Here is a 143,309-nt window from a genome sequence, read left to right as displayed (position 1 = left end):
ATTGTGGTATAGCAAAGCCATTCACCAACTAGCTTCGCAAGGGAGGGGTTAAAACACGTGGACAGATTCTACCATATTTGCAATATAGTAATTAGTAATTAAGATGGTACCGTCATAACAAGAACTTTTGCTCTTGATAAACAATTTGATACAAGACTCGACCCAGAATGACACATTTATTGTAAAAGCATCAATAATTGAAACAAGAAATATCTTTAAAAAAGATGGTCGGCGTGATGTAACTGAAGCACAAGTTATATATGGGCAGAAACCTGTATTTTAAATCTTTTGGCAATGTTGAAAGGGGCCTCTGTGAAGTTTTGTATAAATGAGGACAGTAGTTCTGAAGAAGACTGTGTTTAGAAATTGTGGAGGGACACACGACGGACACAAAACAATCACAAAAGCTCACTTTGAGCCTTTGATGTTTAAAAGATGGTAACAGTAAGCAAACAATATTGATTTCTTGAATTGTTGGAAGCAACATGAACCCTTACCCTACTTCAGCTTATTATCAAATTTGTCTATCATTCAGAATATGTACAGTACTGTTTTCACCGGAAAGATTAATTTAAGATTTAGAGTCTAAAATTTAACAGTATCGGACATACATTGTTGCAGGTTAGTAATGATTTGCACTGGTTAGAAATTGTTGCTGTAATGCAGGGTAAGAGTTAATGACTGTATAAAACATATAACTTTTTTGTAAAAACAAAACTTAAGGAAAGGAAACTTAACAAAACAGAAATAACTTAACAAGAAAATTTAACAAAACAGAAATATGTCCGGATGAGCAGATGAGTATTTGGTTACGCACACCTGTTCAAGTGGTACGCATACAACCCGATGGTGCTGTACTTATAGAGGTTATAGATGACGAACGCGTTGTCATTTCACTCAGTGTCACACATGACTCAGAGTGAAGCATTTTCAGTCTTTCCTCGAATCAGCGCCTCTCTTACAAAATCTCTCATTATGGCTGAAAATACCGAGAATACCTTACCAAGCAATCCGACTGGTACATTATTCAGGCGGCATAAGGTCATACGAGGTCATAAAATCGTGCTTAATGCGGCACGCCGAAAAATACCAATATATACAATAGCACATTACCACAACCTTGTGAATTCATTTGAAAGTATTCAAGGGATCTCTGTCAATTACAGCATGAAATAAACATAGTTTGTTCTGTGTAAAAAATGACTTCACAAGAACGCCTAAAGATCTGAGCTATACAGAACTAGACAAGACACAAACTTACAAATTAATGAAGTATGAAAGATTTATTGTAGACCTATCATGAAAGTGAATGTAATATTATAATTAGACATCATACGCCTAGAAATAACTGCTAAAATGTATAATATTCACATAAATAAGAGAAATGTAATTGATGTCTTATCAAAAATTAATTTGAAAAATCTTCAAATGGCAGGTTTGTGTTTTATTAATAAGATAAGAATGCAGAATATTTGATAGGTGGGAACAAGATTGATCGTAACAATAAGTAAACACAGCTGACGTCATGGAGATGTCGCTCTCCACTTCTTTTGAGTTAACCATACCGAGCAGTTCATTCATATGGTTTTTTAGCAATATCATCAACATTTACAAAATTTATTTCAAAATAATTGAAAGAAATAAAATACATTCATAAGGTGTTCACAGTAATAAAAGAATAAAACAAAGAAACTGAAATAATAATCACTGCGTTTTTCTCAAACTGTACTAAGAAGCTGCATTAAAACTCAGAGAGTTTCATTTTAAGACAATCAAGAAAATTTACACAATTCTTGGTCGAGCCAGGAAGGTGATACATTAAATTAACAAGTGAATAAAGTATTGTCATGCAATACAACGCGCCATACTGGAAAGCAATTTACTTTCCCAACTGCAGTATGACATCTGATATCTGTCAATGATGTTTAAACAATATTGTACTATATATAACACAACACTTCGATTAAAGTTTTATGTGCAAAATCTACAGTTGTTGATTGCTTAAAACATAACCATAAAAGTATATAATTCCAGTTTTGATAACGTTTCATTTTGAAATTGGAGAATATGAGACTTAATGTAATAAATTTTCATATTAAAAGGAAGTAGTTTTGAAGAAAATACACTAACACATTTTTAATTGGGTCCATAATTTTACGACACATGAGCTTATATTAAAATATTTTACAGACTGGACAGGAAAAGTTGACCTTCAAGTGTAACATTGACCTTAGAGCCAGAGGTCTGGGTATTGCACACGACATATTTTCCCATTATGGTGAACATTTATGTCAAGTGATATCAAAATCATTTGATGGATATCAAAGTTATTGACCACACAGGGAGTGTGTGACCTTGACCTTTAAACTAGGGGTCTGTGTTTAGTGCATGACATGTCTTCTTATTATGGGGTACATTTGTGCCAAACAAAACTAAAATACCTTCAGGGATTGTTGAGTTACGGACAGGAATAAACGCCCTGTTAGCCTTTGAACTCCAAGTGTGACATTGACCTTTGAGCTAAAGGTCAAGGTTTTGCGCATGATATATAATCTTTTACAGGGGAATATTTATGCCAATTAATATTTAAATCCTGTTTTGAATGACAAAGTTATGGACCAAACAGGAAAGAAAACCTATTGACCTTTGATCTCCAAGTGTGACATTGACCTTTGAGCTAGGGTTTGTGGTGTTGCACATGACAAGTCTTCTGATTACGGAAAACATTTATGCCCATTAATTTTGTAATCCCTTGATGGATGACAGGATTCTGGACTGGACACGAAACAGACCCTGTTAACATTTGATGGCCACGTGTGACCTTGACCTTTAAGCTAGGGGTCTGAATTTTATGCAAGACACTTCAGTTTTTTTATGGGGTATATTTGTGCCAAGTAATATTAAAATCCCTCCATGGATTGTCGAGTTACAGACTAGATAAGAAAAATCCCTGTGTGACCTTGACCTTTGGTCTTGTGGTCCGGGTTTTACGCCTGACCAGTTGTTGCATCCAGGCAACAGTTGTGCCAAGTAATATTAAAATCCCTTGATGAATGATAAAGTTATAGATCGGACACGAAATTGTAGTCGGGAATGACAGAAAACGGAATGACGGACAGACGGACGAACGAACGAACGCTATCCTATAGTCCTCTAAACTGGTTTTCAACCAGTAGGGTACTCATAAAACAACATTCATCACACAGCTTTAACTTCTATTTACGTAATTAGCTATTTGTCATCAACCGTTACAAATAGATGAGAGTGCTATCTGCTACTGACCAATCAAGAAACACTAAGTGTTTATAGACATTTTACTTGCTCTAAACATCATATTGCGAAGCCAGAACGCTGGCAGCACAGGTTGATTTTATTCGCGAAAGAATGGTACATGTATACATGATACACATCTTCGCACAGTGCCTAATGTGTCAAAATTTAGAATACTCATATATAATTGAATTCAGACGTAAACACATCTTAAAACACTATCTTCGTCTTATCTGCTATTCAACCGAGACGATACAGAAATTGCAAACACAAAACCCTGTCTTTTCAATTTTCTCTTTTCTGTGCATGCGTATCAATTACATTTTAAACCAATAAGGAAAGAAAAGGAATTACATAGGCTTAGAAAATGTGTAAATCCATTCGCAATATAGCTTTTCGCTTTATACAAATATGCCAAAATCTGTAGTTAAGAACATATAACTCTTACTACTTCATGTGCATCAAATCCTACAGCTGTATCAAACTAGTGTTTTGACACTGAATATAATAATAATATTGCATTTGTTACAAACAACGATAGAACTGAATGGAAAACAAATTAATATGAAAACATTCCGCCGACTTGGTAGCATACGTCCAAACATTGCATATGTTTACAGAATCATCATAAAATTGTGATGTAGTTTGTTGGTGTACAAGTATGCGGGCGGGTAAATTTCAAAATTCAGTTATGGGTTTTCGTGTTCAAGCTGTATAAATTGAATTACTTATACTGCCAGGAATTTAGCAACAGTTATCGCAGTGTCAGTTTTCATAATTAACGTTCTAAAGAAATAGACCAAGGTAAATATTATTTCCCAAAGGAATAAAACAATTCCAGTTAAAATAGTTCCGACTGTTTTAATAACGCCGCTGATTGGCATGATGACTCCCAAGAATATTACGATTGGTTACAACATATTCTTGAATGATTTCATTCCCGTAGACTATATTCCTATATTCATCTTGGGATTCCAATTCTTCACGGTCATTGTTTTCCGATATGCTTTCAGCTTAATTGCAGCAATTCTGTCTTGTCTTGTCTTGCTCCTTTTATCGTGCTAAAAACAAAATAAAACAAATAAGTTTATGATCAATATCAAGGTGACTATCTCACGTTACTTTTTTTTCGGGGAGGGGGGGGGGGGGACGAGGTTTAGGGACAGGACCACGCCTGTTACTATGTACGTTAAGTGTCAATTTAAGTAATTTTGTAACGATATTTCTTGTATTCGCGGTTTGATATTAAATGGTTCAGCGCAGAAAAGAATAAAACGCGACAATATTTTAATATAATAATGTATGACCCTTCTAGTTTTTCAAACATGATAATAGATATATTTTTTGTAACTCTGCTATCGCAGACGTCCGTTCAGAAAATGTACATGTTCTGAAATTAGTTACTTTGTATATATTACATTTGTCTTTGTCAGCTGTAGTTGGTTTCAATAACGAATATATTGCTACTTACTTTTGGGTTGAGCATCCCGAGTTCTGTGATCAGTAGTAAGCAACAAGTAATTTTTGAGTACCAATATCAATTCAATTCAATTTTCGATTTATTGCATAAAGCATGTAAATACAATGCCTATAGCAAATACAAACATCATATAATATGGAGCACAGAGAGTACATAAATATTTTCAGAAGAGATAATAAACTAATAAGTCAAACAATTTGTCACAATGTTATCACAAAACTTATATATTTTCACTTTGATATCAAACAATTAAACCTGTGTTCAGGGGTATATACACCCTATATATACCTATACTGTAAACCAAATATATTATGAGTTTCTCCTTTCCATTGCCAGGTAAATGAATTTTGCTAAATCATTTAAGATTTTACTAGAGGTTGAAGAGATAAGACTTTCGAATTTGTTAATGTTTGGCCAATGACAAAAATATGGTTTTAAACATTTCTTCTTATTTCACTATAAAATGGACAGACAAGTAGGAAATGATATTCACTTTCCACTTTACTCATATTGCAAAAAGTGCATATTCTATCTTCTCTTAATACGTTTTCATACCTTCCTGTTTCAATGCGGAGTTTATGTGATGAAGTTCGAAATTTACACAGTGCGTTTCTATATTTACCTTCAGGAACAACCTTTAAATATTTCTCTAATTCAAAGTCATGTTTAAACAATGCATACGACCGCATTCTACCAGAGTTATTTATATCAGAATACCAGTTTTGTTTATAAGTATCAAAAACTCTTTGCTTAATAATTTCATATGGGATATCTATAACATCTTGATCAATCCACACTTGAGAGATTCCATGAGAATCTAAGAAATGTTTAAGCTGATACGCCCAATTATTGTTATTATAATTTCTGTTTAAATCCGCATCTTGCCTAAGTAAGAAATATGCCTGTTTTACTAGTGAAGTATTATTTTGGTTTAATATTTTCATCCAATATCGCAGCATTATCATCTTTCTTAGTACTTCAAATGGAAACCGCCCTGTTTCACCATACAGTGCCGACAAGTTTGTTGATTTCTTAACACCAAGTATACTTCTTATAAATTTTGTGTGTATTAATTCTACCTCTTTTGCAGTATGAAAACCCCATATTTCAGCTCCAAAATTTAAAACTGATGCAACTAGGGTGTCAAAAAGCTTAAATTTCTGTGACACAGGTAATTCTATATTTCTGAACACTTTCAATAAATTGTACAATGCAAATGATGCATGCTGAGTAATACTTTTTTGGGTTCTAGACCAGTAACCATTTTTAAACAGGGTAGTTCCCAAGTATTTAAATGAATTCACTATCTCTATTTTTGAATTATATATGTAAAAATCAAATGTTGTATGTCGCCCTTTCTCGAATATCATTGCTTTGGTTTTCGTTGTATTTATTTTAAGACCCCAAGCATTACAAAACATTTCAACATCTGTAAGCATAAGTTGTAGCGTTTCTGGTGACTTCGCAAAAAGTGCTTGGTCATCAGCATATAACAGAAGGAAAAACTTAATTTCATTATAAGTGAATATATCATCTAGATCAGAATTAATATTATCTGAGATATCGTTCACGAATAGCATGAAGAGTAGAGGAGAACTCGGATCTCCCTGTTTTAAGCCTATTTCGGACGCGAAGAATTCGGAATATTCTGAATTATAACGGACACATGATTTTACCATGGCATACATTGACTTAATTGCTTGAACTAGTTTGCTACTAATATTTTCATTTATGAGTTTCTGCCAAAGAAATGCTCTATCAACTCTATCAAAACATTGCTGGTAATCAATAAAAATACAGTATAACTTTTGGCCAGAGGCGAGCACTTTTGATATAACAGAATGAAGAATAAAAATACAGTCGACAATAGATTTACCCTTTTGGAAACCAAACTGGTTATTAGATATTTTCTCATATTCCGTTGACCATTTCGTTAATCTGTTCAATAAAAGTTGCGAATATATTTTAGCAAGAACATTAATTAATGTGACTCCTCTGTAGTTACTTGCATCGTTTGGATCTCCCTTTTTAAAGATTGGCGATATGATACCTTCACCCCATGTCCGCGGATAATCTCCCGTTGAAAAAATACGATTGTATAAATTCAATAGTAATGGGGATATAATTTCAAAAGAACTTTTGATAATTTCTGCTGAGATGTCATCAATACCAGGACTTTTATTATTTTTCTGTGAAAAGACTGCCGCTCTAATTTCTTGCTCAGAAAAATCCTTATCTAGATCTATATTTGTAATATTTGGCATATCCTCGTATGTATGCGTGCCCTCATCATTTCGTGATTCCCCAGATAAAGATTTAAAATGCTGCAATAGATCATTTATTAAGAGTGAATCAGGTTTACTTCCTGTTTTTTGTTAAGGACTTTTTAATATTTTTCCAAAACATGCGTGGGTTTGATGCCGCCATATCATTTATACGTTTTCCCTCTTCCCTTTTGTATTTTCTTTTCGCCTTTTTCTTCGTTCTGTTATAATTTGTACGAGACGAAATAAAATTTTCTCGCGAAATTTCGTCCTTATTTCTACTAAAACTATTACGCGCGCGTTTAAATTGGCATTTAGCTAAATAACAGTCTTCGTCGAACCATTTTTTATTTTGCCTTTTCTGTCCGCCGCTTTGGCTATTTTTACTATAACTAGTTTTGCCGAAAATCTCATTTGCCACTGAATACAATAGTTTCGAAAATCCGTTTACCACGTGATCAATTGGTTCGGTAACTATATCGGTAGTGAACTGTTGTAGTTGCTCATTATTATTCATGAGTTTGTTTTTATAATCAAAAACTTTATCACTATCCCAAATCAGCCTTCTTTCCTTATTTACCGGTGTATTAGCGTAGGATATGTCAGAATGATATTGTTTGGTTTTTCTTGGCAAACTAAACAATATAGGGGCATGGTCTGAAAACTCATTAAACTCTAAAATCTCGAAAATACTAAGTACCTCTAAATCTTCGTAGTTACCAATCAAGTAATCTAAAGTGCTTTGCCCTCTTATGTCGCGGTCACGTGAAACGCGTCCATTGGCTATAACTAACCCAGTAGTTATACATGTATCCAATAGGCGACGCCCATTATTGTCGACCACGTGGTAATAGATATATTTTTTGTAGCTCTGCTATCGCACACGTCCGTTCAGAAAATGTACATGTTCTGAAATTAGTTACTTTGTATATATTACATTTGTCTTTGTCAGCTGTAGTTGGTTTCAATAACGAATATATTGCTACTTACTTTTGGGTTGAGCATCCCGAGTTCTGTGATCAGTAGTAAGCAACAAGTAATTTTTGAGTACCAATATACAAAAATCAAGTAAAATAATTTAAACAAATGTATTAGTTTCTAATTTTGTTTGCCAAACAGGTTGTTATCGTGACTTTACGAACAAACACTTGTACAGAGAGTGTACATGGAAGTAGGTGATACCGGCACCATAAATGTCTTATAACAAAACTGTTCTGAGCAGCTGTTTTTAAATGTTAATATGTTACGGATATAACGTCTTTACCGACTTTACCTGATAAATGTAAGAGTTTACAGGTAAATATATCTGAACCACGCAAAGACAAATTGCATTTTATAGTTTATGTCGTAATGTGAGAGAAATATACAGCAAAAGTTTCAAACGAAAATTTAAATATCTCATCTTGTTTATTTCTGTTCTATATTTATTTTTCCATGTGTTAATCTCTTGGGTATTATGCTGATGCTGGGAAACGTGCTATTACAAAAATCTTGTTTATACAAAAATAAAAGGTAAGAAATCGAAAAAAGTTTCATTTAGTGAAACGCAAGTAATTTGCAAATAGTGCAGTGTGTATATTAATACAAATGTAATAGTCATCACACAGTAATGCTCATACGCACATGTCCATAAAACATGTTTGTTCCATGTTAAGTCTTAGTCATTTTCATGTCTTAGTTTAATGTAAAATTACTGCGAGGAGTTTCAAGGCTATGAATTGATATTGCTTTATAATTTGCGACAAGAGTAAACAAAAACTTAGGAATTGAATATTAAATAGCAAATTTGAGCCGGCTGTTAAACATTTTGTTTTTGCAATTCAAAATAAAAAAAACTGACAAATATATCGCTGTTAAAATTAATAATTTGATTCCGTTGGTCAGATCATCTATTTATAGCTATATAATTGAAATTGTATTATAAATTGAAAATCACTTGTGCGTGATAATTTTGAATATTAAAGCTGTACCTATTGATTAACAACCATTACCATAGTTCGTGTTTTTGTTTTCTTCTTTATCAAAATTATACTGATTCGGGTACGATAGTGTAATGCTTTGTAAAACAGCACAATCTGAAATAAATTTAATCAAAATGTTCAATATCTAATATGTTTAATTAAGAGCAGCTTCAACTTTCAAGTTTATTTCAATACATAGACTTTTACGTAATGAACAGAAAAGAATCACAGTAAATAAGATATTTCGAGCGATATTAATGATGGTAACATGTGAATATTTAGTGCACATTTATTCCAGGAAACGGCAGTCAAGTTAACAAACAATGCATGGTATTTATTATAAAATTGATATGCCGTTAGATAATATACCATTCACATGTAATAAAGTTTTCTTTCTTGATATTGCAGCTTTCCAATGGCCTTACGGAACATTTTTGCTCTCATTGAAATTAAAAATTAATACAAATAGCTTTTTGGAAAACATAACTAGTATAAAATGAAGCTCTGGGATTACATTCATTCGAGAAAGAAACGTATACAAATAGTTACACTACAAATTCACGATCGCATTCGTGTGTACAATACACGAGCCATACAGTGAAATAACACTTTTAAGAATAAACTTATCGAAATATGAAATATCATTTCAGCAAAGATATTAATCAGACTATAGAATACTATTTCAGCATTGTATAATGTATTAACAGTTTCCCTGAAACATTTTAAATTTTATCATTTTATCCATCAGGACAATGAATTGTCCGATATCATTACAGTGTGAATTGTTACAAGTATGCTTGTCTTGATTCATTAACACTTATTTTTCGACATATGAGTTTACTCCTTTATTCAGGATACAGGTAAACAACTCACATAAATAGCTTAGTGTAACAGTGGGCGGTAGTGATCCGTAAAGTGGGATCTCCTTTTTTCAAGTTTTTGGTATAATGCATTAATTAAAATGGTATTAAACAATTTATATAAATTGTCAACACAGTGATTGAAATATAACAGCTCTGATTGAATGTACGGAGAGGCTTTCTACGGCCGCCTTAAGGCAGAAACAACCCTGCTGTGGATGGATATCAAATGCAAATTCAAATTTCGTAACAAATAACGAATTTTATATCATATTTCATATCAGACCGGCTCATCTAGCAACCAATATTACAACATGGCATTTCAATTTTATGCTGTGTGTTCAATTTATGCAATTTTACGCAATGTCAATGTCACGACAAGTAATCGCGCAATTCAAAACACCATCGGTGCACCGCTCCAATAGAATTCCGGCACTGCGCACGAAAAATAGACAAATTTACGGTTAGTGGTTTGTTTTTCTTTCTTTGTGTTATTCTAATTTTGGAATAGGATATCCAAATTCGGGCTTCGAAGTACAACCTGTATATGAACAAAGATATAGCCGGGGAAACATCTTCTTAAATAGTGAAGAAAGCATATGAGATATGATGAAAATTCTGCAGGCATTTATATCAAAGCATCGCCTAACTGATACAAATACATGGCATTTATATAGCGCAAAAATTATAAAATATTCTATTGCGCATTACAATTGCATAACACACATTTAAAACATACACATTCAAAATATAAACAGGATTCTAGAACTTAGGTTTAATATATATCTACTCATTGCTCATGAAACTGACTACAATATAAATGTGTTTTAAGTTTTGATCTAAAGCTGGCTTCAGATTGAATGTCTTCCAGATAGCTAGGCAGATCGTTGCACCATTTGTGACCAACGACGGCCATAGATCTGTCTGCCAATTTTGTTCGTCGTCTAGGGATTCTAAAGATAGTGTACTAGAATGATGTACATAAATGTTAATTTCTTGCTCAACCATCCATTCCAAAGGAAAATATAGCAAACAAAACACCAAATATGATATTATGGTACTTTACATAATGTTTAATTTCCTAGAAGTGCGAAGACATAGCTAAAATGGAACAAAATGTATCAAATGCTCAAACTGCAACACCGGAGATAAAGTTTCACATATAGTTTTGCGTGTATTATGTAATGGTATTTGACTTTGCCTTTTGTTGTTTAATTTTAAGTATACATGTAACAATACCAGTAACATTTAATTTTTTTAGGTAGAAACAGCAATCAGTACCTCGTCAGAATCACTGAAAAATTCATAGGGTCTAAGAAAGAGAAATACTGGAAGGTTGCCTAGACCGAAGAGATGTTGACCTGATTGAGCCAAGTACAGAACAGCAATGTCTTTCTAATTCATAATTTGATACCTACAAAACTTTTAGATCCCACTGATGAAGACCCTCTGTAGAATTTTAAGATAGGCATGCTCATGATACGGGTACATATCCAGTGTACTGACATTAAAAGTTCCATCGGTCAACAACCTTGTTACGCCAATGCGAGGCTATCACCCCGAACCTAAACCTTGATGCATACCCGGGTATCAGACGCTTGTTGCCATTCCCTTCTGAAAAAGTCCTGCGACATATTTCTCTTGTAGCATGATACATCTGTGTAAGTTTGTAGCTTGACACATTTATGGAAGTAAATGACCAGTCCTTGGCAGTATTATATATTGGCATATGGACATTGGCGTTGACTCAGTGATCAATCCTTGTGCGTCTGTTAGTAGAGTAGAGAAATATCCAACAATTCATGCTGCCTTTAGTGTATGACTATATAGAATTTCTAATGAATTCTGTTTGAATAAATTAAGTAATATGATTCTAACTGTAGGTCGTTTATAACTTAATAGGGGTTCCTTGATATAGTTTTGGTGGATCATGCCTGTTTTTTTTGTCGAGTATGCATGTTTCATTGTCTTTGAAGAAGAGACCTTGTGTGAAAATAATTATGTGAATTTCTTTTCAGATACGTTGAACGCTTTTTATTAATTTACAGGAAGCCATTTCAGAGAATTTGAATACAAACGAACTTAACTTGATTGTTCTATAAACCTGTTACATTTTTTAAATCAGATTATTATTTAGTGTTCAGTATTTCAGTGAAAAAAATAATAGGGAAATGATAAGTAAGTTATTTTGGTAACATTAAAAATATTAGTTTGTGCATTGTGTTTGTTCAGTATAAGCTCTAGCTTTTTGTCCAGAAAAATAACATATTTTAGCAAATAATAACATTAGCCTGTTGAAATGGAGAATTCAATTTTTTACTATTTACAGAGATTCAAAGGAATATATGACCGTCGATAATTTTATTATAAAATAAATTGAAAATATCAAGATGGCCGCTTTCCAAAACAAAAAAAATCTATAACGCAAACATTCCTACAAAATCATTATTACACATACAAAGTAACGTTTTTGTATCTTCTTTCTCCCGTTGGTCCTTCTATACATCCGGTTGAATATGTCATTATGAAGTTATCATGCATATGTCATATTCGTACTTTGCATGAAATATAGAACCAGAAACAATATAGTAATACCTTATATGGACCGCTATTATGGCATGTCGAATAGCGATAACAATCAGGCATAACAATAACGATATATAGAATAACAATAACGATATATTATAATAGAATAACAATTATAATTTTTACCATACGAATATCGAACATATAATAAGAATAAAGACTTATACAATAACAACAGCAAATTTTAGAATATGAATGACACGACACATAACAAACATACAATAATAAAAACATACATATATAATTTAGCAACGTGTGACATGCCATTGACCGCGTAAACGCAACAATGGCATAAGTTGGTTTATACCTGGAAAGCAAAAGGGCCCTCTTGACACGTAAATGTAAGGCTTTTTGTTCCGATATTCAAAAACAAATAAATATGATATTATGTACATGTATAAGCCACAAAAACATTTATGTTGACTTGAACCAGTAACGCACCTTGAGATGGTTTAAAAACTTTGTCGTACTGGTTCTTTCCACTTTGGTTTGTACGGAAGACATGCCGCTTTCGTTATCTGACAAAGAAAGTCAAATGCCAGGTAGCAATTGGCATATGGCACTGCAAACGAAGATTATTTCACAAAAAGTATATCAAATCTATCAATTCTGTCATCAGTGCCGCAATTGAAGCACCGGGTGACATATTCTAGCCACGTCTTTTTCCTTTATGTAAGGAAAACACGGTTTTATGTAATGCGATAATTTAATGGGTAGTTAATTTAATGATCTGCTTGCTATATTTTCCATCGGAATAGAAAGCATAGCAATAACAAGTCATTTCTTACAGCATTCAGATGTCTTCTAACGATATTTTGATCAGTAGGTCTGTATTATTTTCACCGTACCTCACTTGTTCTTTCACTAATCAAGCACATACTTTCCAGGGTAAGTCTTTGTTTATACACAGGTCGGCCTACGAAGCCAGAGTTGTGATATTCTATTTCAAAACAGAATAACTCATCAAAGAAAGTGAGCTAGCGACTTTAAATTTGTCGAATTTATGTGCGCAAATCGATCACCGGTAGTGCCGCAATTCCATTGAACCGAAGCCCCATTAGTGCTTGAATTGCGCGATTAGCAGCCCTGAATGTTCTTTCTTATTACATGTATATCGACATCATGCCATTAACTTAGCATCCAATTATAACAACAAGCAAATCTCCAGCAATTATGTCATTACAGAGATAGTTCTATGCATAGAATATGATGAAATAATGCACGGAGGGGCAGCTGGGGTCTTCCTCCACCATCAAAGCTGGAATGTCACCATATGACCTGAATTGTGTCGGTGCGACGTTAAACCCAACAAAACAAACATTATCATTGGCGGTGCCCCACAGTGATGTATTTTCTTGCTTGTCTGTTAATCTGTGTATGTTAGTTGTATATGTCTGTATTTGTCTTTTGTACGTGCGTGTCTGCGACATTGTATGAATATTACGTTTAAGGAACGTGGCTTTCCCTGTTTAATATTCATCCTTGCTCCACCTTCCCAAACATCCGACCCTTTTATCTACCCCTTACAACCCTACCCCCATTTTCTGTATTTTGCATATATTAGAATGTACTTGTTGGATTTTTTAAGAAACCCGTCTACAATATTTTCCGTTACAGCTTCTTTTTGTTGTACTTTGCGATGCATGGCTCTATGGCTGTGTTTTGGGTGCTCTGTGCTTCAGGGAAATCTACAGGCTTACCTTTTATCTTTTACTATATTCTTAATACGTACATGCCAAATACTTGTTTTTTTAATTAATCAATTAATTAATTTATTTGTTTATTTATTTATTTATCAAACAGTGGTGTGAACAGTTCGGAAGAAATACATTAATTTAGTTAAATGACTACGAAATTCTCTTCAGATTAAAAGTTCATATTGCTTTTTTTCCTGAATGAAATGAACATTGTTGTCATAAACAGAATTAGCACATCTCTGCAAAAAAAGGCGGCCCTCGTAAGCCAGATCATTTCAATGATCTTGCAGCGGTTTATCTAGATTAACCATACGCATTTCGAACAGACATTATCAAATCTTTACTTCAAACAACAAAATTGTGGGAAGATGAAAATTACTAAGCTAAAATCAGTTTTCTTTGCTCATTGGTGTAAACACTTCAGTATATACTGTAATATGAAACATAACTTTAATCAATGAAAACCAAAGCAAGATTTTAGAAGAATGAACAAAAGGACGATCAAAAAATGATAAATTAATACTTTTATAACACACAATGAATTAAAAAAAAAAACAGTCAAGGAATTTTCCAAATATGTACAGCATTAAGTTTATACCAAGAAAAATACTCACTTCTTTTTCACAAAGAAAATTGGTGTTACTCCACATTTATTCCGGTCTGTATCCATTTCATTGAAGTTAAGTCAGACGATAACATGGGTGATTTTTCATTTTATCTCTCACACATGATTTTCTATGAGAGACAGCTGTCATATAATCTTTGAGAGGTATATTACACAAGATAATGGAAAAAAAACACAGTTTTTATGAAAGATTTTTTAACAGATTAAATTAAACCGAACGTACTACGAGGGCCATTCTAAAAATAACGAAACTCATGTGTTACATGGATGATATATGAATGACTCATTTATAATCCTGCATCGGAGATAGTTTTGTATCAAGTGTAGCCAAGGAGAGAGTTTCAAATAAGTTTTCAGCTTCCTACTCCATCCTGTATGCTTTTTGATATATATATACATGTTGTAAATGAATTGTGATTAATAAAATATTGTTTAAACCAAGTGTAGCCATATACACCAAATAAAATACATCTAGCTATAAGAACCAATTAGAGCGTACATTAAAGTACCTTGTTCTTTAAACATACAAAGGCAGATACTTAGTGAACTCCATACTTCATATGGAAAGTGTGCAGAATCAGAGAAAAGTGTTTACAGATGGGAGTGAAATGACCATGTGATCTTATCACGTAACTAAGCAAATAAAAATAATAAAATGTGGCCAATGGTGCATAATAAGGATGGGTAGATACCCTGTTTTAGTAGCAGTAGAATAATCATCGAAGTTCAGCTTCCAGATAAGTCTCGTGTAATTCAGTCATTCTATGGCACTGAAGCACATAAGGTTAATGAGAGTTCAGACACCATGGTAGCATTTTAATCTGAGCAACATACATGTACTTTTTTAGAATTAATTTGCTGTAAAGCGATACAAGTTCTGAATACTGATAGATACATATACTGTTTGTAATTACTGCAAACGATGTTTTATGATATTAGTTAACGAAGATAAGGACAGATTTTATCAATATTGCAAAATGCACAGCGTGATAGCAAATTATCCCTTCTGCAGCATAATCCTTTAAGCGATACTTTATTAATCTTTTTATCAAGAAAATAAAGTGTTACATGTTTGTATTTACACACATGGGATAGATATATTACCTAATCATTTATGATACAATATTTACACTCTCACTATTTCCTTTATAAATATCCACTCACGTGGAAAAATTATGCTATGCAGCGAACTGGATTGCCATACTTTACTGATTTGTATATATTCCTATCAGTTATATAAACTTAAATTCACAAACTGGAAAAAAGACTGTGGAAAATAAAGAGTAACATCATTTGTAAAATAGTTTATTTTGATGTTGGATCACAAAATGTCATAGTAATACATCAAAAAGATAAGTAATAAGTAATTTCAAGAACAACATTTTGGAAATCAGTATTGAACCTTGTCTTTTATAAGATGTCATGTTTTTCTTCTCAATGTTTTACTCCTGAGATTATCATTGTGACGCTGGGTTGGTGCATTTATCCACTCCACTCCAACACAAACATCACACCCACCCTTCTCCTACACACACCTTGGCCATCTTTTATCCAAAACTGCATACCATTTACCATGGGAAATGATATTTCCCACATGAAGAAAACTACTAGGGAATCGATCCTACCGATTTTCGCCGCAAAAGCGACGAAAATCGGGATAGATCCCTCTATGGTAACATGCGATATATACCGAATGAGATATACTGTCAAATTAAAAAATGTTGTCTTCCGGCACGTGCACAGAGCGTCTGACTTCGGATTTTTTTTAAGAATACGCTTTCTCCTTGTGCGTAATATGCGTCCACATAACTTGTCCGAACCGCAGTGTCTTGGCCATCAGTACAAATATGTGCAGTATTGTTTTTTTTATTCCAAAATCTACCTTTAAATTGATACAAACGCATATTTCTGGGCAAGCTGATAGACTGTAACGATTCCCGATTGAGGCATTGCCTTATTTCATATTAGTGTATACTTCTTCTGCTACTACGAAATTATATTTTCTTTATCAGACTCTATATACATAATGTTCGTATTGAATTGTGTGTTGATTGACACTGCGTGGAAACGCAGGCACCTGGCTTTGGCACAAAGATAAAACGATGATCTATAACTAATCAATTTAGTCTTTAGATATTTCTGGTACTTTTGATAAAGTAGAACACTATGATTTCGTTTAACAAAACAGCAGACAGCACCAATTCTTTATTCGATTTAATATTCTCTTAAACTACGATGATTCATGTACGACAGACACGACATAAGAATATACTTCAATTTTATTTGATGTATTAGCTATAGACACCAACTTGGCTACATACAGTGAAGTATGATCATTGCCATCCAGTTTGCAAGTTCACTTGTTAAAGGGATAAAATAACATGCATATAATCATATTTTTCCAGGCCTAACTGAATATTAACAAAACCTTCTCCAACTTGTCGCATTGCAAATAAACAGAATACTTGATTAAAGTTATCAATTATTCATGATAGATTTCCCACAGATATAATTTCAACTGATATAAATTTGCTCTATCAGAAATTTCAGGAAAATAGAATGTTCCAGCAGCCTTTTTCACAGTTACAAGATATCAGATATATCAAATTTTGTGTTTTTGCTCAGCCTACTCTTACAAATTTTGAATCTGAGTAAACGATGCATCTCTTTATAAATAAATAATGATGATGCTTTAGAAAATCTTTCAACTACATGCTAGGACATTCTAGAAAAAGTATAAACTCTGGAACTCCAAGATATTGATCGTAGCACTAGCATACCCTGAATCAATGTTTTTTGTTGTGTGTAACACACACTTTTAACACACACTTTTTAAAAAAAATCTGTTTGCCAGTTGCTAAAAATCCCAATTACATGTAATGTACATAGCAATATTTCCTCAAAGTAAAATAAAAATGTTTGTCTAATATATGGTTATACTGAGATTCATTCCTCACGAGAATGTTCTATGAGTAAAGACAATTAACTAAGCAAATACATCACCATATGTGAACTACATGTTTCTTTCATACATTTCTTACACTGTTTTCAGAAAAATATTCGATATCAATTTAAAAAGGAAAAGATAATTTAAGTTCTTTTGATCTTAACAGATTTTGAAGGTCTAGTTTGTAGAACAATGACAAACATTTTGACAGAAAGTAAACATGGAAATAATGTGAATTGCAAACATACAAATGCACTGCACTTGTCATAAACATGACTTATCGTCTACTACACAGGTATGCTGCCTTTAAAGTTTTCTTAAAAACAAAGTTACGCTCAAAATTAGAAGACCTGGACTGCATGATTTACCAAACATATCATGAAGTACTTAAACCATTGCCCTGGTTTATGTAAACCCATTACATAAATGTACTAGCAAGCGATATTAGAACAGTTTTGTGTTTACTTTTTACTGCCAGATTCACTGTACAAACTGTACTGATATACTAGACTAGTGACATTGTTTTATACTGTATTGGCTTGTAACCTTGTCATCTGCCCTGTTTTAATGACAATGAATGAGGCCTCAGTCATGTATGCACTGTCTCAGTATCTGCTGTATTCTAGTATCAGTGCCTACTCTACTAGATTCGTGACTTTGCTTATTTGTTCATAATCTTTAAAGTACCCTCTGTACTTTTCTTCCTTGGTGAGTATATCTATAAATTTGGAAAACCGTACCTTGTCACAGTTTTCCTAAACTTTCCTTGGCGTATGTTCTAATGGTTTGTGTTAGCACGCACTGTTGTTCTGAAATAGCGAATAAGCTTTCAAGAAGACATTTTCACAAGCATACCTATTGTACTAGGTATGGTGAATACGTTCTATTTCGGTACCTCAGTACCTACTGTACTGGTTTATTTCTACAAACCTATACGCCTAAGTTCATGCTGTGCTAGTTGAAGTAAGTTAATCCAATGTCATGGTTCGACTTAATGCCCACTGAACTTGATATGGCGATTACGTTTTATTATCAGAAATGTATTTACTTCTTTACCGTCTGTCCTCATTTAAGCAAATGTATCGATTTTAATATGGTTCGCCTCATCCAGCAAACAGAAGACGTGTCTAATTTGGGCTGTTACGACGTCTTTATGACATATATTTAAAAACGTCTTCTTACGTCGGTTTTTATTTTTATTGTACTTGAAAGGTGCCTTCACGTCTTTTGAAGACATCTTTATGACACCTTTTAGAAGACATCTTTACCTTGTATTTTAGTGATGTCCTTACGACAAATGAAAAGTAAAAGATCTTTTTTTTTTTGAAATGCGAATTCCGCCCAAAATACAAGGGTTAACAAACTAGTATTTTTAGTACTGATATTTGTAATCATCACGTATTTGCTCATCTTTTTTTATAAATTTGTAAATGTATTGTGTTTAACTAAATATAAAACAGTAAGTTTAATAGGTGATGAATAGTTATTTATATAATGATCAGACGTAGCGACCATAAAACAACCTCAAGACGTATTTTGTTTGCTGGGCAGTGCGCTTCCGTTTTATTTCTTCACATTCGCCGCTGTACCTAGCAAATTAATTGTTCGCCTTAGTACATGCTGTACTGGACTTTTACATACGACTACACTGATAAGAAAACAATTTGGATTTGATTGGTCTACTGATAAAATCACATGTTAATCTCATTAACTCTGAGTAATCCAGTGCAGTATAGAATGATTTAATTGATATACTCACATGTCTCTCAAATAATATACATAACATGCCAGACAGGCGCTCGATTTTATGCTTTCTTGTTTTGTTTTGTTTTGTTTGTATTTTGTTTTTGTTGTTGTAGTAGTTGTTTTTTTTGTGTTTTGTTTTCTTCGTTTTCTTTGGCCACCAATATTATGACAATATACCTGATACTTAAATTCAGGATTTGTTTATTCAGATTTAATATACTGTTCTAATCCATCCAGGCCTATACATGAATCAATCATCTCAATTAAACGCCGAAGCATGGTAGATCTACAGCAAGTTCGAACAGAAGACGAATATGCTTGAAATAATGTTTCTAAAGCTAAATTTCATGATAACTATTGAAAGAATAACACAAACTAAGTAGTTTTAGTTAATATTACACATTTTATAAAACGCTAATGACCTGTAGAGATTATCAGACGTACAAGTCTAGCGTTTATAGTTTACTCTTTAATCGCAGTTAATATAAGGTAGATGCTATCTCTATAAATATGTTATTGTGGCTGATTTCATTCATTTCGTTCTGGCGTGCTGGTGCATTTGAATAGCACCAAAATGCCATCAAGACAGAACGACAAACTAGCGCGCCAATACGACAAATATCTTATTTGTTATATCGGCGTGTTAACTTGTGGTTTTGGTTTTTCCAAGTGCCCATGTGCCCAAGTCCATGCTAATAACGAGGGTGTGAAAAAAAATGCAGCCAGTATTCGCATTTGTTCAAATTTTAGGTTACAGCAAGGAATGTAAAATTATTGTACAGAGTGACTCACCGGAATCAAATATGAAATAACTTTGTTGCGTAAGTTTGATTACAGCACTGCCATACCAACTAGCAATAAAAGTTTAGCCGATTTGGCGCAGACGCTTTGGTTGAATTGCAATTAAAGTGTAATTCAGCTCCACGATTCAACAAAAATGAGACATTACATCTGATCAAGTTTTTAATTTTTCAAGTGTGTGCCAACACATAAATTACATTGACTCCAAACGTAGAAAAAATATGAAAACTCGAAAAGGAGTTCCGTATAAAAAACACATCGGAATGAAATAAAGTCGTCATTATACGAGTTGAAAAGAGGTAAAAAGAGAGCTGTTGATTTATTTCAATTTTAAGAAGTTCTGTGAAGACTTAATAAATATAAATTTGTTATGAAAAGGTTGAAATATGAATACTGACAAATTTGAAAAGCAAATTTATGCAGGAAATAATGTAATGAAAAGCCCGAAACTTAGCATTTTTAAAAGGAGGAAGAATGTTTAAATAGGAATTTGATTTAAATATTTCGAAATTCTATAACGCCTTAGACTTTTTAAAGAATTCTTTAAATGCCAAGGTAATGAGACATTTGTCTATAAACACCACCTTTTGGAGAGACAACAACAGAACTTTTATAAATGAAATATTATATCATCTTTATGTGTGTTTTAAATAACATTCTAGCATACATGCTGTCACTTATCGGGCGTGTTTTAACAGAAGAGGAAACTTATGTTAAGGTTCTCGCGCTCATGTGCTGTTAAAATATCTTTTATATATGCGCGAAATGGGAAGTGACGTCATCGTGACAAAAATAACTCAGACATTCCCGCGCAATTCATGGAAATTTAATGACGTTTTCATTTATTAGTTTTTTACGCATTTTACACTAGAATAGCGTAAGCGCAAGTTCATTTCGTGTTATACGTTGGTACCCTTGCCAACCGGGCTCGCGCAGCAACCAATTCCTTGGTATTCTGCAGTTGTTATAACACGAAACACATGCGTTATCCCTACATTTTGGATTAAATATTACTAACCTCTTTCAAGGTCACTAAAATACACTTGAAAGACCAAAAACAGATTACAATGTCCTCGAAATGTTTTGACAGATGACAAATAAGTATTTACGTAAATAGAAGTTAAATCTGTATCACGATATGTTTTGGAGGCAGTAGATATATCAACTAACTATCACAATCGGATTAATTGAAAATTTGTTTGTAACACGCTTACGATTTTCTTTAAATTCCACATTTTTTCGTACAATAACGCTTTTAATGAATATACAAATTATATTTATTCCCCTTTTTTGCAAGAACAAAAACAAAAATACAACAAAAAATGCATTCTGTGACATGTATTTGTTTTACTTTACTTGACTTTTGCTCAATAAAGGTGGAGCTTGTTGCTCCAATTAGACCAATGAGCTTAGGATGGCAAACTCAAAACTACAAAGTCATTATTGAAAATTTTATTACTGAAATCGTCAGAGTATATAATACATTTCAAAATCTTGAAATATAATTTATGTTTGACATGATTCAGGAAACTTTTAAACAAGACAAGACAGATTCGCTGTACTGCAAACTGAAAAATAGTAAACACGAATGAGTTGTATCCGAAGCCTGATCTAACCCACTGGGACGATAACATGCAAGATAACAAGGGTGATGGATTGTTGAAGGTGTCACCCCGGTATAGAAGTACTTCCGGGTCGTTGTATCCTAGAAAGTAGTTCTTTGAAATTTTGAAGTTCCCAAGTTAACGCTATCCCAACTTTGATATGTTAAATTCCAAAGGTATTTATTGATACTGTGTACATTTTTTGTCATTTCTGATGTCTTTAACAGTTGTTTTATGTGTGTTTTTCAGGATTACATTTCTGTGCGGAAGGATTAAAAAACTACACCAGACTGGTGGCCATGACAGATGTCAGTGGGAAATTTAAACATGGACTAGATACTTTGATGTGTAGCAAAAAAGTTCATAGTTGATGGTGGCGTTTTTCTGTGATATATTGACTGGGATAGTATTACTCTTCAGAAATACAGAGCTGTCAATGCTGCAATTTTGTTGTGAAATTCACAATCCTTGTCCAAAAGTGCTTGTTTTACTATACAGCAAAGAAGGAGAAATTGTACCGGGCCGACACCTGAAGCTAATGCATATATTCCGGCGAGTTTTCTTGCCAATCATTGGCCTAATTAGAAGAGTCGGAAATATATTTACCTGGAATTCTTTTTTTTCCGACGGGGAACAGATTTAGCAAAGTCGATGGTAATAACAGCAAATTTTGGCAAAGCCTTTTCAAACAAATGTTTATAAACAGTGAATAGCTATTCTTAGATCTTAGCTATATTTCTTATCTCAATTAAATGCTTTACTAACAGCCAAGATAGCGCATCTCTCAAATCTATTTACCAACAAGACATGTTACTTATAATACCGAAATGTTTTAGAAAAAAATTTGTACAGAAAAGAAAACTGAAAGTTGTCTCTATAAAGTTTTCAGGGTGACAAAAGTGCCTCTTCTTGATAAAACAAAAACTATCACCTCTGTAAAAGATAATAGGTAAGGGTAGATTTCTCGTAAGCACAGAACACCACAACACAGCCTCAGAGCCACGCATTTGTAAAGTAGGCCCACAACAAAATGAAACTGTAACGGAAAACTATTATAGACGGATTGCTTCAAAAATCCAACAAGTACATTTTTGTTTTATGCAAAGTATAGAAAAGGGGGAAGGAAGGGGTAGGGGTAGAAAAGTGTGTGTGTGTTTCGAGGGGGGGGGGGGGGGGGGCATGTAGGGGAAAGTGGAACAACGATGAATATTCAAAAGGGAATACTACGTTCCTTAATCAAAGTTACCCTACAACGTAAACCACAGCAGCGCAGACACTCGTGTACAACAGACAAACACACACACATAACTAACTTACACAGATAAACAGACAAGTAAGATATAACAACACTGTAGGGCACCGCCCAAGACATACAGACGCACCAGCACACAGACGCACACACATAAGCAGGAAAAAAATAACAATCGGGCACCGCCTTAGAATTCCGGCAGCAAAAATTAAAGGTCCATTACTAAGGGAAAGCGAGTTGGCATTTTTTTTCATAGCCAGTGCATAGACTTCTGAAAGACACTAAATAATGAAGATTGGCAGGTCAAAATTTACAGAAGGTCTTTGGAACTCAAAGAAATGTATGTGTATTATGTTGAAATTTCAATGAATCGACAGAATGACCCCCAGGTCTTTTTAACTTTCTTCATACTTCATAGAAAAATAATTGTACATATACTGCGATTTATTTCGAATTTCTACATACCAACTTTCATTTTCCAATAAAATGAAATAGTTTCTGTGCTTTTTAAAAGAAATTAAAATGTTCACTTTCCTTAGTATTGGACCTTTAAGGTTGGCACGATACCTTACTCATAGTAAAATGGGGAACCAAAGCAAGGGAATTCTCTGTAAAACTTGAAAAAAGTCGGAAAGGGTCAAACGAATTTACCTTGTAGTTAATTTTTTATTGAAGTTTAACCGGTCTTACAGAAATATTCCGTGGTATAAGGTAAATACGATGCAAAGGCGTGCTTTGATTTAATGCGATTATGTTATGCAAAACATGCTTGAGAATTTATAAATCTGTTGTAAAGTAGAAATCAATGTTTGCTTGAAAACAATTAACTCATACATCTTTAATTAGGTGTAAGATACTGATTAAAGTCCGAAATGAACAACTTAAGTGCCATCAGGATAATTACTTTCAATCAATTGTCTGTCAGCAGAAACATGCTATTTTAGCAATTCTAATAATTCTGAAAAAAGATCATTTGGAAACCTTTATTACCTTTATTATTTCAAATTTTCTGTTCACATCTGAAACATGTAGGAGTATTTAATATAAGATATGCTTAGTATACTCAAATAAAATGTCAATTCTTATATATTGTTGCTTTATTTTACAAAACTAACATGATGCCCGAGGAATCACTTCAAATATCGATTTAAACCTGCTTCTGAAATTCCTTTATACTTCTTTTGTAAACGTTGTTTTTAAACTAATGCTAAGCTATGCTTTCCTTCTATATACAGAAGCTCACCCATACTGTTTACTCTTTTTAGAGACAGGGAATAATCTGTTTTGATATTTGTATTTCATTAAGATGTATCTGTTGTTACTCTATCACTCTGACTTCTGTAAAGTCATTGAGTACACGTGTATTTGGCGCGTTGAACATTGTTTACATTTGCATGTGTCTTATCTCACAGTCCGTTAACTATATGGTCGGAATGAGTATGAGGGCTACGTACGAAAGGCGATGCATCAGTATAGCGATGTCGCAAACTTCATAAAACCACAAGTATAGACAACATTCACTCACTGTATAACTTAATTCATAGAATTTTAGAATGTTTAAAGAATATATAATTAATAAAGTTTTGTAAAATACAGTTGTACCGATAACATTGACATTGTTTTTCAAATGCCAATTGTTGCAGGAAACTTTACATGATTATTATCATTTCAGCAAATTCTGTGATTTTTAAATTTTCGAAACATGCATATATGATAGTTCCCGCTATATAAGAGTATTTTCGTATAGTATGTTTGGTGAAGTGTATGGAAACTGACGCTCTACATAGAGCTTTTCTAACAACATGACTTCGTTTGCAAGATGGTTCTTAACAGTATCGTCATTCAATTAAAAAATGATTAAGGTGTTCTACAAGGATATGGGTTATCAGTTCAATATACATGTATCCATATTTTTCGGCGTAAGCTGTATAGCATGGATTTTGACATATATTCTATAGTAATCGGGACACGGAATGAGTACGCGCTGAAAAGATAAACCATTTATTGCTTAGTCTTAAATGACATTGAATATCAAAAGGCACAAATCAATTAGATGATATTCAGTAGTTTTGTTATCCAAAACTAAAATGATTTATTTAACAAATAATCAAGGCCTCCGAGTGGTTAATCGTCTAATTTACCACAGTTCAGAGTTCAGATGCGTAGGAATTGAACCATGAGGGCGTCAGCCCGAGTAGTTAAATATTGAAGCATCTGAACAACGAACCGTGGTAAATTAGACGTTAACTTACAAAATGGCCTTGATTGTTTTCATTCTGACATGCTCATTGACATAGTTTAATAAATATTATGCATCATAACATTTACCCGAGTAGTAATGTATCGGACGTCATGCGGCAATTTGAAGTCATAATTGACGTCAAAATGCTCTCTTACCGGTCCGCGCGCGTCAACCGTTGTTTATCGCAGAATATACAGAGCTTGGTTTCGTTCTTTGTTTAACTGGAAATCAATCGAGCCATTTTAGAATCTAATTTTAAAGTATTTAGTGATTTATCATTGCAAGAGAAATCGAAAGCAGAATATAGAAAATCACCAATAGTCTAAAGCTTGCAGTACAAAGCGATAGTGAAGGAAGAAATCGTGTTATATTGACACAGCAATCTGAACTTTTGACATTAACATGTCTGGGACCGTAAAATTGTACCTTGTTAGACTGATGATATTAAACAATCAAACTGTGTCCTGATCGATGTTCAGTTGATATTAGACAGGCTGAATTTGTTTTTTCAGGGTAAGATCGAAGTGTCTTTCATCGAGTAAAAAATAGTGGAAATAACAAAGATTATCCATCGTTGTTTTTAATAAACGAATGAAGAACGTTATATGAAAAGTGTGGTCAGTCGCTGGGGCGATGCAATAAAGAAGTTTACAATTTGCAAAAGACAGTTAAAAGGTTTTTAACTGACTGGTTGTTACATCGGGTATCCCCAACAAACTTATTACCTAAAATTCTTCAGTGAAGATTGTTTGTGCCAGGTGCAAGGAAGAAATGAAAACCATATTTTAGTTTAACATCATGCCTAATCTGATACCAGAAAACAAATGATTTAATGTAACAGATGAGGTGACTTTCACGCGCAAAAAAGAATCTAATGTATTGAGTTGTTGTTACGTCCTGTGTTCGATAATTGGTTTCTCTAATAAATGTTAAAGTTTTGAATATCGATTAACACAATAGGACGTTTTATTGAGCTCATTGTTCTTTATTACCTCCCTTTATGATACTAGTGGAATACTTTCGTGTGTAGTAAAGAAAGTAGTGTTATTCTAACCATATAATTAATGCATAACATCTATCTGGACAGCTGTCTCATCTGATTTAACATAAAAATTTCAGCCTTATGGCACTTAAATATAAAGAATAATTTCAAAACATATTTTATACGTCAGTAAAAACAAACGAACATATGTTGTTGTTGTTTTTTTAAACAAGAGGTTCAAATAAGTATGTGTGACTTCTTAGTATTAAATGCAAATAATAAGACAAAAGTTTGAAAAAAGGCAAAACAAGGTAATAAAATATTAACCCTTTAACTATCAGTAAATCACAATACTTTTTATGCTGACATGTGTACCCGGATGTAACCCTAAATTACCACTGGTATGGCTGTTTTGGTTACATATAGCAGAAAAATTATACTTGAAAATAAAATTTACGACCATCTCTGTCTCCTTTTTATTTCCTTAACAACAAAGTAATGTCAAATTGAAAAGATTTTGATGTTTTATACCAAGACAGATGGGGCTTTTAACTTAAACTCGACCAGTTTCTGCTATTTCTGGAATATTTTGAGGCTCTAAAAATCCAAGAATTGTTAAAATTGACCATTTACTGGTGGATAAGGATGTAGTTTTATATTTCGTAAACATGATTTGCCCTCTTTGATTTTGATATGAGCAGAAATGGACAAACGCCAGATGTAGTTTATATACATGTTTACAGTGTATAAAAGATAAAAGCCGTAAAGAAGAATTAGCAGCATCATATAAGTATGGTAGGGTTTGGAAAAAAAATTAAAATTGTGTTAGTTTTTTATCAAGATTTGCTTTTCATTATCAGTAACATTAATTTAGAAAGTTAATAAAAGGACACTGTTTTGTTCACCTCAAGAAACAGGATATTTTGTCGTCTAGTTTTCAGGCAGTTAATTTATATCTCTAATTGACAATACCACATCCTTTTTATCTATAGTTGTTTACAAACAGGCTTGTTCTTATAATGAATATATACCGTTTGCGTGAGCTGCCGTATGTATTGGGTATTGCCTTCAGGAGTTCAGTATTTAGTTTTATGAATATGTCTGTGGCAATGCGTATGGTTTTTGAGAAACAGTATCTATTTGAAAATACTGCAGCAATCATTCAAGTTCTAGTGGGATATTGGTATATTTTTGAGCGGTCTCGAAAACCGGAAAATGGAAGTTAATAATATCTGAGTGAGTACTCTATGTTTAATTAAGCTTATATGTACTCGAAATTATTCAAACCTATTTCGCATATATATATATATTTTTTATTTGTAGCCTGGCAGAATTGTTGCATTTCTTTCTGAAATACTAGATGTTTCATATGACCAGAAACAGGCACAAAATCTGCTCTTAAAAAGACATGTACCTTATTATGTTTGCTTTTGAATACTGTATTCTACGGATTTCAGGATTCTTCCTTGGCTATAAATTCATTCTGAAAAAAAATCTAGATGTGGTAATTAAAGTAAAATTAAATACTAATGCGTTTAATGAAAATCGCCAAGTATTTAAGTCATTTATAATTACAAGCGCTATGACTTCCAACAAAAATGTTGACCAATGCAAATTACGTCACAAAGAATAATTTCCTATTGTTTTTGTTGTTTTTGCACTGCACAGGGCCGAGAAAGACATATAACATATGTTACATTTGTGATAAAAATTTACTTTGAGAGACAAGTTCCTTTTCAACGAGCTCCCAATCAAAGATCTTAGTATGTATTAATGCTTTGTTCTGTTTTCAAATGCATAATCTCTCGTTTACAAGTTTAAAAGTCCAAATAATCATGGATGTATAATAAGACGCGCTTTGATTTCTACTTTTTAGTTATACCCAGATAAATTATTTTAACATGTCATTGATTAAATGTAATTATGGTAACTCAGTTGAAATGTAAACGTAGATATAAACACCTTGTCAGTATGATATTGTGGTCACAAAGTGTAATCGACCAATGCTGATAATTCAAGAATTATGCTACAGAGTATCTAAATAGCTATGGAGGGTATTTTCCGCCACAATACAAACTTACATATTTCAAATTAGTAAACGCAAAGTCCATGCACCTAGATGACAACTTTTAACTTCCTGTGAATGCAAATTGCGCTTAGGTATTTTCCGCCACAATACAAACTGTTATATTGTATATTTCAAATTAGTAAATACATATTCCATGAACCTAGGAGACAACTTTTATCTTCATGTGAATGTAAATTGCTTTTTTGCACCTTTCAAATTGATAATTATAAATTATATGCACCAAGATGACAAATTCGTGTGCGTAGACTAAATGTTGCAAATGAGAAATTTGAGTTTACACTTATGCAAATCCTAAATTCTTATTCCCATGCATGTACATTTGATGTTGCAACTTGGTAATTACCAAATTGTATTTCATTCAAAATCAAGAGCGATTTATTTACTGGTTGAAACTTCTGGATATAACGGTCCATCCTTAAAACAAATTTTGGTTTAAACATATTTATTTATCAAGATATATATTACATATAATATACATACATATAACATCCATACAATACAAATATCAAGACAAGTGGATTGAATTGAAAGCTGCTAGGGCTTATAGTAATTCTCTCCACTACATACTAAGTATCGGTACAAGGTTATGGCGGTTAAAATTGATTATAATAATAAATCTCGACCAAAGTTGAATATGTTTGTTGATTACTATGGTTGTTATAATAAAAACAGAGCGTAAATATTAACACGAAATAGTCTAAGGAAAAGATTAGAACATCTAGAAGTAAGTGAGGTTGTTAGAGGAGCGATATTAGAGGTTGAAGTCGGTGAGATAACTGAGATTTGAAAAACTTCAGTCAAAACGTTTTGATTTCTCTATATATGTGTGGACAGCGTGAAATATATTTTCATTAGAGTCGTCCGATAAAGATGTATTTCCAAACAGCAAAGTCTTTAGAGAGGGAGTACACTGTTCGCTAACGGAGTTTATTAGTGGTGCTCTGATTGTATCATATTTTCTACAGTGAAAAAAGAAATGTGTTGTTGTTTCCCGCTCTCCGCAAGTGCACAGAGGCGATGGAATCATATTTTTTGAAAGAGGTCAGCAAGTGAGCTATACAGTTTGTACGGAGACGGGCGTGGAGAATCTGCATTCTCCGCTTACCTGAAAAGAAATATGATGACAAATTGTTGACTGGCATAAAGAGTTGCCTTTTAAATGAGGAAAGAGTTGTTGCGTCACGAATTTGTAAAATTTTGTAACAAGGATGCTAATATTAGATCGTTACCCACTGTATTACTTTTCGTCATAATCTACAGAGCCACCTAGCATAAAACAATTGCAGTTTCCTACATTTCCCAAATAAGATTAACGACTGCTCCTTGGAAGGCGGAGTTAAAGGTCGCCGATGGTGTTGTTATTTTAGCTGTTCATAGTGATAAACTTACTGAAACAAGTTTATAGTCAGTCCTACAGTTATTCGGCATATGAGGATTGACAAACAGACTCGGGTCCAGGGCCGGGCCGAGGGGGCTCGTGGACCAGACCCCCACCCCAACCCCCAACCCCACCCCCACCCCCAAACACACACACTTGGCTGAGAATTGACCTATACTCATCAAAGATGCACCCTACTATTTTAGGAAAATAATACTTTTTGTTCTCAAAATTTAGACCGAAAAACGCACCGAAAGCCACCATTTCATACAAGTATTTCAAAATTTCTCAAGGGGAGAGCCCCCAGACCCCACCCCATCATAAGGGGAGTAACCCCTCCATTACCTCGAACTTTAGACCTAAAATGCACCAGATGCCACCATTCCCATGGCCTGTATATATTTCAAAAAGTCCGCCCGCTTAGCTCAATAGGGAGAGCGCAGAACTACGGATCTCAGGGTTGTGAGTACGAGCCCTGGACGAGGCGTACGTTCTCCGTGAGGATTTGATAAAAGACATGGTGTCTGAAATCATTCGTCCTTCACTTGAGGAGAACATGTTTGTACTGGTACAGATTCCAGGAACACTGTTTAGGTTAACTGCCCGCCGTTGCATTACTGAAAAACTATTGAAAAACGGCGTTAAAGCCAAAACAAACAATATCCATGGGGAGAGCACCTGACCACCTAAAAAGAGGGAAGTACAGCCACCAGTTAAACACCAGAGGCCACCATGTCATACATTTAATTAAAAAAAATTCCAGGGGGACCCCCTAACATGAGCAAAGACACCCCTCCAATACCTACCCGCTCTCAGCCCTTGTTATGCGCCTCGGTTCCAGACAGGTGCCTCCACCCGAGTCAAAAATTTCTGGATCCGTGCCTGACAAGTATGTAAAATGGGTTGAGCCTCTTAGCGCCAACCGGCAACTAAAACCAATTCAATTGCACAGTATCATAGTCTATGTAATAAAGTCAGTATTTCGACAGATAGGTTTATAAACATACATAATTTGCTATGAAACGACCTCCAGATAGAGTTGCTATTAATAACACTTGGAAACCCCTGGAAAAACCTAGTCTAGATTGAAGCGCCCTCTGTCTTAAAAGAGAATTAGTATTTCTGGTTCCTTCTGTGTTATAATTTCTATGTAGCTGGATACCAATATACTGTGTCAATGAATTATTGATTTCCATCTGCCCTTCTAAATTCTATTTTCCAAGTTTTAACTTCTAAATGCGTACGAGACAACTTCTAAATGATGTTATATATGTTTGACATTCTGCATGAAAAGAAATGCGAATAATGAGACTTGATGAAACACTTGTGAAGTGTATTATGAAATTTACATTTAATGATTATCAAATTAGGACCTACGGCGTAGAAAAATTAAAACTTCAGCATTAACAATTTAAACATAACAAATATGTGAAATCCCTTTGGCATGCAGAAATTTTTGTGATAAAATGTTATGTTTTACACTATTGCTTCTCTTTTCCATACAAAGTAATTAAATGGGACATAAAAATTAGAAATTGGGATAAAGAATATTAGAACATTAAATTACCATTGTATTAATGTAAAGTTACTTGCAAGAAGAAGTCATTTACATGAATGGACCTTTTTTTACTTAAATGCCCTTCCATACACTGGGATAGGAAAATGGGATTTGCGTATATGAACACTCAAAATGTTTAGTTGCAAAATTCAATTTAGCCACATGGAAGTTAGAAGTTGTCATCTAGGAGCATGGACTTTGCATTTATTCATTTGAAGTATGTAAGTTTGTATTGTGGCGGATAATACCCTCCATACATGCATGGGAATAAGAACTTGAATGAAATACAATTTGGTAATTACCAAGTTGCAACATCAAATGTACATGCATGGGAATAAGAATTTAGGATTTGCATAAGTGTAAACTCAAATTTCTCATTTGCAACATTTAGTCTACGCACACGAATTTGTCATCTTGGTGCATATAACTTATAATTATCAATTTGAAAGGTGCAAAAAAGCAATTTACATTCACAGGAAGATAAAAGTTGTCTCCTAGGTTCATGGAATATGTATTTACTAATTTGAAATATACAATATAACAGTTTGTATTGTGGCGGATAATACCTAAACGCAATTTGCATTCACAGGAAGTTAAAAATTGTCATCTAGGTGCATGGACTCTGCATTTACTAATTTGAAATATTTAAGTTTGTATTGTGGCGGACAATACCCTCCATAAATAGCGACGTTATGTGAAATTTTTCACAGTTCAATGTATAGTGCTATTGCATAATATTTTGAGGCCAATGAGTTGATTTTTAAAATTGTACTTGTTAGAATAAGACAAAAAATTAATTGTATCATACCATTTTCATTTTCAATGTACACGAGTATTTTACGCAATGCCGAGAAGTTTCTGTTTCTGAAATTTTAACCCGGTCTGTGATCTTTTGTTATAATATTTCTGATTCGAAAAAGCAAATAATCTTAAAAAAAAAACATAAATATCATTTAAGACATGAGCTTCAAACTTTCATGGTTGTCAAATGTTGTTAAATGTTGTCAAATGCATTTTGTCACATCACATAAGGCGAAAATTTCAGATCCAAATGTATTTAACTCTTTAAAGGTTTCAAACATATTATTGTAACCTTTTCAAACAGATTTCAAACATGTACAAAAATGATTTGTTTTCTAAATCTGACAAAACTTACTTGAGATTATGCTGTTTATAAGAGGTAAATGATAAAACATCAAATAAAATACATTTCTTTTTTTTTCTAAAACGTCAGTCAGAGTTAAAGGACTATGTGAGTATTATATTCTGATATCGTTATCTATAAATTGTGTCCACGTCAGTGGACGTTTTTGTCATAAATTCAAAGAAATACAAATCCCAGTTTTTTTTAGGTATAACATACTTGTAATAATGGTAATGAATACCCCCAGAAAACAGCTTATTGTTAGAGGAACATGGGTATTGAAAATATAATACATTGCATTTTTATATTGTACAGGGAGAAAATGTACAACGATGCACACAAAAAAATGTTGTGAAAAACTGTTTGAGATTCCAAATTCCATTGCTGTACCTTAAAAAGAATAAAGTATGCCAGTATGTCAAAATCAAAGTCACTGAAATTCAGTTTTGAGATGTGTGTTCAAAACTGTACAAGTGGTCGAACTTTAAGGCCAATTCTAAAAAAAAGAAGAAAGTAGGACAGTAGGTCAAAGTCATGGTCAAGGGACTAGTTATACTTAACAGCATATGAAATATGTTAGAAATTTGTTGAAGTTTTTCCAATGTAACTCTTTTCATTTTTGAAACAAATAAATGGCCATAACTTCGTGAAAAGTATTCAATTGGAAAGAGTAGGCATAGGAAATAGAGATCAATATAATTGCACCTTTACTAATCCTACCAGGTGTTCTGTATTACAAAAGTGGATCTATTGTGACATTTTGATACAAGCAAAACTGCATTATCTGCACTATTATTTACCTACTGGTACTTCGTTTTATTACTGGCTTGTTAAAAGTTAATTTTTTACCATATGTAAGTTGACAGAATCATAGGAACCATGTCTTGCGGGGTAAATCAAACCCAAATGAATAAATCCTTAATGATTTTGTTGTGCAAAAAGGTATGATATTGTGTCTGAAACAGTTTTCATTTTCCACTTAATTGTGTAATTGCAAGGGAAGTAAACTAATAGATCTCTACTTATAAGTACTAGCCCAAGGCAAGAGTTGTCATTCTTTGTGGATCACAACTTTAAATTAAAATTAAAACTTCTGTTATTGATATTAACAAAACTATCATAAACTTCACATTTGGGAAATCATTTTTGGTTATTTCAAGGACTTGGAAATTAATTTCTAGACTTTATTTAATGTAATACTATCATTGAAAATTATAGGGCCTATCTCTAGAAAGAGCTTCGCACTTGCACAAATACACTTGGTACCGATGGTAATAATAGCAAGGCTTGAAAAGTCTGGCCTACAATGATTGAGAAATAGCGCGGATATTTTTTTCCATATACATATGAAGAACAAATAATAAAGGACCATTACTATGTGAACAATCATTCAAATGGAACGTACGTTGCACATGCACAACTTGACTTGGTACCAATAATAATTACAAGGTTTGAAAAAAAAGTCTGGCATATAAGGACCCAGAAATAACACGGACATTTTCTTTCCATATACCTATAAAGAAAACAATTATAAAGGGCCATAACTAAGTGAAAAATTATCCAAATGAAACCCGTTTCACACATGCACAACTCGGCTTGGTACTGGTACTGGTAATAATTACAAGGTTTGATGAAATCTGCCAAATAAGTGCTGAGAAACAGCGCAGACAAATTCCGTCTACAGACGGACTGACGGACCGAGCGGAATCCAGTACAGCCTCTATATACTAGTATCTTGGGATATAATCAACACTATTATTGTTGTTACTGTTGTCGCATAATCACAAAACACGTGGTTCACTTAAGCCTTTATATGGTATAGTTTATTTTCAAAACCTTCTAACCAACGAATATAAAGCTCATATGATATCGTTGTGTAATACAGAAAATTAAATGCTATGTCATGTTGTGAAAGTTCCATTATATTAAAGATGTCGTTGGACTTATCGTTTTTGACCTTAGCAATGCGCATAATTTGATGCTAACTTTTCACGTAATTAATTACCCCGTAGAAGGAAAATGTAGCTTTGTGACCTATAACTGTGGCAACAAATCAAATAATGAAGAAGAAGAGAAACAGTAAATAAGTAAGTCACCAATAATATCTAGTCGTAGCGAAATAAGGAAAAGGGACACGAATGGACCGGATGACGTTACATCACGTTGCCATAGGCAATGATGCTTGTTGTCAAAAGAGAAACATGTATGTTTTAAATTAAATACATTGTTTAACAATTTTGATGATTTCTGCCAACTCATGAAGAATTTGGACCCTTTCAGGGTATTTTGAGCATCCCTCGTACAAGTTTGAATAACATGACTTAAGCGAATTTAATACGTTATGTCAGGGAAACCTTTTACATCTAAATAACAACTGAAGTAGCAGCTGTCACCGATATGAGAAAACACATTTGTAAAGTCTTTTGCTTCACATAATGCGGGATGATTATCAGATATTACAGCGTTATTGTAACACAATACCTTGCACATTGTATCGCAAGATTATTGTCTAACATCGAGCGCTACATTAACAACAATTAATCAAATGAGCCGTGCCATGAGAAAATCAACATAGTGGCTTTGCGACCAGCATGGATCCAGTCCAGCCTGCGCATCCGCGCAGTCTGGTCAGGATCCATGCTGTTCGCTTTTAAAGCCTACTGCAATTAGAGAAACTGTTAGCGAACAGCATGGATCCTGACCAGACTGCGCGGATGCGCAGGCTGGTCTGGATCCATGCTGGTCGCAAACCCACTATGTTGGTTTTCCCATGGCATGGCCCAAATAATCAATTAATTTCTAAAAGTATTCCATTGAACATTTTCTTTGTAATCATATTGCTCCGGCTAGATATCATTAGTTATAGTAGTTTATTCATCAATATTAATGAACATGTTGCGTTATTTAAGTAGTTTTATTGCAAATGTAGTATCATGGCACGTGCATTTTTAATTTGACTTCCTCCCTGATGCTTTCGTTTACTGCAGTCAGTGACTATATAATAACTAGAATAGGTCAAAACCAAATTTATAGAGTGAGATGAGTCATGCGAGCAATTTTGTGAAACTGTCATGATATCATGTTAACTGTGCATTCCGTACGTGCATTCAGTACAGTTTCTAAATGTTATTTATTATAAAAATATTTATCCTGATAATAGAAATAATTATATTCGATCAACAGATTTAGAATCGAATTCCGGATGAGACACCTTATGTTTTTTAATGTTCAGGTGTTGTCATGTTGCTTAATCTTCTGTAAGACAGACTTGAAGTGTCAAAAGCCATCAGAGAGTTTTGCAATACGTGTAATAAAGGGTCTTTATCATATCAGGTAAAAATATAAATTAGAAGAAAACGTGAAAGCGCAGTTATATTTTATCATTTTATTTTTGGAATAACACAATAATTTTTGTAAATTAGCTGGTATGATCTTATGTGGAAAAAATATTGAATAATACCAAAAAGAGTTTATCAAGGACAGTTGACGTCAAACAATAACAAAGAATATGTTCAAATTAAATCGAAGAGGGAAATGTATATAAACACGTTCAATAACTACTAATATGCGTATTTAACCCTTACCCTGCTATATTTCTATAATGGACTGGTCCATCTTTCAATTTGGACAGTACCACTTATTATTCAAAGGGGTTTTCACTGAAAATTTACTGACTGAATAGCGAACAGTGCAGACCATGATCAGACTGCACGGATGTGCAGGCTGATCTTGGTCTGCACTGGTCGCAAAGGCAGAATCATCTGCCGCCAGCAGGCTAAGGGTTAATACCGTTCGTTTGTGTACGTGTGAAACATATTTCTAATATACAGGAATCACTTCACTTAATTGTTTTAATTTGAAAACACTTCTACAGAAAAATATTTGTATATAATCGAGAATATTATGCACTTTACTTTAAATATGAAAAGAAAATGCTGGTTAGTTTTGACATAATGAAATTCATACAAATGTTTCGTCTGTTAGATTTATAAACGTAAATTGTACACCACTGTCGCATTGAGAAAGGTGCCAAAATAAAGTAACACCTTTTTCCTTAAAAGTCACTCGTCTGTTGTTGTTTTTAAAGAAGACGGATAACAAATTAACATTTCTCTAAAACCCTTGATTACAAGCTTTGTTGTTTTGTTTTCTACCTTGTGTATTTGTTTGTCGTTTGCGCTTATATAATAGTCGTTTCAGGAAATAATATTAGCCGGTTGTTCGTGTACATGCCAGTAAGATACGTAATAACAATGTTATTGTATTGACAATATGTTCGCTAGAATTTACATCGACCAAAAGCAGCGTGAATTCATTAGTTTTGGATTTCTCATTGCAAGTAACATCAATTATCTCCATGACAAGAAAGGGTCGGTTCCTTGTTTGTAACTGCCAAATGCATAATAAAATGGAATGTATTTGTTTTCAATTTGGGGTGCTGATAATTAATTCATAGTACGTGTATATAAAAGGCAAGTATGTCTTCTGAGCTTAATGAAACAACAGAGCAGAAGCAGAAGCTCGTAAACTTATCTATGGAGAGCAGCAATATATACGTCAAACAAAATTTAGATTTTGTCTTACTTTCTTGAATTAGGCGAGTGAAAGATAACGCTATTCGAGTAAAATATTTCAAGACTCGGATAAGTCTACTTAAAGACCTAAAAGTTATTATAAGTTAAAAAAACTGACATTTACGACGAAATAGATAAAACAGAGAAAAGCTATTAATTAATGCAAGTAATATGGTGTGATCGTATGAAGGAAAACATAATTCAGAAGAAAAAGTTATATATGAGCTTTATATGCATTGGATTGTACGAGATCGAGTTCTCTGCTTTTTTTACAAAATTCGTTGCCGACGTATACTCAAGAGTTCAAAATACATGGAAAAAACAACGAACAAATTCAAAACGTACAAAAACTTATGCCGACATTTTATGTCTTACAAATGTACTTAATTTGCATATCAACCGAAGCGTTTAGCATTTTATTTACCATGTAAACCCGCAATAATAGGCCTATTATGTTAACAGAAATAATGTCAGAACCTTATAGTCCTCAAAAGAAATCCTAGCCAAACTCTGAAAATTAGGTGATATTTAAGGACAGCTTCCTTTAATTAAACAAGATATTGCAACTTGATATAAAATAATTATATAAAATAAATTAAAAGAAACATTAGTATCATTTCTTTATTCACATACATGTATTACATAATAAAGCAGTTCAATAAGCATTTCATGAATAGTTACTGTTACTGTTACTGTAGGAATTATCAAGTACCCCACCCATCTACAGTAACATTATTTTACGGATACCCTCTCAACGTTTTTTCTTGTTTCTGACTAAAGATACACATGTTTGGTGTTGAACCCCTTTTATCTCCAATGCCTATCAATTTTTTTAAGAAATATGTAAAATCAGTATAAATGTAATCAGGAGTTCTGATATTTTAGATTTACGTTCTGGATTTTGACCATCCCCGATGCTTTTTGACAAAGATAGTAAAATGCTAAACATAGCCTATACGAGTACTTGCTGGAAATGTAGAAATATATTTTCCCGATATTCAAAGCAAACATTTATAATCAAAGGGGTCCGGCACATGAGTGGATTAAGTTTAATGGCTTATATTTGAGTCATAGAGCCATAATTATGTAAAAAATCATACTAATATAACTACTCCATAGACAAGGGTTTTTACCCAACAGAAGCTATGTTTTCAACTACTTTCTTTACATGGCCAGGAAAAAAATGTTATCAGCTATTTTCCCATTCAAACATTGCATTCAGTTATTCAAATGAATCAACTTTTAAAATTGCCTCATCATATTTTCATATATTTATCTGTTTTTCGACAATTCGACATCATACCGAACAATACACAGAGCGAATGCGAAGTCTAACAACATCGCGTAACAACATATCAAGCTATACGCAGTCAGTAAAGACAACATTCTAGACCTTCCGCGGACAAAGCAACTATTGCAGTACAAATGGTGAATAAAAACAATAATCTAACCAGCAAAATTCAATTCCTGTAAAGCCAAGGTTGTCTCCAACACCTTATTATTTTTATTTGATCAAAGTAGCTGTCAAATTACAAATCACGCGACTCTGGAAAAACCCGTAAAACAATTAGTCGCTGATTGGTCAGGTAAAAATAGTGAGCCAAGCAGAGCGCGTATGTGCAAACATATGACGTACGAAGCAAAATGGTAGCGGTTAGATATTTTAGAAAGAAAAAAGTTTGAAACAAGGATTATGGCCGATATTGGTGCTATGTAAATACAACTTTGGCGGTTAGTTTGTAGTTTTTAGTTAAAACTCATATTGCAATGGTTGTTTTGTCCGCGAATGGTCCAGAACGTTGATTTTACTGACTGCTTATATCTTTATTCGTTGTTACGCGATGTTGTTAGACTTCGGATTCGCTCTGTGTATTGTTCGGTATGATGTCGAATTGTCGAAAAACAGATAAATATATGAAAATATGATGAGGCAATTTTAAAAGTTGATTCATTTGAATAACTGAATGCAATGTTTGAATTGGAAAATAGCTGATAATATTTTTTTCCTGGCCATGTAAAGAAAGTAGTTGAAAACATAGCTTCTGCGGGGTAAAAACCCTTGTCTATGGAGTAGTTATATTAGTATGATTTTTTACATAATTATGGCTCTATGACTCAAATATAAGCCATTAAACTTAATCCACTCATGTGCCGGACCCCTTTGTTTATAATATTGTATACCACTAATAGAACAATACAGCCTTATATTATTCACAGAAATGGCCACAATAAATATTAGACGTTTCTTCAGAATTTCAGATGCAATGTCTCAAAAATGTACCATGCTTTTTTTTTAAGACTTTTTCTGTGTTTTATTTACCTACATACTAATTCCATACCAAAACGTTTATGTTGGAATAACTTCAACCCCAAAAGTTAAAATGACCGGCCTATAACTGAAACACATGTGAAAATTAGACCCATCGTGAAAGTCGCCGCAAAAGCCAATAATATTTTTTTCAGGTAAATTGGCCGTCAAGACTGTTCGGCAGTTTTCGGTCTACTCCGTTATTTGCGATTTGGTAATCCCTTCTTCGCCAATATACTGTTATATTAACATTGATGATCATAATGGTTCAACGATAAATGAGAACGGTTATTAACAAAAATAAACTGGTCAGCCAATCGGAACCTTAATATTATTTGGTGGATTAATATCATTACCATTATAAAGGTTTTCTTATTTCATTTGTGACAATACAAAAACAACATTTATTTGTAAAAAATATCGTAGAATCGGCTTTGTCTTGAAGAACTAAATTACATAGCACTAGTTTCGAATTTTTTGTATGAAATCTACAAAAACAACGATTTATAATGCAAAAAAAAATGTATTGAGTTTCACGGAATGACTCATATGCATCATATATATTTTAAAATTCTTATATCAGTACGTTAAATAGGTACATGTTGGCATATCTTTTCTAAAGGTTCGTGTATTGGACATGACCTGCTGGAAACCACTTGATCGTTGATTTGTGTTCCTGCTGTCAATCTAAATAAATCGTTGCAAGGTTAACTAGGTACTTGTATTTAGTTTAGGAAAAGATGCCCCCAATTAATAGATACATAAAGATAACAACAGAGATATGCATGACATGCTATCGTTTATATCTACCAGTAATGTTATCTAGATGAATAAACACGTTGAACAAGCAAATTTTAAGTTTTTATCGCATGGGTAATGAGCATGCATTATATAAATTATTTGCCATTTCTCACTTTTTTTGCTGCATCTCAGTTTTATTGTGGTCGTTAGAGCATGTAATAGTATGAAATTATAGTGGGATAAAATCATATCAGGAATAATACATAGTATGCTGTATCCGCGTGTTGGATAACCTATTATGAGGAAGTTTATATATGATGTGATGATGGAAAGTTAAAGAGTTCGCCTGATTTGCGAATATTCAAACAGGAACTTATATCATAACATATTACCGTACCTTTCTTTGAAGATAGCAACATCAATTGCTTGTGCTACATAACGTAAAAAGGACTTGTGATTATATTACTAAAAGTACGAAACATGCTGGTGAGTATTCGGATTATAATATTTGTATTTGTATTGTGGGTATGTCCAATATTTACCTGTAAAATCTTCCATTGAGACAAATAGAAACAGTTATAGCTGCCATTTACATTTAGACGCGTGTGCGAGTACATTATTGTGAATTCTAATATGCTTTTCTCTGTTGAAACACACTTACGCTAGAATGACGTCACGTTAACGTGCGGTGACGTCAATGCTTTTGTTGCGACACAGAAAGAGCGCTACTATATTTTATCTACTGTTTTGGATTAAGGGCATATAAGAATCGAAATAATTTATAGCAAAACCACCCATCGTGCATAAATGGTGTTATAACAATCTTTTGCTATAAATTATTTCTTAATTATGTCTGCCTCATCATAGATGATTTTTACACTCTGTCTATAGTATCTTAATATTGCCCTACACTACTTTGTTTGCATGCAATCCTGTCCATAACTCTCAAAAGAGATATGCGAAGGTTCCAGAAGATTTACAAATTATGATGTGTTAATTCAACATCTAATTTAATCAAGCTATGCAGACAGCAAGGTAATCAACCCCGTATCATAAACTAAAAATGCACATATTTACGCATTAGATGTAAACACGATAGAAAGCGCCCCTTTCTTGTTTTACTTTTCTTAATAGTATATGCAATGACCCAAATTCTAGAGAATGCAATTCTAAGCGATACCTTTTTCAATGTTTTTAACCTGTAATTTATTTAAAGGGATGGTCAGTGCAGATAAAAAAGAGTGGAGATCATGTTTGAGGCATAAACTATTTTCAATTTCAAACAGATAATATGAAGTAGTTCTAAATGGAACTCCAAATTACACGTGTGCTCAAAAGAATTATTCTGTGTTTTATTTGTGTTACGAAATATGACATATGATTTCACGAAAAGGAAACTATTGCAAGACTTTGCAATGAAAATAAGTGTCCTTTATCTATCCCGGGTCATATCGTTATCGTAATCTTTGCAACGAAAATCAGGCCTATCAGGCCTGATATGTAAAAGTGCTCTGCTCTAATTCTGTAAGGTCCTTATTGTTGAATATAAAGGTCATAAATGGTAATATGTAAAAGCCTTATCGTTATCGGTTTATATCACATCTGAGCTTAAAAGGCGATAAGATATTCTCATGCATATAGCCTACAATATAACATGGCTTTAATAGTAACATATTTTCCTTAATATCAAAATAAAAGTGTTATCAAATAAATCAACATGGCAATTATAAAACTAGTGTCTTGTTACTCATTGCAAAGTAAATCCGCATTTGCGTAAAGGAGAGTCAGTTTTCAGTTTGTTAAATGCATCGTTACATGGTGTATTTGAGACTTTCCTTGTTGTGTTTATGTATCCATGTTATGTGAAGATAGTTATTAGATAATATATTAGGTAAGTACGTTTCCGAAACGATGTGTAATGTGTAGGGTTGCATTTACAGGTGAATCAGTCTGATAGAGTGAGATATCTGGTGCCAGTTATTTAGTTGAATCCCTAGTACAGGCCCTATGTTCACAAAACAATTTCAGTCTCAGCAGAGCTTGGTAATGAAACTTTATTTGTCATTTATATCTAAATTGCATCTTTGAAATTAAATGTTAGTTAATTTCTAGTGGCTACTCATTATGGATTAGCCAGTCTCAAGTCTCAACTAGAATTTAACCTTCTAGTAAGATTTGCGATTGAAATATTTATCTTGAACTCAGTTGAGACTGAAAAATGTTTTGTGAACATTGGGACAGGTTTTAACACTGACCATTCCAAGAAGATGTCATGCTATTATATACCTGACTTATACCATATAGTATAGGACTGAAGCTTTCTAATCACATAGAGGCCTTTTTACCTTGCCTTCTATGTGAGCAATGCAAATACATGTACATTGGAATATTGAGATACAGCTTTTGTATTATAAACCCAAAGAAAGTCTTTCTAAATGAAAGTTGTTTCCTTTCTGTGTAACCACATGATGGTAAACCAGTACAAACACTTCTCTGATCTTTGTCTCAGATTTTGTTGAACAGAGGCATAATAAACGGGCTACTGACTAGTTTTTACCTTGTCAGTTTGATACTTTATTACATTTTATATTGTTCCTACTATATATTATGCAAAATGGGGGTTTGTAAAACAGTATGGATCTGTATAAATTAGAACAGTTCAATCTTAATAAAATGTCTGTACTGATGACTGTAATACATGAACAAAGTTGATATAAATTGTCGAAATAAGGTCTGGAAATGCGATTGGTGAATAGGGAAGCTAGTGTTTGGTGGCGGGTAGAGGTAATTTTATATCTACATATACGATATGATCACACGATACCGTTTGAGAAATATACAGCTGGACAGGACAGGCCAGAATGTCAGTAAAATATGTAAGAAGATCTTTTGGAAGCATAGAATGCAAGCAAGCAAATTAATAGCAAGTTTAAGGACAAAAAGGATAGATCAAGTTTCTCAAGAGTTTGTACAATAGTAATATGTAGACGTGAGCACGACCTACATTTTTCAGACGGTTGCAAGTTGAAAAGAGGTAAATAATTCAATTCAGGATTGAGTTATATAATCAGCACAGTAGGATTTAAATGCATTAGAGATAGCTGTTCATACAAAACGAACCCAGGGACTAATGCATGTTTTTTGTTACCAAAGAGCTCTCCATAAGACAGTACACTCGACATCTCGAAAACTTGTAAGTTGAACGAAGTGCCATGTCTTGGCAAGACTCATGTAACTGGATTATTTCTTTACAATTTATTACAAATTTAAATTAGACTGTGGAAATGATAGCAACTTGCACGTGCACGAAAAAGTTCAACAAAACTGATTCAAAAAAGAGCCATAATTTTACTTCCCTTTTTTCATTAGGTATGATAACTCGGAAGGCTTGCATGAAATTTCAATTCAATGTAATTATACATTGGCTACTGAGATACGAACTTGCATGTAAAACTTTAACCAAGGTGTGACGCTGACGCCCGGTTCCAAATAGCTGAGCTGAAATCAGATTTATTCCATTATAATCAAAAAGTGTCCTTTCCTTTACGTTCGAAAGTCAATTGATTTAATAGAAGAGATCAGCGGTAGCTGTTGGTTAGCCAAATGTGCATGCTTGCTCAACAAACTGTTAAATGAAGTTATCAATTACTATTATAGTTTTATCAACATGATATTTTTTCAAACCATAATTTGTGCTGTCCGTACGTTTCATGCTTAGAATACAAGTAGTCGGCATTTAACAGTACGAATGAAACATTTAATTTGTTTAATAGCTCATAATGTTTGTACATGTTGCATCTGTCTCACATACCGTACTGCAAAGTGTACTTTTTTTATAAAATGACATTTTATACGTATATAGGGTGCAGTACGTTGCTTTCTATAGAATAATATTTTTCACAAATCACTGTATTGTAGGGATAATACACGTTTTTTTCGTGTATTAACGTCTGTAGAAGCCCGCGTGATTGTTTGTGACCGAGACCGAAGGTGCATCGTTCCAGCTCGACATTCGATTTCCCAATATTCTCGATATCGACATTATAGGATAGATCCCGTTTTCCGGTATTAACCACCAATAAACGTCCGTTCCCCGTTTTACGGTATGGGGGGTATCGGCCATTACGCTATATAGCGGTGGTGTTTAGATTATCCTTTGTTCAAGTTTTAAACAAAGAAAATGAATAAACAAGAAACATGTTTAAAAAAGATGGTTGGCGTGATGTAACTGAAGCAAAAGTTATATATGGGCAGAAACCTGTATTTTAAATCTTTTGGCAATGTTGAAAGGGGCCTCTGTGAAGTTTTGTATAAATGAGGACAGTAGTTCTGGAGAAGACTGTTAAGAAATTGTGGAGGGATACACGACGGACACTAAACAATCACAAAAGCTCACATTGAGCCTTTGGTGCTTAAAAGATGGTAACAGTAAGCAAACAATATTGAAATACGTTCTATACTTTATTTCTTGAATTGTTGGAAGCAACATGAACCCTTACCCTACTTCAGCTAATTATCAAATTTGTCTATCATTCAGAATATGTACGGTACTGTTTTCACCGGAAAGATTAATTTAAAATAAGGAGTCTAAAATTTAACAGTATCGAACATGCTGTTGCAGGTTAATAATGATTGGTTAGAAATTGTTGCTGTAATGCAGGGTAAGAGTTAATGACTGTATAAAACAAATAACCTTTTTGTAAAAACAAAACTGAAGGAAAGGAAACTTAACAAAACAGAAATAACTTAACAAGAAAACTTAACAAAACAGAAATATGTCCGGATGGGCAGAAGAATATTTGGTTACGCACACCTGTTCAAGTGGTACGCATACAGCCCGATGGTGCTGTACCTATAGAGGTTATAGATGACGAACGCGTTGTCATTTCACTCAGTGTCACACATGACTCAGAGTGAAGCATTTTCAGCCTTTCCTCCAATCAGCGTCATTCTTACAAAATCTCTTATTATGGCTGAAAATACCGAGAATACCTTACCAAGCAATCAGATTGGTACATTATTCAGGCGGCATACGGTCATACGAGGTCATAAAATCGTGCTTAATACGGCACGCCGAAAAAAGTTTCTTTCTTTTTGAAATTTTATCTTTTATTCTACACTGCCGCTTCCGTGGCTCGATACCGAAGGTGTGAAATTATTCGCAATTTTTCATGGTAAACAAATTATTTTTGCAAAAATTTTGTTGCCAAGGTCGTAGAATAGTACTTCCATTGTGAGAAAGTAAGAACTTTCCTAAATTCTTATTTTCTGGCAAAAATAATCGCTAATATTGTGCACGGTCTTTATATCGGTTAATCTCCCAAGACCCCCTGACCCTTTTTACGGAAATAATGGAGGACGGGATTTATCCTATAATGTCGATATGGTCAATAAAAACGAATGTCTAGCTGAATGTCTAGCTGCTTAAACATTTCAGCTCGACGTTCGATTTTCCTATACAAATGTCGAATGTTGAGCTGAATATCTAGCTGGCTAAATATTCCAGCTCGACCTTGGTTTTCATTATATAATAGCAAATGTCGAGCTGAATGTCTTGCTGGCTGAACATCACAGCTCGACATTGGTTTTTCCTGTAAAAACGGCGGATGTCTATTGTCGATTGTCTAGCCAACTTCCTATACCCTTACTGCATTAAACGTTTATGTAAATTTGGTATTCCTATATTTCTAATTTGCATTTTTTTGTGATTTTATTCATGTGTACACGTGTATATATGAGCCATGCCATGAGAAAACCAACATAGTGGCTTTGCGACCAGCATGGATCCAGACCAGCCTGCGCATCCGCGCAGTCTGGTCAGGATCCATGCTGTTCGCTTTTAAAGCCGTTTGGAATTGGAGAAACTGTTAGCGAACAGCATGGATCCTGACCAGACTGCGCGGATGCGCAGGCTGGTCTGGATCCATGCTGGTCGCAAACCCACTATGTTGGTTTTCTCATGGTACGGCTCATATAAGCACGTACCCACATTACCGTATGCAGTACTGAATGGAGGCTGCCGTTTTTGAATGTGGCTTTTTCTGTTCGACTTTACTCATCCTTTTCAACTAGCATTCCAAGTTTCGCAAAATAATATATTATATTGCTTGAATAAAGAACAAGTAGGTTTTAGCTGCTGAATACTAGATATTCCGTTTTGAGACAAAGAATCTAAAAATCCGGTTACTTTCAAATGGTGGACTTTTTGAAGTTATAATTTACATAAATGACTTTAGATATGCTTTACATTTTTACATGGATGTTTTTAGATATGCTTTACATTATTCATAGTGTTCTTATCATTTTTGCATGGATGTTTTTGGGTATGCTTTACATTCTTACATCAATGTTTATGCTTTACAGTTGGCGTTTGCAATATGACTTCTTCTAGGCGATATATGAACATTTTGTGTCGATTCGCCGTAAAACCCAATTCACACACTCACTCACTATAATTGTAAAAGCGCCTTTTCGGCTTGATAGTCTTCCACGTTTTTGATTTAATTAGTTTCTTACTCTGATATACGATATTGTGTGATAATGTCCTTCAAACTAGTTCCGTGAAAAATGTAGTTTTAATTCGGGATTAACATGAACTAGTCATGCGCAATGGCCACCAGGGGCCTGTGTCACAAAATTCATGATTTTCATCTTAAATTCTATGCTAAGTAGGAAATATTTAATCAAAGGCCTGAAGGGCCTGAGTCGGCTAATGATTGATGTACTGACAGTATAGTCTACCAGTTTCAGTTTGTTTTTAGTTTTTTTCTTAAAATTTCATAACACAGCTCGATATTTACCCAAAATATTATATCCGGATAAGATTACACTTTTCTCCACTTTCCACAATATATTTTACAAATTGTGATGATACGAAGACATTTAGCAGCAATTGGCAGTATCTGACATTGAAGTTTACGGTTAAATTACCTCTTATTTCAATCTTTTTATAAAAAAGTTGTTTCGTTTCGTGAAAGCAGCCAAACATAGACGATCTACTTTCGATTTCAAAAACTACAAGAAAATACAATTTAATGTTTCGCCGATTTGTTTATTTCTCCAAAAATAAGAATTAAAAACATTTTTAATATCAGTAGTAACTAAACAAACCAGTAAGAGCTTCTTCTTCCGATAATTTATCCGTTTACTGACTGCAAAATTCAACCCACGCAAAGTTTATAGAAATCATACGATGCGTGTTTACGTTCAATGTGGGAGAATTAAGGCTGATCGGCTATGTTACCTAACGCATCAAGACGATTCAGATTTTGTTTTTAAAAAAGCATTGTGTGCGTTTCTGTAATTTTATATACGTTTTTATACGCTTAGAAATTATTAGACATGCGTATTTGCATTATTTCTATACATAATTTACGCTCATACGCATCTTATCTGGAGCTCTGTGGAACTATTTTTTGTCTTTCGCTGGATGTTACCCAAGCTTTGTAAGCCCGCGCAATTCTTAAAATGCACATTTATGTTTAATGAGTTACATTCGAGTATTGCACAATTACAAGTCATAAATATGACAGATTGCATCGTATATTGGTCATAGCAAAGGGAATTGACACAACTTCACTTCATTCATGCAGTGAACTGTTTGAAGTTTGAGAAATCTAATGGAACTACATCTCTTCACGTGTTATTCGGTCCATTTAGAGAATCGCTGAAAGCAAGGACTCGTCAAAAGGCTTTCAGCCTTAAGCCGACTCAAAAACGACATTTCCAGCATAGCGTTCAACTGATACCGTTTTACAACGTTATGACATTGCGACTATATGGTTGACGAGGGTGCTTAAAATGTTATGTTACTAAGCCAAAAATGTTAACGAGAAAATCTACTTACAAATCACCTATACCAATCCCTCAAAGTATTCTTAGAATAGAAATGCATCTTTGTATTTGCAATATATGTTGTCGAAAAGAGTTAGTCAGTCTTTGGTTTCTGTTTCAAGCACTGATAGATTGCGCTTCTAATGGCACTTATACTATTATGTCGTCGTCCAGACAACATTTTATTGAGGCGAGGAAATAGAAAAAAGAATATCACGGACTTAAAATCTGATAAATCTGATGAATATGGCGGGTGTTGAAGTATTTTTACCTTCACGTTAAGCAGAAAGTTTATGACACTACTTATGGGTGAAGGAGGAAAATGCCTTTTAAACAAACACCCGTTCGCTTTTTCTTATAGACTTTCTTGATGAATTAAGTACGGTGATTTTGTAGAAACTGCTAATAATAGAGTTTCCTGTTTGACAATGGATCTGCAAAACTTGGCCAGAATTATACGAGAGAAAAAAATTGTATGCATCATTTTTGGCACTTTTCTGATGCTTTGCTATTACCGGTTGTATTTCATTGTTTCTCCTCCATTGCTTGATGCAATCTCGTCTTTCGGGTTCAAACATATACACACAAGTTTTATCTCCTGTTGGTAAGTTAGATAGTTTTCTACCTTCGCAATTTTTAAATTGTTTCAACAGTTCTCTGGAAAATTGTACTCTAGCCTCTAGGTCAGGAGTCAATAAATTAGGAATAGAACTGCAAAACGAGTACATTATTTTTGTATTTGCAGTAATCTCCGGGTACAATACCCAAGTTTTCGTTGATTTAATCATGTTTTTGTATTTGTTCATCACATGCAATTTTGTACAGTTTTGCATTTGCAATTAAAGGTAAAAGGAAACAACTTCAACAAATGAACAAAATGCACATAATGAAATAAATATGAATATTCAATAAAATATGAACCATGAACTTCTCAACATTGTTGGTAAACGATGAACATATGCACCAACACTCTACCTGGCCACAGGGACATTGTTGCAAATGTATCTAAACGAAGATGCGTAATTGTTCTTTGAAAATGGTGAGATTTTAAAGGCGCTGCATTGTCCAGAAGTGTGACTCTTACTCGGAATTAAAGCGTATACATCAGTAAATTGACCCTCGTATTTAAGAATTATATACATATCATATATGATGTTAATTTTCATTTAAAACAACTATTTCTCTCTATGACTTGATGATATTCAAATTTCGAAATGTCAAAAATCCATCAAATTCTTAACACACAGAAAAGAGCTAGTATATAATACTGTCACTCTTTCAAATGCGTCTAACGTTTTCATTTCTTCCCCGTTCAAGTTTATTTAAGTATTAAATACCTTTTTACATGAATGTAGAAATTGAACATGAAAATAATGTACTTATGAATAGAAGTGTATCAATAACATAATTTTAAGCACCCTCGTATAGAAATAGCCCAATAGTTAAAATGATTCTACTTAAAATGATTCTCGTGAAACACCTTACACCTAATTTCTTGCGTTGTCCTGAAAAGGCTTCGTGAAACGGGCTCAGAACGTATGCATCTTTTTCTCCTTATCGAGTTTAATTTCTCCGTAAAAATCTTTGAAACTGTTTTCAATCCTTCTTGTTTAGTAACGTTTACCTTTTCTTATTTTTCACATTCAAAGAGACGCTGAAATATTTAAACAAAGGAGACATTATTGTTGTCACTTTCCTTTTAAGCATATTGATTTTTATCTTCCCTTGAATTTACTGTAGACGTAAAGATTTGTCTCTTTGAAAGACGAATGGATATAAATAATACATCAAAACGTATGGAATGCTCCAATTTCAGACCAATACAGATACATGCATAGTTGATCGCCTATATATTTTGGAAACTACATGATTATTTATCAATATTATTTAATGGTTTCCTTTCGTTTTAAGAAAAACCAGTACGAACTTCAAATCGCATGATTAATTGGCAGGCATTTAATTGATTAATTTTAATTTAATTTCCTTGTTAAGTGCTATCATCACTTTTTGAGACACATAAGAATGGAAAGAACGCTTAATCATACCAGACACGATGCGGGATATCGACTGCGCATTCTGTGCAGTTTGAAACACAGGTGGCAGTAACGTACCTAGGATACAGTATGGGTCCATGAGCTACTACAATTATAAAGTTTTCTGAGGAAAAAATGACAAAAAGACATTTTGAAAAAAATTTTGCTGCTGTGACAATGAGCCATGAGAAAGGTGATCAAGAACAGTTTGACATGTGCATTGCTTCCAGGTCCGTATTTTTTTTTTCAAAACAATATTTCCTTATCAATGACTGGCCGCCTTTCCGGCAAAAGATTAATCTTTCAGAAAAACCTTACTTCAAAACCCAGTTCCAAACCGTTTACGCATCACGAGCGAGCAACGGAGTACGAAACGATAGTGATTTCTCCACCCGAATAAATCCCACACATTTTTCGCACCGAAGTCTCCCCCCTAAAACAAATCATGTACACCATGTCCGTTAAAAATAGCACTACAAGCAGTCAGAATAGGCTAAATGTAAACTAACAAGACTAAAAATAGGGTTCAATTCTACTTAATTACTTACCAGTTGATATTTATTTGAATTTGGTAAATAATCCTCGTGAGCCGTCGCTGCTTGTTTATATTCGGGTACTCTTTGGATTTTATCGCTACGTTTGAAATACGTAAACTGTCTCCGCCAATGAAAACGTTCTTTACAACCACCGTCTTGTCAACGGTAATCATGGCAGGCGAAGGTAATTTTCGAAAGCGAAAATGTTAAATAGCGAATTTTTAAAGTAGGATTGAACCTAGTTTTCGGTCTTGTTACTTTGTGTTTAGTCTGTTATGAACGGTTATAACGTTATTTTAAACTCGCACTGTGTGCTTGATGTGTTTTAGGGGGGAGACTTCGATGTGAAAAATGTGTGGGATTTATTCGGGTGGAGAAATCACTATCGTTTCGTATGCCGTTGCTCGCTCGTGATGCGTAAACGGTTTGGAACTGGGTTTTGAAGTAAGGTTTTTCTGAAAGATTAATCTTTTGCCGAAAAGGCGGCCAACCATTGATAAGGAAATATTGTTTTGAAAAAAAAAATACGGACCTTGAAGCAATGCACATGTCAAACTGTTCTTGATCACCTTTCTCATGGCTCATTGTCACAGAAGCAAATTTTTTTTCAAAATGGCTTTTTGTCATTTTTTTCCTAAGAAAACATTATAATTGTAGTAAATTTAAGTGCATATGGCTCATGGACCCATACTGTATCCTAGGTACGTTACTGCCACCTGTGGTTTGAAAGTGGATACATTCTGTGCAATATAAAAGTGGCCGTTTACCTGCTGAAAGTAAAAGGCATTTTGTGTTGTGCCGAAGAAAAACTTTTAATGTGGACTACTACAAAGGTTTGTTTTATTGTCAGGTGTAATAAAAATCTGTTTTATCACTATGAAAATGCTAAATTTTTCGGCAACACGCGTTATACGCGTTGCGGTTATAAATCACTAAATATTCATGTATATTAGAATGTGTACAACTGTAGTAACTGGAGCGGTTAGAGTAAATTGTCAATAATGTTAATTACTTGTAGAGTTGAATTTATTGTTTTTGCAACAACACAATACATACATCATTACATTGAAAATACATGATCTCATATACAAATGTATTAGAGTATAATATGTTTATATATCCGAGGTCCATTCTATAATTGTTTAATTACGTGATATAGGGAATAAATATTAATATTCTTTTCTACAAGGTTTGACTTCAGCCCCCCTCCCCGCCCCCCAAATAATAATGTTGAACTATAGACATTTCAATAGCAGAAGGGCTATAGACTTAAATAAAGGGTCATGTAATAACAAAAAAAAATGTAATGATATATTTTATGATGATAATTAGCTAATTTAACAAAACTTCGGAAATTCTGAATTTTATTTAAAGTTGTTTGCTTTAAATTCTGATATTAAAGTTATTGCATTTACACTTGATATTAAGATTTTAATAAAAGAAAATCGATCAACATTGCATAAACGAAGAATAATTTTTATATTTAAATACACCTTATATATATATACTATGACCTGATACGGGTTGCCAAAGAGCTTGTCTTGTATGGTTATATTTCAAGCATTCTAAAAGACTTTTAATTCAAAAAAGAACTATTGTTTAGTATATTCTAATTAAAAATGTTCAAACCTTTCAAAATATACTATCAAAAGGTTTACAATAATGCTGTTTACTCCTGGCGTATAGAAATAATTCTAAATGTCAAGCGTCAATCATGTCGTTATATGTGTTTATCGTTTTCACAATACTGCTACATGAACTTATAATAATTGATGTCTAACACAGAAAATAACATAGGTATTGGTATATTATTTTACGCATGCAAGATAAGATGAAGAAACATAATATTGTTTTGTGTATCTTCCTTGCCATGATATTGAGAATGTTAGTATTGTAGTTGATATAAACTGAAGTGTGCACTCGTGTTAGATTGCCCATTAAAAAGAGCATCCGGATATTCGTAAGGGGGAGGGGAGTTGTGTTTCCTGTTAAAATTGTATTGGATGCAGTGTTGATTTTTATAGATGTTCTTCGAGGGATTTTGTGTTTGTTTGTGATGAAATGAATCTATTCTCATCAAAATTAAGATAGCCTAGGGATACTAGCCTTCATGAAATAATGAATAGAAGGGTAAGCTTGTTCTCTTGTATAGTATGGATAGTATTTGTAGATTAAGAATGTATCAAAGTATGATCACTTATACTGAAAATACTTTGGACAGCATTATTCTTTTTTTTTAGTGTTATGAAATGCCAAAATTGCATACCAAAATAGCTTTCGTAGCAATTTTTTTTGCATTAAACACATTTGTATAAAAGTTTTGAGACGCACCTACACTAAAGCTTAGTTTTAATTGTCGCTGCGTTTGTAGTTTTCTATGATCTTTCTTCATCCGCTTTGAATCGCTTAAATATCAATATTACTAAGCGATTTGAAATCCATATGCCATAATGTAGTAAACGTGTATGATGGATGCATATTTTAAATGACAATAAGTACAGTTATGTTTTCTTTCATTTCATTCAGACAGACTTATATAATTTATCGTACTAACTTTTGGATTTAATATCCCATCAAAAATGGTAAGACGAAAAAACGAAAAACTCGTTTTAGGAGTGGTAAACAACAGTTTTACAAAATGCATCACTGGAATACATTTCATTCACACATATCGACGATACCGAAAACTGAATACAAAAAACAAAAAAAAAAACACTTGCAACAAAAGGAGTGTCATGCGCAAACCCCATGTTCCTATCCCAAAGGTTAAGGTCACAGTTGGAGGTCAAAGGTCAAATTGAAGTTTTGTCCGGAGCATTTCTTCTTCATACATGATGGTATATACTTCATGCGCAAGAACAGGTCCCTAGGTCTAAGGTCAAGGTCACACTTAGAGGCCAACGGTGCTGGTGGGCTTGACATTCTGCCCGTAGGCATGCATAATGTATTTCTAGTATTTATATGGCTACTTATATTAATTATATCACAATAAGAAAGTCTATCTTATAAAGTAGGAAAATCATAAATCTTATATCGCCAGTGTTGACAACCATACTGTTACAGAAATGAGTTCCTCAAAGTACTGACGTATATGGTACACTTTTATGAAATAGTATTATTATGTAAACAAAGACCGAATCGACATAATGGATCCAGTGTTGTTATATTTTCTTGTCCTTTGGGATCATTGAGACCATGCAGTTGTTCATGGGTAATAGAGTTCCGCTTAAAGGTAAATGCCATAGTTGCATATATGTATATAGGGAAATATTTTTCTACAGGCAGAATTTCTTTAAGCATTGTGTACTGACTGAGAATCAAGTTTAAAACGTAAATATGTATAAAAAATCATAAGTACCCAGGCTTGATCTTAAATTATCTGCCCTTGAAAAGCAGAAAATACTAAAAAATCAAATTTTCAAGAGCAGATGGGTCAAGATCGAGACAAGAGAACTGCATTTTAATTTTTATTTCTGTTTCAGATCAGTATACAAAGTTTTAAAAATTCGGTCCATGGGAAAGACTAGGACTATCGTTTTGTCATGTTCGTAGTTAAGGACATTTACAACAGTCTCTATCTTGACATGGGGAAAAAGTTTCCTTACAGAAAGAATTTCTTCTTTAAACTCTTTTTACTGATAGAGAATCAAATCAAAAACAGAAATATGAAATAAAACAAACCATAGGCGCCCAGCTTTGGGCATGAATTATCTGCCCTTGAAAGTCGGAAAATACTGAGAAAAAAAAGCTACTTTCAAGGGCAGATAATTCAAGATCAAACCTGGGTACCTATGATTTTGTGATACATATTTCCGTTTTACTTGATTCTCAGTAAGTACACAAAGTTTAGAGAAATTCTGCCCGTAGGAAAATTTTTGATCTATATACATATAGGCAACTGTGGCATTTACCCATAAGCCGGTGCTACGGAGCGTGAGTGGTTTTGCACTTTCCACTACCTCTAATGAACAGACTCAATCAAACCGAGTCTGCTGTCGTTTTGCTTGGTTACATTCTCTGCTTCCAAAGGATCGATTGTCTTACAGATTTTAAAAATTAGTAAATAAAATCCGTGAAAAGATCCTATGGAAGCAAAGGATGAAAAAAAAATGATGAACGCATATTTAATATGATAATAATTACTTTTAAATGATCAATCGTGTGTTGTTTTATCAATATAATTGAGCCGTGCCATGAGAAAACCAACATAGTGGCTTTGAGACCAGCTTGGATCCAGACCAGCCTGCGCATCCGCGCAGTCTAGTCAGGATCCATGCTGTTCGCCAACAGTTTCTCTAATTCCAATAGGCTTTGAAAGCAAACAGCATAGATCCTGACCAGACTGCGCGGATGCGCAGGCTGGTCTGGATCCATTCTGGTCGCAAACGCACTATTTTGGTTTTCTCATGGCGCGGCTCATATCAATTCTATCTCCGTCATAACTTTTATTTATTAAGTAATGCAAGACATAAATCTCTTGTGTCATTAATGACGAACATGCTGTTATAGAAACGAATACTGCAACATGAAAAAAAAAGAATAATAACTTTTAAGAGAGAGTATGATATGAGTAACTTCAACAAATGTTGCAAGAATCAAATGCAATTTTCTTCTCATATTACATCGCACTTGATTAATGCATATTTGCGTGTCAAGTACTCTCGTACGATTGTTTGATACAGCTAACAATGTGAATTTTTCAATGCAATGCAATTCTATCACAATGTGCAACATTTTATTTCATACCGCTATTTGTTTACATTTCTGAATCAGCATTGACATTTTGTGTTTCGTAAAGACAAAATTAGAGTAGTTTGTTGTTGTTTACAGAACGCTGTTAGCATTTACTGAAAATATCAAAGGTTCATTGAGATTAACCAAGATAAAAATGAATATGTGTAAGTTTTGATAACTGTGCGCAAAATTTTAAAGAATTAAAGTTTACGATATTCTCGAAAATGATTGTATCCATTGCATTGCTTTCTTTATATCAGCATCTGTTTTCGGAATTAGGATAGCATACGAACTTTTTGACACAAATATTATGCACTCTGCGATGATGATTGTACTGCTTCTTTAGCTTTTAAATGGCATTGTTACTAAAGTGATTTTGTTGATATAACGGGAACATAAAGTCAAAAATTTATTCTCAAAAAAATTCCACTACTTTTTTATGACACATTCTCCAACATAAACTTTTTAAATACTGAATATTTTATCATGGATCCAACTTAATGTATGCTCTGTTTTTCACTTCAGGAGGTAAGTCGGATATATGGCGCATTGACCTGACACTAACAATGAAAGTAAAGGAACTGAACTTTAAGGTCAATCTGACCTACGGAGATGATAACATTCAAGATGATGGGTTCGAAAGTTTGTTACAGCTTATGTTTATATTCTGGGGCGTCATTATACCAATCATCGGCATTATTGGAATCGTAGGGAATATTTTGACTGGGATTGTTTTATTCCGACGAGAGATGAGATCTACAACAGTCTTTTTCTTGAGAACGTTACTAATAACGGATACTGGAATAATTGTTTGTGCAATCATGGGAGTATCAGTGATTTCCATTACACAGCTGGATTCTAAAGAATTGTTATTCAATGATGTGATTTACCCGCATATTTTTACACCAATAAATTACTTTGTTATGGCACTTCAGACGTTAAATGTTTGGACAACTGTTGCCGTGTCCGCGGAACGGTATATCGCAATTTGTTTTCCGTTCAAATCTATAAATCTATGTAACAGACGCAATGCTTATATTATAATTGGTGTCACAACACTGTTTTCGGCTGTTTATAACATTCCGAGATGTTTCGCTACAGGATTTACTACATGTGGTGACCGTTGTTACATGATCATAACTACAGATTTTGGCAAAACCAAATTTTATACAACTGTTTATAGCGAATGGCTGTACACAATTCTTATTTATGTTATTCCTCTTCTAATTTTAGGAGTTTTAAACACTCTGCTTATTACAGAATTGACGCGCATGCGTAGAAGAAGAAGCGTAACAAACAATAAAGAAAACACAGAGTTTAATTTAAGTATTGTCCTAGTGATAATTGTTGTGGTATTTATTATTTGTCAGACTCCAGGATTAGTGGCACAATTTCATTTTCTGGACGCAAACTTTTTAATGAAATGGACCTGTGTGAGTAATACGCTATTTGTGTTGAATTCGTCCGTGAATTTTGTTATTTATACTGCGGTTGGAAGAAAATTTAGAACACTTCTTTTGAAAATATTTAAAAAGTGTCTTTTTGGCACTGAGGATTCCTCGAATATAGATAGAGAACTAACTACATTAACAACAATAAAAGACACATATGGACCGCGCACAACAAGTGATGAACTAACTGCTTTAAATGACAGTGAATGATAGTTTTATACTGGGGTTTAAATGATAAGAAGAAAAAGTATTTTAATATTGTGTTTTTGTCGAAAATCTTCCCTCATTTATATGATACTAAATGTTATAATAACTTATTCAGACGTTTTTCTAGGACTATGATCCTTAAAAGCATTGTTTCTGGACACGCTGAATTTCGCTACAGTTTACTATGAGTATCATATTTTGCCCATTCCATTGGAAAACCTGTATTATTGACATTATTTAATTCTAAATAATAAATAATTTATAATACTTGAACAGCAATGCTTTTCAGTGTTTATGCAGAAACGAAAAGCTAGTATACCGTAATGTATTGATCCAACACGAAAGCAAACTGTAATACACTTTTTCCTGTTTAGGCTATTAAGGCATTGAGGTCTGAAACATTCAGATATCTTTAAGTCTTAACTATCCTCAAACTTAAGGTGTTTTAATGTTTATGTATAGTTCTTGAATAGTGAATCGCTGATTAAAGTTCTTGAATATTACACATTCTAGAATCTAGAACTTTTGCGTGTATAAATGTAAAAAAGGTGAAAAGCATGAATACAACATGCTAATAAAATAACTATGTTGATGATTGTAATATATCATTTTTATGCTCAGATATGGGACCATTACAAGCCCAAAACTAAACTATATGTGCATATTATTAATAAATGCAGTATTGACACATCTAAATATTCTGTGTGCAACAGGAACAGGAAAGGAGCAGATATGCAGCATGTTTGCAATGTTGTGCTTGATTTCTTTAGTGTGTGCGTGCGTGTGTCTTTTCGGTTCAGCGTCAGTTTCAACATTTTTTCAGCCGTGTTAACGAAAGTGTCTACTTGCAACATTGTGAACAATGCCCAAATTTATAGTACTGCCTCACTGGAATATCACTCTGTAGACACGTGTCAGAATAACCAACCCTGTCGCATTATACTGACTAACTAATCCTAAAACTATCCTCTTTATGCTTAGCACCAAGCGTTGAAGCTACCAGTAACATTGGTAACGTTATTTTGTTTGACGCAGACAGGTAGCGAACCAATGCCCCACCACACTCGACCCGAAACTAGGCTACCGAGGCGGTAATTACTTATTAGTTTTGAATAAATGCAACATTTGCAGTATATCATAAGTAAATGCTGCTAATGCATAGCAGCATAACGCGGCATGTTTTTAGTAAAAGCAGCATGAATGCAGCATTTATGCAATATATACTCCATTTTCAGCATAATTATTCATCATGCCAAAAAACTATTACAAAACTGCAGTGGATATAATCACAATGTTTGCAGCATGCATGCAATATCTGCTGCTTTGAATTATATTATGTAAGTCTGTAAGGGGCAACTGTCATTCTTAAATTATGCAGTTTTAAGCTTCAAGTGTTACAGAATCCGTGATACTGCTTGGCCGAGAGTCCATTTTAAACAATATAAATGTGTTTTATGTAAAGGAAGGCGTCGGGGTTCCGCTTCTGCAGCATGTGTCGGAAAATGGTTGTTCCAAGATGTACCATGATCTTTTGACTTCCTACGAGTCTTTCAATGCACATCCTAGCCTCGAAAGATGCAAAAAACCGCCAAGTTTGTCCAGCGCCGTGTGTAACGTAAGATATCTTATCAAATGCTGCTGACCACTTTAATTTAGCATCATTTTAGTTGTACTGAGAATTATCTACATCTTTTAAAACTTGCAACATTTCATATCCTGGTCGTAAACATTATCATCCAGAGCAAAGGAACAAATATACAATCTGGTCTAAATCCACAGGCAAACAGTCAATATCACTAAGTACATTGTAACTAACTACGTAACGTGCGCTTAAAACAATGACATTTACAAACTAATATGAAGATAGAAAAGATATTTTCACATACAATTCTTAGGCTTGCCTGAACAAAGCTGTGCTGAGAATAATGACATAAGATGAGAATAATGACATATATATAGTGTGCATTGTTTCTTAAGGGGTTGCAGGAATCAAAATTATTGTACCTGGTTGAATAAAGAACTATTGGTATATTCTGCGGCACGAAACCGCCTCGGTAGCCTAGTGGTAGAGCGTCCGCTTCGAGTGCGGGAGGTCGTGGGTTCGATCCCCGGCCGCGTCATACCAAAGACGTAAAAAATGGTACTAGTAGCTTCCTCGCTTGGCGCTCAGCATTAAGAGGATAGTGCTAGGACTGGTCAGCCCGGTGTCTGTATAATGTGACCGGGTGGGGTATCATACCACGTGTCTACGGCGTGATATTCCAGTGAGGCAGCACTATAAAGTTGGGCATTGTGCTCACTGCTACAAGTAGATACCGTCGTTTATATGACGGAAAGATTGTTGAAAAAGACGTTAAACCCGAACACACACACACACAAATGATGCGTTAAGTATGGAAGGGATGATTGATATTGTTTCTTCTACATATTGCTTTGAATAAATATTTTAAACTCTTCCGACATTAGGGCTTTTATAATTTATAGCAAAGGTCTACATGTATTGTGTAGTAATGATACCAAAAGACAAATATTCAATAAACAAACGTAATTTGCTTCCGTTTAAATACATATATTATTTTAGATAAATGCTTCAGAATTAAGGGAACACCTTCGCGACGATAGGAAATGATAAAAATGACAGTTAAATTCATTACAACATTGTTTTGAGCATAGAACTATTATATAAAATAATTACATAATTATCATTGAACAGAAATTTGACAAGTTGTAATAGACTTGTCTGGCTTTCTTAGGTGGGTGGGCCTTTGCGTGAACAAATAACAATACCTCCTTTTATCACACGTTTGACGTCGCTGGAGTGTAATAAAGCCATTACGTAAAAACAATAAAACACTAGTGTAATAAAGCTTTGACGTCGGTGTCGTTTATAGGAGACGTTAGTTAAATTGACTTGTTTATATAGTAAAAGAAGGTAGAATTGTTGATGTTTCGACAGCAAAATTAAATTATGATAAAAAGAATATTATATTTGTGACTTTCCACATTGAATTTATTCCACTCGTTGAATAAAATTGATAAAATGCTCGTACAAGTACCGCAAATAGTTTACAGACATTGCTTATGTGTTCGTACAATGATACACAGAGCGCAAAAAAGTGGCGTATGCCTAAACAAGAAAATAACGGGCAAAACTAATCAAACGGGATCTGAGGTTATGGAGCCTACATATCACAGAATCATGTAATTACGCTTGACTTACCCGTTAGCGTGTCTTATTTACGACGCGGACTGAGGACAACGGACTGCGGACATACATTTTCTTAATACTTATAGGTTTGCAAGAACGAAATCATTATGATGTAAATGTCTCTTTTATCCATAACAACTTTTGTTTCACTTTGAAAATCAGTGTTTATGGAATCATCTTTTACAAAACGTTTATGGTAATCCAGTACATACGTGTAAACTATACAGATTATGTTTAGTCCAATATTCGGACATTGTATTTTGTTAAGCCTATTTGTCTTTGACAAATATGTGTTTCCAAACTAGGCTTAATAATCGGTAATAATCTGTAAGATTGTAATTGCCGATGCTCGCCCGCTTATCTTAATAGGGAGATAATTTGATAAAAGATATTGTGTCTGAAATCATTCGTCCTCCACCTCTGTTTCATGTGGGTAAGTTGGAAGTTACTTGCGGAGAACAGGAACACTGGTTAGGTTAACTGCCCGCCGTTACATATCTGAAATACTGTTAAAAAACGGCGTTAAAACGAAAGCAAACAAATAAACAAATATACTTGCCTATAGCATGTTCTTAGAGAACTAATGTAACTATCCTATGGATCAGGAAATACGGCACCAAGTTGGAGGGGCCATCCTCACTTTTCCTTTGGTCGAGTAAGAACTCTACGACATACAAGAGATTTGGTCACTCTTCAGCTTGGATGATATACTGGCAAAAATAATTAAGGTGAGTACTTCGTTTTATATGTATATACGTACCATATATGGTACGTGTAGAAGTGCGTCTTCAAGGGACTCTAATAAAGTAAAAGACGTAAAAGAACTCTACCAGTACCTCAATGTATGTCCTGTCAGACTCTAGTGCTACCAAAGTACCCAGTTCGGAATGTGCCATGACTTGAACGTGAATTCATTGAACGGGCATATAGCTCGGGTATGGGGCTAGGAACAGTCAAGATTTTAAATTTCAACCTCAAAAATATCAGATTAGGTGACCAGGAAGAGTAAAGTAAATTTCGTACGGTATAATGTATAATGAATTTGTATCGTGTGAAATGATAAAAACGCAATACAACGCGCAATAATCTGATTCGGCGAATGGCATTTTGTACCGAGACGTATCAAAATCTTGCTTGTCATATCATAAATTCACTATATGTTTTGTGAAGAAAGTTTGTTTGTTTTGGATTTAACGCCGTTTTTCAACAGTATTTCAGTTATATAAAGGCGAGCAGTTAACCTAACCAGTGTTGCTGGATTCAGTACCAGTACAAACCTGTTCTCCGCAAGCAACTGCCAACTTCCCCACATCAGAGGTGGAGGACGAATGATTTAAGACATATTATTTCATATGGCCCGCCCGGGGATCGAATTCGCAACCCCGCGACCCGTAGATCTGCGCTCTCCACATTGATTCATTTTCGACATCTCATTCCTGTTTAAACGTCGAATACATAAAGACAGACAGAGATTTTGCACTTTAAGAACATTAACCCAGAGTTGCCTTTTAACAATGTCACTGTACTTTTGGAGAAATGTATGAGAGAATGACTTTTTGCAGTTCAGTTAAGTTACTATCAAGTAATAGAATGCCACTATCTCTTACAGACTTAAACATTGTTCCACATCAAAACCTTTTATAGCACAAAATACGAAACGAAACGAAACCAGCCTCAGACCAATCAAATAGTAAATAATGTTGAAACTGTCAGGAGTTTAATAGCAAAAATAGCACGCAATATATAAAAGGCATAAAAAAACCTGCAGTCTATCTGATGTTGCTGCACTGTAATGTAACAATATCACAAAGGGACAGAGTTCAACATTCAACGAACACATCTTCCCTTACAGCACTGTACAGAAAAGTGAGTATGTGTAAATTTTCACAAGTACACAGCGGCTGAGCACATGTACACAATAACGTAAACGAATTCAATATTAACATAGAAGTAAAAGACACAAACATAAAAAGGAAGAAACACGGTAGGACCTGCCTTTGGAAAAATCCACTGAGAAACGAGTATACTAGTACAAAACCTCACTCTTCTCTTGATTCCCAACAATGTGTTAATACTCGAAGCTAGGTGAATCCCTTGCACTTTTTACAGTAACCACAGGAACGCTAAACGCTCAAGTAAAGGCATATAAATGAAATCCAAGGAACCGTAAATGTCTACACTCAGTGACTTTGAAGAAGCCGGAGCACAAAAGCAAACATCACCAGGGACAGGACGAATCCAGACAGGGAACAAATGTCAAACATGTTTGTCTCTTTAGATTTAAGTCTTAATTGACATGTGGTCCCCCATGTATTCCGTTATCGCACGATCAAAGAAGAAAGCTTAGTTATCAGGCGAAAAATAGCTGAACACTTACCATAGTGTGTCTCAAATCAATATGGTCTTAGCCCCTTGCAATAAAATATTTTTAATTTAATAAGTGAATAGTCGAAAATGGCTATGTCCGAGATTTTTTGAAAACAGTGCATTACACAAATTCAGTCTTGATTTTCCAGTTCTTAAATACAAAATGTCTCACACTCAGCAGTTTCTAATGCTTCACTCTTAAAGTTATATAAAGTAAATTTTTGCAGAACATAAGAAACCAGTTAACCTCTGCAGCTGTAAATTTATTTCTACGGTGATTCATTGGTTGACATAATTATCAGAGAGCAACAGATTCCTACATAAATATCACAGCGTGTCATTTGTGGGTTAAGATATGCATTTGACATAACCAGGACATCTATATGTATAATATATTATTAGCTGATTCCTATCTGACGATTTATTGATGTCGATCAAGAATTTCTCATTTAATGTATTTCTCATTATACTGTATTCCTTCTTTAACCTCTAAAATCATGCCACGCGACAACTTTTTTTTTAGGGTAGGTAGGTCGGATTTTTTTTTTTTTTTTTTTGGAATTTTTGGTTTAAGGGAGACTTTCCAGAAAATATTTGTGTCAAAAATGAATACAGATAAGGGGGTTATGCCTTTAGAGCATATTAAAGAGAATTCCGAAAATTTTTTTCCTTTCATAGATTTTTTTAAATTCATATATATGATAGGAAAATGTGTACTGAAAACAATGAACAAATAAAAGTAATAGGTCACCAGGCTTGTTTTTGTGAAAAATTGCTTTGAACACACCCACTGTTGCTGAAACTGCCAGCGATGTTTGAACATTTTCATAATTTTCTGCATTTTTTATAAATACCAACCAAAATTTACATCCAGGCAGCACAATACGGTTTTTTTTCTTATTACAGATTTTATCATATACTTACTTGATATCATAGTCATATTTGTAATACTCTATCCTTACAATGATGGGAACAAATGAAAAAAAAATTGTTTCATATTTACTTTTGTGAACTTTTTTCAATGAAAAATTACCATAGTGAAGAATATTTTTTTAAATTTTGAAAAAACTCTTTCATAGAATTTTTTACTTCGTATTGTGAGCATAAAAATGGCTAAAAATGTATGGGCCACCAGGCTAAATTTTATGTTAAGACCGCTAGAATACAAACACCTGTTCGGACGGAAATGGCGCGAACCTGCCCAAATTGATTACCTGTATGTCTGCTAAAAGTTTAAAAAAAGTTTTAAAAATTCTTAATTCTTTCTATAATTGCATACTAAATAATCTGAAAGGTGATATTGTCTTATCAGTACTTAGTCAATTATCTTACATTATATGAACAACACTGTCTTTATACTAAAATGCGATGTGAAAACACAACCACAAAAAATAGCAAGATACCTGTCAGGCATGATACTTGTCAATACAACATAAACAAGTATCAACATTTGATTACTGATATAACTTATCAAAATGTTATTTCATTCAAGATTCCTCATATTTAAGATTGTCTGTAACATGTTTCAACAAATGTTGACTTCAGTTCAGTTTTCCATAGAAAGTGTCGGCTGCGCAGAAAGATGCGCATTAAAAACTATAGGAATTCCCTTTAAGTAAATTGATTCTTAACATCACTGAGCATGTTTAAAGCATAGAAAGTGCAGTTTTGCAATTTTTTGTTAAAAAGTTGAAAAAAAGTATTCTCCAAGGCCATAAAAACATTTAGGGTCGGGCCAAAAATTTAGGGTAGGTCGGGATACCGGAAACAAACAATTCTTTACGTCTTATACATGTTTACTTTAGTACAAACAACGACATTTTGATTGACTTTGCATTGCAATGTTTATATTTTTAATGTTTTTTTTTTCAGTACAATGCAATGCAAATAATGTTTTGGCTTTCAAACTAACTGTTTGGCAGTTTTACATTTATAGAAAAAGGGTAAAAATCAGACAGTGTTTTTATTTTGTATGACAAGTAGATTAGGAAGTCACTGTTGTATGATAAATCCAACATTTTAAGATATGGCAGCGTTTAACATAAATGTCCATATTTCTTGTACAGTTATTGTTAAGTTAATAAGTTCTTTAAGGAACAACTTCTTGTATTTTATAGCTAATATCTTCGAGCTACATAAACGTGGTTGGTCTGAATTTAACGTAATAGATTTAAGCATATTTGACATGCTTTTGAAATATATCACATTAGCATATCCTAATCAAGGCAGTTTAGATACATGTTCAAACAAAAAAAAGCAATTGATTACCAAGCTAAAATTCTGGTACATAATTACGTTTATAGATATCACAAAGCTGATCAGTATTTTATTCATTGCTATAATAGATATCTTAACCTTCATGGCTGTAATGACCAGGATAATTTCTGTAACTCTCTTTGAAGGAATCAGTCGCCACTGTTTTGTATAAGTAGTCATTTGTTTTGTCTGGTTATTGACAATGTTGCTTGAGAATAGTAGTATTGTTAGTACTACAAGGTATGGGCCTGTTTAGCATGTCATATATTAAACAAATACATTGTATAAAGTAGTGATGTAAAATAAATTGTTGTTGAATTGTTTTAAATGTTTTGATACGTTTAATAAAATGACGATAACCTTTCGCGAAAAATACTGGAAAGTCACTTATACTGAATACATCCATATACTAACTTTTGTTTGACAATTTATAAAACACGTCCATAAAGCCACACACTCTTTGATGGAAATGTATACATTGGCTCAACGACCGTCTATACAGATACAAAATTGAAAGGCGAAAACACAGTATACCTGCCAATAACATGATTAAGGCTGATGAACACTTTTGCTTATCATCTTTTTGAGTATAGCCTAAATGTTATTTCCCCTTGAAACTTACACCGACCACATAAACATTTAATAAAATATGTGATAAATATAAACAAATACATAATAATCATAAACTGCAGATTGTAAAATGCTAGAGATATTGTAAATATAGAAACATTACTGTTTATTTTATGATGTTCGTATCCGATCGCGCTAAGATAAAGATGATTGTTTATGTCAAGAAATCTGTATCTAAATAATGACTAACTGAACATCTATCAATCTGTCCACATTTTATTGTGTTTTTCTATTCCAAATTAAGATCTAAAATGTGTTAAAGCTGATATCACTGGTAGGTAATATAACGGAGAATTCATATCTGTTTATATATGAGCATCACATAAAACGTTTTATGTGTTGTGAATTATTTGATTAGTAACTCTGAAATGGAACACACGTTTCTAATAACATTTATATTGCAGTTATCAAAATTTAACCAAGGAACGCATGTTTATCATGCACGCTGCTGTACTTGTCTAAAATATAAAAACTAATTTATTTACTTCAAGTTGATATTCTAGCAGCAGTATGACGATACCATAAGTATTAGGTTTATTCACATTTTATAATTGCATTTATAGCCAGGAAACATTACAGTACGATGAATGCATAATGAACCAAACAGTATAAATATAAATTATCATTTCGTTTGAAATATCTACAGACAGCGCATACATAAGGAATACACAAGCCGTTTGAACTAATTATCCAATCTCACATTTAAACAGTCTTCTGATACGTCCGTTGCTAGATACGTTAATCTTGTCTTAAACAATGTTGACCAAAAACAGTTCTTATCTTTGTTCTGTATTTCTTTGGAAATGATGCAAGTACCGTCACTCTAAAGATTTTTCTGCTATATTAAAAAACGAAAAATGAACTGCTCCATGTAATAGCGCAAACATTCAAATTCATCAGAAAGTGTTTGGTAGCATAGAACAAAACCAGTCAAAATTAAAACTGAATAGCTTTGAGGTTGATTGGATATGCTCAAAAGATATAGTCGTGTTGAGACACCATTATGTTACTGCTACTGTATATTTTAGAATTAAGGAGTCCTCGCAGTGATATATTAAAGCTATGCTTAAGTTGGTGTTGCACATTGTACCACTCGCGAATCGATTCTGATATATTACTCTGTTCTGTGCTGGTGTTTGTACCTTTTTTAACAAATTTGATGTCCCTTGTTATCTTTTGTCACATTTAAAGGTCCTGTTCATACTGATGTAATTAACTAGTGAACCGGCAGGACATGATTGTCCACTCTGATGTATAATGGCCACAAGGTACGCAAAACAATATGATTCAAACTAACAACAACTTCTGCTGACTGGATGTAGCTGTACGTGTTACCTTGGTGATATTTATAACGTGGAACACAATATAGTCAAACTAAACATTGCAATGTAAATTGTTAAATCTGGTTTTTGTTATTTGTGCAGTCTATAATCATTAGAGGTGAGTTTTAGAGATTTTACGAATCAAAGCTTAAAATGATTGTTGTATACTGTCTTATGTTGGGCAGGTATTTTACTGTTACTACTAGAACTACCACAAATTATGATATATTATGTTGATAAAAGAGACAATAATGATAAGAGGTTAATATACTGCTATTACAGTGTTATAACTGCCTGAGGGTCATTATGAAACTAGCTATGCCATTACGGCTAGAAGACACAAACCAGCCGTTTATTGACCTTTTTGTTATATACTTTCGCCTCATATTTATCTTGGTGTTTTCATTTTACTTTTTTTTTTCACAAATATTTAGGCATCATTTGTATTGCTTTTTTCATCAGTGCCGCCATTATTTTAGAATCGATCTGAAAATGATTCAGCACCCTTTCATTCGCCATAATGACGTTGCTTTATAACCTCAACGTCAGAACGTACTGACGTTCCGGTTACCCGAAGCTGTTCTGTTTTGGGCGCTTGTGACACACTGCGCCATCATGGATCCGTCGTTTTTAACGGCTCTTATGTTACTATTTATGGTAAGGTATATAATAAAATATGATAATAATATTACTAATGTTAATAGTTTTCATTTGTTTTCGTTTTGCATTGTATGTATGGACCAAAATGATTATTTTGAAGATGTTTGGTATGTCATTTTATATATTAATTTAACGGACTAAAGGAAATTGTCTTCATTTTCTAAAATATTGCTTGCCACTTATTTTTCAAGCTACATTTTCTTAAATCGGGTAACCATTTACGTGGTATGTATGTGGTACGCCAATAATGTCAAATTATAAATGTAACATCATTCAGTTGTTTGGTAGACATAATGTGTTGGTCATCGTTTGAAATTCAGAGACATGAGATAACATTTCATGTTTTGAATAAAAAATCAAGGAAAGACAATTGCTATGGTCTATAAAGTTTAAGAGACAATGTTCTGAATAAAACATTTTATTAATGGTACAAGAGGTTTAAAAGTGTGGAGGATAAAAGCTTCTTGATATGGTTCAGTGCACCACAGTTCAGTGTCCCATTTCAACAATACGACAAGAATATGAACAGTATTCATTTGGCCGTAGGGAGGTTTAGAAGCACTTGTAGGCACGAATTGTACTGGTTAACAGTGTATGACATGGCAGCGTCAAATGACATTGAGCCGCTTGAGAGGTAGTGACGTTGCCTTAGAAACGATTAATGAAATACGTATAATTATGTCCAATGTTCTAAAATCTTTAATTTCGGTATAGAAATCTAGATTTTCTTATCTATCATATGGTCATATTTTAGCAAAATAGAACTAGAAATAAAGATATTAGAGAAATTTTCCGGGTATTTTCGTTCCTGCTTTTATTCTTAAATAATAATGTCAAGCATTGCATAATCTAAATGAAACATTGCCAATTTATTAAGCATTTTAAAGATGGCTAAAGCTGAATTAAATACCTGCGTTCATATCAAAATAGTATCAATGGGAACGTGATAAGTTATCTTATTAAATGTATTATTTGTCATTTATTGTTTTATTTACTGCACTTCGCTTGCAATTTTATAGTTAGAACAGGTGAAAGCTATAAATCAGAGAGTGAACGGAATCATGCAAGATACGAGCGGAAGTAATTTTGTAAGTGTATCTTCATACGATATTTATTACGCATTAAATGTATAATATAAATATGTGCATGGTGTACCCGCGTGTAAGTTAAATTGATCAAACATAAAAATCTGTTTAGAATTTAAATTCAAACTGGAAAAGTCGATCATGTTGAGAGAGAAAAAGAAACTTTCCTTTGGTTTTGGACGGACAGAATTGTAAGGACTTTAAAAAGAATAGTCAGGTAATTATTCAAGAAGTTGATCCATGGTAAGTTTATGCTATTCAATGGTAAAAAATATAGCCTGTCTTATCTGATAAAACTAAACTTTGCCACCGTGGTCGGCAGATGGCTATATGTGAACTCGCGAACACATGTGACAAATCGTCCAATTAGGAATCTGAGTATCAAACTCAAATAACCTTACATTCTCTCGGGACGTTTAAAAGGACAATAGGAAAACAGACCTTTTATAACAACATTCAGGTTTGATATAAACTTGGCAAACATAGGTTACATAAACACAATCATCGTAAGATTAAAACATAATCATTTTTCTTAGAATGCCAATAGACTTCTTAGTTTCTGTCCAGTATTTACTTGCATATCCCTTTTTTGTAACATATTTCTGCCAAAGGTAGATAGCCAGGTAGCTATCGCGAAACTTGTTATCTTAATAAAGCGAAATTTTCTGAAAAGATTATCGCAATAGTCGTAATTTCTCTGGAAATATTATTGTTATAATTTACATTAGTATCTCGATATTTTTTTTTGTCGATACTTTCAGCAAATATTTTGATATTTCGAACCGTTCTGAAATCTTTATCTCAATAGCCTAAAGTTTCATAGAAACAAAAAGCATATCTTCAATGAAAGCAATAATTTATTGCGGTAATGTTTTCAGAAAAGTACTTTTCTGGAAAGTTTACAATATTATCGTGATAGCTACCAAGTGGAAGTCTCAAGCACTAACGCGAAAATTTGCGCTAAGCCTAAAATATAATATTTCAGGAAACAAATACAATACCTAGAGAATATTATGTTTTGCTGAAATGTTTTCAAAAATGCACAACTTTAGTTTACAATATTATCATGACAGCTACCTAGCTATCTCGTAGCAGAAATATGCCACCATACCCTTTAGATAGACACGATAATATTATAAAACAATAATTTGACAAGAAAAACCGGTACGGATGGCTTTATTTCTTGCATGCAAAAATTAAATGGAAAATACCATTGTTTTATCATACTGATATCATATGTTTTCAATGGAATTGATAAAGACCGGAAACTGCATAGGCTTAAGACTTATAGTGATAGATTATTATCTACTACGAGTTATATTAGCATGACATTTCCTCGTAAAGATAACGAGTGAGTTTTCTGTTTGTATGTAGATTGAGTTTAGGATTATTCATGTGGTGTTAAAACAACTTGTTTTTTGTAAGTTATGCAGATATTCGATAGGAAAATGCATCCGCTTAAACCGTACATCTATAACCGTGATATATGTGTATATGGTTAATCTATACATGGATACAGTAAAAAAAAGAGACAAAACGAATAAATTAAAGAGCCATAGGACAGTCGGCAGCAAAAACGCCACTGAGGGATCAATTGCGTGCATGAATATAGCATGTAGGTATACATTTACTTATGACAACATTCCGGAAACTGCAGAAAATAGTCCTCAATTGAAAACCAAAGTGATGAATAATGACATTATCGCTTTAGCTGCTAATACTAACATGTACTGCATTGTTTTAAAGAATTTAAAATGCCATTTACCTTCAGTTGTTCAATTTTTTAGACTTTAAATGTAAATCTGCTATTTTGCGTACATAATATGTCATGCTTTCGTTTTTGTAATATGACCAAACCGTATATTCTAAATTACTAGGTATTTCACAATGGTAACTCTTTCCTCGTTAGGGATCATTGATTTCAACTCATTTAGATTTGAAGATTGAATACTGCTTAAGCCGGTGCTAGGGGGCGTGGGCAGTGTTGCATTTTCCATTACTGCTCATGAACAGACTCAATCAAATCGAGTCTGCAATTTTCACTGTTTGCATTGTCCTCGGTGCTTCCGAGGGATCTACTTTCCAGATTTTATTCACTATAAATGTTTTATTCTTACGTTCATGTTACTTTTACGGTATGTAATGACATCATTGTTCTTGTATTTTATTTTCATATATCAAAGTTCGTTTCCATACATTCAAATACTCATCTTTTTTAAAAGGGCACTTCCCTTTTAAACATTGTTTTGCTTTGCACGCGTGTTCTAAAAGCTTAAGTTTAGTCTCCATAAACTGTTCCAAAATTAGAAATTTAAGCCAAACCTTTAGACAGATAAAGAGATAAAGTTAATTGTGGAGAAAATATCATGTTCATGCATACATGTCTGTTTCATTACTGTAACGATAACTTATGTAATAATATTATCTAACACGTTTCTTTCAATTAAGAATCAACAAATTTAAACTGTTAATTGCAAGAAGAAATTGAGGGCCGTGAAGCTGCTTATTTTCATCTAATGTTCAGTTTTGGTCATTTTGTAATAGCTACAGCAGGTGAACATTAGAAAGTATAGACAGCTTAATCAAGGAATAATGTCGTTAATTTTATCTGTTTCGACATGTTGATATGATATCTTTGGTGCATTGAATCAAAAATGTAAATATTAATTATATATTATTACGCATGTGTCGAAGTACGTGCTGTAGGGTAATGATAAACACCTGCTTCGAAAACATTATTAATCTATTTGAATTATTAAGTAGGCTAATTAAGCATTTGTATGCGACTGTGGGGAAAAAGATATATTGAAAAGTTATGAACTTGAGAAATAAATAGCGACAAAGTGTAAACATGAAAAGTGAAACATTCGGATGCATTAATTGGTTAAATAATAAAACGTGTATTTGTATGTTAAATGAATACGGGCCTTATATGTTCATGAATATTCATGGATCTTTTGCATATTTGTATTATAAAAAGATGTTGAATAACTGGATAGTTTTAGAACGAAAATCGTTTTCTTTTAAAAGTTGAAGCATATTACATCCTAGTCTGTCTGTGAAAAGTGTTCAGATATGTTCATGAAAAAAATATGAAACTTTCCAATTCTCTTTAACGCAAAGATGATTCTTTAAAATAAATGTCAAAGAGCTATAGAACTTTGTCCGTAACTTGATTTAATTTTCTAGTACATCTGTTGTTCTAAGCATGTAACCTTTTTAACAGTTAAGTGATATTGTCGTATTTTGATGTAATGAATTTTTCTTAGTTTTACAAATTACGGGTGTTTATAGCATAACTTGGTAAGAAGGCGAAGACATTTTAGAAATATAATGAACACTTTTGAATTTTAAGCTGTAGAATGACACAAGCTGCAAAGTAAGTCCGTCCGCTTAGCTCAGTAGGGAGAACGTCGGTCTACGGATCGCGGGGTCGTGAGTTCGATCAGCAGGCGGGGCGTATGTTCTCCGTGACGATTTGATAAAATACATTGTGTCTGAAATCGTTCGCCCTTCACCTCTGATAATTCATGTGGGGAAGTTGGCAATTACTTGCGGAGAACATGTTTGTACTGGTATAGAATCCAGGAACACTGGTTAGGTTAACTGCCCGCCGTTACATGACTGAAATACTGTTGAAAAAAAAACCAAAACAAACAAAGAAGTTGCAAAGTGTTCTATTTTTTATAAAATGTTTATTCTAAAACCAATACCCTATGTAAATACACGAATGTGCCATCAAAATGTGTTTAGATAAGTCATCAACGGATTTTTAAATGAATGAATTGTTGACTTACATTCATAATCAGTACTATAGAAAGGCGAAGAAATTTTTATATGCCGTTTGCAGTTACATTACATGCCATGTAATCAGCTGGTTACTGTCGTCCATTACCGATTTTCTAAAACTGATTAAGTTTAGCCGAAGTGTAATAATCCGCTCTCAAAAAGTTTATTTGGCACAAAACTAAATACGTCTGCTGTGAACAGGGGCGTAGTTGTTCTGTTTTGCAGCATGTATAGCAAAATTCTTTCTATAATTTAAACTGTACAGTCAAATTAGTTATACGGACCATATGATTTAACATTAAACATTCTTTCAGTATTCTCAAACCCCGTGCTACTCCAGTCTCAAAAGGTTCATTCGAAAATAAGTCACCTATTATGTTTAGCATAATGAGTCTAGCATAACGTGTCAAGAAAATATTCGTCCTCAGTGCTACTTACTCTGTGTGTTTTATGTGGTTTTAGCTTTGCATTTATATGATAACAAGTAATATAACCTACATTTTAAAACTTGCAACCTGTAAGGCACGTATGGCAAGGCGAGGAAGTCTTTGATTAGTCGAACAGTCAATATTATTAGTTAAGCGGTAATTAGCTATTTAACAGACACGTAAGGAATGCATTGAACAAACCATTTTGACGACATAAACACGTTGTATTCACCTAAATTCATAAGCTTTGACTAATTTTAGTTGCCAATGTGCTTTGAGTAACCGGTAATAAAGAGAAAGCAGGGTTTCATGAAAGAATGACAGAAATCAAAATTAATATGTCTTGTTAAATAGAAAATCATTAGCACGAAACAACGTTCTTGAGGTTTGAGCGATTTGTAAACATATAAGTCTTAATTAATTTCATATCTGCTTAATTACAAAACTAACATAATAGCTTTTTTCGTAATTTATGGCAAATGTCTGCATGTGTGTATGGTGTAGCTTATAAATGTTTGTGTAACAAAATTGAGTTCACATATACAAAATAACGTAATAAGTTATCGTTTTAAAAGACCTATTATCACAGACAGATGATCAAGAATTTGCGTTACTGCAATGGGAGAGAAGGAAATGAAATAAACTGCTCGGAAATCAATAACAACACGTAATGATTGATAGATTTTGAACAAATACTGTTATTTAGACTTATTATCAACAATAGCATTGAACAATACATTGTCATTTGTGTAACATACTCTTTGTCCTGGAAAAGACTTTGTCAGGACAAAGTACAATAACTTCTTTTGACAGAATGTAGTTGTTGTTTTGGAGTCATACTTTCTCAAGAGACCACATCTATTTAAGTAATACGTACATTAGGAGATCATCTTTTCAGTTCCTTAAAAAGACCATCTGTGATAAAAGGTCATGTTGGTGCCCTTTCCTTTGGCTCAATATCGGACCTTTGCTACTTCATAAATCTTACTTGTTGTTTTCATTGAGAATAACCCCACTGCTGCTTTTAATGTAAAACTCATTTTACAAGCACTGATTTTTTAATGGATAAATGTAAAGGATACAGACATTCGTCAAAATTTGTCTGACTATCTCTTCACAGATGTCTACTCACAAAGGACTAAAAGGACTAAACTTAGTTCATTAATTTAACTGGGAACAATACGACGCCTTTCGTGGAATTGTACTCTAGTGTATCATTGAAATCATCATGTACATCTGTATATATCATATAGTGGATATTTCTAAAATGTATGTCATTACTTGTAACTTGTGTAAATGTCCAGTTCTGTTCAACCCAGAGTAGAGAGAGTGACGGTAGCATGCACTTTCACTCCCGTCCATGAACAAGCTCATTCAAACCGAGTCTGCGGTATTTTCATTTTTGGCGTGATATGAAACCACTATTAAACAATAAATTATTCATTATTTTCTGTTTAGATAATGGCAACAAAGTCCTTATAGGATATTACTGCGAAACGTTTGCACTTGCTCTTTACGACAATAAAACATGATTAATACATAATATCCTAGCTTAATGACTCTCAAGCCCCCTGTCATGAATAGCCGAGAGGGCAATAAACATTCAATATACATTTTTAATACGTGCATTGCCATTAATATTGTACATTTACTGCAAGGAATCAAATGTTGGTATTTCGACAAAATAACTATCAAATGTCGAATGCATTCTCTCTCATAAAAGCTGACTGCAGATAGCTGCCCATTACATTAAATGAGAAGTTTAGGATCATAATATAACTGTGTAATGCCACTTTCCCTCTCAGGGTATATAATCATTGTTGTTCAACATCAAAGAGAACAAGCTTTGAACGAATATACTTTACATTATACGACAATGTAGTACTAAATGTTAAATGAGTAAAAAACATACACATGGAATTATTTCGAAATGTCACTGTATACAGGTGTAAGTTGCTCAGAGACACATTCAGTAGACCAACGGGACTGTTTTCCATGGCGGAGGCATATAACCCCGATCTGGTTACACATTTTATCTACCTTACGTAAGAACTAGAAACAAATTGATAAAGCTGGATGTTGAACCCCTTGAATACCTAAATGCATAAACTTGATGTAGAGGAGAGATAGTTTTATAATATAAAAAAGCAAAATCTTCAATTTGTTGATCCACTGATAAGCAAAATGCTAGAAATATCAAAAACCTGATTTCTAAGTGTTTGTATTTTCTTTTATGGCTTGTCTGTTACGATATTCAATTGGCTGGCTAAGACATCTTATCGTATAATGTACCATAACTTTCAAATTCCTGTCTATACTTTTATTGAAATTACTGATGAATGTGCTTTTCCCACAGTCTAATACATTTGTATTTCGTATAATTGACGGGTTCAACGCAACGGGTCGTGTAAAAGTACTTTTTGACAAAAACTAGCCACTCTACAGAGAGTGTCTTTTATCAAGCAAAAGGGGGAGAAGCAATAATTTTATTAGTATCATTTATTGTTCCTTCTGAGAAGGAACACTTTGATTCGGTAAGTCACACTTGATAGAGCAACTGACCTCGAAAGCTGTTGTCATTACAAGCTGGTCAATCAAACTCCATGACCTTAGAAATAACCTCTGACGTTAAAATTATTCTTTCCTAATTGAAGCGACTCTCTGACTGATTACATATTACTAAACCCGAGGATGGTTGATTGATTCTTTTATTTCCTCCATTTTTGAAGAACATAACAAATGTACAAACAGATAGAAATATATCAACAAATTTACATGTAAACAATATTATCGTTACCTTCGAATGCATGGTTAATATGTGAAAACAAGCCCCATTGCAACCCTCTAATTATGCCCAACAAATTCATGCATTGAATCGTACACTACATCTGGAAATGAATTGACCGGCTCAATGTCTTATTGCCGTATTTACTTAAAGCCCTGCTCCCGTCCTACCTTTTAACCTTGAATTGTCACTGAAAAAGCATGAAAATCATGACTATGAACATTGTCGCCTGTCGAAACAGAGTCTATTTTATATAAAATTCTATATGAAATTCCTGTGGTTTTGCGTGCTAAAGTGTGGCACGTGGCCGTTAATTGTTACCTATTGTAATCATGGGTTGCATACACACAGAAGAATTTGAATAGTCGCGGAGCAGGACTTTAACTGAAATTGGTAACGGATTTACTTTGTTGTTGGATTTAACAATTTATGTTAAATAACTAGCGTTAATACTACTTGACATTTTTGGCAGTATAAAACAACATAATTCTTTTTGGGTTTTTTTTTTTTGGTGCAAAATGTAACGCCCCCAGGGGACGTTATTTAACATAGGTAGTCGACGAAAGTCCCCACCTGGAATGGACGGAACAACTTATTTCCAGCCGAGCCCACAGCGTGTGTCGTATTTACCTCCCCAGCATCCAGTCTGTAAAGAAAATCACCGAGTACTAACACTAGTCGGGATATCAGCCGCAACCGGGAATCGATCCGGGTCCGGCTATCGAACCCGGATCGCTGTCGTTGTAGTCCAAACTGCTAACCACTGCGCAACTGACTCCCTGATTGAAATAAGAGGGATACGGAATGTCAATAAGGTAGAATGGTTTTGTCCTTGTGTCCGATCCTGGGGTGCCACACTGACGACCAATATTTAAAACATAAGACATTGCAACCAAAATTTTACAAGATGATCATTATATATTTATATGGATGTGCTCTAGAAGGAACTTATGCTAAACACTGTTTTAAAACTTGCATTTTGGTTTAGATTGTTGAAATACCCTAGTATCTATCAAATGCAAATGTAAAACTAGAAATTATCTTGAAATTAAAGGATACTGTCCGCCTTTTGAAGATTTTAACATTAAAGTAACTGCAAAATTAAATAGAAGTTAATAATAGATATATATCTAAAGATAAAACTCTATGTAATTGGTCTTTTTGTTCATTAAGAAATATCTAACAGGATATGCTAAAACTGAAAAATGTCATAAAATATCGCTTGTTCATATCTTTCGACAAAGTGAGATCTGGCGTTTTAATGCGGCTTACTGATGATGAATACATGCATACTATGCGTGACTAGATTAAATGTACTTTGACGTTCTCAGCACTTTAATTTTTCCAACAAATCTCCCTTTATCCCATACATTCATCCTGATAAAATCCGGTTGGTGTAATTGAATTGAAAATTAAACGTTGAGCTAGACGCTGTGTCATTTATAGTCACATGCCATATGATACTTCCTTGATTCAACGTTGAACAAAATCATCTTCTAACTTTTACCAATGTTTTATAAAATATTTATTTCATCTAAATATGTATAAAGCATCTAAATCGAAAAGTAATACGAAACGTTAAAATATTTACAATTAATTTATATGTTCCATTGTAAAGCGGCTGGATAAATTATCTTGAAAATTGTGATAGTTAAAATCGGGATTTCACTCGTTTTGATTTATAAGTATCCATTTCTCCATTTATATCAACAGAAAGATTGTCTATTTACCACTGTCGAGGAGAATATTTACACTAGTCAGGTGGTTTTAGTGACAAAAGTGCTCTAGAAATCATTTTATGAGGGCCGGCATGTTAATGCCAGAAGACAACATATTTGTGGAGGCTTGAACCTTACCGGTTACTTTGATAGCTGTCTCCAAAAAGTAAAACAATGTTTTATGTAAATTAGAGGGGTCAAAAGGTCATGCTATGAAATTCTGATTTTGCGATTTTTTTTGTGTAGCCTTTTTTTTCAATGATTATATACTGGCAATTTTTCTGGAATATTGTACCCTATATGTATTAGGAAACTATTTTTTAGTCATTAAGAATTGATGCAAGCCTAAAACAGAATATGAAAAATAAAAACAATGTCTGAAATTAGGGTCAAAGGTCATGCATTTTATCTATTTACCTTGAAATGTTGTCATCTATAGATACTATTACTATGTTATCCAAAAGTAATGAATGGAATTTATTCAAACTTCATACAAAGATTAAGGACATTAAGGAAAAGTGCTTTGTACAAGTACAATAAATTTATCTAGCTTACTTTCTGAATTATCTCCCTTTATTAAACTTACATATAACATTTCTTTTCCAAAGAATTGCGCTAAATTTAACTGATCATTTTTGTTGAAATTTCACACAACGATATAGACCTTTAAAAGAAACTGAAGTGTATAAAGTCATGAGTCTATCTCGCTCATTTTTAGCCCACCATTATCATGATGGTGGGCTATTCAAATCACTCTGCGTCCGTGGTCCGTCCGTCATTCCGTCCGTCCGTTAACAATTTCTCGTTATCGCATCTCCTCAGAAACTACTGGGGGGATTTTGACCAAACTTTGTCAGAATGATGTATTTGTACCCTAGTTCTGTCCCCCTGAAAATCAGACTGGTTTAACAATTGTTTAGTGAGTTATGGCCCTTTGTTTATTTCTATAATTTACATAGATTTATATAGGGAAAAACTTTGAAAATCTTCTTGTCCAAAACCACAGAGCCTAGGGCTTTGATATTTGGTATGAAGCATCATCTAGTGGTCCTCTACCAAGATGATTCAAATTCTTTCCCTGGGGTCTAATATGGCCCCGCCCCGGGGGTCACGTGGTTTATATAGACTTATATAGGGAAAAACTTTGAAAAACCTCTTATTCAAAACCACAGGGCCTAGGGCTTTGATATTTTGTTTGTGACATCATCTAGTGGTCCTCTACTAAGATTGTTCAAATCATCCCCCTAGGGTCAAATATGGCCCCGCCCCGGGGGTCACATGGTTTACATAGACTTATATAGGGAAAAACTTTGAAAATCTTCTTGTCGAAACCACAAAGCCTAGGGCTTTGGCATTAGTAATGTAGCATCATCTAGTGGTTCTCTACCAAGTTTGTTCAAATTATCCCCCTAGGGTCAAATATGGCCCCGCCCTGGGGGTCACATGGTTCATATAGACTTATATAGGGAAAAGCTTTTAAAATCTTCTTGTCAATAACCTACAACATTCAAGTTTGGACTACATGTATAGTTTTGAGTGGCAAGATGAACCTTGACATGAGCTGACCTTGATTTTGACCTAGTGACCTACTTTCACATTTCTGTAGCTACAGCCTTCAAATTTAGACCACATGCAAAGTTTTGTGCACTGAAAAAAAACTTTGACCTTGACATTGACCTAGTGACCTACTTTCACATTTTTGAAGGTACAGGCTTCAAATTTGGACCACATGCATAGTTTCTTGTTCCGAAATGAAATTTGACCTTGATTTTGACCTAGTGACTTACTTTCACATTTCTCAAGCTACAGCCTTCAAATTTTGACCACATGCATAGTTTTGTGTACCGAAACAAACTTTGACTTTTACATTGACCTAGTGACCTACTTTCACATTTTTGAAGGTACATGCTTCTAATTTGGACCACATGCTTAGTTCTGTGTACCGAAATAAAATTTGACATTGATTTTGACCTAGTGACCTACTTTCACATTTCTCGAGCTACAGCCTTCAAATTTGGACCACTTGCATAGTTTTGTGTACCGAAATGAACTTTGATCTTAAGATTGACCTAGTGACCTACTTTCACATTTCTGTAGCTACAGGCTTCAAATTTAGACCACATACATAGGACTGTGTACCGAAACAAATTTTGACCTTGACATTGACCTAGTGACCTACTTTCACATTTCTGAAGGTACAGACTTTAAATTTGGACCACATGCAAAGATGTGTGTTCTGAAGTGTAATTTAACCTTGATTTTGACCTAGTGACCTACTTTCACATTTATTAAACTACAGCCTTCTAATTTGGATCACTTGCATAGTTTTGTGTACCGAAATAAACTTTGACCTTAAGATTGACCTAGTGACCTACTTTCAAATTTTTCAAACTACAGCCTTCAAACTTGATGCACATGCATAGTTTTGTGTACAAAGAACTTTGTCCTTGAAATTGATCTAGTGGCCTACTTTCACATTTCTCAAGCTACAGCTTTCGAATTTGGACCACATGCACAGTGTTGTGTACGGAAATAAAATTTGACCTTGAGCTAGTCAATAAGTCTTGAAATTTGGAACACTAAAAAATGGCACATTGGTGGGCGCCAAGATCACTCTATGATCTCTAGTTTAAATTATCTCCCTTTATAGAATTTAGTTGTCTGAACAATATTGTTAAACACTAAATGACAATACTTTCTATTCAGTGGTCTAAATAGTATTTACGTTACTGGCATTAGTTGATTGTTACAGCGCTTTTGTCAAAAGGTCTGTGGTACCCTACTTGCTTAAGGGATTGTTCAGTTATATAGAAAACATACCAGCAGATGGTCGCAATCAGTACTATAGACATAAAGATCAACATTTATAGTATCATATACTTGTTAAATCAGACCTCAGCTCCTTGACACTTACGTTATCGTCAATATATATCATGTACAGCAGAACATATGATCTTTGATAGTTGTGTATTCCCTTTGTCTGCATATTTTGTATCTAATTTAACACAGATATCTTAAGCATTGTTATAAAATATGGGGTTCCTTATTAGCTCATCTGATTTTTAAAAAAAATCTTGTCATCACTTGATCGTCATCGGCGTCGGCGTCTGCCAGGTTTTTTATGTTTAGATCAGCTTTTCTCCTAAACTATCAAAGCTATTACTTTAAAACTTGCATCACTTGTTCACTATCAATAGCTGATTTTGCTCAGCAAGAAACACAACTCCATTCTGCTTTTTTGCAAGAATTATGGCTCCTTTTAGATTAAACAATATCAGATTTCTTATTAAAGTTTTATGTCAGTTTAGGTCAATTTTCTCATAAACTATCAAAGCTATTGCTTTAAAACTTGTAACATTTGTTAACCATCAAAAGCTGACTCTGTATAACAAGAAACATAACTCCATCCTGCTTCTTGCAAGAATTATGGTCCCTTTTGGACATAGAAAATATCAAATTTCTTGTTCAAGTTTTGTGTTTAGGTCAGTTTTTCTCCTAAACTATCAAAGCTATTACTTTAAAACTTGCAACACTTGTTAACCATCCAAAGCTGACTCTGTAAAGCATGAAACATAACTCCATTCTGCTTTCTGCAAGAATTATGACCCTCTTTGTACTTAGAAAATATCAGATTTTTTGCATAAAATTTGCGTCTAGATAAACTTTTCTCATTAACGGTCAAAGCTATTGCTTTAAAACTTGAAGCAGTTATTCGCCATTTAAAGCTGACTATGCACAGCAAGTACAGTAACTCTACATTGTTGTTTTTGTTTTCAAGAATTACGACCTCTTTTGGACTTAAAATATCATGGGTATGACAATATTTCTATTATACAGAGACAAAATATCAGATGAGCATCTGCACCCACAAGGCGGTGCTCTTGTTTTATTCCAGCATGTTTTCATGGTAACGTATGTACCGACACTTATATTTACTTTTGAAAAAATGTGCTGCATAACACAGGTATAATTCGATTTTATTTATATTTGTGAGTTCCTATTTCAAGTCGCTTTTATATAATTTTAATAGATAAAATGCCCCCTCCTACAATTTACCACCCTTTTAGCAATGACTGTCTACCACTGAGTACTAGTATATCATGCTTTGTTTAGCGTACCATTTATTACCAAAATCTACGTTACATTATTACACAATGAGCATTAAGTTTCAGTACTTAGTTAACAAGCATCTCTAAATGACTTTTGAATAATTCTTTATGTAAATTACTTTAAAGTGCATTCTTTCACCAGATGAAGCTTATTGGTACATACGTTACTTAATTATATTATGTCCTTTGTTCATTAAAACTCTCCATTGATAGAGAGCGAGTGGCCCAGTATTTAGCAGGCTGGGCTACAACTCCAGCGGTCCGGGTTCGATTCAAGGTCGCGGCTGATATCCCGACTAGTGTTCAGTACTGGTACTGTTTCCAGCACTATCGGCCTAGACTGGATGCTGGGAAGATAAATATCATACCTGCCGTGGGCTCCGCTGGAAATAAGTTGTTCCATCCATTTCAGGTGGGGATTTTCGTGCATTACCCACTTTAAACAAGAAACTTTACCTTTTCCAAACTTTTATATCAAAACATGTAAATGTTGTGTTATATACCAAGATGAGTTTTCATATAGGAACGCAGTTAAATAGCTCCGAAAGTTTATATGAACTCATTGCCCTATGCTGCTACTCTGGTAACTTCACATAAACAAATTATTTGACAATACTGAATATTGTTCTGTAATCATGAGTTTACAAGTACGTGTACATGTTTTAGTGACTCCCACATACAGCCGACATCATCCTTACATAATACATATATAAGCTTGAATTTTGTTGGTATATTCCACCGACACCACTTAAATATTCACCATTATAAACAATATGACACGTGCAAAGGTCAAGGTCATATGCACCCACATTAAGTTTCCTTTTTGTTTGTAGATAAAATAACTTCCATTTTATATCATATAGTATAATAAATGTGTTTTTTATCAGTTTAAGAACTAATTCAAAAATAAAGTTACGTTTGGTTCTGATAGATATATAAAAAAAAGCTATTAACAATATTACATTTCCAGAATATGAACACAGACGCAAGTCACAACTTTACTGTATATATAGGTAATACAGCATTGTTATAATCGCAATACAATTGTAGATCTGCATTGACCAATACTGGTATTACCTTTCACTGTTGTTTTATTCATTAGTATCATATAAATATCTTGTATTTCATTTGTTTATTGATTACTATCCTTAAATATGATATTATTATAATATTATTTAATAACATTTTTATTTCTTATTTCTTACCAATATAAAAATAAAATCTCATTTGTTCTCTAAAATGCAGATATCAACATTTGAAAGCAGTCAGCAATTATAGATTTCCAGACAATCTTAAAGTACATACCTCTTCATGAATTATATCATATATATAGTTATAATTTATATACTCATGGCCATACAGTACACACCTCTTCATGAATTATATAATACATATAGTTATCATTTATATACATATGCCTCCCGCCGGCTACTTTGAAAAGAAAATGCTGTATTAGCATGCCGTTTGTGAAAAATGCCCCTAGATGGATGGCATTGGTAACAATATATTGTTTGATTTACCAATCATCTACTTTGATCATCCTTAGTGGCATTTGGTGTAAACGTGCGAAGGAAACTGCATACAAAGACAAAAATAGGTGACATTAAGACAAATTGCTGTGTACAAGAACCTTTTTGACTTATCTTATTTTATCTAATTGAGTTGTCCAGGCTATAACCCTAAAAGTGATGAAGAGACTTTATTCAATCTGCATACAAAATTAGAGGACATTAAGAGACGTTCTTGTGTACAAGAACGATAACTTAACATTGCTTTCTTCATAATAACCGTCCTTTAATTAATTTTTGTGTTAGGACAACTCCAAAATTATCTAAGGGATTTTGTGCAACTTTTTCACATTATGACAAGGTACGTTGAGAGGAAATGTTGGCTTAGTGCTTACTTTTTCAAATGATCTCCCTTTATCAAATTTATTTGTGCTGAACATTACAAATGGGAAAATGTTTATATAAACTGCATACTGGGATAGATACATTTACTGTAAAAGAAAACATAACTCTCACAACTGACACTTTTAAATTACCCCCTTTTAATACCTTTTTAAAAATTTTCCAAGAAATGGTTCAAGGAATTGATTCTTAAAGGAACAATTAAGGAATTGTACACCAACAAACTACATTCTTTTATCATATTAAATTATGCTTGTCCTGAAAAATTATTCAAGGTATCAAGTTGACATTTGATTTGCGCATAATGAGAGGAGATACAATATGCAGGAAACTGTCTTTGATTTGCGCATAATGAGAGGAGATACAATATGCAGGAAACTGTCTATACCCTTTTTGTTATATTAAGCCAACAAAGCTCTTGACAGTGAACGTTTTTGTACGCGCCACTTTAAGAAATATATTCCGTTAAATGCAATAGAAGGTTAGAAAACAAATTGTACATTGAAATCGTTTCTATTCTACGGGGTAAAGGTATTCAAGTTAATATAACTTATATAACTAAACAAGCCTATATCCTGAATCTTTCTAAAGAGTATGCGTTTATTTGTGTTAAAGCCTTATTTCGGATGCATGACGATTTTTAATCATAGAATGAATTAATATACCCAACCCTTCTGAAAAGAGAAAAGAATAATTTATTGGCAATTTTTTCAGTTCTTCCAAATATTAACGGATTTAATAGTTTATCAATAAAAGTAAGCATTGTTGTAATAATACTCTGTTATATGCAAGGTTATGTATCTTTTCAGTAGGCAATATGATCATGTTTATTTATATTTCATAGCACTTACTGTGACCTATGACATATATTTGTGCCATTTAAACTGAGAAGCATCTGTATGATCAAACTGATTGCATTAGTTAGATAAAGGAAACTTTCTTAACAAGAAATCAGAAATATTTGGTTAAGTAGTCTCACTCCGAATTAAAACAAGTCAGATCCGTCCGTGACACAGCGTGCTCGACTTTTCTCATTGCTTGACTCTGAATTAGAGCTTTGCCAGTACAAACTTGATAAAACTTTAACCAGAAAATCTAAGCTAACAAGGGGCATAACTCTGTAGAAATTCAAATCAGAGTTAGAAGGTTTGTTTCTGCTGGTGTAGACTTTGATATTAAAGAACTATTTTTCTAAAAACAGCATTTATTATATTTAACCATTCGCTTAAAAATATTAGTATGAACAGTTCTTATTCTTACAAATGGTATTCACTTGTATACTAAAACACAGCTTTTATGTGTTTTTTGTGACTTTTTTACAAATTGGGTGAGTAAGTAAATTGAATAAAATTATATGTTGGCGTCACTTAATATTTTTGAAATTTTATTATGTTATTAACCACACTGTCTGCTAAATGTATGCCAAATTTCAAAATTGTATTTACAGAATTTGCAAAGATATTAGAAAATTAGCAAATGCGTTTAGCTATTTTGTTCTGTATATATACCCTATGACCTTTAACCTTTATATATGAGCATGCAATACGTTTTCGAGTGCGAGTCATAATTTATTAATTGGATACAAGTGTATGGTTTATTTAAACCTATGATTGTAAATCAAATCATGTACAATGTGAAATTATTAATGAACCATTGCATCAGTGCCGAAAATTATGTGAAAATATCAGTTTTAACGCATGACCTTTTGACCTGTATAATTTGTATATAATGGTCATATATTTTTTGGAGACAGCACCCAGATGAACCAGGGATGTTTAAACTTTAATAAAGTCTTTGTCTCCAAGCATTAACATTCCGGCCCTCATAAACTTTTTTCAGGGGCTAAAACCCCCAGACTACACCGAGACAGTCATACTTTTCGACAGCGCTTATCTAATGAGGGGCCTTCGTGCCGAGTGGTTAAGATCGCTGACTTCGAATCACTTGCCCCTCATTACTGTGGGTTTAACCTCACTGATATAGAATTGTTTCATATGGGGAAGACATCAAGGTGACTAACGGAAAGTTGTCGGTTTTACGAAGGAACCCACGCCTGCTCTTAATAATCCCCGGGGGGAAATGGAGACTTCTGTTGAATTTTTAGTGTCGAAGTTCAAACTTCACATATATATAATCAGCTAGAGAGAGCGTTTAAGAAGTAATTACATATTAATTTGAAGTTAATTGTTTTACGGACATAAGAAATAGTCATGAGGTATTTCAATATACATGTACTTATATTCCAATTTTTTACATAATCTTCTTATAGATGTAATTAACCTGTAAGTGCCGTAATAATCTTTAAATGTTGACAGCCCTTCGGAATCAAGGCGTCCATGCAATGTTTCTGTATAACAGAGGTATTTTATTACCTATTGCGAACCGAGTTTGTTAGGAGTTTGATTGGTTCATTTTGTGCTTCCGAAGGAGAGTCCGATCGACTATAAAGGAAATAAAGGTGTTGCGAATTTGGGCATTATTAAAATTTACGCAATTTCAAATGTTATTTCTTAAGTGACTTTGCTATGTTATGTCATGCGAACATTCAAAAATAACGAAACCGCTGCAGTAGCAGCTGCCGCCGTAATGAAGATGCGCATTTTGTTAAGGTTTATTTTAGTTAAATGTACTGATTGACATTCATTACATACAACTCTGTTTAATACGTGTATTGTGAATTAAACATCTATTTACACCTTGCACAATATATCGACAAGAAAGGTGTTCTATTTTTCATTAAACACTTAGTTTGTAATAAATAAAAATGAGAATGCTTTTAGCACTCATCTTACAAAACTAACTAATATTTCACGATGTAACAAAGCTAAACATTGTCAATTAGAAGTTCTAGTTATGACTCCAACCTCCGTCTGTTTAGTGCAGGGTTCATGCTTCAGTTATCAGTGAGAATCGGCATGAATGGGATACGATTTAAAATGACCACAAATAACAAGATACTAACAATTTTATTAACAGAACTGATTCCGGGCATTATATACCAGCCTCAGAATTCAATACATAAAGAGTGTAGAAAAATATTATCTTTGTTACATTTTAAAATGTAGAATGTCATATATCATTATATAAATTACGAGTGCCTTTTTACAGCTACGTTAACCTATTAAAATCAATAAAGTAAATGATTTTAAAGGAATTATGTCTATAAAAGTGATCCGTTATAAAGAATTTATCATATTTTTGTAGTATTATAATAAATTATTACGGTATTGAGACCAGTCGAAAATATTTGGAAAGAACACGAATATTCAACTTTAACTTCCAGGTAAATCAAAATTGTAAATGTATAACAAAAGATAACTGTCTTTTTTCTATAATGTTTATACTATTGAAACACCAAATGCATTTGATGTATTGTTGATAGGATGACTGTACATTACTTCGTCCTGCTGTGGGGTTTTGCTATAAGAAGGCTTCATTCTTGAAAACAAAAATGGCCTTTCTTCAAATGTGTGTTACTTGCTTTTTTCTCAATAATTGTGTTTCAAATTCTAATTAAAAAAGTCCAGATTGCAACTAAAATGACACTGATCGAAGAAAGAAATGGTATATATTATGAACAATTCTCTCTAAATGAAAACACTGACAGTGTGTTTTCTGATATTCGTGCTTGTGTGTGCGTGCACAACGTTTGTATTATATACTGACTTTTATATACATGATAAAATGATGCAGTTTTACTAAACATAAGAGAAAAGTTGGTCGGTAGTCGTATTTTGATCTTACAATTACTATGCATGATATATAGTTATAAAACGTGCATTACCCATACCACTGAATAGAAAGGTAACCAGAATAAAGTTTTCTTAAATGTCATAGTTAAGGGTTTTCTTTTAAGAATGACAATACTGTTTGATATGCAAATTTTAAATATCAAGCCTTATTTATATTTTCCTTGCCATTATCGATAATACGTATGGGATTATCTAACAGCCGAAGAATTGATAAAATGTTGTGATGCATGCCAAATAAGATGAAAAACAACATTTTAATCTTCCCTATTATTACATTGACATATAATTGATACAGGCCGAAAGTTGCATGTGCTTGATTCAGGTTCTGTCTATCAGATGCAGTATAGATTTTCAACGTTCCATGGTCTTTTATGTCGTTCATCTGATATGAAAACTATTTCATTTTATATTAAATGTAAATATGTTTCCTGTACTTAATACATGTAAATCATAACAAAATGGTGTCCAGTGCTTGAAAATGTAATTAAACTGATACTTATTTCGTACAGACGTTCTCTCTTATTATTGGCATAACACTATATTCTGTGACAAAAAGGTTCCTTAAAGTGACAAAGATACTAGTGACAAAATATCAAATCACCTTATCATTTTAGAAAGTTTCGCAAAAACTGGCTACCGTATTGTTTGTTTGGGTAACACAGCACGAAGTAAATAAATTTGTGTATACAAACACTATTGTAGGTTAGATAAAAATAGTACAGACTTAAAAATGTATAAATATTCAAAGTTTGAATTTGACCTACCTCTAAAATGAAGCTGGCACTAAATGACATTACTGAGTGGAAGCATCTCTACATACGCTATAGCCAAGTTATTAAATACATTTGATAGTGATTTTTCTACATTTCAAGTTAATATTAAATGACAAAATATTTCCTTGAAATATGGCATAGTATATACTTTCCATTGACTCCGTGAAATCTTTAACTCCAATATAATGCATGAGGGTCGAGTTAACGTAGATATGACTGAAGCTTCGAAGGGGCCAAAGACAATTTACCCGAAGTAAATGAAGTATTACTAGACTCATTACCTCAAACCTACTGCTTTGGATGAAATATATGCAATAATAATAACTATTATTATTATTTTCATTATAATTATAACAATAATAATAAAATAATAATAATAATAACAGTCATCATCAACAACAACAACAACAATATTATCATTATCAACATCAATCACGATTTTTCATATGAGAACAAAAGTTGACGAAACTTGCACATGCACACCATGACCATCAACAAAATTTCGAGGAAGCATAAAAAGCTGATATGATGTTCTGGAAATGACACGTGAGCCTCTTTCGCTATAAAATGGTCAAAGTCAGTGAGTATAAAGCAAGTATAAAGCAAGATCATGTACTCTCAATGGTTAAACCATTCCGGCTTGTTTATAAATTTACCAAGATATTTGATATGGGGAGATGCTGTAATAAATAAAATTAGATTACGACTGCTAAAAACAGCCACTAAATAGTTTCGCGCCATCTGGATTTCCGCACAGTATTTCTTCAATTAAATATGAAATGAGATGCGTCTATTATTCTACAAACTGATAAAAATCTTAATCAATAGAAGCATTTGTGTAAACTGGAAGCCCCAAATTTGTATAAAGATTACGACAGAGATATGAACGATATGCATGAAATAGTATCCATTGATAACAGTATAATATTAAATTTAAAACGTGTAAAGTCTTGTAATGTTTACCGTAGATTTACCTGCTATCAGAGCTAAAAGTATACTTTGGAAAATCAAACCATACTCACTAGAAGATTAACTAAGCATTTAGTGCACGAAAAGGACAACTCCATTTAACAGACGTTTCAAGATAACATTAAAGATGTATATGATATACAACGTTCATATCTATTATTATCTATTGATATTGTTTTGGCGTTGTTCGTCCGTCCATCAATCTGTATTAAAATGCTTATAATTCAAAAAAAAAAAAAAACATTTTAGCTAGAAATACCAAACAACACATAATTATTGATAAGCATAATTATTATGACCTTTGCTCACATTTAGTATTATCCCCCTTAACCTGGACTGTATCTTAGTAACCTGTGAATGGATCTTTATGAACTTTACACAAATGCAGGCCACTATTGGGCAGTGATATAGGCCTGATTACGTCAGGGCCGCTTCGTTAGCATCAGAGTTATTTTTCTTTAATTGTTTTAAAATCCATAAATTCCCACATAACAAAGTAATCCATAGATGAACATGCAATAAAAATGTATCAATGCCATTGTTGTTTTAGCTTATTATATTTCAATGATAACATGCTAGCTAGGGATGGACAAGTCTAGAAATCATGAAATGAACAGAATCATGCAAGATAATCTTTGTTTTTATTTGGGCATTCAGTACAGTGTCTAGATATATTATGATGATGTACCCGTGTCTTAGAAGGGAAATATATAGAGAGCGGCGATAGAAAAAGACACACAAGTGTGGAATTTAAAAAATATTTTGGAATACCAGGAAAAACATTTTCATGCTATTTCAGGTGTTGTCAAAATATTTAACATAATAAAGGTGTCAATTATTTAGTTATAGTAAACATCAAAAGATATACAGTTGTAAGTGACAAGCCATCTTTAACCTTTGTATATTTCGGAAAACAAGGGAAAGATTAAAAATAGGAACTTCTAGAACAGATTTGATTTGTGGAATAATATATTACCTTTCCTAAAGATACCAAAATTATTAGCTTCTGCAAAAGAGTTTTAGCACGACATAAAAGAAAAGATTCTAAACTCACACAATTTTATCAAAAGGTGCCCATTTTACTTGAACTACAAGATATATTGGCAAATATTCTAATCGCAATAATCATATAGGTATTGCGAGTGTATAAAATATTAATAAAACAATATTATAAATAGCATATTCATTTGAAACATAACTGTAGAACTTATGTCTGCCATCTTAATTAATAGTTAGTATCATGTATGGTGCAAAAAGTGTTTTCAGTCTTCTTAATCACACTTTAGATTACAAATATTTGCTGTGCGTGATCCAAGCTCCCTAGATGAATTCGTAAGTGCAAGTATTTCGTGCTGAAAATGTTTCCAAACTGTCAAGCTCAGTCATGAAATGTAACTTTACGAGAGGAATTAATCGCATTTCTACAGCATTTCTAGAGCGAAGAAACTAGGAAATAGGTTTTAATCCGCCAATATGTATATATCGTTGTTTATTACCCTGAGTTATATCCCAATCTTGATTGCAAGGAAAAGCAAGCCTGTCTGGCATGTTGTGTAAACAGACATGCAGATGTTGCGTTGCTCTGATAACATTTTTTCATTTGATAGGATCTTAGCTGTCACATAATCTATACTGCAAAATACTTATGCAATCAAAGTTTTTTTGTAACATTTGTTTTAATTCAAATGCTTGCATTTTTTAGCTTTTATAAATAATGATTTCATCTTAACTGTCAGTATAAATAAATACACATTATCTATTTTAGATTTTATATTTTTAACTGTCTGGAAAAAAAGAAAGTATAATTTTCGTAGGATTTTTTTAGCTGAATGGTAAAATATTTGGACGAAAATGGAGACAACTCCGGTAAAACTTTATTAAAGGATTAGGAGACCTGTGGTATGTTTTATCTTCTGCAAACCATGCACTTTTACATCTAGCCATATATGATGCATGGAATATTACTACAGTGGTCAGTGATTTGAAAAGAAAATTATGTAAACATCAATCCAATAAATCACCTGAGGAAAGTGTGACATTTTTCGTACTGAAATGTTTCATAGTTTAGTTTATTCTTTTATAAGTGTCTCATTTGTATACATCATACAACACAAACAATTTTAACATTAAACAGTATACAGCCGCTCTAAACAGAGTTACAAGACAAATTCATAAATAAAACCTTTCATTCAATTTAAAACATATTACCACATATATAAGAATCACTTTGAATTAAAATACGCCACATAAATTCAGTATAAGACATCAAGACATTGAGCTATATGTATTCTTTCAGGAACACACGTGAATTTATTTATTTAATTATTTTGTTGGGTTAACGTCGCACCGATACATTCAATTTAAAACATATTACCACATATATAAAAATCACTTTGAATTAAAATACACCACATAAATTCAGTATAAGACATCAAGACATTGAGCTATATGTATTCTTTCAGGAACACACACTTGAATTTATTTATTTAATTATTTTGTTGGGTTAACGTCGCACCGATACAATTATAGGTAATATGGCGACTTTCCAGCTTTGATGGTGGAGGAAGACCCCAGGTGCTCATTCGTGCATTATTTCATCACGAGCGGGCACCTTGGTAGAATCACCGACCTTTCGAGAGCCAGCTGGATGGTTTCTTCACATGAAGAATTCAACGCACCGAGTCAGGCTCGAACCCACTTTGATAAGGGGCAAGTAAATTGAAGACAGCGACCTTGACCAATCGCACCCCCTCCCCTTCCACACACACACACAAACTTGAAAGCCCCAATTGAGGGTTTATGACATGTCAATGACCCCAAATTAATATTTGTGTCAAATGAAGACACAGTAATAACCCCACAAATTCTGGATTAGTATGTCATACAAGAGCTGTCCGTAAGACAGCACGCTCAACTTTTCTCAATGCTTGACCCTGAATTGAGGTTGCGCCAGTAAAAGGGGCTTAACTCAATAAAATGTTTAGCATGCTGGTAAAATAGATAGATTACTTTTTGCTTTCATTGATATAACAAGGACAGGGTTAGGATTGACAAACGGTATTCAATGAACTATTCATGAACTATTCCACTCTATAAACAGATTGTTTACCTTGTGTAAAGTAGATTTAGGCTAAGTCTCCGTAACATGTATATATCATTGTTACGTTTAAATCGTCTCAGCGTGAAGAGCGGCGTACCAAATAGTTTTAGTATACGATCGCTTCCCTTCGAGCGATACCTAATTACAATTGGACCTTTCTTCCCCAAAATTACATGTATTACCTGTTACATGTACTTTCAATTGTTGTTAATTTTCTGAAGTTATTATTTCAAATTACGATTATTTTAAAGTAACGTCCTTCCAACTTATAATATATCAAATAATTTCTATCAGAAACTTAGGTTAACCTCAAAGTGAAGTAGTCATTTGATCCAAAATACATATTCCTATATAGTGTAACTTGTCTGAAAGATCGTTTTCTTCGACCACTCATCTTACTTTCATGAGATCTTACGCTTAGATGTTCTCGAACTGTGGGTTTATTTACATAGTTATAAGATCAATTTAAAATATCCTGAAATATTAAGACAAATGAGCATAATTGTTTACTTTTGAGGTTTTCATTTTCCCACCATTTAATTGTAGAATTAAGATCTGACAGTGTCTGTATGGCTAGTAAACGCAAATATCAACTACAGGCCCGTCTCAAAATTTAACTATATAGCGATTTGTCTCATAATTTTTCACACATCTCTCTATCGGCTAAAATCACGCTGACAGCATATATCATTTTTAAAGAAAACACGATTTCGCTATAGCAGTTTTATTTGATGAGTGAGTTTAAGTATTAATGCAAATTATAACGGTGAATATTTTACCTGATTTCTCGGTCTTTAATTCCTACATCAAAACATCAAAATATTAAATAGCAAAAGCATTATGTAACCCTTTTTGCATGTGACGGTTGCAGACCTGGTCCAATCTCAGTATATCGATCTGTGAAATATAACATATTAGATAGACGGAGCATGCTTTTGTTGTCGAGAAATATGTAATCAAGTGTTTTATGCTGCCTCACAACATAACGGTTATGAAAGAACCTCAGCATGAAACAAACTCCGAAATAGTTTAGATCCGAAATCTTACATAGAAACTATGTTTTATTGAACGAATATAGTAAATACGTCAAAACAGTTAACAAAGTTCAATTTTATCTAATATTTCCAAACGTGGATCTCCGTTCTTTTCGCAAATTTAATTTTCTTATCAAAATTTAAAGATTTATAGGATATATAGATCATATTTCTTGAGGATGAGAACAAGTTTTAACTACTTCATATGATCTTATCCATTGGTTTATATACATCTTTTATAGTATGACTGCATCGGTCGCAAGCAAAACGAATTATATCATGCTTCCTGCTGTTTAAGTTTCTCGGTTAGAACTGAGGATTTATAAATTGTTTTGCGATATAAACTCATCTTAATTAAGGAATCAAGAATGCAAATTCATGTTTCTTTTGCAATGACAATATATGCCCTTCATTGTGATCATAATTTAGCCGACATAGGAGTATGCGAAAATTTATGATAAAAACCGCTATATAGTTAAATTTTCGGGACGTATCTGTAAATAAACTGGAAAACGATTGCTCTCATATTTAGACAGACGAAGATAACTGTATAGATGTGCATGATCATTCTGCATGCTCGTCTATCAGATGTCAGTAATGTATTTATCAATATTTACAAACAAATAGGAAAATGATGAACTTTTAATCATAAGGGTAATTAATTGACATGTATTAATTTGATTTCCTTGTTAACAGCTATCATTACTTTTTCATTGAAATAGCAGCTGCAAATTAGAAATTATATAGAGTGTTTGATAATACCAGAAATGAAATGAACTTTATAGGATATCGGCTGCGCATTCTGTGGCGCGTGTTGGTTTACTTGATCAAAGTAAAGACATCCTTTATCGTGGCGATATTGAACTACTTCATAAAAAATATCGCAATTCTTGTAATGTCACATGTTATAAAAATCTTTAACCACAGCAAAGGTGTTAAATTTTACGGGAATACGTGTTCTGAAAATTTTGCTGGAAATTATCAAATGTGTATGTACGAGCAAGTGAATACGGATAAAATTAATATCAGATAGTTGAACATACTTGAATAACAATTACAGTAAAATGTGAATATTTCAAATATAAACTTTATTTTCTGTTGTTGTTATTTTTGTTTTTGTTGTTGCCGTTGTTGTTTATTTACAGAATTGAAGTAATATTTTGGAAACGATCCTACTATACATAAAGCACATTCTGCTCTTAAGTGCGAGATATACCAGTAGATTTTTATGCAATTACTGTTAGTTTTATTTTAAAACATAATAATATAATTTATGCAATTACATGGTTCGATTGCCAGGTTATTGGCTGTTTACATGAAAAAAAAAATAAGTTCTTGGCCTACATGCTTGATACTGGATGAATTTGTCAACACATTTATTTTTTCCAAATAACTGATCAACATTGTACAAAAAGAGCAAACTTCTATTAAAACTTACGCAATTACATATCAGTGAAAAAGAGCCTGTCTGGTATGATATGTTAACAATAAATATTAGGTTACAAAGTGCCTTTTTATTGCCGAGTGTTTTCTATTTTTTTTAATGTAAATATCCTTTAGCATAGCTATTTGTAAATGTATAGATGTATTGAATTTTAAGCCTAGCCAAAACAAGCTTTTGACATTTTAACGCTAATTGCTATGCAGCGACATTGATATCTATTAAAATTTCTCCTTACCGCAGAGTTATACAACAGTTATCATCAAAATGTGACAGCAACGATCTGTCCAATATATAAGAAAATAGATGTGTCTGTATCAAACTGACAAATATTATATGGATGAAAAGGTACATGATCTTAACTTTTGTTTGGTGTATTATAGCAAATTGATAAATAATGTTGTGGCCGACATGAAAAGCAAACAATGAATGAATGAAAAAAATGTTTTGGGTGTTTTTATATCTACTTTATCTCTTTTATCTGAGAAAGAAACAAATGTTTTCAGAATGCAAATTTTATGGAAATGAATAAAAATATACTAATACATTATCCAAAGCTAAACTTATCATTGCTGCCGAAAGCAAACGATAATGAAGAGCGATGTCTTAAGTTAGCGCATACATATAACTGCTTGCCGTTGAACACTGCTGCAAGAATAAAATGTGATCTTCTTTTCATCAAGCATCACACAAGATTATTGTATGAATTCTGTTACTCCTTAGATTGTTTGCATTAAGATAAAATTATTGGCATCGTGTATTTTTAGTTATACATTACAGGCAAGGCAGTGTATCAAAATCATACGTTAGCCTTTCTAGAAACAGCGCATCAATAATTTTATACTTTATGTTTGATCTTCAGGCGTTTTGAATTAAGTTTTAGTAATAATTATTATTATGCTTGTTTCTGTTAAAACACGCTTACGCTAAAATGATGTCACGTTAACGGGTGATGACAAAAATGATTTTGTCGCGACAAAGAAAGAGCGCCACTATAATTTATCTTATTTTCTGTTTTAGATAAAGGGCATATCAATATATCGAAATAATATAATAGCAAAGTCGTTTTTAACTTAAACTAATACACTCAAAATCGAATTTACGTCGCTAGAATAATTTACTCACTCGGACTACGCCCTCGTGAATTTATTCCGTGGACGTATAACCACTTTTTCGAGCATTATTTCTTAAATAACATGTCTTAGTGTTTATTGTGCATTTCAATTTACTTAGACAAAAATATTGGATTTGTGAGCGTGTTTTTCTTGACAGTAATAATTGACAAAAGAAAACATCCTATATAGTGTTAGAATTGCTATATCTGGACGTTTCACAAGTTCCTTATATAATCAAGAATCGCTATAAAAGCACTGTAACAAACATGTCCAGCATCTAATACTAACGTATTGTATTTTCAGGAATAAAAGATGGAATAAAGCATTGGATTTCCAGCGGCACATCTAAAACTTATCATGCACGTGAAAGAGTTGAACTTTAAGGTCAATTTAACTTATGGAGATGATAGCATTCAAGATGAAGGGGTAGACCACTTGTTGCAGCTTATGTTTATATTCTGGGGAGTCATTATGCCAATCATCGGCGTCATTGGAGTCTTTGGAAACATTTTAACCGGAATTGTTTTATTCCGACGAGAAATGAGATCTACAACAGTCTATTTCTTGAGAACTTTACTAATAACGGATACTGGAATAATTGTTGGTGCAATCATGGGAGTATCGGTAATTTCAATTACACAGTTGGATTCTAAAGAATTGTTATTCAATGATGTGATTTATCCACATATTTTTACACCAATAAATTACTTTGTGATGGCTCTACAAACGTTAAATGTTTGGACAACTGTTGCCGTCACCGTGGAACGTTATATCGCCATTTGTTTACCGTTCAAATCAATAAATATATGTAATAGACGTAACGCTTATATAATGATTGGTATCACAACACTGTTATCAGTCGTTTATAACATTCCGAGGTGTTTCGCTACAGGATTTACTACATGTGGTGACCGTTGTTATATGGTAATAACTACCGATTTTGGCAAAACCAAGTTTTATACAACTGTTTATAGCGAATGGCTGTACACAGTTCTTATCTATGTTATTCCTCTTCTAACTTTAGGGGTTTTAAATACTCGACTTATTATAGAGTTGATGCGCATGCGTAGAAGAAGAAGTGTTACAAATAGTAAAGAAAACACAGAGTTTAATTTAAGTATTGTGCTAGTAATAATTGTAGTGGTATTTATTATTTGTCAAACTCCTGGATTAGTGGCACAATTTCATTTTCTGGATGCAGAATTTTTGATGAAATGGACATGTGTGAGTAATACGTTATTTGTGTTGAATTCATCGGTGAATTTTGCTATTTACACCGCGGTTGGAAAGAAATTCAGAACACTTCTTTTAAAAACATTTAAACAGTGCCTTTGTGGTCTTGGAGTTTCCTCGAACACAGGCAGAGAACTAACTACATTAACAACAATAAAAGACACATATGAAACGCGCGTAACAACTGATGAACTGACTGCTTTAAGAAACGATGATTTATAGTTTTATGTCGGGTACAAGAAACAATAAGTATAAATGTAATACATGTATATATGATAGAAAAACTTCCCCTCTCCATGTGATCATACATTTTTTCAGAATTTTATTGATACGTATCCAAATGTCTTTCATTATTTATACTGTCTGTTTATTCAGAATTATTGCGTCGTTCCTAAAATTGCTGAATATCGCTATATTAGGTCCAGAGTATAGTTGGAACACAAACCAAAATATGCCTGTAATAAATAATTTATCATTCTACTAATATATCATATATCAGCTTGAATTGTCCCGCTGAGCAGATCGTATATCATTTATGATTGCAGATCCCAGATCTTACTGTTTGTTCTTAAGCGGTTTTAATTGATATTACGTTTTCGTAATGGCCAGAACTCGCAGCCAAACACATTTTATGATATAATTGCATGAAAGTGTTATAGGCGACAAAATAGATTCATTAAAAATTCAAGCCTATACCAAAAATACTCTTTGATGTTAAAATAAAACGGATTTCACTCAAGAAATTTAAAAACGTCCCATCTATGCGTTTGAAAGATTTGCCCCAGGAATATTTATGAAATAGGATATAAAGAAATTCCGTTGTCGTCACCGGAAAAGAATATCCGTTGAAGTCGTTACACCGTTAAAAGGTAAATAAGTTGACCAATTTGTGCAATGATAAATGGATGAATGGATTTTTATGTTGCAACATGCCAACGTAGGTGATGTTGACGAAATGTAAAATGCTCACATGGTGTTGTCAAACGCGGAACCCTAGAGCCACAGCCTGTCCAATATTATTTCGGTGACTTTCCAATACCGATATACATTTTTTGTAACTGGATAATATTTGATGTGTTTCAAGCAAAGAATCTGAGAAACGCCTACTTTTGAGAAAAAATAAATGTCAATACTGATTTTAATGAATAGATCTTTAATTTGATAAAGTTTGGAAATTTTGAAAGACATTTTGTTCGCGAGTTTGTAAATGACCTCAACAGGTAATAGCATTTAATTTTTATAAATATGCGCGCTGTGGATTTTGTATAACGTGAATTACAGCACGAGTTACACGTACACAGGCTCAGCGGTCACACTTTTGGTATCACAAAAGTGCGCACTATATGGGATCAGATTTAATATTAATAATAAGTGATTATAAAAGTGAAAAAACTTCCATATATGGACGAGGCGTTTTTTAAAGTCCTCGAGTGTATGAGATAGCAATAAAATAAGTATAAATTTAGGGAAGATATGAACTCGTTAAAACAAGTTAGATGCTGTCTCAATAAAAATCATGTTTATCTTAAAGATGAATATTTTGTAAAATGGGTGTACTTTGCAACCGAAAACATACATTCATTGTTCAAGAAATTGTGATAAAGTAAATTAAGACAAATCAACAAAAATCACACTTAAGGAGTAGGTGAAACTAAAATAAGTTACCTGCTGACGTAAGAAGTGCATTTAACAAATTGTTTATTGCGGGAGGAGGGTGGGGCTTAATAAACAAATAACTAATATATTTGGCATTTTAGGAATAGATTCTCGTAAACAATATGCTCGTATTTTATAGCAATAACGAAACAGTACTTTTTACTATACACGTACTTGTGACAGGATGGACGTACCGGGGACAATAACTACCAGAACAAATCAACACCCATTACAATATTTACAAATTTATTTACAGAAAATGATTATGTACAATGAATAAATGAAAAGTGAAAGTAAAAAATCTTATCATAAGAAAGATAGAAAAAAAATCTGAGCTCAGTATCTCTTTTTAGCAAGTATAAAGTTCTAACACTGACAGTTCCGTATCACAGATGTTTCCGTTAACTTTGAACTTTAAGTAGGACAAAAATACAACATATCTTCAAGTAAAGTCCCTCTAAACCGTGAAAACGTTGACTCCGTTTTGGCTCCGTATGATGGTAGGTGATTGCATCCCTGAGCTAACTTCAGTGGATCACAAAAATCATCGTCTTTGCGGTTACGGCACAACCATGGCACGAAAGCTCTGCGCTGGGAAAATCACATCCAGGCGAGTGAAGACAAGTGAACCTCGGGTATTGTACTTCCGGGTCGTGACAACATCACCAGGTAAAAGTCGTCTGGTGGAAAAAGCTAAAATATATAGTATATGGTAAGCACCATAGCAAAACAAATAATTAAGGGCATAAAACTGCTCCTTTGGGTACACCATACCTCCATAGGGTACCAAAAATAATACGTGTTACTTATGCAAAATATTATGCTACTAAGTTCATATGTCACGTGATTAAAATACGTCACTTATTGTTTCCATTATTTCTAAAATTAATTACTTACAAGTCTAAAGATAAAGTATAGAAAAAATATGAAAAGTTTATGATGAAAAAATAAAGATAAGGAAATGATAAACTGCAGCTATTATTTACAACTACAAATTAACACAATGCAATCCGAAATAAACGTTATACAAAAGCTAGCCTGAATAATATAAATTTCCATTCAACAAAATGGACGCTGTTAAGATATGCTTTAGACTGGCACACAATAATTTCAAATTACAATAACATATTACATACATGGTACTAGACTTGCCACATAGATTTATACATTACAATGCAATGCAGTAACGGCGTTCCATAATTGACAACGAAATGTTTGACATATGTTTATGACAAAGAGTACTTTATCGTGATACACAAATTTCAGTACAAATCTTACGGCTTATATAAACGAAACATTTTACTGTAGAACAAAAATTTTCTAAATAAAAATCGTAATTCAAAAATTATACAAAAATCTAACAAATAAACTTCTTACCTCGATCGAGCAAAATTTTCTACCAAGAAAAATCAATTTGACGTAATTTCGTCTAATGTCGAAAGTGGTGTGCACTAAGCATATCTAGTCCAGTCTATTTGTAGGGTAATGTCCCGCCAAATAGTGAATTTCATGGGACTCATGGCTTATGCGTGTACTCTGACTATTTGCATTTCCACGAGAATCACGATATAGCCGGGAAATCTGACTACTTTGGCGCAGATTTGAATACAAATTTAAGGCCCGTTATAGTGGTTTTGTGGATAAAATCACGAATTACTGAAGTTTATAAAATATCAACCTTTTTGTTACTGAGCCGAATTTAATAAAATTTACATGGAAATCTAAGTTATGAAATACAGAAAAACATGAGAGGTATTTCATGCGACAAATCTGATATTTACCTCAATAACTCAAAAATTTACAAAAAGATGATGCAATACCTGCATTTACACTACAGATACAATGAGGCCCGTATGTCAGTTTGTGACAGTACTGATGGGCTTTAAATATAACTAATTCACGCTAAGAATGATCAAATATAATAAGCAGAGTTACATTAGGGAACGACAGAAATCAGAACCAATATTTTTGATTGAAGACATTCATGGACGTTGTTCACATGTCTTACAACCAGGGAAATGATATCATAGATATGTTTACCAAATTATATCTGAAAGATGTTGCTGATATTCTCTATATCTAGGTAACATATCAAATCTCAAAAACACGCGCGTGAGAGTTTCTATGGAAATCAGAATATACTGGAGTAGAGCACGAATAGACGAATGTTTAAACGATAAATGTAGTTGTTATTGTTAATATTATTGATTCCGTTTTTTGTTGTTGTTCTTTTTTGTTGTAACCTGTGATACGATGGCTGCAGACAGATTGTTAGACACAAGGTTAATATTGGTCTTCCTTCCGTGTGGCATAAATTGAAGTTTAACATCAACACAATCAAATAGGATATATAGAAAAAAAACTTCCATTTTGGCATCCAATGTCCAAACAGCTTCGTCAGGATGAAATATATATATATATGCATTTTGTCTACAGACAGGCTTTGTTGCCTATATTTTGCTTTTATCTAATATACAGACAGACAGTCAATACTATTAAGCAAACAGTAATTAAGTAATTACTGTCCACGTAAGGAATGCATTTAACAAGCTATTTGGAAGAAAGGAACACGTGAAATTGGCATTCATTTGTATGTTCGAGCTACCTTATGCAGTGCTGATAAGGATGTGCACAGTTTCATTTAATAAAGGTATAACATCAATCAAGTTTAAGATATCTAGTTAAGTAAAGAGCTTTTCGGATATTTTTTACACGAAATACGATGCTTGAAGTTTCTATATGAACAATGATATAAATGAATTGATATTGTTTCTGAAATGCTTTAGGAATTTAATTATAGAAAAAACGTTTATATAAATGTACAGGTCCGTCTCAAAATTTAATTAAATAGCGATTTGTCTCAGAAATGTTCAAATACCCCGTGATCCTGATTTAGCCGACATGGAAGTATGCGAAAAACAGTAAGAAGTTAAATTTTTTGCAGTTGATGATCAAACCCTGCAAGTATAGTTTAGATTGTAAACCATAACATATATACATTAAATTAACCTAACTGGTTTCTGTTCAACGATCTCAATAATTTCAAATAAATGCTGGAATAAAGTGAACAACCTCCCAACGATAGGGAAAATATGTATGACAACGCAATTCATAACACCCATACGACTGATAGATATTATGTATAACAATATTACAGGGATTGATTACAACAAAATAATTGAACAGTAATTTTTAATTTGTGTAATCTGTCTTCATCATATAAAGGAACTTGTCAGGACAAATCGCAATAACTCATTATGACAGAATGTTATGCATAACTTTTAAGGCTATTTGTTTCGAATGTCTATTGATATTTACTGAAATATAGTTTTATGCATTTATGTTTAGTCAAATGGTACATTCTTTTCCTTACAAGCAGCACGTACACATGATTAAATAAAATGAAAAATTTAAGATAGTGGCCTTTTACGCATAACCGAATCATTGAATAACAATGGTGCTTCATCAATATCAATATGTAAATGACACTAAACAAGCATTCTGTATCAAATATTTGAACTTTCATCCTAGAGTGTCGTGGTCAGGACGAATTTCGGTAACTCTTTCCGACAGATTCAGTGCAGCAGTATTATAAATTTATGTGTTGGGTTTGTCTAAAGAAATAGTGAAATGATAATTCTTAGTTAGCCACAACTATACTAAAGAATATCTATCACGAACTGAAGCTTTATCTAAGTGCGAAATGGAAATATTGATGATAAACACTAGCTTCGAAGTTACTTCGTTGTACTAATAGTGTCTATAATCAATTTTAATTCTTTACTTTAAACTGTTACTAGAATATTGCTTCATAATTACTATCCAAAGGTTGCCCAATAAAAATGAAAATATTGCAGGTTCGGATTGATTGAGTCTGTTCCTGAATAGCAGTGGAAACGCATGTTAACGTCTACGCCACAAAACAAATACAATCGACATGTCAAAGTATACCTCTTGAATGAGGGTTTGCTTAAGCGGCCCGAATAAGTGTTTGGCAGAGCGGTGGAATTGAATTCCTTGGCACAGGGACTTGTCCTGACCTGGCTGCGCATTTTGATCTAAGTAGTGAATGCTCCATCCCTTTATTTACATTATGCCAAGCACTCAACATATATATGTCAATGTTGGCTGAAAGAGATGTACAAGAAAGATATGGATGCTATATAAGAAGCAAAACTTTCAATTTAGCGATCTAATGATGAGCAGATGTCATAAGTGTCAGACAACAACCGATTTTTAGACATTCTGTTGCGAGAAAGTTAATATAACTAGGTCATGTTTTTGTATAATGTACATCGGTTGATATCTGTCATATTCCTATTTTTTTTCAGCTTGATTTACATCGCTCATGATTGTGCTTTTCATATTATTTCGTATTTCATTTTTTATCTCTAAGATTGTGCTACGTGATATACCATTTTTGTGTTTCGAAAAGGTAAATTTCTTGACCGAACGTGAATCAGATTCAGTGGCATTTAAATTAGTATGTATAGCAGAATCAGAACATCATGGAAAGTAAGCCACGAGAAGAGAGCAAATGATGCTTGTAAGACAAGGTAGAAAAAGACACAACGCAGAAAAATGCCACCACCATAGCATTTCACACGGAACACGAGTGCAAAATGATGTTTCTTGAGAAAGAAAAAATGGTATTATGATAGTTGGAAGTTCCGATGATCGATCACGACGAGAAAACTCTCACTCCTAAAGGATATTTTATTTTCTTCATAAGAAAATTTCAGCCAAGGATAACACGCAATGCTAATATATGTTCTGAACCTTTTTCGCCGCAGTCTTATCGCCATTATTGTCAAAGAAGATACTAATATATATTACAGATTTATCAACGATTTTCAGCAACTAGCGTTACAGTCCAGCGTTTTGAGGTGAGTAAGCTCATTTCATTACAGTGGCGCGATTGAATTTATGTTTACATGTATACTGTACATTTAAGGGGGAATGGTACTTTGTCAAAATTTAAGATTTGCTAATAGTCGTATATACCAAAATAAACTTGAAGATATTTCAAAATTGTATCATCATCTTTTAGAGCGATAAACATGCGTATGATGTTACCATGACGTCGCAAACATGACCCGTTTTCGCGCTTTTTACGTCCGTTAATGGTAGCACTAAAATGGTATAAAACTCGATACTACAAACGTATTGTTGGCGTCAATGCATTAGATTATATATCAAACGACAGAATAAAGCAATTTCTTAGTGATCATTAACATGAAAAGGTATTTTCTATCCGAATTTTCGAAGGAGGTTCGAAAACAGACATTTGGTTGTTTAAGAAAATTCAGGAAAAAAATCGCTTCTGATCCATTTTGCAAAAAATGGCCCGTGGAATTTTTGCCAATTTTTTGTATGTAAAAATTCATTATGTTGTTAATGGCTGTGCCAAATAAAAAAAAGTTCACCGAAGCGTTTTTCTAGTACAACCGTTTGAATTAGAGCATTGTGTCGCAATAAACAACGTCGCTTAAGACATGACGTAAGCACGTGAATATTTACATTATTAGCCTTATTTTTTACACCAGTGGCTGCAAAGATGGTGCTCTCCATACATATGTGGAACTATGCTTTCTAGCGCCTGTATTAATTCAGCTTCTCCTTTTTCTTCAAGATTTATTGAAACTCACTTTGCACTGGAAAACAAGCTTGCAATGGAAATTATTTTCTATTGTTAATTGTTCTTTAAAAAAAAATATTCAGGACAATTAAAATGTAGAGTAAAAATATGTTTGTACATCAGTCCAGAATTGCTTGCCTCTTTATGCAATTGAGCACGAATATCGGCTCCATAGCTTTTACAGAATTGCTCCATTTTTTTGGCATCTGTGAAGTTGACCATATTTAATTGTTTTCGTGTAAACTTTGATAAGTTTTCACACAGTTATTGTTACTTTCAAACATTACATATGTTGCAACAATATTTGTTACTTATTTTAAACTTGAACCCATATAATAAAACAGTTATTGACTGTTAAGCCATCGGATATGATGTGATATTCAACGGAGGAGGACATATTGACCTCTTCCAGTGAATACCATAGCATATCCAATGGCTCAAGGGTCAATAATAATATAATTTTCAAAACGAAATTAACATAAATAATTGACAAAAACTCAATAAAAATATTGCTCTTTTCACTCTAACTTTCAGAAAATTATTAAAGTTATATAGCAGTCATAGATAATTATCACTCACACGGGCGTGTTAAATTTACATATATATTATTTATGTATGTGTATTTATTTATGTAATAAGTTGCTTTAAAACAAACATAATATTTTGATGGCAAATTTATATTTATAGATAGATTTATTGATAATATTTCTTTAGTACTAATATTTACGAGATTATCCCATTTTTGTCTTCATGCAAAAATATAGCCAAGGGAGACAAACAGATACTGATTAAGTACGGCTGTTATATACATTTTATTACAGAAACACAACCTAAAGTATAGATTTGTACCAGCATCGTGTTGACTTGTCAGGAAATTATCAGTAGCGCGGTACGGTGACCTCGGAAAAGGGCGCATAACATGCGAGATTGTCGGCTTATATGGAAATTCCAAATGAATTCATATTATTGTTTGTTTTGATTGAGAGAATCCTGTTTTACGGCCCTTTCAGTATTTCAGTTATGTCAGGCAGGTAGACAAGCTTACTGCCGCTCATTGGCTGCTTTTTTTATTAAAAATATAAGCATTCTTAATTTATTAAGACCTATTATACAGCCATTCTATTCAAACTTATTCTTTCTAAAATACGTGTAAAATAAAAGCACAGTACATAATCCAGGATCGGGAACGGATTTAGCATCTTTTGAGTGATCGTTCTCTAGTGTATACTGCTAGTTTCTATTGGACCAACATTGCAAACTTTAATATATTTTTATTGAATTTTAGGAAAGACAATATTGTGAAACAAGCCGCGACGGCATATGGACGAACATTCATCATTCTATATCGTTATGTCGTCATGTAAACGGAAGGGGCATGTCCGTGATGGCATGTTTAAAATTCATAATTTAGTCGTTTCTATCAGGCTTTTTTCCACGTCCTGTGCAACAAATAACAAATAACAGAAATATTTAAATGAAATGAGCCGCGCCTTGTGAAAACCAACATACGGTGGCTTTGCAGTCTGGTCAGGATCCATGCTGTTCGCTAACGGTTTCCTAAATTGCAATAGGCTTTAAAAGCGAACAACATAGATCCTGACAAGACTGCGCAAGCTGGTCTGGATCAAAGCTAGTCGCAAAGCCACTATGTTGGTTTTTTCATGGCGCGGCTCAAATAACATATGTTAAAACAGGTAGAACGGTATCCATTTATGTAAATGTTTTGACGTGTAATCTTTGCCAACAGTACACGGCGGAATCTTAAAATTCATACGTAACATTCGAATTTTAAATTCCGTTGTACTGCTTGCAAAAGAAAAATAACGTATATATATAAACTGTCAACTTTTAGGACTGCCTACGTGGTCTGATTCACTGAGATATCTCACTGATGGAGGACTGTAAGTTCGAGCCCCGTCTACCGAACAATGGCTCTTTATGTGAGAACACTTGGTATTGTTTTGTCGGAGGTTAGGGTTTTTAGTACTGGTCGTTCCCAGGAACATGTTAAAGGAAACTACCCGCATACTGTTGAAACGAGCGTAAAAACTTGATTCAGAAAATTAATCAACTTTTTTAACAGTCTTATTACCGTTTCTATAAATCTGCCTTTAATTGTATCATAAATACAATTTAAACGAATTCACATTCGGATAGAACTGTGCGGAAATGTTTGTATTTTAATTATCCCATGCTTACCTAATGCAGCTGCAAACGTTTATTGAATAGGGTTCCGTAAAATGCCGTAGCATTTTAGATTTTACATTTTAAAATGTAGTACACTATATAGACCATACTTAGTTTCGGAAAATAGGTTTTTTTCCAGTAAAGTCTTTGTTTTGAGTTTAACGCCATTTTCTCAACAGTTTTTCAGTCATATAACGGCGGGCTGTTAACCTAACCAGTTTTCCTGGATTCTGTACCAGTACAAACCTGTTCTCCGCAAGTAACTGCCAACTTCCCCACATGAATCAGAGGTGGAGGACTAATGATACAGACACAGTGTCGTTCATCAAATAGTCACGGAGAACATACGCCCCGTCCGAGGATCGAACTAGCCACCCCGAGATCCGTAGACCAACGCTCTACCTATTGAGCTAAGCGGGCGGGCTTCAGTAAAGTCTTTTTCCGCATATTTTGCAACCATTGTCAAATACATTACCAAAATATGCATAATCGACGATTCTTCTGTTTTGCTTTTCTCCGTTTTATTATCACTCCCGACACTCCCTTTCTTCAAAAACTTAACTTTTTTAGCCTTCTGAACTGTCCGTATTTATCGCGACTAATTTTAGAGAGCAGCTGAGTTTGAAAAAGGTGCATGAAGTGGCTATTGAAATGAACATCAAGAACTTCTAGTAATTTAAAAGATACGCAACTTTTCAATGAAAATATTTTGGAATACTGCATGTTATGAAATGTGTAATTTTTTTACGATTAAATTGAAATATTTAATTCATGTCTCATAACTGCTTGCTTATAGGTTTCCAGGTAGAATTATGACAAGCCATTTAAAATAAACACATGCAACGTTACATAACGATTTCATGTCTTTTAACGACGCTGCAGTAGTCAAGTTCAACGGTTTTACTCCCAAAACGCTTCGGTGAACTTTTTTCTATTTTGGCATAGATATTAACAACATAATGAATTTTCACACACAAAAATTTGGCAAAAATTCCACGGGCCAATTTTTTGCAAAATGGATCAGAATCGATTTTCTTCCTGAATTTTCTTAAACAACCAAATGTCTGTTTTCGAACCTCCTTCGAAAATTCAGATAGAAAATAGCTGTTCATATTAATAATCACTAAGAAATTGCTTTATTCTGTCGTTTGATATATAATCTAATGCATTGACGCCGACAATACGCTTGTAGTATCGAGTTTTATACTATTTTAGTGCTACCATTAACGGACGTAAAAAGCGCGAAAACGGGTCATGTTTGCGACGTCATGGCAACGTCATACGCATGTTTATTGCTCTAAAAGATGATGATATCAATTGGAAATATCTTCAAGTTTATTTTGGTATATAAGACAATCAGCAAATCTTAAATTTTGACAAAGTACCATTCCCCCTTAAACAGTTTGTGGTAAGGTCGTTTTTATGCATGCTTTTCTTTTGCTTTATCTTATATCTAAACTTTGCCGAACAACATACGCGTATGTCTATATATATTGTAAATTTTATTCACAAGTTTAAAATAGTGTTGTCGTACTTTATGTCACATTCGCATAATTGAATGACAAAATAGCTAAATTGCAACATAAATACGTACGTAAATACAATGTATCAATAAACATACTTTCATCTCCAAAACAGATATCTAATCTTTAATCCTAGGTTAAGTGTTTATTGACTGGGTTTGTCTACAGAAATGATGAAACGATGGAACGATAATTCTTTGTTATTGTCAGCCTTGCTAGACAACGTTTATCAAATTAAGCCTTGCTGTATTGCTGAAGCAAGACAAAACTGCTTAAAGGTTATCAATCACTTCTGAGCAACATTTTATGACCTTTTTCAGTTTTCATATATTCCTTCAGAGATTCATTTAAAGAATAAAAAGACCGATTACCTAGAATTTGATACGTATAACAAATGTATGTATTAATACTTTTTTGAAAATTTGCAGATACCTCGTATTTAAAAGAGGACTATTTCTTTACACTTCAATATACATTCTAGTTTTACATTTGAATTTGACAGATATTTGCATATTTCAGCTACATGAAACAAGTAGCAAGTTTTAAAACATAATTATCTTAGATATTCATCTACTTTCAATCTATTTTGGATGCGCGGTAGAAAATATTTCCAAATTTTGAACACTTGCATTTCTTGTGAATTTAGGAAAGTATTGTTTTAAGTGTTTTTATTGAAAAGTATGTTTTATTGCTATTACATGTAGAAATAAAACTGTTATGTACACGTTGGTAACTTTTGCTATCATCTATGGTGTCCTAACAAAGTCACTGATACTATTACTGATAAAAAAAAACTTGACGGCTTATTTTTGAGTGCGGCTTATTATGAGTCCTTTTTGCATGTAGTGAAATGGTGGCTTATTTTCGAGACCGGCTTATTTTCAACACCTGCTTATTTTTGGGATTTCAGGGTATGTTTCTCAATGCAAATGTTTGACAAGTTGAATACAATAGTCCTGTTATTCTTGTCATTCCTTCGGCAAAATATGTTTATTTAATTCATAATTACGCTATTTCGGTTGGAAAATCATATTTTTTAAAAAAATATTTCCAGTGAAAATCTAACATTAAAAACTCTGTTAACATAAATAAGTGTAAATGATCAGTTGTTCAAGTTTGGAACTTATCCATTATCTGACAAAAAAAATCTGATTAACCATCTTTAAAAGTGATAAATCTGAAATCTTTGTTTTTGTATCTAGAAAATATTAGTAAACACATTAAGAAACTTTGACAAATAATACCAATGCAGTGATAAAACGTTAGTTTAAAAGGTCAAAGAATCAGAATTACCATGTTGCCAATGTAAAGTGGAAATTGAGTTTAAAGTTATTCTATAATTGTATTTTTATTTAAAGGACAAGACATAACCATAAAACAAGCATTTGTGCAAAATACGGATATCAACTGGATTCATCTCCAGCACACCTTTTAGCCCACTGTCGAGGCTCAAAGTGTTTATTTGACGTATTTACATTCAGAATATATTTACCATTAAAGAAATATTTTGACTGTGTGTTAGTAAATATTTTTCAGACAGCAGACCGCCATAAAATTTTAAGAAATATATGTATAAGACATTTCGTTTTAGGCCAATCGTCATTTTAGCGATTTATACATTATCAAACCAAATCTGGTAATAAAATTACAAATAAATTCCCTTTTATGTATTTTATCTTTTGTTACAAACGTTGTCACTTTACACTCTACAATCATTTACATTTAAGAGAAAGTGTAAGGAAATGCGTTTACTTCCAGAATAAGCAATTATTCCTTTAGCAATGGCTTTAACATTTATTGCTTTCGTTTAACAATTTACTTTTACGCCAGTTTAGTTCCATTAGAAAACATTTACTTAATGGGCCAATTTTGGATCGTAAATATCAGTCTGTTATGAAATATCTAGACAATTGTTTGGTTTAAAATGAAAATTGATTCATCGTTTTAATATATTAAAAATATATTGCCTAATAAATAGCGTTAGGTACTCTTCATTTGAATTTGAATACGTGCCTTTATTTTTTGTGACGTCATTCTTTATTTTATATATACATAAGGTATTGCGTAATCACGAACAATTCTTGTTGTTTTTATTTGGTTTACAATCATACCGGTACAATTATAAGTCACATGACAACTGATTTTTTGAAGCACAGACAGGTACCTGGATAGAACAACAGACCTTCTGTAAGCCAATGTGTTTCTTGACACAGTTTTAGGACCGTCAAGTATTTTTACTAATATATTACGACTTCTCCTGTGAGGCGGCCGTAACAATTCTCCGCAGAGCTGTTAAGTTTTATTTTGATTTTCTCAGACCGTTCAGCATGACGTTTGTGTTGCGTTAGTGGTACTGTTTAGTTTTTCAGCTTGAAAATTCCGGCTTAAGCGGTTCCAGTACTCACTCGGTGAAAATGCATAGCTTTGGGTATTGTCAAATCATCCCTTTGATATGGTGGCTCCTTTTTTTATTTTGTCTTTTGACACTTTCTGCAGGCTCAGATCTCCTCTCTTAATTCTAGTTTGTTTAATCCTGCCCATTGTTTTCTCGTTTAGGGCAAGCCCAATATTTTAACTGAGATAAATACCCAACAGTTCATGGAATTGCACTCTACGTCTCTTTGATGGTTCCATGCACATCGTCATATGAACACATCTGCGGATGTCTCTTTATTGTTTTTGATACTTGTAACATGTGTAAATGTTGAGTTCTGCTCAATCCGAGGCTTGAGGACGTTGATGGTAGCATGCTTTACCACTGTCGTCAATGACTAGGCTTAGTTAAGAGCCTGCAATATTTTCATTTTTGTCGTGTTGGGTGACCTGTGGAGCTTCAACGTTTTCTATTTAATTACTACAACAGCATTTTTGTCAGCAAGTTTGCGTTACCACCGCTACCAAAAAACGTACAGTACTAGTGTCTGTTTCTGTTGGAATTGAACATTTTCTTAAAGCGCTGATTTGTATTGTTATTTTCACCTGAAATGTCAGCATGGAAACGTTTAATTGCTGCATGTTCATATTGTATAGTTTAAAACGTCCTATAATTAGTTTTACTGTTGTTTTTTTTTTTTTTTTTTTTTTTTTTTTTTTTTTTTCTTTCTTTCTTTTGTTGTTTTTTTGTTTTTGTTTTTTTTTTCTTTTGACAAGAGACATTAACTAATAGATCATACGGTTTCGGGTCCAGCCCTCACATAGCAAAGTTCTTAGACTTCATTAAAGCTTTTACAAACTATTACTGACCCATATTTTATGGACTTATATACACGTGCTTAAGAAATGTATCTCTGACTACAAGATTTCCAAAGACATTCGCTTTATGTTGATACCGATATTTTCACTTCTAATTCGTTTTAAGACATATATTGATTAATGATAAGAACGCTATTTCAAAATTAAATGCAGCATTTTATGGTAAACGCAGATGTTTGTTAATTTCACCCTTAGAAACTCTTCTTCAATTGCATTATCGCAGTGTCCTGCAAAAGTGTAATCGTATCAACTGTTGTATTATATTTAAACACATTGCAAAATTATTGGTTTCTATAAAGGTTTTGACATTTAATTTATGTGTAGAATAACTAAATCTGATAAATACATTTTTATATTTGTCTCAGTGTTTGAAGGATTGTGGTATTTTTACCATAACGGTTGTTAAAAAGCACGGATAGTAGACATTTACGGATTAAGTCTACGTGGACTGTGGACACCTAAGGCGATAGATTTTTCAAGGGGACCGTCTCAACATAGTTTAATTATATTATGCGCGATATGAAAAAGAGTTTATAACGGCAATAGGGTTTGAGTTACTATATCATCACTATGCGGTAGGTGATATAAAATTTGGATGTGCCTGTTTTTAGCTCGACTTTTCGAAGAAAAAGTAGAGCTATTGCATTCGCTCCGGCGTCGGCGTCTCCGTTGGTTAAAATTTTTGATAAAGTCAAATATCTCTGTTACTGTCAAAGCTATTGACTTGAAACTTAAAATACTTATTTACTATCAAAGTTTACACAAGGAAGAACAATCCCCATAACTCTGATTGAATTTTTACAGAATTATGCCCCTTTCTAATTTAGCATTTTTGGTTATAGTTTTTGATAAAGTCAAGTATCTCTGTTACTATCAAAGCTATTGACTTGAAACTTATAATAGTTATTTACTATCGAAGTCTACACCAGGAAAAAAAATCCCCATAACTCTGATTGAATTTTGATAGAATTGTGCCCCTTTTAACTTAGAATTTATGGTTAAAGTTTTTGATAAAGTCAAATATCTCTGTTACTATCAAAGCTATTGACTTGAAACTTAAAATACTTATTTACTATAAACGTCTACACCAGGAGAAATAATCCCTATAACTCTGATTTGAATTTTGACAGAATTATGCCCCTTTTTTAACTTAGAATTTTTGGTTAAAGTTCTTTGATAAAGTCAAATATCTCTGTTACTATCAAAGCTATTGACTTGAAACTTAAAATACTTATTTACTATAAACGTCTACACCAGGAAAAACAATCCTCATAACTGTGATTTGAATTTTGACAGAGTTATGTCCCTTTTTAACTTAGAATTTTTGGTAAAAGTTTTTGATATTTTTTTTTTATTTAACGTCGCACCGACACATGATAGGTCATATGGCGACTTTCCAGCTTTAATGGTGGAGGAAGACCCCAGATGCCCCTCCGTGCATTATTTCATCACGAGCGGGCACCTGGGTAGAACCACCGACCTTCCGTAAGCCAGCTGGATGGCTTCCTCACATGAAGAATTCAACGCCCCGAGTGAGGCTCGAACCCACATCGATGAGGGGCAAGTGATTTGAAGTCAGCAACCTTAACCACTCGGCCACGGAGTCCCCCAAAGGTTTTGATAAAGTCAAATATTAGAGGATGGGAGCAAAATTTAAAGAACTTTACTGTTGAAGTCCTAAGGAAAATGACAACAAAGGGAAGAAATTCCCCGAAAAACTCTTAGTCCACTAAAATTATTAACAGGTACAGATGTGTCAAAATACACCTTAACTTTGCAGGTACCATCCATGTTGTACCTAAGAAAAGTCTCGGTTTTTACCTACGGCTAATAATAAAAAAGTTACAAAAAAACCTATTTCTAGTAACATAAAAGGGAAGTAATTCAATAAAAAATATTGTAAGTGAACAAAAAAAAAGAATCTGCCAAATAAAAACAAGAGCACCGCAATGCAAAGCAACATAAACACAAAACAAAGTCATGTGACTTTTAACCTCTAAGTGTGACCTTTACCTTAAAGCGAGCTATGTGCTCTGCACGTCGTCTCAATGTGATGAACATTTGTGCCAAGTTTTTTTTTTTTAATCCTTCAAGCAGTTTAAGTGTTACACATCGCACTCGAAACAAAGTTATATGACCTTTGACCCCTAAGACGGACACACACACAGACAGACGGTCAGACGAACACCAAACTACGTTCCTTCGGGCGTATAATAACAACAAAGGAATGGAGACGCAAGATATTACGTTTTCTACAGTTTTCACAATGTTTTACCTGCTGACCTACATTTTGATCCCAGCTAACCCAGTTAAGATTTAGTTTCATTTCGGACGACGACGATGGAATACGGATACATTGCGAACAGATAAGCTCATCTTTTCAACTTTGTCGCAGATGCGCAACTTATAATATTTAAGAACCTTTCGGGAAAGTGTTATGACGCTAGATCAAATACTTTTTGCGATATGCATAACAAAACACCTCTCTGGCGAACAGACAGACGGACAGACAAATCCAAATCTTATCCTGTGCGGTAACATAATAAGCCAGACCTTACCATCATTATTGGAATGTTTTCCTACCACACATAAATTAAAATTATCATGTCGAGACGGTCCCCTTGAAAAATCGATCGTCTTAGGTGTTCACAGTCCACGTAGACTTAATTCGTAAATGTCTATTACTACGAGGTCGCAGTCAGAATACCTTCCAATAAATGCTCAAAATTTCTCATTAGAGAAAGTATTGGCAGATGCTTGTCATTAGTTTGTATTTGTTCCTTAAATTAAAACTAATTTAGAGATGATAACTTTCTAATTCATCGCAAAAACTCATAGTCGTTACTTTACTTATCATTATGTGCTTACCGTGTTGTTTGATGTAACTTATACATTTTATTATCTTTAGACGTTCTGTAATTAACCTGATATTGTGCTTTTATAAATTAATGAGTAAATCAGCTACACATAACATAAACCAAGATGAAAAATTTCTGTTATAATTTTCAATTTGAGAAAATGTGTTTTATTACATTCTAAATCCTTCAAAGAATATAATTTAATGACTTAGTCAAAATCTGGTAGAAGATACAACCCATATGCTATTCTTGTAGACTATATTCCCTTTGATGAAAATGTCTAAGCATTTAAAGAGTATACTGAAATGATGTTTAAATTTTCCAATTCATCTGTCATGTTAAGCAATTTGATGTATAACTTTTCTTCATGACATGTCGTCAATTTGTTTGAATTAGTTAAACGTCTTAACACAAGTCAGAAGTAGAAGTTCATTGTCTAAATGACAAATGTCCAGTTTGAGTTGTGTAGGCTGTTGGTTTGCTGTCTGTCATACGTGAAAAGTGGTTACAGTAGCTTTCTTGCTTAGCACTTAGCACTCATATAAAGAACACTGGTTTGTTTTCATTCTCTTATATCCTCATGGTTATGTGTAATACTACAAATGAGGTGTTGGGACTGATTACAAGTTGTATAACTGGTTTCAAAATCGACCTGAACTACTTCAGTATAAACAAAATAGCTATTGTACACACAAAGATACAAGTAATCTGTGAAGAGATCCTTTAGAAGCATAGAACGCAACCAAGCAACATAATAGCAGACTCAATTTGATATAGTCTGTCCATGAGAGGTAATTATATGGCATCACCACTCACGCCCCAAGCACCATATATGAATTTTATTTTAGTGAAAAATAATGTATTCCGTGATCCAAAAGGACCAGAAATGTAACAATACTGAGTCCAAGTACGAAGAGAATTTTACAGCCGCCACTAGGCACTTGACTGCCGCTGTTGTGACAGTCAATAAAAGATGTAGAACTGGTTTCAAAATCGACCTGATCTACTTCAGTATAAACAAAATAGCTATTCTACACACAAAGATACTAGTAATCTGTGAAGAGATCCTTTAGAACGCAACCAAGCAACATAATAGCAGACTCAATCTGATATAGTCTGTCCATGAGAGGTAATGATATGGCATCACCACTCTTGAGGCACAGATCGCAACCCGGCAAAAACATAGCTGACTCGGTTTGACTGAGAGGACTGTTCATGAGAGGTATTGGATAATGCGACACCCATCTCGATCCCTCCCCCACCCCCTCCCACGCAACCCTCTAGCACGGCTTAAACGGAATTCTGTTACATAGTATTGAATTTACTCCATGACTACAAAGGACCAGAAAATATAACAACACTGATGCCAAGTATGGGGAGCTTTTTACAGCCGCCACTCGGCACTTTAAGGCTGCTGAAGAGATTCTTCGGAAGCATAGAACGCAACCATGTAGTAACACAACCTGATTATTTCATACGTCTGTCATTTGCTGTCAATTGCCAGTCGCTAATTGGTACTTCTATTGTATTAAGATTTGTCCATGCAAAAATCTGATAGATGCATAAGTTTCAATCACTGGAATTTGACAACGTTCCTAGAACGCAGACCCATCAAAATGTATCCACGTAAGAGAGCAACAGTACCAATAATAAAATGACAAATAGCAACTGGCAAATAACAGGACGCAATTGGCAAATAGCTACATGCAATACTGTACTGTTTTTTACTTATTTCTTAATAAAAATTGGCAATTAGCAAACATAAAATGGCAAATAACAATATGCAATTGGCATACAGCTATGGGCAAATGTGAACTTGTAACCAGAATTCTGAAGTCAATGTCAAAGAAGACGCTTATAGTTTTCTTCCGTTCTTATTAAACTTTTTACCTAAATAAGAATATCACTTTAAAGCAAAGAATGCAACCAAGCAAAATAATAGCAAACTCGGTTTCACTGAGTCTGCTCACTGGAGGTAACAGAAAACCCAACACCTCTCATGTTCCCTAACACTGGCTTAAGCGGATCTTTTCCATAGATATTGAACGTACCCGATTATCTCAAAGGATCAGAAAATATAACAAGGGACCTCTGTGACCGACCGACTAAGGTTGCTTCCTTCGAATAACCATAATCCACGTGGATTCAAGCCTATCACGGAGCGTTGAATTCTTTATGTGACGAAGCAATCCAATTGGATTACGGCAGGTCGGTGGTTTTACCGATGTGACCGCCCATGACGAAATAATGCCCGTAGGGGTATCTGGGGTCTTCCTCCACCATCATAGCTGGAACGTCGCCATATGACCTATAATCGTGTCGGTGCGACGTTAAATCCAACAAAAAAGAACATATAACAAAGTCTCATTTCATTTGCGATATTCAAAAGTCTATGTAATGCAGTCTAGCGGTGTATTGTGTTGACAATACAATTAATTGATTAATTAGTTCCTGACTTATATCAAGTAAATTCAACGACTATGAAGCATCTAATCAATCCAATTATTAAACATATGATGCCTGAAAAGAGTGTTACGTTAGAATTGCTTTTTCAAATGGGGAACTGATATTATTACTTTCGTAAGCTCATTGCATTCGATGGAAAAGTATATAAAACAGAAGAAAAACTCTTCATAGTCGCAACTCAGCATTATCGTTTACCAGTTCATTTGAATCAAATATAATTACAATTAAGCCACGTTAATGATATTGTGTTTCCATATTTAGAAATTTTTAACCTAGTAGATTCCTTACTTAAAATATCAATTAATGAAAATAGAAAAATCAATTATCTTGAGTCTTCAAGGAATATCGTCGAATAAAAACATTCGATATTACAACACACAACCAAATATATCATACTACTATGGCAACCTGCAAAATATAACATGGACAAAGGCCATATAAGACTGAAATGAACTATTAGTCAACGAGACAAAAATCCTCTTCTTAAAGAAAATATTAGCCATCGGAACGTACGCATGGATGTATTTAAAGACAGCGGGTGTTTCTTGCTGCCGTTTCACACTCGCCAATATCGGTATTTTATTGTCTTAATGTTTGTCATTCCTTAAACTCTGTAATTATTCTAGCTAACATTCAAAGTTTTAGAGATATTTTAGCCACATTTCAGGAAATTAACCGATAAATAAATAATAAGTGTCATTTCTATTTATGAGAAATACAACAAAATAGTGTACTTTCAATTGAACTGCATTGTACCACTTCAAAACGTAAAACTAGGAGCGAATCAGCATTCAAATCGCATGCAGCCGTGTGGTTTTGAGTGGCATGAGAAAATGTTTTCTTTTGATGTCGGGTTTTTGACTGGAGGGGTTGTTTTATTTTCTAGTCTTCTGAGCTACAACGACGAAACAAGAAAGGAACACAGTAGGGCACCGCCTTGAAACTGTCGATTGCAATATAATTCAGCTTATTGCGCGCACAAAATGTTCCACCCTCTTAACAGACTCTGCAATTATTTTGATTGACTGCGTTTTAGACTCCTGAAGATCTTCTTATAGATTGTGTTGCTATAGCGAGACATAATGTAGTAGTAATGTAACCTTCATTTACAATTTGTGTTGCTTTGTCTTGCAACTTGCTTAGTCGTGCCCTTAAAAGGCTGTCGGTGCTCCGACTTCTGACAAGTTGTTGAGTACATTGGTGTAGTTTTATATAATCTGGTACTTTGTCACTTATGTTGAAGTATTTCTTAGCGAGGAGTTATTTTCACACTACCTTGTTTAACCTGTGTCTATGTTTCCGCTAAAAAGTATTGCGGGCCTATATTGCGATGCATGACTCTGGCTGTGTTTTGGATGCTCTGTGCTTCCGGGAAATCTACCCAAATCTTTTTCTGTTCATGCTTTATACTAAAAGAAAGCTAAACAAGTTCCTATAGTTTCTAAATTGATATATGATATCAATATGTGTTCAGGTATTTAAGTACTAACGTAACACGATTAACTTCTACGATGTTGTAAAAAGCGTAGATACATATCATGGCACAGTGTTTATAGTATTAATCCAACAGATATTTACACTTTCAGTCTATGTAAGTCTAGATCAAGACAAAGCCCGGTAGCTGTTTTATATTAACTATATTTAGTATCTTGTCCTTCTTTTGCGAACTTCTTAGTCTTTGCCACTGTCAGGTATATTATAGAAGTTCCTTTTAAATTGCATTCCTGTTCAAAGAATTGATAAGATTTCACTCAGTGAAAGAGGCCTATTTTATGCATCGATCATGTTGAAATGTCCTTTTTTCTAATTTCTGTATTTGGTATCTAATGTTCAATACTATTACATCGGAATTCGGACTCATCTATCAATCAAACACCAGTTGTCTTCCGCAAGAGTGCAAGGTTATTGGGTACTGACGGCGCTGTTAGCTTTAAACAGTTATTAAGTTTGTTTCAAATATGTTCGACGCAAATGACGTTTTAACTCAGCGATCGAAAATATTCTGCAGTGTTTAGGAAAAATGTTATTGTCAAAAAACATAACCTTTGTCGCCTTTGTCGCAGAAAAACCTCAAAAAACTTTCAATTGTTAGAAATTGTAAATGAATAGAAGGTGTAAGCATAGTGATTTCTATGCAGCAGCTCTCAAAAAATCTAAGAAGAGTGCTATCATAAGGCCGGAAACGTACGATCTATTTCAGGAGTAGTAAATGTCTTATGTCTAGATAAAATAAGCAATAAGATAATTTATATCCAAGATCTTTGCTTTTTTTTTATCTTTGTCCTTATTTTAATTGTATTTTTCAAAAGACTGATTTGAGATAGGTATTCAGGAACTTGGCCTATCAGCTTGTTGGCTGATTTGTGCTTTCATTGTGGATTTTGCATAACACTAGTAGTCTGAAAATCACTATATTAATTTGCGAACTGAATGTTTGATTTCACTGCTGGTGAAAATATCAAAGGCAAAAACTAAATTCACGAACGAATACAAATAATAGTGAATATATTACCAAATCTTATAATGTAATTGATGACAAGTGTCATAGCGCACAAGGTACCTGCGTGTCTGTTCTATTACTGCAAACTTAAGTATTATTCCACATCAAAACCTAAATTGTTTGCACAAAAATATGATATGAGACCAGCCTCAGACATATCAAGTAGCGTAATAATATAGAAACTTTCAGGAGTTTGTTAGCGAAAACTAACGCACAAAAAAACTATTATCCGATAACAGATCCTGTAATCTATCAGATGTGGCTGCATGGTTATGTAACAACATCGAAAAATTGGAAACACAAGAACAAAGTTCAACAGGAAAAGCCACATTCAACAAACACATCTGCCCTTACAGCACTCGATATGGAAAAGTGAGTATGTGTAAATTTTCACAAGTTCATAGCGGCTGAACACATGTTCACAATAACGTAAACGAATGCAATATTAACATAGGAGTAAAAGACACAAACATACAAAAGAAAGAAACACTTCAGGACACGCCTTTAAAGGTCTTTGGGAAAAAGACACTGGGAAACGAGTTGACTAGTGCAAAACCTCATTCTTCTCTTGATTCCCTACATTGTTCCTATAGTACAAGATATTGTTAATAATAGCTAAGTTAATCTTTTGCACGTGTTACAGTAACCACAGGAACGTTTGACGCTCAATTAAAGATATATAAATGAAAACCAGGGAACCGTAAATGTCTACACTCAGTGCCTTTGAAGAAGCTGGAACACCAAAGCAAACACCACCAAGGACAGGACGAATCCAGACAAGGTAAAAATTTCAAACAATTTCGTTCATCTAGATTAAGTCTTAGTTGACATGTAGTCCCCATCTGTCCCGTTATCGCACAATCAAAGAAGAAAGCTTAATTACCAGGCGAAAAATAGCTGAACACTTAACAGTGTGTCTCAAAACAATATGGTCGTAGCCGCTTGCAATAAAATACTTATAAATTCAATAAGTGAATGATCGAAATTGGCTATGCCAGAGAATTCGGAAAACAGTGCGTTACGCAAATTCAGTGTTGATGTTCCAGTTCTTAAATGCAAAATGCCTCACACGCAGCAGTTTCTCATGCTTCCCTCTGAAAGTGATATAAAGTATTTTTTAGCAGAACATAGGAAAGAAACCAGTTAACCTTTATAGCTGTAAATTTATTTCTACGGTGATTCATTAGTTGACATAAATATCAGACAGCAACAGATTTCTAGATAGAAACCTTGGGAAAGATATGCATTTGACATAACCGGGACATCTATATGTATAATATATTATTAGCTGATTCCTATCAGCCGATTTATTGACGTCGATCAAGAATTTCTCATTATATCACACCTCTCATTATATTGTATTCTTCAAGACATTTTGAAAATGGATAGTGATAACAATCGATACAAGACTTTGCATTGCAATGTTTTTATTTGTAATGTTTTTGTTTTCAGTACAACGCAATGCAAATAATGTTTTGACTTTCAAACTAACTGACTGTTTTTCATTTATAGAAAAAGGGTAAACAGACAGTGTGTTGTTTTTTTGTGTGTTTTTTTTCTGTATGACATGTAGATTATGAAGTCACTATTGTATAACAAGTCCAGCATTTTAAGATAGGGCAGTTTCTAACATGAATGTCAATACATTTCTTGTACAGTTTTTGTTAAGTTACTAAGTTCTTTAAGGAGCAACTTCTAATGGCTAATTTCTTCGAGCTACATATACATGGTTGGTCTTAATTTAACGTAATAGATTTAAGCATATTTGACGAATTTAAAATGGTTTGTTTTTACAATATATCACATTAGCATAACCGAATCCAGGCAGTTTAGATATAGGTCAAAACAAAGAATAGCAATTGATTACCAAGCTAAAATGCTGTGACATAATTAGGTTTATAGATATCCCTCAGTTAATCAGTATTTTATTTAGTTTTATAATAGATATCTTAACCTTCATCCTTTGGTTGTAATGGTCAGGATAATTTCTGCAACGCTCTTTGACGGAATCAAATCGCCAATATTTTATATAAGTGTTCTGCTTACAGAAATTCTAGGTTATTGTCATTCCTGCTTGAGAATATTAGTATTGTTAGTACTGCAAGGTATGAGTCTGTTTACGATTTCATATATTAAACAAATACATTGTATAAAGCTGTGATGTAAAATAAATTATTGCTGTTCAGTTTTAAATGTTTTTGATACGTTTAATAAGAAAATGACGGTAACCTTTCGCGTAAATACCGGAAAGGCACTTATACTGGGTAAAATAAAACGCACGAATACATCCATATTCTAATTTTTGTTCGATGATTTGAAATACACGTCCATAAAGCCACACTCTTCATTGAAATGTATACATTGGCTCAACGACCGTGTATACAAATACAAAAAAAAAATGAAAGGCACACCATACATCTGTCAATAATATAATTAAGACTGATGAACACATTTGCTTATCATCTTTTCTGGTATAGCCTACCACATAAACATTTAATAAATTATGTGATAACGATAAACAAATGCAAAAAAATCATCAACTTTGTTGAATGTAAAATGCTACAGATATTATAAATATAGAAACATTACTGTTGATATTTGTATCCGATCGAGCCAAGATAACGATGATTGTTTATGTCAAGAAATCTGTATCTAAACAATAACTTACTGAACAATCTTTCCCAATTTTATTGTGTTTTCTATTTCAAATAAAGATTTAAAATGTGTTAAAGCTGATATCACTGGTAGGTGATATAACTGGGAATTCATATATGTTTATCTATAGACATCACATAAAGCGTTTTATGTGTTGTGAATTATCTGATTAGTAACTCTGAAATTGAACACACGCTTCTAATACCTTTTATATTGCAGTTATCAAAATTCACCAAGAAACGCCTGTTTATCATGCACGCTGCTGCATTTGTCTCAAATCTAAAAACTAACTTATTTACCTTAAGTTGATGTGATTACTCCAGCAGCAATGTGAGTCCCCCATAATTATTTGTTTTATTCACATTTTTTATTTCATTTATATCAAGAAATCATTACAGTAAGATCAATGCATAATGAACCAAACAATATATATTTACAAGTTGTTATTTCATTTGAAAAATCTAAAGACAGCGCGTACATAGGATAATATACAAAAGCTGCTTGACACTACTGTCCAATCCCACATTTATACAGTCAGACGATACGTCTATTGATAGTTAGTTACGTTAATCTTGCATTTAACAATGTTGACCAAAACATTTCTTATCTTTGTTTTGTATTTCTTTGAAAATGATGCAAGTACGTTACTCTAAAGAGTTTTCTGCTATGTTTCAAAACGAAAAATAAACTGTTCCATGTAATAACATAAACAACCAAATCTATTAGAAAGTCATTAGTAGCATAGAACGAAAACAAGCAAAATAAAAACAGAACAGCAGATTTTTATTGGATATGTTCAAATGGGATAATAAGCCGTTTACTGTCGTATTGAGACACCGTTATGTTAATGCTACGGTTTCCTTCAGAATCAAGGAGTCCGTGTAGTGATATATCAAAGTATGCTAAAGTTGGTGTTGCACATTTCTGTACCACCCACGAACGGACTGAATGAGGTCGATTCTAATATCACATTGCTTTGTTCTATGCTGCCATTTGTATTTTTCTAACAGATTTGATGTCCTTTGTAATCTTATGCTATATTGAAAAATCCTGTTTATGCTGATATGATACTAGTAGACCCGGCAGTACATGGATGCCGGCACTGATTTATAATGGCCACAAGGTATGCAAAGCAATATGATTCAGACTAACAGTATCATTCTGCTAACTGGATTTAGCTGTAAGTGTTCCCTTGGTAATAGTTATTACGTTATTTTGAAGTGGAAGTTTGTGAAGTTATTTTGAAGAGATGAATTTTGGAGATTTTACAAATCAAAGACAGCTTTATTGCTTATTTTGTCTTATGTTGGGCAAAACTTTTACTACTACCACTAGAACTACTTCTAACTCTGATATATGATGTTGATAATAATGACAATAATAAGAAGAGGTTAATGTACTGCATGGTTGTGCCTTCTTGTCATAATGGCATATCTAGTGTTATAACTGCCCACGGGCTTTAGCCCGAGGGTCATTATGAAATTTGTTGTGCCATTATGGCTAGAAGACACACATAAGCCGTTTATTGACCTTTTTATTTTATACCTTCGCCTCATATTTCGGTGTTTACATTTTACACTTTTCCGCAAATTTTTAAACATCATTTTTATTGTTTTTTTCATCATCAATGCCTCCATTATTTTAAAATCGATCTGAAAATGATTCAGCACCTTTTCATCAGCCATAATGACGTTGCTTCATAACGTCGACGTCAGTATACACTGACGTTCCGGTTACACGAGGTCATTCTGATTATGGCGCTTGTGACACACTCCGCCATTATGGATCCATCAATGACGGCCGTAATGCTCGTTTTTAACGGCTCTTTTTTTACTATTTATGGTAAGGTATATAATAAGATATGATAATGATACTACTAATGATAATAGTTTTCATTTGTTTTCGCTTTATGTATGCAGCATAATGATCATTTTCAAGATTTTTTGTATGTCATTTTATACGTTAATAAGCGGAAAAAGGAAATTGACTTCATTCTCTAAAACATTGCTTACCACATATTTTTCAAGCTACCTTTTCTTAAATCGGGTGACCATTTACGTGAAATGTAAGTGGTACGCCAATAATAGAGAGTTTGAGATTTCAACCTTCGCCTTCCCCTTCGTCTCTTGCGAAGTTAACGTATGAAGTTGAAGTTCGATTAAAATTCCTTGAGATTTCAAACATTAGAATGAACCTTACTTCTTTTAATCCGCCCATTCAATTTATCCGTAATTATGATCGTTTTTTTTTTTTTTCGTGCATTTTGATACCAATTGTCCGAAAGGGCAGGAATTTTACAAGAGGTTTTAAAAATGAAAAGAATGAAAATTAAATGAAAAAAAAAACATTTCAATTAATATAATCATCGCATGGATATTAGAGCGATTACCTAAAAAATCAACAACAAAAAACAAACAAAAAACAACAATTTGAAAAAAAAAAACACGATAAAACAATGTGAACAAAGTAAAAACTCGTTAGTGTTGCTCCAAACATTTAGGTTTTATATAAAATTATGTCAGTATAGTCAGTCTACAATGCACGATTGTAAATCTTACACGAGAGGAAATAAAAATGATTATTACATACCTAAAATTATTTTCCATTGGGTTTCAAAGGACCGCAATCGTGCAATATTTTTCCATATCATGACGTTGAACGCTTTCATATCGGACTAGTCCCAATCCGTGACTTTAGTTACCTCCCCTGACGGTCCGTCCATTGCGAATCTCGTTTCTTTAGATTTTTGTTGCTATTGTGTATTTGTTTAATTTGTAATTTATGCAACATTTTGTTTACTTTTACACTTTGATTAATCTGACCTATTAGATACTGGCACGTAGTAATTTATCAGTCTGAAATTAAATGAAAGTTATAATTAAGTCATGAGTTGGACTAATATAGGACGTGGAATGTTTTCTTAACATTGTAATGGAAAGAATCGTCTGACATCCATGGCGTCGACGCTCACGTTGCGACAACAAGTTGACGTCATTTTCGCGGAAAATATTAATGCGCGTCAGTTTGATTTGTTTATTACATTTTCGGAGAATTTTTTTTCCGTATTTTTTCCTGTCAGCACAATATGATTGTAATATACTATTTTATAAGTAAAGCATCTGCGGATCCAGGACTTTTTGTTAGAGGGACACCAACATTAAAGAGGGGGTCACCCATTTCACGGGGGGGGGGGGGGAGGTGAAGGGGGAGGGGGGGGGGGGGAGGGGGGTAGGGGTAGGGTAGGGTCACACCGAGTTTCAAGACTGACTTTCTTTGTAAAATGTAAGAATCAAAGGGGGAATTAACCCACAATGTCTCTCTGCCAGGCTCTGGTTCCGTGCATTTAAAAAATGGAGTTATCCCATACGGCTAACAGGAAAAGTCTCTCATCGTGATATCATAAATCTTAAATTGTCTGATACTTCAAAAGAATTTTCCGTCTTACTAGTACCATTTTATGTTTATAATTAAAACGCAATTGTCGTATTAAGTGTCCGACAGAAACAGATTTTATTTGGATGTGAAAAAAAAATGTTCCACCAAATGATAATCTCTCTTAAATATTTATTTTTCAAGTAAAATGACTGTCATGCCATGTGCCTCCATCCAGATTTCAGTCTTTGATGCCGAGTATGTGGACAGAGTAGATGTAAAAAGAATGAAGTTTCGATTTTCGTGATATCACGTCTTCGGACGTTCAAAACTTCACTTCATACGACAAAAACGCCCATCTGGTATAATCGATACCGCCTGGGGACACAAATATGCCGTAGAAGTTAAAGTTTGAACAAAATCTCAAAGTTTCTCAAAATCAGTTGATAACTTTATACTTCCAGGTTCAATTCAATGTATTTAGTTAAAATCATTAGCCGTACAAAACTTCATTATTCTTATACCTATTGATAGTGTTTCGCATAAAATTTAGTCTAATTATATATGTGGATAATCAAATAACTTAATAAGCAGAAATCCTGAAACTAAGCTTTTTATTTCGCATAGTAATAAAGCGAGGTCTTAGGCTTACGTGATATTACATGGAAAACTTTAGTAGCAACGTGTGATTTAAATAAAATACACGCATGTCGGTGACGTTTTACCCAAAATATATATGAGAGACGTTGAAAGGGAAGGCGAAATTTGAAATCTCAAACTCTCTAATGTCAAATTGTAAACGTGACATCATGAAATTGTTTAGTAGGCATAATGTGTTGGTCATCGTTTGAAATTCAGAAACATAAGATAACATTTTGTGTTTTGAATCAAAAGTCAAGGACAGGGGCAAATACTATGGTGCATAAGGTTTAAGAGACAGTGTTCTGAAGAAAATAAACATTTTATTAAGGGTACGGGGGTTTAAAAGTGTAGACGATAATACTGCTGACGACTCGCATTTCATAATAACGCTCGGTCACGTTTTAAAACTTGAAAAGCTCCTTGACACAGCTCAGTTCACCGCAGTTCAGTGTCCCATTTCAACAATACGACAAGAATATAAACAGTATTCATTTAGTCGTAGGAAGGTTTCGAAAATGCATTAAATGGCGAGAAAAATTGAAGCACTTGTAATCATGATATATATTGGTTAACTAGCGTCAATTGACCTTGAGCCGCTTTAGAGGTAGTGGTCTTAGAGAGCATAAATGAAATACGTATATGTTCTGAAATTTGTAATTACAATATTAACATTTAGATGTTCTTATCTATCATATGGTCACATTTTAGCAAAAAAGAATTATAAATAAAGATATTAGAGAAATTTTCCGGGTTGTTCGTTCCAGCTTTTATTCTAAAATAATAATGTAAAGCATTGCATGATCAAAATGAAACATTGCCAATTTATTAAGCATTTTAAAGATAGCTAAAGCTGAATGAAATATCTGCATTCGTATCAGAATAATATCAATGGGAACGTGATAATTTATCTCATTAAATGCATTATTTGTCATTTATTGTTTTATTTATTGCACTTCGCTTGCAATTTTATAATTAGAGCAGGTTAAAGCTATGAAAATATTACAAATTTCTTATCTTACTATAATTCGCCGACCGTCTTTTTTAAAGATATTTCTTGTTGTGTAATATAACCGTTCTGCAATTATATCAATTTTCTTAGTACTTATTTGTTATGGGTGTTTATAGCATAACTTTGTAAGCAAGCCAGGGCATTTTAAAAGTATAATAAACACTTTTTCATCCTAAGCTGTAGGATGACACAAGCAACAAAATGTTCTATGTTTTATAAAGTGTTTCTTCTAATATTTGCTGCTTTAAAAGACGAAAAAGATTTATGTTCAAGTTGTCTTTTGTTTCCGATCAATCTCTCTCAGTATTCCATGTAAATACACAACAAACTGACAGGAATGTGGCTTCAAAATTTCCTTTTTTAATTATATTCATGATCAATAGGGCTATGTTTGTTCTTTAGAAAGGCAAATAGTTTTATATGCCCTGTGCAGTTACATGACATATAGTCAGCTTGTTACCTTTGTCCATTACCGATGTTCTGAAACTGACATTTAGCCGAAATGTTAGAATCCGGCCTCGAAAAGTTCATTTGGCACAAAACAAAATATATCTGATGTGAACAGGAGAGTAGTTGTTCTGTTTTGCAGCATGTATAGCAAAATTCTTTCTATAAGTTAAACTGTACAGTCAAATTAGATAAACGGACCATATGTATTAACATTAAACATTCTTTCAGTTTTCCCCAACCCCGTGCTACTCCAGTCTCAAATGGTTCATTCGAAAATAAGTCACCTATTATGTTTCGCATAATGAGTCTAGCATAACGTGTCAAGAAAATATTCCTCCGCAGTGCTACTTACTCTGTGTGTTTTATGTGGTTTTAGCTTTGCATTTATATGATAACAAGTAATATAACCTACATTTTAAAACTTGCAACCTGTAAGACACGTATGGAAAGGCGAGGAAGTCTTTGATTTGTCTAACGTAAGATTAGTCGAACAGTCAATAATATTAATTAAGCCGTAATTAGCTATTTAACATTCACGTAAGGAATGCATTTAACAAACTGTTTGATGACAAAAACACGTTATATTCACATAAATTCATAAGCTAGTAACTAATTTTAGCTGTGCTTTGAGCAATCAGTAATAAAGAGAAAGCAGGGTTTCATAAAAAAATGACAGAAATAAAAATTAATATGTCTTGTTAAATAGAAAATCCTTGGCACGAAACAATGTGCTTGAGGTTTGAGCGAATTTTTTAACATAAAAGTCTTAATTAATATCTTATCTGGTTAATTACAAAACTAACATAATAGTTTTTTTGTAATCTATGGCAAATGTCTGCATGTGTGTATGGTGTAACTTATAAATGTGTCTGTAAACAAAATCAAGTACACATATACAAAGTAACGTTATACGTTACTTCTATTATCACAGACTCCAGATGCTCCAGGATTCGATATTGGACCGCTGCTTCTTTATCACTCTTACTTGTTTCAATGAGAATGAGAATGAGAATGCTTCTAATGTAAACTTCTTTTTACAAGCACTGATTTTATATGGATAAATACAAAGGCTGAAGACATTCGTCAAAATATGTCATTTTATCTCTTCACACATCCCGCACATCTTCCGCGAGTATTATGTATCTAGATCACCAACGAATTCCGTTTTGAAAATCTTATAACTTAAAACAAGTGAATGAAGTATTGCCATGCAACACAATGTCCCCTACTGGAAGGCACATAATTTTCTCTACTGAAGTAAAACATAATGAACTGATATCTCTCAATGATTTATGAACAATATTGTACTATATATACACATATACATATCACACATCCCGCACATCTTCCGCGAGTATTATGTATCTAGATCACCAACGAATTCCGTTTTGAAAATCTTATAACTTAAAACAAGTGAATGAAGTATTGCCATGCAACACAAAGTCCCCTACTGGAAGGCACATAATTTTCTCTACTGAAGTAAAACATAATGAACTGATATCTCTCAATGATTTATGAACAATATTGTACTATATATACAAATGTTATAACAAAGCACTTGGATTAAAATTTGCATATATAAAAACCTACAGTTGTTTTCATATGGAATTTTTTTGGCCAAGTATAAAAAAGGTATCATATAGGTTATCTATATTAACAACAAAGGGAAATGAATCCTTAAAAAGAAAACAAAAATCTATATAATGTAAATCGACAAGGAAATCTTTACCAGGTAGAGATAGGTCAAATACACATAACAATTGGATGTAACATGCATGTTGTACCACAAAAAAGTGGCCTCGATTTTTCCCTATGGTCAGTAATAAAAAAAGTTACAATATAATCAATTTATAGTAACAACTAAGGGGCGTAATTCTAAAAACAAGGGTGGTGCCTCATGGTGGTGAACATTTGTGCCAAGTTACATCAAAATCCCTCCATGCATGAAGAAGAAATGCTCCGGACAAAGTCATTCTTGAATTTGACTTTTGACCTCTATGTATGACCTTGACCTTAGACTTAGGGTCCGAGTTTTGCGCACGACATATTGACTCATCCAGGGGAATATTTGTGCCAACTGATATTCAAATCCTATTTTGCATGACAAAGTTTAGACTGGACAGGAAAAAAATCCTATTGACTTTTGATCTCCAAGTGTGACCTTGACCTTTAAGCTAGGGTTCTAGGTATTATGCATGACACGTCGTCTTATCAGTGGGAACATTTATGCCAAGTAATATTGTAATCCCTTGATGGATGACAGAGATTTGGACCGGACAGGAAAAAAACCCAATTGAGTTTTGACCTCCAATTGTGACCTTGACCTTTGAGCTAGGAATCCGGGTTTCGTGCACGACATGGTGTCTCATCATAGAAACATTTGTGCCAAGTAATATCAAAATCCCTTCATGGATGACAGAGTTATGGACCGGACAGGAAAAAAGACCTGATGACATTTGACCCCCAATTGTGACCTTGACCTTTGAGCAAGGGGTCCAAGACTTGCGCATGACACGTTTTCTCATCATGGGGAACATTTGTACCAAGTGATATTAAAATCCCTTAATGAATGACAGAGTTATGGACCGGACACGAAACAGACCCTGATTATGCCATGTTAAAATTTGATTGCTAAGTGTGACCTTGACCTTTGAGGTAGGGTTCTGAAAATTGTGCATGACACATTGTCTTATATGAGAAACATTTGTGCCATGTGATATTAAAATCCCTTCATGGATGGGAGAGTTATGGACCGGCAAAGGAAAGCCCTGTTGACCTTTGACCTTCAATTGTGGCCTTGACCTTTGAGCTATGGGTCCGAGTTTTGCGCATGACACGTCGTCTTATCATGGGGAACATTTTGCCAAGTAATATTAAAATCCCTTAATGAATGACAAAGTTATGGACCGGACACGAAATTGTGGACGAACGGAAAGACGGAATGACGGACGGACGGAAAAGCGCATTCCTATAGTCCCCGAAACTGGTTTTCAACCAGTAGGGGACTAATAACGTGTTAGCGTAATTGATATTAAACCACTAACAATAACATTAATTATTTTCTGTTTAGATAATGGCAACAAAGTCCTTATTGGTAAACTACTGTCAAACGTTTGCACTTGCTCTTACGAAAATAAAACATTATTAATACATAATATCCTAATATCCTAGCTTAATGATTCTCAAGCCCCCTGTCAAGAATAGACGAGAGAGCAATAAACATTAATGATTCATGGTTCAAAATTTAGAAATATATACATTTTTAATACGTGCATTGCCATTAATATTGTACATTTACTACAACGAGTCAAATGTTACTAGTAGTTCGACAAAATAACTATCAAATTTCGAATGCATTCTCTCTTATAAAAGCTGACTGCATATAGCAGCATTTTATGATGTAACCATCATTTTATGATGTAACCATTACATTAAATGACAAGTTTTGGATCATGTGTGTTAGTCATAATATAATTTTGTCATGCCACTTTCCCTCTAAGAGTATAAATCACAAGCTTTGTACAAATATATTAAGCATTATACGACAATGTAGTACTCAATGTTAAATGAGTAATTATGTCGAAATTTAACTGTATACAGGTGTAAGTGGCCCAGAGACACATGGACTGTTGTCCATGGCGGAGGCATAAAACCCCGATCTGGTAACACATTTTAACGACCTTACGTAAGAACTAGAAACAAATTAATAAAGCTGGGTGTTGAATCCCTTGAATACCCAAAATGCATCAACCTGATTTAAAGGAGAGATAGTTTTATAATATAAAAAAGCAAAATCTTCAATTTGTTGATCCAGTGATAAGCAAAATGGTAGAAATATCAAACACCTGATTTCTAAGTGTTTGTATTTACTTTTATGACGTCTGTTACGATATTCATTTGACTGGGTAAGACGTCTTATCGTAAAATGTACCATAACTTTCAAATTCCTATCTATACTTTTATTGAAATCACTTAGGAATGTGCTTTTCCCACGGTCTAGTATTTCGTATAATTGACGGTCGTGTAAAAGAGCTTTCTGACAAAAAATAGCCGCTCTAATCAGGCAAAAGGGGAAGAAGCAACAATTTTATTAGTATCGTTTATTATTTCTCTCTCACTTGAGTACTTTTTCAGCTCACCAGAGCCAAAGGCTCAGGGTGAGCTATTAGGATGGGTCACCGTCCGGCGTCCGTTGTCCGTCGTCCGTCGTCTGTAAACTTTTACTTCAAACGACATCTCCTCATAAAACGCTAGGCAAATTTCATCCAAACTTCACAGGAATGTTCCTTGGGTGAAGCTCTACAAAAATTGTTCAAAGAATTGAATTCCATGTAGAACTCTGGTTGCCATGGCAACCGAAAGGAAAAACTTTCAAAATCTTCTTTTCAAAAACCAGAAGCCCTAGAGCTTAGGTATTTGGTTTGAAGCATTGCCTGGTGGACCTCTACCAATTTTGTTCAAATCCTGACCCAGGGGTCAAAATTGACTCCGCCCCAGGGGTCACTTGATTTTACGTAGAAAAATCTTAAAAAATCTTCTTCTCTAAAACCAGAAGCCCTAGAGCTTAGATATTTGACATGTAGCATTGCCTAGTAGACCTCTACTAAAGTTGTTCAAATCATGACCCCGGGGTCAAAATTGATCCGCCCCAGGGGTCTATTGATTTTACATAAGAAAATCTTCAAAATTTTTCTAAAAATAAACCAGACGGCCTAGAGCTTAGATATTTCATGTGTAGCATTGCCTAGTAGACCTTTACAAAATTTGTTCAAATCATGACCCCCGAGGGCAAAATTGACCCCGGCCCAGGGGTCACTTGATTTTACATAGGAAAATCTTCAAAACTTTTCTAAAAATAAACCAGAAGGCCTAGATCTTGGATATTTGACATGTAGCATTGCCTAGTAGATTTCTACAAAACTTGTTCAAATCATGACCCCCGGGGTCAAATTGACCCCGCTCCATGGGGTTACTTGATTGTATATAGAAAAAAACCTTCAAAATTTTCTTAAAATAAACCAGAAGGCCTAGAGCTTAGATATTTGACATGTAGCATTGCCTAGTGAACCTCTACAAAATTTATTCAAATCATGACCCCCGGGGTCAAAATTGACCCCGCCCTAGGGGTCACTTGATTTTACATGGAAAAATTTTTGAAACTTTTCTAAAAATAAACCAGAAGGCCTAGATCTTAAATATTTGACATGTAGCATTGACTAATAGACTTCTACAAAATTTGTTCAAATCATGACCCCCAGGGTCAAATTGACCCCGCCCCATGGGGTTACTTGATTGTACATAGAAAAATCTTCAAAATTTTCTAAAAATAAACCGGAAGGCCTAGAGCTTAGATATTTGACATGTAGCATTGCCTAGTGGACCTCTACAAAAATTGTTCAAATCTTTGACCCCCAGGGTCAAATTGACCTAGCCGCAGGGGTTACTTGATTGTACATAGGGAAATCTTCATAAATTTTCTAAAAAAAAACCAGAAGGCCTAGATCTTAGATATTTTATATGCAACATTTCCTAGTAGACTTCTACAAACTTTGTTCAAATCATGACCCCCGGGGTAAAATTTGCCCCGCCCCAGGGGTAACTTGATTGTACATCGGAAAATCTTCCAAAAAAATCTAAAAATCATCAGTTTGACATTTGAAACATGTAGTTCATATTATTCTGGTGAGCGATCCAGGGTCATCATGACCCTCTTGTTTTCAAACATCCTACATAATTTAACAAAACTAAAACGATAATACACCTTATTTAAAATTCACCAGTTCGCGTTTTTACTTATCCGCACTTGTATCATTTTTTGTTTAAATTGAAGATGCGCTAGGCCGTGCTGTAAATAAAGGTAATACCACTTGTATGAGCCGCTTTGCTAAGATCATAACACGTTATATACCATTTTACATGACCAGAAGTATAACATATCTTGATCAAAGAGAACGGGTATTTATAGTATATAGAAAATGATTCAAAGATGTTTGTTTTATGAATTAAATTAGTCAAGCCCCACCCCCACCCCTCATCTTATTCAATATTCACTTTCGTATAGTAGCTTATATTGTACATTCACTGGTGTCACGGCAGGTCATATTGCAACCAGTGTTGCTCTTTTGGTATGTTCACTCTCGCATTGCTTTGCATGTTTTTGTATATTTTGTTCTTATAACGATGAACTGTGTATGTTCAAGTGATATCAATAAATTACTGTTCTATTCTGTTCTATTCATCTTCCGTGTATACTTTGAATCACTTAACTCTCACCGCTCTGGGCTCTGAACCTCGCTTGCTCGCTTGCTCGCTTATGGTGCTATATGTTTCATCTGAGGACTCCATCCAGTTGGCTTACAAAATGTTTGTGGTTCTAACCAATGTACTCGTCCATGCCTGAAACAAAACGAGTATAGCACGTTTAGTCTTCCTCTAACATCAAAAGCTGGGAATGTTGCCATATAAGATCATTTGTGTCAGTGTCATTCTAACGTCAATGGAAACAAAGAAAAAAAACTCTTCGGCTGAGGTAAAACTTTGCAAAAATACAGTTATTGATGTAATAAAAACGTGCATATTATCTGTGAACGGATCATTTATTAGTTAATGGGGTATTATCTTAATAAAAAAATGTCAAAGGTAATTCAATAGAAAAACAGAAACAATGACACAAGGTATAACAGTATTAGACGGTGTCCGGAGTTGGTGACTATATTCTGTAAGCTCTGTGATTTTTACTATCTATACAGGAAAGATGTTACACATTGCAGGAAACCTTTTTACAAAATTATATCGCGAATTATAATTCCTTTCGGTATGAATCAACAATAATTATACTAACAGGCTTAACTACATGAGAGGACACTTATAGCATGCAGAGAAGTGTCATATTTACAAGCAAAAGAGGCAAAATTATGTCAAAAATGAAGCAATTTATTTGTAAATATTGCAGCCCAAAACCTTCCATAATTTTTTTATCTTAATAGTTAACCGGCTACAAAGACAATGTTGCTCCAGAATATGCATTGCGCCACAGCACTGTTACATTTATTTTGTGAAATGTAAAGCAAAATCCCTCTTACCAATCAAAAAGTTGTTTAGCATAAGTACTTCAGTTGAAAATACGGCCATTTTTGTAACAGTGCAGCCATTCGCTCACTTAATACTTATATATATTTTGTTCTGCAAAAATACATAATTAAGAATATTTGTAAGCTGTGTTGGATGTGCTCCTAGTACTCACTGAGTGCTCATGAGAGATAATCCATTATATAAAATTTTCAATCGGCCCTAATTTTTGTCCAGCTTTGTTATAAGATATTATATGTTTTATTGAAGCAGAAATCTGACGCTTCTTCATTCTAAGAAAAGATGTAGTTGATTTGAAAAAGATTAATTCAAAATCAACTTGTTTTCGGCATCAACATTCTACTTATACCCGTTGCATTATAAAATCTCATGATGCCTTCGTGATTTTCATACGAAAATGTTAAATTATCTAAAAAAAAATGAATAAATGTCATTCAGGTCCTTTGTTTGTCAGAAAAAGCAACAGTTCTAAGCCGTAAATAATGACGACTTAAATACTGCTTGCTATTCATTTGTTATTTTAATTATTTTATCGGATCCTTGCCGCTGCAAAAGTTATCAGATACACTAGAAAAATTTACTGAAATCTGATTGCAGTGTGTTTAGTAATCAATAATAAAGTAGTTGTTCAAGTAAATGATTGTCTTGAATTATTGTGCAAAGGGGTAAATGATAACAGTTGTGTCGTAGATTTCATTTTTTCAGTTCATGATGTGTGTTATTGTCGATATTGAGACTCTCTCTCTCTCTCTCTCTCTCTCTCTCTCTCTGTCTGAGTTGGTGAGTAGCTTTCTTCTATTTATACTCATATATTTAAGATATAAGTGACCGTGTGTTTAATATTTCACAATACTATATATGGTGAATCAAACTTGTGTGTTAGAACGAAGCAGAAAATCCTGTATGTAGTTGTTGTTATAAAACCGGTTTCATTTTGTTACATTAACGTGTACTTGACAATTTAAATAATACTCATTTACTCATTGACGCACCATTCCATGCTTCTTTAAATACAAAAGAAAACTTTCTTCTTCCTATTAAATAAAATATTGCTCGTGCATAACTGTTTTTTATTTTTGCCGGGAAGTGATTTGTTACAAAAATATGGAGTCTGCACCAGGTAATCGAAAACCTTTGAGCTAGGGATCCGGGTTTTGTGCACGACATGTTGTCTCATCATAGAAACATTTGTGCCAAGTAATATCAAAATCCCTTCATGGATGACAGAGTTATGGACCGGACAGGAAAAAAGACCTGATGACATTTGACCCCCAATTGTGACCTTGACCTTTGAGCAAGGGGTCCATGACTTGCGCATGACACGTTGTCTCATCATGGGGAACATTTGTACCAAGTGATATTAAAATCCCTTAATGAATGACAGAGTTATGGACCGGACACGAAACAGACCCTGATTATGCCATGTTAAAATTTGATTGCTAAGTGTGACCTTGACCTTTGAGGTAGGGTTCTGAAAATTGTGCATGACACATTGTCTTATATGAGAAACATTTGTGCCAAGTGATATTAAAATCCCTTCATGGATGGGAGAGTTATGGACCGGCAAAGGAAAGCCCTGTTGACCTTTGACCTTCAATTGTGGCCTTGACCTTTGAGCTATGGGTCCGAGTTTTGCGCATGACACGTCGTCTTATCATGGGGAACATTTGTGCCAAGTAATATTAAAATCCCTTAATGAATGACAAAGTTATGGACCGGACACGAAATTGTGGACGAACGGAAGGACGGAATGACGGACGGACGGAAAAGCGCATTCCTATAGTCCCCGAAACTGGTTTTCAACCAGTAGGGGACTAATAACGTGTTAGCGTAATTGATATTAAACCACTAAACAATACATTAATTATTTTCTGTTTAGATAATGGCAACAAAGTCCTTATTGGTAAACTACTGTCAAACGTTTGCACTTGCTCTTACGAAAATAAAACATTATTAATACATAATATCCTAATATCCTAGCTTAATGATTCTCAAGCCCCCTGTCAAGAATAGACGAGAGAGCAATAAACATTAATGATTCATGGTTCAAAATTTAGAAATATATACATTTTTAATACGTGCATTGCCATTAATATTGTACATTTACTACAACGAGTCAAATGTTACTAGTAGTTCGACAAAATAACTATCAAATTTCGAATGCATTCTCTCTTATAAAAGCTGACTGCATATAGCAGCATTTTATGATGTAACCATCATTTTATGATGTAACCATTACATTAAATGACAAGTTTTGGATCATGTGTGTTAGTCATAATATAATTTTGTCATGCCACTTTCCCTCTAAGAGTATAAATCACAAGCTTTGTACAAATATATTAAGCATTATACGACAATGTAGTACTCAATGTTAAATGAGTAATTATGTCGAAATTTAACTGTATACAGGTGTAAGTGGCCCAGAGACACATGGACTGTTGTCCATGGCGGAGGCATAAAACCCCGATCTGGTAACACATTTTAACGACCTTACGTAAGAACTAGAAACAAATTAATAAAGCTGGGTGTTGAATCCCTTGAATACCCAAAATGCATCAACCTGATTTAAAGGAGAGATAGTTTTATAATATAAAAAAGCAAAATCTTCAATTTGTTGATCCAGTGATAAGCAAAATGGTAGAAATATCAAACACCTGATTTCTAAGTGTTTGTATTTACTTTCATGACGTCTGTTACGATATTCATTTGACTGGGTAAGACGTCTTATCGTATAATGTACCATAACTTTCAAATTCCTATCTATACTTTTATTGAAATCACTTAGGAATGTGCTTTTCCCACAGTCTAGTATTTCGTATAATTGACGGGTCGTGTAAAAGAGCTTTCTGACAAAAAAATAGCCGCTCTAATCAGGCAAAAGGGGAAGAAACAACAATTTTATTAGTATCGTTTATTATTTCTCTCTCACTTGAGTACTTTTTCAGCTCACCAGAGCCAAAGGCTCAGGGTGAGCTATTAGGATGGGTCACCGTCCGGCGTCCGTTGTCCGTCGTCCGTCGTCTGTAAACTTTTACTTCAAACGACATCTCCTCATAAAACGCTAGGCAAATTTCATCCAAACTTCACAGGAATGTTCCTTGGGTGAAGCTCTACAAAAATTGTTCAAAGAATTGAATTCCATGTAGAACTCTGGTTGCCATGGCAACCGAAAGGAAAAACTTTCAAAATCTTCTTTTCAAAAACCAGAAGCCCTAGAGCTTAGGTATTTGGTGTGAAGCATTGCCTGGTGGACCTCTACCAATTTTGTTCAAATCCTCACCCAGGGATCAAAATTGACTCCGCCCCAGGGGTCACTTGATTTTACGTAGAAAAATCTTAAAAAATCTTCTTCTCTAAAACCAGAAGCCCTAGAGCTTAGATATTTGACATGTAGCATTGCCTAGTAGACCTCTACTAAAGTTGTTCAAATCATGACCCCGGGGTCAAAATTGATCCGCCCCAGGGGTCTATTGGTTTTACATAAGAAAATCTTCAAAAATTTTCTAAAAATAAACCAGACGGCCTAGAGCTTAGTTATTTCATGTGTAGCATTGCCTAGTAGACCTTTACAAAATTTGTTCAAATCATGACCCCCGAGGTCAAAATTGACCCCGGCCCAGGGGTCACTTGATTTTACATAGGAAAATTTTCAAAACTTTTCTAAAAATCAACCAGAAGGCCTAGATCTTGGATATTTGACATGTAGCATTGCCTAGTAGATTTCTACAAAATTTGTTCAAATCATGACCCCCGGGGTCAAATTGACCCCGCTCCATGGGGTTACTTGATTGTATATAGAAAAAACCTTCAAAATTTTCTTAAAATAAACCAGAAGGCCTAGAGCTTAGATATTTGACATGTAGCATTGCCTAGTGAACCTCTACAAAATTTATTCAAATCATGACCCCCGGGGTCAAAATTGACCCCGCCCTAGGGGTCACTTGATTTTACATGGAAAAATCTTTGAAACTTTTCTAAAAATAAACCAGAAGGCCTAGATCTTAAATATTTGACATGTAGCATTGACTAATAGACTTCTACAAAATTTGTTCAAATCATGACCCCCAGAGTCAAATTGACCCCGCCCCATGGGGTTACTTGATTGTACATAGAAAAATCTTCAAAATTTTCTAAAAATAAACCGGAAGGCCTAGAGCTTAGATATTTGACATGTAGCATTGCCTAGTGGACCTCTACAAAATTGTTCAAATCTTGACCCCCAGGGTCAAATTGACCTAGCCCCAGGGGTTACTTGATTGTACATAGGGAAATTTTCATAAATTTTCTAAAAATAAACCAGAAGGCCTAGATCTTAGATATTTGATATGCAACATTTCCTAGTAGACTTCTACAAACTTTGTTCAAATCATGACCCCCGGGGTAAAATTGGCCCCGCCCCAGGGGTTACTTGATTGTACATCGGAAAATCTTCCAAAAAAAATCTAAAAATCATCAGTTTGACATTTGAAACATGTAGTTCATATTATTCTGGTGAGCGATCCAGGGTCATCATGACCCTCTTGTTTTCAAACATCCTACATAATTTAACAAAACTAAAACGATAATACACCTAATTTAAAATTCACCAGTTTTTACTTATCCGCACTTGTATCATTTTTTTTTTAAATTGAAGATGCGCTAGGCCGTGCTGTAAATAAAGGTAATACCACTTGTATGAGCCGCTTTGCTAAGATCATAACACGTTATATACCATTTTACATGACCAGAAGTATAACATATCTTGATCAAAGAGAACGTGTATTTATAGTATATAGAAAATGGTTCAAAGATGTTTGTTTTATGAATTAAATTAGTCAAGCCCCACCCCCACCCCTCGTCTTATTCAATATTCACTTTCGTATAGTAGCTTATATTGTACATTCACTGGTGTCACGGCAGGTCATATTGCAACCAGTGTTGTTCTTTTGGTATGTTCACTCTCGCATTGCTTTGCATGTTTTTGTATATTTTGTTCTTATAACGATGAACTGTGTATGTTCAAGTGATATCAATAAATTACTGTTCTATTCTGTTCTATTCATCTTCCGTGTATACTTTGAATCACTTAACTCTCACCGCTCTGGGCTCTGAACCTCGCTTGCTCGCTTGCTCGCTTATGGTGCTATATGTTTCATCTGAGGACTCCATCCAGTTGGCTTACAAAATGTTGGTGGTTCTAACCAATGTACTCGTCCATGCCTGAAACAATACAAGGATAGCACGTTTAGTCTTCCTCTAACATCAAAAGCTGGGAATGTTGCCATATAAGATCATTTGTGTCAGTGTCATTCTAACGTCAATGGAAACAAAGAAAAAAACTCTTCTGCTGAGGTAAAACTTTGCAAAAATACAGTTATTGATGTAATAAAAAAGTGCATATTATCTGTGAACGGATCATTTATTAGTTAATGGGGTATTATCTTAATAAAAAATGTCAAAGGTAATTCAATAGAAAAACAGAAACAATGACACAAGGTATAACAGTATTAGACGGTGTCCGGAGTTGGTGACTATATTCTGTAAGCTCTGTGATTTTCCTATCTATACAAGAAAGATGTTACACATTGCAGGAAACCTTTTTACAAAATTATATCGCGAATTATAATTCCTTTCGGTATGAATCAACAATAATTATACTAACAGGCTTAACTACATGAGAGGACACTTATAGCATGCAGAGAAGTGTCATATTTACAAGCGAAAGAGGCAAAATTATGTCAAAAATGAAGCAATTTATTTGTAAATATTGCAGCCCAAAACCTTCCATAATTTTTTTATCTTAATAGTTAACCGGCTACAAAGACAATGTTGCTCCAGAATATGCATTGCGCCACAGCACTGTTACATTTATTTTGTGAAATGTAAAGCAAAATCCCTCTTACCAATCAAAAAGTTGTTTAGCATAAGTACTTCAGTTGAAAATACGGCCATTTTTGTAACAGTGCAGCCATTCGCTCACTTAATACTTATATATATTTTGTTCTGCAAAAATACATAATTAAGAATATTTGTAAGCTGTGTTGGATGTGCTCCTAGTACTCACTGAGTGCTCATGAGAGATAATCCATTATATAAAATTTTCAATCGGCCCTAATTTTTGTCCAGCTTTGTTATAAGATATTATATGTTTTATTGAAGCAGAAATCTGACGCTTCTTCATTCTAAGAAAAGATGTAGTTGATTTGAAAAAGATTAATTCAAAATCAACTTGTTTTCGGCATCAACATTCTACTTATACCCGTTGCATTATAAAATCTCACGATGCCTTCGTGATTTTCATACGAAAATGTTAAATTATCTAAAAAAAATGAATAAATGTCATTCAGGTCCTTTGTTTGTCAGAAAAAGCAACAGTTCTAAGCCGTAAATAATGACGACTTAAATACTGCTTGCTATTCATTTGTTATTTTAATTATTTTATCGGATCCTTGCCGCTGCAAAAGTTATTAGATACACTAGAAAAATTTACTGAAATCTGATTGCAGTGTGTTTAGTAATCAATAATAAGGTAGTCGTTCAAGTAAATGATTGTCTTGAATTATTGTGCAAAGGGGTAAATGATAACAGTTGTGTTGTAGATTTCATTTTTTCAGTTCATGATGTGTGTTATTGTCGATATTGAGACTCTCTCTCTCTCTCTCTCTCTCTCTCTCTCTCTATCTGTCTGAGTTGGTGAGTAGCTTTCTTCTATTTATACTCATATATTAAAGATATAAGTGACCGTGTGTTTAATATTTCACAATACTATTTATGGTGAATCAAACTTGTGTGTTAGAACGAAGCAGAAAATCCTGTATGTAGTTGTTGTTATAAAACCGGTTTCGTTTTGTTACATTAACGTGTACTTGACAATTTAAATAATACTCATTTACTCATTGACGCACCATTCCATGCTTCTTTAAATACAAAAGAAAACTTTCTTCTTCCTATTAAATAAAATATTGCTCGTGCATAACTGTTTTTTATTTTTTGCCGGGAAGTGATTTGTTACAAAAATATGGAGTCGGCACCAGGTAATCGAAATCAGGGTAAAATGTTCTGTAAACATTTGAGTAAATGCCACTGCTAAGAGCATTTGTTTTGTTTATTGTGGACCAAATAATATGCAAATGCGTACATGTGCCATTTGTTCCACTCATTCACAGCTTATTTAAGTTATTTTCAATGAATGATGTTAAAAGTGCGGTTACTTCCACTTCCAAGAGAAAAAAATGCCATGCATATATTACTTTTCAATGTAACATATTAACGCTGCGTATCTCCTTGAATATATATTTTAATTTTAAAAAAGTGGAACCATATATTCGGGTTATTCAAGTCAAAAATACACATGCATCATTATCATCCTTTAACGAAATTAAGCTATTATCCAGAGAAACTTATGTTTTTGTTTCGCAAAATGAAGATTAGGACTTAATTTTTAACTATTCGTTTGCACTCTGACGTTGCAGAAACACGCTCCTTGAAATGCGCTGAATGATGACAAGTAAGTCCAAACAAAAATATAAATTGAAACTGCGCCAAGACGTGTCGCTGAGGAGTATTGTATTGATTAACTGACACCACTGATTGTCACAATCAAATTGATATTTTTTTCTGTATGGATTGTATGACTGACGCTCTATATTTTATGTAAACTAAGTATTAATGGCATAATTGTTTTGCTGCACAAAAATGTAGTATTTTAACTATTTTGACTTGATCTTGTATATTTATTATACCATATCATACATAGCGGTTAAAACAGGTTTTACGTGCTTATCTAGCAAGGCATATTGGTTTTAATGATGAACAATTGTACGTTGACTAAGAACAAATATGGTTGATTCAAAAATTTTCAAAAACCAATATTTATAGGTAATATACTACTATTTCCATCATCTAAACTATGTTTTTGACTATTCAATTTTTAAAATATTTTTCTTCACTATAGTTCATTTTTAATAAAATGTATTTTTGTAGAATGTTGACATTTCAGTTTCACGTATTACATAATGTTATGAAATAGCAACGACTATACAGAACATTTTACTTAGCTATATTTTCGAGCCCGCCCGCTTACCTCAGTAGGGAGAGCGCAGATCTACGGATCGCGGGGTCGTGAGTTCGAGTCCTGGGCGAGGCGTATGTTCTCCGTGACGATTTGATAAAAGACATTGTGTCTGAAACAATTTGTCTTCCACCTCTGATCAATGCGGGGAAGTTGGCAGTTACTTGCGGAGAACAGGTTTGTACTGGTACAGAATCTAGGAACATTGGTTAGATTGACCCAAAACAAACAAACAAAAAGCTATATATTCGAGAAGACACATGTCAAATAAATTATACATTCTACATTTCTTTGCAAGTGTACTTTAAAACATGGATAATGTACCCAAAAGATTGGATATTTGAGTTCTTTATTCAACATTTTAAGACTGAATTAATAAAATTTTCTTGTAGAACGACTACTATTTGCATGGCAAGTATTGGCTTGAGATGATTATCATTTAACAAGGTATATGTATCGTTGGTTAATAAACTATGAAAAATATATACATTTATTGTGTCATTAACAGACATTTGCTTATTGCTCTTGTCAAGGAAGGATATAATGCTTGATGAAACAAAATGAATTTCTATTAAATTAAGGTTAATTTGGTAAGAAAATGTGGTTTTGATATATTTAACTTTAATCATTTAGTGCTTAGAAGAAATTATTATACATTAATTTTCACCCGTCTTTGGCAACACATATGTATATGAACTAAACAACGTGTTTGTCCAATTCAAATAAATAAGAATCAGTAAGATGTGTCGTCATATTAATGACGTTTCTTCTCGGTGAATTTGTATATCCTGGGAGAGATACATGTTGTTGTCTCCTGAATCAACGAAAAATCTTATCTGATATATCGCCATTTTTCTCGAGCGGGATAATACAGCCATTAATTACAAAATTAGTTCGAAGAAAATAAATTTTAATGTTAAATAATTCATAATATTTTATATATAGGAGTGACTAAAAACTAACAGATAATTCTTGGAAACAAAGAGGTGTTTAATACATATCTGTCCTACAATGAATAGTAGATAAATATGTTTGACACAGTAATGATATGTGTCGTATTAGTGTTGCAGTTTGCCATTTTATCATCTAAATAGTGTTTGAAAATTATGGCCAGCTTATTTTTTTGGACCTTTTGATCAGTATGTCATTAACACATAAAAGGCTCATAATGCCTTTGTTCATAATGTATCTCACACCACTTTTTTATTTTGAAAATAAATATTTCTATTTCTGGCTAATTCCTGATTACGACAATTTTTTCTCATGTATTTGTCAAAGGTTTATCTATCAACACCGTAGATAATATTATTCAATCCTTTTATTTATAATTAGAGTTCATGTGTAAAATTGCAAGACAATGTTGTTACGCCTGACATCC

The 143,309-nt window shown here is 33.6% G+C and overlaps 2 protein-coding genes across 5 annotated transcripts; both read left to right on the top strand.

Annotated features, from left to right (window-relative positions):
* The first annotated feature begins 27,396 nt into the window (after positions 1–27,396).
* Positions 27,397–57,173, top strand: LOC123564616 (FMRFamide receptor-like). 4 transcript variants are annotated; one of them, XM_045358330.2, is made up of 2 exons: positions 27,397–27,550; positions 55,768–57,173. In XM_045358330.2, the coding sequence occupies exon 2, from the start codon at positions 55,809–55,811 to the stop codon at positions 56,901–56,903; it is 1,095 nt and encodes a 364-aa protein (XP_045214265.1). In that variant the 5' UTR covers positions 27,397–27,550; positions 55,768–55,808; the 3' UTR covers positions 56,904–57,173. The 4 variants fall into 4 exon arrangements, with proteins under 4 accessions (XP_045214265.1, XP_045214264.1, XP_045214263.1 ...); XM_045358329.2 differs by lacking the exon at positions 27,397–27,550 and adding an exon at positions 40,249–40,592; XM_045358328.2 differs by lacking the exon at positions 27,397–27,550 and adding an exon at positions 52,344–52,638.
* A 12,555-nt stretch (positions 57,174–69,728) lies between these two features.
* LOC123562911 (FMRFamide receptor-like) lies at positions 69,729–97,064 on the top strand. The gene is made up of 2 exons (XM_045355498.2): positions 69,729–70,043; positions 95,655–97,064. Exon 2 carries the CDS (start codon positions 95,709–95,711, stop codon positions 96,804–96,806), a length of 1,098 nt encoding a protein of 365 aa, XP_045211433.2. The 5' UTR covers positions 69,729–70,043; positions 95,655–95,708; the 3' UTR covers positions 96,807–97,064.
* The last annotated feature ends 46,245 nt before the right edge of the window (positions 97,065–143,309 follow it).

The sequence above is a fragment of the Mercenaria mercenaria genome, chromosome 2, assembly GCF_021730395.1.
Source record: "Mercenaria mercenaria strain notata chromosome 2, MADL_Memer_1, whole genome shotgun sequence".
Lineage (NCBI taxonomy): Eukaryota > Metazoa > Mollusca > Bivalvia > Venerida > Veneridae > Mercenaria > Mercenaria mercenaria.
The sequence above is the reverse complement of the archived record's forward strand: the minus strand, read 5'-3'. Positions and strand labels throughout refer to the sequence as shown.

What these genes read in the sequence shown, in the direction of transcription:
- LOC123564616 (XM_045358330.2), top strand. Translation starts at nt 55,809, where the DNA reads ATGAAAGTAAAGGAACTGAACTTTAAGGTCAATCTGACCTACGGAGAT.
- LOC123562911 (XM_045355498.2), top strand. Translation starts at nt 95,709, where the DNA reads ATGCACGTGAAAGAGTTGAACTTTAAGGTCAATTTAACTTATGGAGAT.